The sequence below is a fragment of the Pyrus communis genome, chromosome 11, assembly GCF_041283825.1.
Source record: "Pyrus communis isolate YQ-2024b chromosome 11, ASM4128382v1, whole genome shotgun sequence".
In the NCBI taxonomy this organism is placed as follows: Eukaryota; Viridiplantae; Streptophyta; class Magnoliopsida; order Rosales; family Rosaceae; genus Pyrus; species Pyrus communis.
This window is the reverse complement of record NC_142575.1, coordinates 7,348,776-7,491,167: the sequence shown is the minus strand read 5'-3', so window position 1 is coordinate 7,491,167 and position 142,392 is coordinate 7,348,776. Positions and strand designations below refer to the sequence as shown.

At 36.1% G+C, this 142,392-nt stretch overlaps 14 protein-coding genes and 2 long non-coding RNA genes across 24 annotated transcripts; 7 read left to right on the top strand and 9 right to left on the bottom strand.

The window, feature by feature from the left end:
- Nucleotides 1-2,360: 2,360 nt before the first annotated feature.
- LOC148692821 (uncharacterized) lies at nt 2,361-4,839 on the bottom strand. Its single transcript, XR_015952878.1, has 4 exons — nt 4,533-4,839; nt 4,323-4,445; nt 2,748-2,809; nt 2,361-2,658 (listed from the first exon to the last, which is right to left on the bottom strand). It is a non-coding gene; the product is annotated as an uncharacterized LOC148692821 (long non-coding RNA).
- Nucleotides 4,840-5,198: 359 nt separating this feature from the next.
- Nucleotides 5,199-6,242, top strand: DSI-1VOC (dessication-induced 1VOC superfamily protein). Its single transcript, XM_068483014.2, has 3 exons — nt 5,199-5,353; nt 5,514-5,676; nt 6,003-6,242. The coding sequence occupies exons 1-3, from the start codon at nt 5,223-5,225 to the stop codon at nt 6,138-6,140; spliced, it is 432 nt and encodes a 143-aa protein (XP_068339115.1). The 5' UTR covers nt 5,199-5,222; the 3' UTR covers nt 6,141-6,242.
- A 2,861-nt stretch (nt 6,243-9,103) lies between these two features.
- Nucleotides 9,104-13,102, bottom strand: UBC7 (ubiquitin-conjugating enzyme E2). Its single transcript, XM_068482168.2, has 6 exons — nt 12,904-13,102; nt 12,686-12,788; nt 11,859-11,956; nt 11,682-11,782; nt 9,760-9,837; nt 9,104-9,418 (listed from the first exon to the last, which is right to left on the bottom strand). The coding sequence occupies exons 1-6, from the start codon at nt 12,947-12,949 to the stop codon at nt 9,341-9,343; spliced, it is 504 nt and encodes a 167-aa protein (XP_068338269.1). The 5' UTR covers nt 12,950-13,102; the 3' UTR covers nt 9,104-9,340.
- A 9,264-nt stretch (nt 13,103-22,366) lies between these two features.
- On the bottom strand, nt 22,367-23,490 carry LOC137741475 (osmotin-like protein). The gene has a single exon (XM_088679113.1). The coding sequence runs from the start codon at nt 23,441-23,443 to the stop codon at nt 22,655-22,657; it is 789 nt and encodes a 262-aa protein (XP_088535239.1). The 5' UTR covers nt 23,444-23,490; the 3' UTR covers nt 22,367-22,654.
- Nucleotides 23,491-31,778: 8,288 nt separating this feature from the next.
- LOC137742118 (uncharacterized) lies at nt 31,779-32,766 on the top strand. Its single transcript, XM_088679782.1, has 3 exons — nt 31,779-31,980; nt 32,331-32,413; nt 32,513-32,766. The coding sequence occupies exons 1-3, from the start codon at nt 31,779-31,781 to the stop codon at nt 32,588-32,590; spliced, it is 363 nt and encodes a 120-aa protein (XP_088535908.1). The 3' UTR covers nt 32,591-32,766.
- Nucleotides 32,767-32,814: 48 nt separating this feature from the next.
- LOC137742117 (inner membrane protein PPF-1, chloroplastic) lies at nt 32,815-37,673 on the bottom strand. 3 transcript variants are annotated; one of them, XM_068481874.2, is made up of 12 exons: nt 37,225-37,673; nt 37,035-37,145; nt 36,866-36,940; nt 36,667-36,727; nt 36,223-36,296; nt 36,014-36,118; nt 35,657-35,764; nt 35,373-35,476; nt 34,481-34,630; nt 34,285-34,399; nt 33,270-33,410; nt 32,815-33,024 (listed from the first exon to the last, which is right to left on the bottom strand). In XM_068481874.2, the coding sequence occupies exons 1-11, from the start codon at nt 37,549-37,551 to the stop codon at nt 33,303-33,305; spliced, it is 1,338 nt and encodes a 445-aa protein (XP_068337975.1). In that variant the 5' UTR covers nt 37,552-37,673; the 3' UTR covers nt 32,815-33,024; nt 33,270-33,302. The 3 variants fall into 3 exon arrangements, with proteins under 3 accessions (XP_068337975.1, XP_068337974.1, XP_068337973.1); XM_068481873.2 differs by having other exon boundaries at nt 33,011-33,084; XM_068481872.2 differs by lacking the exon at nt 32,815-33,024 and having other exon boundaries at nt 33,163-33,410.
- Nucleotides 37,674-39,284: 1,611 nt separating this feature from the next.
- On the bottom strand, nt 39,285-41,177 carry WOX2 (WUSCHEL related homeobox 2). Its single transcript, XM_068483015.2, has 2 exons — nt 40,773-41,177; nt 39,285-39,778 (listed from the first exon to the last, which is right to left on the bottom strand). The coding sequence occupies exons 1-2, from the start codon at nt 41,143-41,145 to the stop codon at nt 39,336-39,338; spliced, it is 816 nt and encodes a 271-aa protein (XP_068339116.1). The 5' UTR covers nt 41,146-41,177; the 3' UTR covers nt 39,285-39,335.
- A 6,560-nt stretch (nt 41,178-47,737) lies between these two features.
- LOC137743431 (uncharacterized) lies at nt 47,738-49,288 on the top strand. Its single transcript, XM_068483320.2, has 2 exons — nt 47,738-48,085; nt 48,177-49,288. Exon 2 carries the CDS (start codon nt 48,233-48,235, stop codon nt 49,169-49,171), a length of 939 nt encoding a protein of 312 aa, XP_068339421.1. The 5' UTR covers nt 47,738-48,085; nt 48,177-48,232; the 3' UTR covers nt 49,172-49,288.
- Nucleotides 49,289-55,586: 6,298 nt separating this feature from the next.
- LOC137743576 (uncharacterized) lies at nt 55,587-57,854 on the top strand. The gene is made up of 3 exons (XM_068483496.2): nt 55,587-55,744; nt 57,141-57,330; nt 57,448-57,854. The coding sequence occupies exons 2-3, from the start codon at nt 57,160-57,162 to the stop codon at nt 57,517-57,519; spliced, it is 243 nt and encodes an 80-aa protein (XP_068339597.1). The 5' UTR covers nt 55,587-55,744; nt 57,141-57,159; the 3' UTR covers nt 57,520-57,854.
- Nucleotides 57,855-58,538: 684 nt separating this feature from the next.
- LOC137743810 (heat shock cognate 70 kDa protein 2-like) lies at nt 58,539-61,840 on the bottom strand. The gene is made up of 2 exons (XM_068483747.2): nt 61,489-61,840; nt 58,539-60,477 (listed from the first exon to the last, which is right to left on the bottom strand). The coding sequence occupies exons 1-2, from the start codon at nt 61,700-61,702 to the stop codon at nt 58,742-58,744; spliced, it is 1,950 nt and encodes a 649-aa protein (XP_068339848.1). The 5' UTR covers nt 61,703-61,840; the 3' UTR covers nt 58,539-58,741.
- Nucleotides 61,841-77,615: 15,775 nt separating this feature from the next.
- LOC137743485 (dof zinc finger protein DOF3.6) lies at nt 77,616-79,361 on the top strand. 3 transcript variants are annotated; one of them, XM_068483386.2, is made up of 3 exons: nt 77,616-77,808; nt 78,002-78,440; nt 78,546-79,361. In XM_068483386.2, the coding sequence occupies exons 1-3, from the start codon at nt 77,758-77,760 to the stop codon at nt 79,055-79,057; spliced, it is 1,002 nt and encodes a 333-aa protein (XP_068339487.1). In that variant the 5' UTR covers nt 77,616-77,757; the 3' UTR covers nt 79,058-79,361. The 3 variants fall into 3 exon arrangements, with proteins under 3 accessions (XP_068339487.1, XP_068339486.1, XP_068339485.1); XM_068483385.2 differs by having other exon boundaries at nt 77,617-77,808; nt 78,002-78,026; nt 78,108-79,361; XM_068483384.2 differs by having other exon boundaries at nt 77,618-77,808; nt 78,002-79,361.
- Nucleotides 79,362-86,228: 6,867 nt separating this feature from the next.
- LOC137742732 (U-box domain-containing protein 13) lies at nt 86,229-92,031 on the bottom strand. Of its 2 annotated transcripts, none has more exons than XM_068482675.2 (4): nt 91,577-92,031; nt 88,922-89,038; nt 88,111-88,566; nt 86,229-87,687 (listed from the first exon to the last, which is right to left on the bottom strand). In XM_068482675.2, the coding sequence occupies exons 2-4, from the start codon at nt 89,015-89,017 to the stop codon at nt 86,545-86,547; spliced, it is 1,695 nt and encodes a 564-aa protein (XP_068338776.1). In that variant the 5' UTR covers nt 89,018-89,038; nt 91,577-92,031; the 3' UTR covers nt 86,229-86,544. The 2 variants fall into 2 exon arrangements, with proteins under 2 accessions (XP_068338776.1, XP_068338775.1); XM_068482674.2 differs by having other exon boundaries at nt 91,581-92,026.
- An 8,766-nt stretch (nt 92,032-100,797) lies between these two features.
- Nucleotides 100,798-101,289, bottom strand: LOC137743110 (uncharacterized). The gene has a single exon (XM_068483016.1). It carries the CDS (start codon nt 101,287-101,289, stop codon nt 100,798-100,800), a length of 492 nt encoding a protein of 163 aa, XP_068339117.1.
- A 2,460-nt stretch (nt 101,290-103,749) lies between these two features.
- Nucleotides 103,750-139,962, top strand: LOC148692820 (uncharacterized). The gene is made up of 7 exons (XM_088680234.1): nt 103,750-103,873; nt 104,031-104,114; nt 104,247-104,287; nt 138,633-138,698; nt 138,804-138,863; nt 139,107-139,149; nt 139,236-139,962. The coding sequence occupies exons 1-7, from the start codon at nt 103,750-103,752 to the stop codon at nt 139,331-139,333; spliced, it is 516 nt and encodes a 171-aa protein (XP_088536360.1). The 3' UTR covers nt 139,334-139,962.
- On the bottom strand, nt 119,669-129,794 carry LOC137741474 (uncharacterized). Of its 4 annotated transcripts, none has more exons than XR_015953669.1 (3): nt 129,451-129,794; nt 129,079-129,203; nt 119,669-120,335 (listed from the first exon to the last, which is right to left on the bottom strand). It is a non-coding gene; the product is annotated as an uncharacterized LOC137741474 (long non-coding RNA). The 4 variants fall into 4 exon arrangements; XR_015953670.1 differs by lacking the exon at nt 119,669-120,335 and adding an exon at nt 122,265-122,283 and having other exon boundaries at nt 129,451-129,741; XR_011069301.2 differs by lacking the exon at nt 119,669-120,335 and adding an exon at nt 122,632-123,510 and having other exon boundaries at nt 129,451-129,793.
- On the top strand, nt 120,763-123,726 carry LOC137743111 (disease resistance protein RPV1). The gene is made up of 4 exons (XM_088680448.1): nt 120,763-121,253; nt 121,547-122,648; nt 122,770-122,850; nt 123,101-123,726. The coding sequence occupies exons 1-4, from the start codon at nt 120,763-120,765 to the stop codon at nt 123,512-123,514; spliced, it is 2,088 nt and encodes a 695-aa protein (XP_088536574.1). The 3' UTR covers nt 123,515-123,726.
- Nucleotides 139,963-142,392: the final 2,430 nt, after the last annotated feature.

The following is a 142,392-nucleotide window of genomic DNA, read 5'->3' as shown; positions in this document are numbered from 1 at the left end:
AGATTAAAGGCACTCCAATCTGCCAGACATATCAAAGGGTTCAAACTCCAACCAACAATCCACCTGCATTCTAGAGATGCATAGCACTGGACAAAACTAATCGGAACAAGAAGAAACCTTACAGATTTAGGTTTGACCAAGACGAAGTTAAATATGCTCTTAACATTAGTCAAGGAGATCCGACTACTTATCAAGAAGCTATAGTAAGTGATGAACGAGATAGTTGGATAAGTGCTATGACAGAAGAAATGGAGTCTCTTTACAAGAACTTTGTTTGGGAGTTGGTTCCTAAGCCCAAAGACAGAAAGCTAATTGGATGCAAGTGGGTATTTAGGAAAAAGGAATGACTACATGAATAAGATGCCGTGAGATTCAAAGTAAGGCTCGTGGCTAAAGGGTACTCACAAAAGGAAGGGGTGGATTATGATGAGATATTTTCACATGTAGTCAAGCATATTTCTATCAGATTGCTTTTAACAATGGCAGCTCAGCATGGCATGGCGATTGAGCAGATGGATGTGAAGACAGCGTTTCTTCATGAGGATCTAGAGGAGACGATTTTCATGGCTCAACCAGAAAGGTTTGTTGAAATAGGATGTCAGCTAAGAAAGTCTCTATATGGTCTGAAACAGTCTCCAAGGCAGTGGTACAAGAGGTTTGATTCCTTGATGCTGAAAATCAATTTTAGAAGATGTTTATATATTAATGGAAGATGTTTATATATTAATGTTGTATGTACTATCATGTGTTCCAAGATGGGATGATCATATTACTATTGCTATGTGTGGATGACATGCTAATTGCTTGTCAAGACAAGTCTAGAATTCAAGACTTGAAGAAGATGTTGAGCGAGGAGTTTGACATAAAGGATCTAGGTGTTGCACAAAAGTTTCTTGGCATGGAAATTCAAAAAGATAAGACCGCTGGAAGGATTTGGATATCACAAGCCAAATATATTAAGAAGGTTATTAAGAAATTCAATATGCAAGAAGCAAAGGTAGTTTTGACTCCTTTGGCGGCTCATTTTAGGTTAAGTGGACAACAGTGTCCTAAGTCCGAGGAAGAGCAACAAGTAATGAAGAAGGTGCCTTATGCTAATGATGTGGGCTGCCTCATGTATGCAATGGTATGCACACGTCCCGACATAACTTAAGCAATCAATGTCATTTCCAGATACATGGCAAATCCAGGAAAGCAACATTGGGATGCAGTCAAGTGGATTTTGTGTTATTTGAAGGGTTCTTGGCGACAAAGAATTATGTTTGAGAAGCAAAAAGAAAATGCAAGGGTGTTAGGATATGTGGATGCCGATTATGCAAGGGACTTGGACAAGAGAATGTCAACTTCTGGTTATGTGTTTACATGTGTAGGAGGACCAATCAGTTGGAAAACACTACTGCAACCAATTACAACTTTGTCGACCACAGAAGCAGAGTATATTGCATTGGCCGAAGCTGGAAATAAAGTGATTTGGCTTAGTGGCTTGGTAAGTCAAAGGGAAATCACTCAAGATTGTGTGAAGCTTAAGTATGATAGTCAAAGTGTCATTCACTTGGCAAAGAATCAGGTTTTTGTCTGGAAGATCAAAGCACATTGAAGCAAGGTATCACAGGATTAGAGATTAGGTGGAGTCTAAGGAAATTTGGATTGAAAAGATTCATACAAATGACAATGCTGCAAATTTCCTTACAAAGATAGTGCCGACCAAGAAGTTCAAGCTCATTGATTGATTAAAATGGAGCACCTCCTCACTTGAGGTGCAATGAGGCAAGAAGAAGATTGCCAAGGTGAACACTCTTAAAGATTTCCAGAGCTGCTTCAAGAAAGTTCAAGGATACTCTGGGGTGCAACGATCAAGACTTGGTTTGACTCACCAAGGTGGAGATTGTTAGGATTTTGGCTCATCAAGTATGTCCTAATTGGTTTTGGATTCTTGTCCTAGAGGGATTAGGAAAGAATTTCAATTTTCTTTATTCAATTTAGGTTTGGATTTCTAGAAGTTTATTTGGATTTGGATAAGTGTGATTTCCTAGTCCACTTAGAAATAGGAATTCAATCAGCCTTGGGACATGTAAGTCTACCCTATGCCTAAAAATAGGGTGCGGCAAGGCTTAATTTTTTCAAAGAAAGAAAACAGCCAGAGACAACCGAGAGTTTTGAGATTAGTTCTAGGGTTTGCAAAAGTTCTATAATCTCTATTATTAATCAAAGGAGCGGTGATTTCTCTACCTAGAGAAATCACAACTAGACGTAGGCAAAAGTTATGCCAAACCAGTATAATTCTTCTGTGTTTCTAAGTTTTTTTCTATATTTGCTAGTTTAGTCTATTGTCGTTGGTTACATTAAAGAACAACGTCTAGTGGGCGTGTTTTTCAACATGCAGTACTACTCAATGGCTTTATCTATTCATTGGGTTGCAGGAAGAATCAGAAAAATCTGGTTTTAGAAGATAGTTTTGGGCCCATAGGTTTATGAACCAAGTTGCGTCTCATACAAATACAAAGGTGGCATTTCAAGACACATTTAAGCTTGAGGAGCATATGAGTACCAAATAGAAAACAGAACAATAAAGACACATTTAAGCTCAGTACCTTTGAATATGAGTCGATGAGTGCCTAATAAACATGCAGGCGTGACATTTTTCTTTTCCGACAAAATCTAAGACAGAAAAGAACAGAGTGTCATTTGATAGCCAAATAAATTAATAAAACGCAGAAGAAATAAATAGAGAAATACTTTTGAATTACCATCTCCCATCACGCCAGCTCTTCACGTCTAATGCATTGAACCACTTATAAACACGGGACAACTGTACAAGTTAAGAGTGAGAAAGAGAAGAGTGTGAATTGAAAAATGTTAAAAATGAAATGGGAAAATTGAATAACAATCATCGTCATAAAATAAAGCACAGATCATCGTCATACCTAACAACGGCTCTACAGGTGAAGAGTGAGAAAGAGAAGAGTGTGAATTGAAAGTGATGAAACAAAATTGAACATTTAGAATAAATAAATTAATTAATAACAAAATCATGGAGATAAGGGTAAACCAAAATTGATGAAACTATGTTACCCCAACAAAAAAAAAGAAAAAAAAGAAAAGAAGATAAGATGTTTCAACTATTTCTCTTCCCTCTTCTTCCGTTGCAGCACTACTACTTTTCTTACTTTAATCATACTCAAGCAACAACTCAACTACATAAAAGTTAAGCTAAATATGCATAATTCGATAAATCAGCATTTGGGCATTTTGTTTAAACCATACGCAAGTAAACCGTCGTCACCTAAATGCCAAACCATCTTTGCCTTCTCTCTCCACACACACACACACACTTTCTCTCTCTCTCTCTCTCTCTCTCTCTCTCTCTCTCTCTCGGGTCGAGAATCAAATTGAAAAACCCACCTCCCAGATTAAAGAAAGAGAGAGCAAGGAATTTACTCTCTTTGAATAATCGAGACAATGTTAGGAAGATAAACCATGTTATATAAATTATCAGCAATGACAAATAAAAAATATCAAAGTAAGAGTTAATACAATCAAATAGGCTACTCATTAGGCGAGAAAGAAGTTGGAACAAAATAGAATGCTGAGCCAAAAGTATAGATATTCAAGGTCCTTTCAAATGTTCCAGTCATTAACTCTTTTATAGATTAATTTCTCCTAAACAGTCATTGACTCTCTCTCTCTCTCTCTCTCTCTCTCTCTCTCTCTCTCTCTCTCTCTCTCTCTCTCTCTCTCTCTCTCTCACGTGCCTTTTTCACACTATATAACCCCCATCTCATGACTAACCTCTCCATCCCCTCATAGTTGCACGAAACAACCCAACCTGCTCCGCCTCGGCCAGCCTCCCCTAGCACAAACCCCACGAGCATAAAATAATAATACCAGTTTAATTGAAGCAATTAAGAAATGACCAATGAAACATCATCATAAAGTATTCAATGAAAGGTGAAAAAGGCACCAATTTTAATAGGAGGAAAAGATATCAAAAAGTATAAGTGTGAGAGGGAGAAAAGAAAGAGAGTAATATGCCTCTGAAAATAGTGACAGAAGGCCCATACATGACCCCGCCTCGTCTTCACCATCCTTTTAGATTTTGTTGTGATTCACTTATATAGAATGAAAAACCACGCACTAATTTTTCAATTATGTAAGATGAGGGTGGCTGGTAGTTTACAGTTACCTGCTGAACGGTACGGGTGGTTTCTTTCCTCTACAGTGGGTTCTTCACGTTCGATTTTTATTCTGATTTTGATAGTTGCTGTTTTATAATTTGTTTACAGTAATACGTACCCTTATTTTTTTATTGGGAAGTTGGGTACCTGGAGAAGATGGCAATGAAGGCGCCGGGGCGTAGGTGGAGGAGAGAGAATTGCTAATATCGCCTCTTGTTTTGGGTAGCAATATCACAAAAACATCAAATTTTGCATCCAAAATATAATTTTCTGCATGAAAACAGAAAGATGAAAATTTAGTGGACAGGAAATCTAGCAATGAAAGTAAACACAGACTCACAACTACACATTTCTCACCAATACATTTAACCAAACACCTACTGTGCGACAGAGTAAGCAATTTGTGTGATAGCCCCGTTCTGTCAACCACATCCACGTCTCCTCCTCCTTCCTCTCTCCTTCGTCGAACCCGCCTCCAATCCACTATCTTTTTCCCGATACAACCATGACAGGAAGGAGAGAAAGCGGTGCCATGCAGAGGAGAGTTGAGTATAGGTGGGCAGGGTTCGGTTCGTCGGAGGAGAGAGTTTGATGGAGAAATTCGGGTTGAATTTGGCGTAACGAGAGGGACGGGGATGAGATCTGCGACATGGGACGGAGGAGAGAGGAACTGTTTGGTTATAGGTGCAAGGTTAAAGTACGTCGCTTGGTTATAGGTGTGGAGAGAGTTTTAAACGACAGATGGCTTGATTGGATTGGCATAGATGGTAATGTCAGTATATTGGGTCCTCACCGGTGAGGATCCAAGTTTTGTCCAACAGCATTTGCATGTCAAGGAACAAACAAATCGTGGCCTGGTCGCCACTTCACACTGAATCACTGACCACGCGGCAGTACCTTTTGGTTCAACATGCACAGACTCCACGTGGCACATTCCAATTCTCCACAACTCGCCACGTACATCCAAAAGTCGGTGAAACTGAAACTGATGAAAGCCCCGGAATACAAGCTCAAACACATCAAAGAAACGAAACTCGATCAAAAAAAATGGCGATGGCGTCGAAGACGAACACAGTGTTTGCCTACACGGTGGTTTACGTGAAGGACGTTGCCAAATCTACAACCTTCTATTCCAAAGCCTTCGGCTACGATATCCGTCGCTTGGACGACTCCAACAGGTACATACATGTTTTTAGGGAAATTATTTTCACATCATTTTTTTTTCTTTTCAATTGTCTGTCATGTACCTATTAACTGCATATACAGAGGTTTTGTAAATAATCATGAGGAAATTTAATAATTTATGATGGTGATGGTGATGGTATTAATTGTTGATAGGTGGGGGGAGTTGGAAAGCGGGCAAACGACGATAGCATTCACACCGCTACACCAGCACGAGACCGATGATCTGACAGGTGCCGTCCAGACCCCAAGCTCCGGCCGCGAGAGGCAGCCCATTGAGGTTTGCTTTGCGTACGGTGACGTTGATGCTGCCTATAAGGTAAAATCCTAATTAGCTGCCTTAACATGTCCCTTGTTTGTGGCATTGTTATTAGGAAAATATTTGGCTCTTCAATTACCCTTAACTACCTAGAAGGGAACATCCTCTCGTGCAGATAAATCATAGTTTGACATGCGTTTATAAATTATTACAAATGCTTTATGCTTTTTAATGAGTTATTTCTGAATACGCATCAACTTTAAGGAATGAACCAAGCAGTCGGCTGTGATTTAAGGAATGAATCAAGCAGTGTTCTTGTTTTATTGTTCGATTATGGGATATTGTGACTGATTTGCTTTTTTGTTGTGTGAATTGGGTTTGAGCAGAGGGCGGTGGAGAACGGGGCGGTTCCGGTGAGCGCGCCGGAAGCGAAAGAGTGGGGACAGAAAGTGGGTTACGTAAGAGATCTTGATGGGATCGTGGTGAGGTTGGGAAGCTATGTCAATCCACCAACAAAGCACTGATTCTGTTTCTGAGATAATCATGAATAAATGAATTTATAATGTTTTTTTTTCCCAGTTTTACGTTAAAAAGTTTAATAAAATGAATCGTGAGTTTAATTCCAACATGTAGCTTGCTTTCTGGTCATCGTCTGAACTGGTTTGTTATAAATCATTTATGTCATTTCCCAGTTGAGTCTGGAAACTTATTTGCAAAGGCCTCCATATCACAGCTGATGGCTGTTCCGCAATCTTTTGCATCCGAGCCAAATGATGCAAATTAAAAACAAGCATCTTCCATCCTTTGGATACATATCAGCTTTTGCCTCTGTGAATGACTACTATGTCGCCCTTGTTATCATCATTGTGATGAAATTGGATTTCACCGTAAAATCAATTGATAATATGGAGAGTAACTCTAACTTCTTATAAGTCCATGCAAGGTTTCTCCTCCCATAATGTGGGACTCATTCTCAACACGTCCCTTACGTGTGGTGATTTTCAAGTATAACACGTGGACAATGTAACAGGGTGACGTGGAGCTCGTGTGACCGTTTGACTTCACACATGGGACAACCTGCTTTGATATCATGAATAAGTTAAGGTTTCACCATAAAACCAATTGGTAATATGGGAAGTAGCTGAACCTCTTATAAGCTCATACAAGGTCTTCTCAATGCGCTTCTTCATATGTGGTAAAATTTCAAGCCTAACACGTGGACAAACAACAGGGTGAGGCGGAGCGCGTGTGGCCGTTTGATTTCACACGTAGAACAACCTGCTCTGATATGATAATAAAATTGAAGTTCCACCATAAAACCAATTGACAATATAGGAGGTAGCACAACCTCTTATAAACTCATATAAGGTCTTTCCTCCCATCAATATAGGACTCATTCTCAACAATCTGCAATAAGTACGGAAAAATAATTCAACTATAAAATTGTTCCCAATTATGTACGCATAAACAAACTCAGAAGCCCTAAAATGAAAATCAAGGGATGGTAGAGAGAGTTACTATATATATATGAACCGAGTCTTGAATCTCTTCAAAACTATATTTGTGTGGGTGTACTGAACTATTGGTTTCACCTGAAAGTAGGACCCAGATGTGGGTTCTTCAAATGTTCTCGCATGTTGTCGAGATGGTAGCCAACGACGGTGGTGAATGGGTGGGTACTTCAGATATCATCACACGTTGTCGAGATGGTAGTTGAGTCGACTATGGTGGTGAGAGTACTCCAGTAAAAATATCAAGGACGATGAAAAAGGGCGAAGAAATGTTTCTGCGGCCGTGGAAGAGCGCGCGCAACATTTGGGGATCATTTGGAGTGCTTTTGTTTTTTTTTTTTTAACCGCCTCTTAATGGAAAAAAATTACTTATAAATTAAAAATACAGATATCCACCTAATGGAACTAAAAGTAATGAATTAATAGGGCATTTTTTGTTCCGCATCTATAATTTTTATTCTAGGCAAATAGGGATGGAAACGCTTCAGTTTGAGGACAGGAATTCTATATCCATTCATATAACCACAAAAATTAATTATATTCATAACCATAAATTAATCATTGGGGATCAATAACCATACTCATCGGGTAACGAACTTCCCATCAGTTAACGATTATATTCATCTTCGTCAATATAAAAAAATATATTCATTCAATTGACAAACTATAATTTAGTAGATATTAATTTCGTCATTAAATATTCACCAATTTCTTGACTGTGAGACTCTTAAAGAGAGACGATAAACTTGGAATATTTGATGTATAAAATGATTCAGTGAACATATCTTGTAAAGTATAAAAATTAAAACATTGAATTTAAAACATAGATGACATTGCATGATCTTTGATATCTCTCATAAACACTATTGAATTCTTATTGATTTTGATTCAAAACTTTTGAACTTTCCCACAAAATGCAACTTTTGTATTCTCAAATGAGTTCGGTGAAGAATGAATATAAATATATATAGTACTATTCTATAATATCATTATATATTATTTGGTCAGATTCGGTGGGCGATACGAATTGGAGACCCATGTAACCATATATGAAACAATAACCAAATAATATTCATGGTTTTTCCCTATATCCCAAATATACCCGAAATTTTATATGCAAATTCATAACATTTGGGCAGTTATCTACAGTTATTGGTTTGACAGTTTGAATGCCATCCCTAGAGGCAAATCTGCATTTCCGCTCCTAATAGTCACTATTCTTGTAATAAATCTCATTGTGCACTCTTTACAAGTATTTTTTTTCTCTAAATAAAGAAGGGTTGAGTACAAAATGAAAATTTTAGAGTGTCAATATCAATTGTCTAACCAAAAGTATCTATAACAGTTTTGAAAAATTAGGGCATAAAGAGCATCTTCTTCGTTGAAATGCGTATTTTACGTGTTTAGATTGTTCTCATAAAATATATGTTTTGGCTTGACGGTGGAATCTCAAATTAACATCTCCCTCACTTGAGTAAAACTCTTATTTATATTTCTCATAAGTCTAAAATAGAACGTAAATATAACTTATACATCTCAATTTCGAAGTTGCATCTCATTAAAGATGCATAAAGACTTTCTTATTTTCAACCAGAGGACCAAAATTAAGAAGAAAGTGGATTGGATGATATGGACCGTTGCCACAATTGTTGCGATTCTCAAAGAATTCGACTGCTGAAAAATTCATATTGAATTTCGGTAAGCCATATAGATACATCAGAGCATAGTAGAACATCCACTTGCATGGACATCAACCATTTTGCACACATGCCAGTCCACGTGAAATGCACGCGGACGGGCAAGCGCCTAATAATTTGTGCTGAGTATAAGAGGTAGACGTACCCGGTCACTACGAGCTGGCCGGCCTATATTAACCAGCATGATGATGCCGATTATAAACCGAAAACGACATCGACGGTAAACTGAAGCCGGAATCCAGTCCATCAAGCAAAAACCAAAAGAAAGCAATTAGTCGCTTAGACAAGAACACTTGCTCACCAAATAGGCCAATACAAATTGAATACAACGATGTTCCATGTTTTAACAATTACTAGACAATGAGAAGAAAAAGAGAGAAACAAAAAACAAAAAGAAATAAAGATATTTTGCGTGAGAAAATCAATGGCATACGCTTTGCCAATTAACACATCCTCTAACACACTTGCGCGGAGAAAATGCTTTACTTGGTAGCAATATCATGTTCATATTCATATTCATAGCATCTCTTGTGATTTCCTCACACAGCGGCTGACCTTTTTCTTGAAATCCTCTCTCCGGTCTCTCCACTCCTTCTGCAATTTGGACACCGGCAGAATCTTAGAATACTTAGACGACAGTAAACTCTAATTCTCTCTCCGAATATTCAGACAACCACGCTTATGTGCCATTAGTCGCTTAGACAGTCACGAGAAGTACATTAAATCAATATATGCAGTAAGTTCAAAATATGTTCTAACGTGCTATGTGTAAAGCCGTCAACAAATTGGAACATGGGGTATCTACCATATGCAAAACTCATGCAATGGAAATATATTGCTTCCCAATATAACTTTAGTTGTCAATGTGGGAAATGTTTATAACATTCAACATCATGCAGAGCAGTTCAGAGACAATACAATAAAGGATCACTTACAGCGGCTTCAACATTTGCAGGAGATTCGTCATTTGGACTGGATAGCATCGATATTATACTCAAGACTATGCTTTCAACCTGGAAACAACATTTCCACGTTTGTAAATGCAGTACCATTGTTTTAATAAAAATAAAGCAAAACATATCCATTGAGAAAATGCTTCTTAACATCTACTTTTTGCTTCACAAATACCTTAGATTACCAAGTTCTTCCACAAAAATTATATAAGGAGTAAAACCACATGTTTTAACCAGCTGGAAGGAAATACGAGAACTTGCCGAATGACAGCAGGATATGATACCACTGAGACAAGCTCCTCCGGACTTGAGATCCGGTGGAAGAGCCCCAAGGTCAGACATCAAAGCCATATTATTGAACCTTAAGGTGAGCCTTAGGCAAAAGGCATGATAGATTGTAGATCTATGTGAAATATTAGTAATGATCTGACAACTCCACAAAATCTCATAAATTATGTTTTCTCTCAACTCTAATGATACCCATGAGAGGAGAAATCACTCCCACTACAAAGGAGTCATGCAATACATACAACATTTTTAGCACTTGAGTGAAGGTGTGATACATGTCATGCCACCAAAACTACATTGTGGATGCGACAACGTATAGGTCTATAACTTGCATTGCATGGAACAACCAAAATTCCAAGTACATTAAAAAATTTCTTTGGGAATATACTTTGTAATTTTAGGAGTCTGAGCGAAGCTCCATGACTTCCACTTATTGACAATACATTATGAATAGTGGAATGGATATTAACCAAACAAAAAGAGTATTTGCTCAAATCTATTAGGCAAAAAATAAACATAACAATCGTAAGATGATATAATTGTCACAACAATCAAGCCTGAAGTTAAAAAAATGTTATGAAAAAAACAGTAATTGCATTTACATGGAACACAATCACGACTTTTGGAAGAAAAAAATGCCCTGCTCATAATATTACTTCTAGGCTATCTGCTACACCCAACTCTATCGATAAAAGAGGAATTTTGGAACCATCACCCTCACTAAGCTGCCAATTTCTAATCCCACCACCCCTGTTACTTTTCTGAACAACTGCGCATTTGAAAAAAAATTACTCTCTTCCATGTTATATTTATCCTCCTCAAACCCAAATTCATCCACCTACGACAATCTCTCTCTCTCTCCCCTATCACAAACCTTTCTTGCTCCTCTCCTCTTCTAAAATTTCCTCTGCAACATAGCCACTCGTGTTCCTTTTATAACTCTGCAGTCCCCATTTATTCCTTCCATTGTCTAAAGGCAACAAACTCAACTAGGCAACCTAGTCCCGATCCAACCCCCATTCTCTTGGACCCCCTCTGTAACTGACCTTTCCCATTTTATCTACTCTGTTTACATTCTGGTTGATGGTTCACTTGGCTTAATGTCACTGGCGAAAGCCTCATAATGATTATCTAACTCTGTAAGCATACAACAAGTTATCTCCTCATTAAGAAGGGTACTTCTTGTTTTTATTGGCGACAAAACATAATATTCAAGCATAACAATTTTCATTTCTTTTATTGTAGTCTTATTCTGAAATAATACCAAGTGATCACAAATGAATGGAATTATGAGTAATTGATCAAATTTGACTCTAATTATTATTATATCATCTAATGTGTGATTACTTTTGCATAAATACATATTTAACATTTCCTTGGTTTTTGTTTTTTAGTACATGTCCATTTCATATTTTATACACGTCAACAATCAGCCGAACTGTGGCTAAACGAATATTCCCCATCCACCTCAGAATCTACACAAGGAACCAGATCATAGGTATCAATGTGAACATTGTGAAGATAGTCTTTGAATCAAGAATTGCTACCATGGCAGCAGATATTTTCTCTCCTACAAATGAAGCAATACGCGGACACCATTTTATATAAATCCATACCGTATGGACAGGCGTCCAGCGTTCACTTGCAAGCTCGTAACCATTTGGGTCCTCACCAGGCGGGTGAAGGATAGATATGCAAACACGCCCGTCAGTATAAACTTCATATTAAAAATAGACAAGATCAGTACTTGAAAAACAATTGCAAATTATCAAATACTTAGGATAGAAACCAACCATTCGGATGCCATATCTCCGAAGTAAACTTAACCGTCGGAGGGCTGTTTGGATAATTATTAGGAAAGCTCATGATGGCATTGAAAAATCCTCCCTCGCTGCAATTAGATAACACGGACTCATGAACTTCAATTACACGATGCATAATGATGAATATAATATGTACACAACAAACCTCAAATGAGTGGCAAATTCCTAAATAAATGCTCTGCTTACGGGTGAAAAAAGAAGAAGATAAACCTATCCATACATGTAATGAAATAAGACAAACAAAATAGATTGATACCCGAGGTAATGTAAACAACAAACCATTTGAAAAGTAAGCTGAAAGCCTGAAACCAATACATATCCCCAATTTATAAAACCACTTCCCAAATTTAGGAAATTTGTATAACTTTTCCAACCTAACAATGTGCAACTGATTAAAAGACAATATTTTTACCTCCACATACCCCTAGAACCAAACTAAACAGTTTTTAACTGAAGACGAAGTTCCAAGTATGAAACTTTAACAAATTCTAACTTGAAATAATACAATTCGCAAGCTCGTACCGCCATCATTAGATAAAAACCCTAAATCCGCCACTCAACTAAAAGTCAAACACAAAATCTAGGAAAATCACAATCAAATTGAAACCCGAAAGCAAAATCGAATCAAACAGAACAAGAATTTCAATCACTCTTGATCCAATCCCCACATGTAAACATAAAAATATATAAAAAAAAAACCCGGACTCGACCATCTTATTAAGCAAAACAACTAAACCACAAAACCAAATCAATAAAGCCCGTAAATTGAACCGGAATTGAGTCCGAAAGGCACATACTAGAGCGTATCAGGCGGTCCGATAATCGTGACGCTCCACTCAAAGATATTGTTTTCATCGACCAGACCGGCCGAGAATCCATCAACCGGGTTCTTGCAAAGATCTGCCAAAACAAAATTGGAGAATCAGATTCAACAGGGCGAAGAAAACCCAATCCGATAAACCAATCAACGATCGGAATCAATACAAAGTAACTGAAATGAAATCTTTCTGAATACCCTTGAGTTGTTTCTGGAGGAGAAGACTCGCCTGGGAAGCCGCCATGAAAGGGTAAAGATAGAGTTTCGGCGGCGTAGCTCTCACGCGACGGTGTAGAGAGCGGAAGATGGAGAGATTTATAAAGTCGACACTTATGTGTATTTATTTATGCTCACGGAAGATTCCGGATGTGGACTCTACCTTTTGGAGAACGGGGGACGACCTGGTTTTCATCGCCTACGCGTATCTTGTGATGGAGTCGGTGGCCGGCGAGTCATGCGGTGCCACGTGGGAAGGCATGGTTGGTCGGCCAGCGTGATGAGAAGTTCTAGTGGTGTCTTCATGAGGGAGGTGGATTTTCGTATCGCTTGTGGGGACCACCGTTTGGGGTTGATGCTTAAGAGTTAAGACCATCTCTCTACCGAGAGATTTTTTAATAGACAAGAAATACAGATATATATGTCATCTATCATTATACAAATAGAGAAACATTTGAAAAAAAAAAAAAAAAAACTTCTCTTCCATTATAAGCTGTATATTGACATATGATGTACTAATCCGCATTCTAGACATATTAAGAAATCTATTCTTCAAATGAGATGTCAAATACGCCAACTAGAACTAAAAGACGTCAAATTGTTTTTCAAGGGAGATGTCGTATGTGATGTGGCAATTGAGTCATTTTACTTCTTGCTTTCTAACTGTCTTTTTTTTTTACAACAAACAAATATGGAGTCAAATGTCTTTAATTTATTTATTTTTTATTTATGAGTCTTTACCACTAATAGAATGAAAACTAAGATCACTTTTAATTATTATTTTTTAGCATTTAATGTAACTATAAGACCTAATATATTAATAAAATAAATATTTGACACTTCTAGTGGAAAGGAAGAAAATTTAACATTTATATTTAATTGACCACGTCAACAATTAAATAAAATTTTGAAATATTATATTTAGCATCTCCTTTGGATATGCTCTAACACTTTTTTTCTTCTTTGGTGAAATTACATTCTCAAACCTTTTGAGTGTTTGAACCTGCTTGTGTAAAATCGAGTTCTATATTTCTTATGTGTGAATATTCTCGTATGGACCATTTAAGAGTTGTCTTGGCACCTAGCACCTTTTAATGGTCTACAATGAAGTTTGTGATCCATAATTCATTATCTACCTAACCTTAAAATGTAAAACAACGATTTAACTTCTTCAAACAATGAATATTAAGAGTCTCTTCATTTCTTTTAGAATATTTGTTGGTACTGTCTTTATTAGACGTAATTCTTTTGTAATGGAAACACATAGAAATTATTTTAAATTGTTGTTTTATTATACAACATATGATTGAAAACAGATCCGTCCAACCCGTAGGAAATAGATTGTATCAAACACTCCAAATGAGCCAGTTCCACTAATAAAAATGCATAAACTTGGGCCAGATCAGACTCATTTACAAAAAAATAAGTCGAATCTGGTCCCACCATAAATGGAGTCAGCCCAACCCTTGCCCGCCTCTATAATAAATACATTTTGACATTTAGTTGCATCAATGATCAATGTTTATTAATATTGTTATTATATCATTGTTGTGTCGTCAGTACATGATCAATATGTCGTAGTTACTGAAAACAAAAAACTAATCTTTATGCAAACTCAATGTCCAAATACGTTTGTTGTAGCTAAATTCTATTTAGTCGTAGATATGTGTTGATTGAATGGTTTCTGGTATTTTTTCAAGATTGGTGTGCTATTATTTTCAACAATTTTGTGTTCCTTCTGACTTTGATTTTTCATTTCGATTTTTGAATTCAGTTTGAGGCTTTGAACGGTCGATTTTTTTTAATTTTCTTCAATACTTAAGTAATTTGAATTTGATTTTGCTAATGAGAATATCCAAGTGTATTTTTTTTTCAGTTTCATATCTCCAATTCATAGACTTTCTAATTTTTTATACATTTATTAGCTTAATGTATGTTTTTTGGAAAAAGCACCAGATAGGCAGATATGTGCTTCACTGCTTCTACAGAAAGCACTTAAAGTTCTTTTCCAAGATTCATTTGTATTTTTATTAAGGATTGATATCAAAAATATATTTACCAAAAAATTTAAAAAAAAACACTTTTAGTTATAAAAATATTTCCAAACGAATCCTTTATGTTAATAAAATGACTTAAAAGGACTAAATTTTTCTCTAATTTATTGTGTCCTATACCTCGTCTTTAGGAGAAATTATTAGGTGATACCGTAGTACCAGCTGGCAGTGCTGAGTGGTGGTACTAATCCACTAGAAATTTGACACCTGTATAGCTAAAACAAATTGGCTTCTACCGTTAGCGCCCAAATCCTCCTACCAAATTCAAGCAAACACGCGATTACAAAGGACCAGAGGCTAAATTAGGGTTTAGGGTTGAATTGGTTGCGCCACCACTGCTCTGGTATTGAAGAGGATCAAGAACAATGGAGTGGTGTTGCAACGAAGGCTCTGTTTGGTTAATCAGGAAAGTAGATCAAGAAAAGTTATGGAGCCCTAATACCAAACCAAATCAAAAGAACAAAGAAAACAAAAAAATAGAAATTGATTTCGTCAATTATATCATGGATGATTACAACCCACTATAGGAAAATTCCCGTTAATTACTACCGGCCCTTGAGTAAAACCTATAAAACTACAGAGGAAAATTCAGTAATCTAGTGTAGGTCTAATTTACTAAACAACATAAAAGAACGAGAGAGAGAGAGAGAGAGAGAGAGAGAGAGAGAGAGAGAGAGAGAGAGAGAGAGAGAGAGAGAGAGAGAGAGAGAGAGAGAGAGAGAGAGAGAGAGAGAGAGAGAGAGGTGGGGGGGTGCGGCGGCAACAAGAGAGAAAGAAAGAGATATGTAATAATGAGGTGTGTGTTATATCTAAGGTGGGTTCGGTTTGGTTTGGTTCGGTTTTTTCCATTTTTTTTTTTTTTTAATCTGAAGCTTGAAGCACATGCTTCCCTGCCTTGAGCATTCTTAGTGAGAAATCAACCTGCAACATCAGTTATTAAAATTAACAAACTTGTAGCCAAATCCATGAAGCATTCCTATAATGAACACATGAATTAACAAACCTGCAACATAAGTTATTATAAATAAAAAATAAAGGAATTGTTATGGGCACTCCAAAAATCTCATTCTACACTCCAAACTTTCTATATTTGAAAAGAAAAATATACTTGTGAGGAGTGTAAAGTGAGATTTTTAAAGTGTGAATAACACTTCCCAAAAAAAAAAAAACCCACAATTTATTCTTTTTTCCAGTTCACCCAGAAAACCAAGAATTAAACCTTTAACTCCATCTTGCAGACCGAACAAAACAAAATCAAGTACATACCGGGCAAATCCCATGGCTCACATTTGTAGAGGTTGACCTCTGGGATAATTTCTAGCTCAATGGTGCGACCATTGATATTTCAATCTAGATAGTAAGCAACAAGCTCTTCATCCGTTGGGTGGAATCTGAACTAGGAGGAAGACTCATGGGTGCCATTGCAGCACTCTCTGAGAGTGTGAGAAAGATGAAGTTAAACAGAATAAGAGAGAGAGAGAGAGAGAGAGAGAGAAGAGGATGATGAAAGATGGGAATTGGGAAAGATGGTTTTTTCGGCTAGGGTTAAGGAAAGATGAAAGATGTGAATTGGGAAAAGATAAGGAAAGATGAGAATTGATAACCTATCAAACAATGGGTTTGATTCAGTTTGGTTCAGTTCGGTTTGGTTCGGTTGGGTTTTTTTATATATAATTAAAATATATTTGATTCGGTTCGGTTTGGTTCAGTTTTTTTTTGCCTCAATCCGGTTTTTTTCGATTTTTTGGTTTTTTGAACCCACCCCTAGTTATATCACCCCATTGCACATTTATTTATAGTAGTGAGAATGTAAATTCCTTACCCTAATAAGATTACAACTCTAATATGATAATATATAATCTAAGAGATATCCCATATATGATAGGATTTACACAATCATATTTCTAGTCTAATAGGACTGCAATATGATCCAATTTTATGATTGCTTTTGTTTGTTTAAATTAGGGGTGCAAGTTGGATAGAAAATTCTAGTCTGAACCAAAAACTTTGGTTTTGAGTTTTCCATGTTGCCAATCGCATGCGCTACCAAAGTCTGTTGGGAGTGTTACAGGTTACAACACTTTTTGGTACACACACTTGTTCATTTTTGTGTGTGCATTGCTCATTCTTCATTCATGATTTTAAATTTAAGGATGCTTTAGATTTTGACCCTTACTATTCATGATTCCTAGATAAAAACTCATCTACATATAAACATCCCCAAATTTAAAATTTACAACCACATCGGAACACTATTGACCTACTAATACAATTTATTTACACCCATACCACTTTCCCAAATCCCTAAATTTATTCCAAATTAAAAGTTGTAGAAAAAAGTGAAATAAAATATATAAACAGTTGTATTGCATTAATTGTATCCATATCATACCAAAAATTTACCTTTTTAGTGATATATATATTTTGCATTAATTGGGAAGTAAATTAAGTTGTTCCAATTAGTAAAAAAATTATACTAAATATGTATTATATATTTTGAATCAAATAACACTTCTCTAACTTGTAGGTAAATCATTTTTCATGTATTGTTACATATATTAGGCACATTTTATTGTTGTATAAATATAGGTATGACATAATATTTTTCAATATAATACATCAAATTATATTTCTTCTTGTTATGGGTAAATTATTCTCCATGTCTTAGTGAAAAAAAGATATTATATTACACATGGAGTATAATTTGTTGTAGGTAAATTATTGGAAATTAATTTGTTCCAATTATATAAAAATATATATATACTACACCTAGATTATATATATATACATATATATATATATATATATTGGAGAAAACCTAGATTATATATTTTGAATCAAATAACATTTTTGTATACATGGTAGGTAAATTATTTTTCATGTATTATTACATATATTAGCTTATGTTTATGCAATATTTTGTTGTTGGTATACAATATTTTGCATAATTGGAAATGAACATTTCAAATAGTAAGTAGGTAAATTAATATAGTCTAATTATATAAATACACAAACACACACACACACACACACACACACACACACACACACACACACACACACATATATATATATATATATATATATATATATATTTATACACATTTTGAATCAAATAACATTTTTGTACATGGTACGTAATTTTTTTTATTTTTTTATGAATTATTACATATATTAGGTTTTTTTTATTTTGTAAAAATATATATATAAACTCATAATGCCAGATACATAGAATTAATGTAACGACCCGTCCCCAAAAATTATAGTCTTTATAAATTTTAAATGTGAATTTACGGAAATGCCCTTCGAGGCAAAGACGTTGACTTTTGACCGTCTTGTCATATCATGTAAGGTTTGTTTTCTTGGCATATACTTGTAGTACTCATCACTACAAACGCATGGGTGCAAACGGAACGCAATTTGAAGTTATAATGAATGAAGTCGAGGGCCAAAAGGTAAATTTATTATTTTTTGGAATGCTCCAGATTTTTGGAGCAAAATCTGGAAAGCCACGTGTGTGGCCCAGATTAAAGGGAAGAAAAGATGAGCGATGAAGATGAAAGATAAAGGAGAGAAATGAGGGGCAGGACGCCCAATTAGAAAGAAGAGAAAGAGAGAGTGACCAATAGGGGAGAGAAGAAAGGAAAGGAAAGGAGAGAGTGGAGGAGCACTAGATCACCCTTGACACGGTTCCTCCCCGTGACCCGACTCGCATCTGCAACAATTTTTGACTGGTTTTCCGTCCATTTTCCCTGCAATTCAAGGCTTACCCCCACTACCAAACACCTGCCTAACCTCCCCTCGTTCATTTCCACCCAAAACCCACCTTGATTGACCCCATTTTGAGGAAGAACGGAACTCGTGGGTTCCAAAGATGTCACGGCAGAGATCCGCCCATCGTGAAAGCATCGTCGACCATTAACACCATCAAACTACTCACTTTAACCCAGGAACAAAGCCCAAACAAGTTTGGGGGCGTTGGAGTTCGAATCGAGGTTGAATCAAAGCACACCCAAATCTAGGGTTCCGGCATGTTTGGGTGAAATTGAGGCTTTTTCAGGCCAAATTGGCCTTAGTCACAAGTATGAAAGTTATTCCTCTCATCGAGATCTTCATTCTTGTGAAATTTGGAAATTTTTGGAGTTATTGGATTTTTCGGTGAGTCGGGGCGGCCGACCGCCACACGCGGCGGCGGATGCGACAGCGTGTGGGGGAAAACTCCAAGGTCCTTCCTTAGGTTCCTCGACATGTTGGACCCGAATCCGCCCTTCGTTTTCTAAAATTTTCGTTGTTTGGTTATATTTTCGTTAAGGGCTGCCACTTGGTTAATAAATGAATCGATAATCCGACTGTTGGATTGTCACCAAACTTTGATACGTTATAGTATGTAATATTTGAAGATATTCGAAACTTACAGATCAAGAATCCGACATACGGATCTTCTCGAATAGGATATGTAAGTTACTTGTTCTATTGATAAGAATTATGAGACATGATTTGATAATTGTTCTAGGCGCTGATCATTCGTGATGCCTCGATATTCGTGCTAGGGAGTTGTAGCGTATACCTCAAGTGAGTGGGTCTTTTTCCTTTTTACAGTATACACACACACACACACACCTTACGGTATTCCAGAAATGTTTTAAATTGATTATGCATAGCATGCCATTATTTAAATATGTTCTATTTAAATATTGCATTGTGATGAGATAAGTGGTTATGCCAAATGATCTTACAAAGGCGCAGGTAAGTTCAGGTGAGTTATTATGTGATTGAAATGGTTGAATTATATGAGCATGCATATATTCATTTAGAGCTCATCATTGCTGCACCCCGGTGTTAGTGCTCTCATCCAGGGCCAAGGTACAGCCTTCACGTGATTGTTCACCTCCCACACCACACGCTCACCTTGGATCCAAGTTAGGTGATAGCCTGTCGTACAGGTCGCATTAGGCGACTCCGACTCGTAGGTATTCTGCGCATAGCGCTAGCTTTCATGTGATCGTAGCACTAGAGCGTACATATTGACACCCAACCTGTCGTACAGGTCACACTAGTTGATTATGACTCGTGTGCTAGCATAGACTGATGAACAATAGGTCCAGTCATACAAGTCACATTAGGTGACTCCAACTGGTACGTTAGTTTAGAAAAATTTCACACCTGGCTTGCATTTATTATTACTAAGACGTTGTGACATGGCATGCTTCTGTTTTCACTGCACTTGCGCATTCATTTTTGTACTTACTTAGTATTATTATTTTTTGGAAACTATACAGGTTTTACGGTGAGAGGTTATAACGTTTTCAAAAGATTTTTATTAAAACTTTCTTTTCAGGCCCACTCACCTTTGTTTTTTCGCCCCTTTAGGTTCTAGTAGCAGAGTTTTCGTACCGACGATGATTATTGGCAAATCTTGGGGTAGACGATTACAATCGATGGCATAATTCTCACCCTATTTTATAGTACTGTACTTATGCTATGTCATCATGTGTGAAATGGGTTCATACCTGGTCACCGCGCACTCTTGTACTTAGACACTTTTAGGTTTAAATTTATTTACATCTTCCACATCAATACACTTCATGGTTTCGTCACCTTCCAGGTGTCGGCCAACACAGCTCAATTCGGAGTCCTAGTGGACATCCCGGGTCGAGGTGTGTCAATTAAGCCAACAATTCTCATATTTGATATTAATATGCAATGAATTTTTTAACAATTTTTCTTTTTGCAAAATCATTAACTCTCTCCTTACAATATGCATAAAATTAATTGTGCACATCAAATATGCAATAGGGGTATTTTAGGAATCTAAAAATTGTAAAAATGTGTAAAGTAATATGTAATTAATGAATTCAGTTAGGTGGATCCTAATCACTGAGTTTTTTTTGAGTAAAAAAATTATGTTTAGTTTTATATGGAAAAAATTGAATTAGAAAGGTTAAAATCATATTTTTAGTAATTTTAAATGGCCTTGGAAGGTTTATTTGGTGAATGTTGTTTGAGGAAAAAAAAAAAGGAATTGTTATTGACATTCTAAAATTCTCATTCTACACTTCAAACTTTTTATATTTAGAAAGAAAAATACACTTATAAGAAGTATAGAATGAGATTTTTGGAGCGCCAATAACACTTCCTAAAAAAAATATCCCTTCAAATATGAACAAGAAAACAAAAATTCTAGAGTTTTGCTCCAAACTTTTTAATCTTTAAGATCTTTTTTGACTAAAAATATAAAAACTAAATGATTCTAAATATCCGATAGTTTGAGACACCGTAAAAAGGTCTAATCAACGAAAGACGAAAAGAGGAGGGAACATGAATATTTTTACACACTTAAGTAATGATAATATTCATTATTTTATTGATCACTGTTAATAAGTTTAAATTTTAAAATTTATAAGTAGTGAATCGAAAATACATCCTAAAGCAAAAGGGTAAACACTTACATGTGATAGCACAGTGCCAAATTTCGAAAAAGAAAAGAAGCAAAAGATTTGTTTGGCTTTCTCTTTATTTATTTATTTATTTATTTTTATGTCTTTTCTTTTTTCTTCAGAGGCTATATATATGTCTGTGTCAACCTGTGCTCTTCGTTCCTGCACCCATCGGATACTCCTCAGAGGTTAAAAATGGCCAACGATCATCTCCGGATTCCTTTGGTGAGACTTCTAAAGATTTGTGAATTGTATTCGTTCATCGTACATCATGTTGTCAATTTTAATCAAGTACAGTTTGTATTTAATTTTAAATAAAAATATTTAAAATAATTTATAACCACATGAGATCCTTCTGATTCTCACAAAGAGAATCCGACAAAGATCTGGGTTGGATGGCCAACAGGATTCTAAAGGTGGAACCTTTGGCCACTTCCCTGCTGTCTGCTTCTGCTTTTATTAACTTCCGCAAATCCAACTTCTTTTTTCCGCAAATTATTATTATCATCGTCTTTACTCTCTTAATACAACTTTGTCAAATTTGATCAAATTTTTTTCTCGTGTTAATCTTTAATTAACTGCTCACTTTTAAATTTATATAACTGGACTTTCTGCCTATTACTCGCGACTTAACTTATTAGTTAAGCTCTCTAAAGCTTTAAATAAACAAAAACAAAAATCCCATTAATTAAACTCCTACTAATTAACTTGATAGATGTCAGCTTACTGCACTTGGAACTTGGAAGATGCTTTAATTGTCACAAACCCTGCACCCATGTTTCGGACTTCTTGAGTTCCATCTCGGTTCTCTCTTTTATAAGATATCAAAGATTTTTATTTAGTAAAAACCTTAAGATATATATGTCATATTCCCTTGATTATTCTCTTTTTTTTTCTCTAGTACCAACACTATTTTATTTGGCCATAAAAAATAAAACAACAAAGCAAGAAATGTAATACTAAGCACAATTATGTAATGTTTAAAACACTTCCATTACATAACCATCGCTAAACATTACACAAACAAACCATCCACACCCCCATAATACACAATTTTTTTTTCCAGGGTACCCCCGTAAACACACATTGTTTAACCAGACCTATTTTGATCCTTTTATTTTCTTTAATATTTCACCCCGTAAACACACTTTATTTTTTATTGTAATTAAAAACCAGGACAGCGACTCAACTACACGTTTAAGTGTTGAACCAGTTGGAAGCTGGAACCATAAGTTTCACTGTCTAGGGACAGAAGATGACCTTGAGCTCGCGTGGCGACGAGCACTGGTGCATGAGCGCAGGGCTGTCGTAGGCGAACGTGAAGGTGGTGGGACACGCGCGCTTGAAGAACTTGGAGTAGCTCGAAGCCCGACAAGTCTGGGGGCTGTTGTAGTGGTTCCGACAGCACAGCTTGTCCGTGCCGAACGCCTGGCACCCGCTCTTGCACGCCACGACGCCCTTCGGTGACTTCACCTTCAGTCGGTCGGGACACGTGGCGAGCAGGTTGGCCTTGCAACCGACGACGGGGCACTGGCCGTGGCCCTTGTGAGGGGTGATGGTCAGGGGGACGTTGAAGCCGTCGACGAGGCTGACGCCGTAGGAGAATAGGTCGCGGGGGCCGCCTTTGTGGAGGTCTATCTGCGCGAGGGTGGACGGAGCAGCGCCTCCGGCTCCGTTGCACTCGAGACGGCCGGCGCAGTCGCCGGTGAGGCAGGAGAGGCGAGGTCCCTTTTGGGTGCAATGGGTACGGGCCCAGATGCGGCCGGACCAGGGTTGGATGGGGGTGGGGAAGGAGCGATGGTTGAAGGCTTTGAGGAAGAAGCCGCCGCGTTCAAGGACGGGGTGGCCGGAGTTGGGCTGGATGGCGGGCCAGATGGGGAAGGGGCAGTTGTTGACGACAGTCAGGATGGATTGTGGATGCTTATTGGCGTGGGCAACGGTGGATAGGATCAGGAATGTGGCGGAGAGGATCAGGAGAGTGGTGGCGGAGAGGAGTGAGAGTGAACGAGAGTAAGAGCGAGAGGAAGCCATTTCTCTTGGTTTACTGGATGAATGAGTGTGGGAGAGAATAGGGTTTTGGGTGGGGTTTTATAGAGAAGAGAAATGCCATACACCGAGCCAGCGAGCCACGTGTATGGAGCCACGGTGTGAGTGAAAAGCCGTAATTACCCTTAAGTTTCAGCGTGTCAGAACGTTGGTGGGCGGTTTACGTGAGCATGCTTTTTTCTTGGTTCTTCTAGTACACAGTGACAGTACTAGCTTACCTATAGTTAGGTCTTTCGCATAATTTGACAGGATTTATCAAATCTTTCCATTGACTATTTAAGTTAATTCGGGGGTCTTGTCCTTTTGAATTCGTTACTGTTATCATAAGATAAGGATTGTGATATCCACACACTTTTTTTTACTTTTTACACACTTTTTTAATTTTCGACTATCAAATCGGATTAAATGAAGAATATCAATCGATAGAAATTAACAAGGGGTATGTGAGAAGTAAAAAAGAGTGCGTGGATAGCACATCCCTAAGATAAAACATTATACGCTTCATTCATTCGGTATAAATTGTACATAATAACAGAATCTGAATTTTATGAATAGAGATGAATAATATCTAGGAGGAACCTCGCAGGATCTTCTTAGTGAGGATCCTTCAATCACATTCTTTCATCGTATATCATGAGATCAGAAATTATTATAAATTTTTTTATTTAGAATTAAATATAAATAGTATCTGATAAAAATTAGTCACATAATATACGATAAACGAATATGATTGAAGGATCTTCGAAAGATAAGACGAATGTCCTCTCTCGAATAATATGGTGTTCACTGTTCAGAGCTATGTTAGTTGTCCATACACAGAATCGCAAATAATTAAAAGCTACTCTTGTTTTTCAAGTTATTCACATATTTACTTATTTGTGTTCTTTAAGCAGGAAAAAAAAACTATATATAAAGAACTGACCACTTAAAAATGGATAAGAATCCTTTTTCGGATTCTCTTCTTGAAAGTTTTAGGGATCCTTATATTTTAGCCGTTCATCGTATATCGTGAGGGAAATTTTCGTTAGATACTGTTTGTATTTAATTTTAAATAAAAAATTCAAAATAATTTATGACCGCATAATGTACGATGAACCACTAAAATGTGATGATTCCTAAGATCTTCACAATTTGAATCCGGATGAGATTCAAATCCTTTAAAAATGATAGCATCTAACTCATTGTCATAGAGAACGATTGTTTGTGTCGTTTCCAACAAGTTCCCTATCCAAACACAAGTATTGTAGTAGCATGATTAGTGCTAAACATATAGATCGTTCATCAATAATGGTAAGTAAACAATTATTCTGTATTAAACCACTTCATAATCTAATCCGAATCATAGAGGCTGTTAGAATTAACCTGCAACGATAGACTAAACTTCTCATTTGAAATCCAAAATGTTGTTAAAAAGATAGAATTACCCTTTGGTTTCAATGTGTCAGAGGTAGGTTTACTTGAGAAGGGGTTTGAAGCTAGGTCAATTTCTATGGGTAAATAAATACAGTTTGTTCCATCAATTATTTAAATTATTTTTGGGAAGTCTGTGATGGTCAGAAACCGCCAGAGATAGCTAGGCTTTAAACTTACTTTGATAAAGAAATTTATTTAAATTGTTCGTCAACGAAGTAGAAGTGCAAGTCATAAACCATCTGTAATTTTGTACTGTATTTTAAGATAATTCTTAATTCATTACCTTCAATTATCGTTTTTTTTTTCTTTTTTGAAAACAATTTTTAAACTTTTATATATCAAATAACATCGGAACCAATGAAGGAAGAGGTGGGGTTTTACGGGAGGAGCAGTCGTACGAGTTATGCCTAGAGTTTGGGGGTATACGGACGGTTACGACAAAGCAGCATCAATCTACAAGCTCCCTCGTCTTTGCAATGAGTAAGACTACTATGTTGAGAGAAATGATAACGTGGCTCATCTTGTATTTTTACGATGTTTAATAATATTGATATGAAAATTAAGTTAATGACTCATTTTATATTTTTATGATATTTTATAATATTAACATAAAAATTAAATTAAACCTTGACTTAAAAGTCTATAGATAATCTTAATTTAAGAAAGTCTCCTTATTATTTTTCGAACATGGTATTGCTGCATCGCTAGAGTGCAGCTATACCCTGTTTGCCTAAACTATTACACAGGGACATGGTATTGCCACATCCATGTTTCAAGATTCCGGTAAGGCTCACTCTCCTTCGGATTCGGTGGGTTCAAAGTGATTTCCTGGGTGTTTTTTTTTTTTTTTTTTTTTTTTGCATTTTTGTTACTTTGGTGAATTAAGTTGTTAGATATAATTGTACTTGACTTGACTGGGACGCGAGGAAGAGAAGATGGATTTCATCGTTGCATGGAAAATTTCAGATTTTTTTATTTATAATAAAAACAATGTGCGGGTTTTATTAAAAAAAATAAAATAAAAGGAAACCAAGGAAAACGAATAAAAATATTGAAAATTGAATCGAATCTGCTTAGAATTTTTTTAAACAGTGGCTCAATTTGTCAACGGTTACTGTATTGTGAATCCCATCTTCGCCTTTTTGTTAGCAGTTTTTTTATTAATTCAGAAAATAGTACTAGATGTCACAATTTGACTAAAATCAGACCCAATGAAATCGAATCTACACCTAACAGTTTCTTTAATGCAAAAGTTTATACCTACGTGCTAAGATAAAAAAATCAACATATAATTGACACACTCCGACCTAAATCAAAGCATGCTGGGTATTATGTGATGGGGACGTAGCCATGTGCGCAATGTAAAAGTGACTGTGGTATGGAAATGTGAGAAATCAAAAACCAATTAACTAATGCACACAAGACAAGGAAATAAGTGCAAGAAGAAGTATTAGAGTGTAGATACACATAATCAAAGCGTAGGTACCAAGGTGCAGTCTAGCAGGCTAAATACTAATTATACAGGGTATAAAAGAAAACCCTACATTGATGGATGTCTATCAGAACCACCGTAGAGTCCTCGTGAACCACCAACACGCACTTCTATCTAGAACCTGGAGGGGTGCAAAACAGAAAACGTGAGTGGGCAAAAACAAAGCTTTTCAAAACCATTTCTCTTTCCAAAAGTAATAACCCCTCACCGTAAAACTAGTATAGTTTCTCAAAAAATAAAAATACATACGTATATAAAAATCACGCTCGAGAGCAGTGAAAATCAAATATATGTCATGTCAAGTGTCCCAGTATGAAAATAAGTAGCTAGGTGAAATAAATTAATGTAAAATGATATGTCAGCCGGAGTCATCTAACGTGACCTGTACGGCTGAACCTATATCTCATCAGCTATGCCTGCACACGAGTAGGAACAACCTATTGTGGTCTGTACGACATGGCTGGGTGCAAATAAGTACGCTTAACTGCTACGATCATGCGAAGGCTGTGCGAATAATCGCGGGTCACCTACGAGTCGGAACCACCGAATATGGTCTATATGATAGGGTTGTGCACCAAACTTGGATCTAAGATGAGCGTGCGGTGTTGGCGGTGAACATCATGTGAAGGACTGTGCCCTGGCCACGAGCGGGAGCACTAGCACCGCGGTGCAGGATAATGAGCTCTAAATGCATCTACGTATAACCACAAACAATGCATCCACTATCATCAATATATACTCACCTGAAACTTACCTGGGCGTCCCCAGCATCAAGCAACAATATCCATATCTATACTAATGCATACTCTAAAGCATAATGCAATTGAGATGGCATTTAAAATCATGACTCCATTTAAAACAAATTTCTGGGAAAACGCAAAGCATATATACGTATATATAGAAATCTAAAAACCCATTCACTGGTATGTAGCTGGATCGTAACCCCCAAGTCTCACCTGACTGCATTCGTCCTCTGGAAACGTCTCACCTATATGTGAAACCACTATTTTAACATTATTTCAAATACATAACCAAAACCGTCTTCTCATACATTGCTCAATTGGGGTGTTTGAACATACAATCATGGCCTACTCAACACCACGAGCATCCCCATATTTTTAGAATAATTTTCCAACGTCCTACACGCCCTCACGTGCCAGCCAAGGCACGACCACATTTGCCGGCCGCACGGACGAAATCTTTAACGTCGTTAGGGAATATTTTTTCTAAATAATAGAATATTTCGTTAACTTTACATGACGTCGTTAGTATATTTCGTCAAAGTTGACGGAATATTCCCCTTCCTTATCTGGTGGTTCGCCTAATTCTGGCGCTGATCGCCGATGCATTGCCGAAAATTGGAAAATTTTCAAATTTAAATATCTCACTCAAATCTCAACCAAATTTCACAAATTTTACATGGATTTGAAGCCCAACATGTTCTTATCACTTTGAAGTCCAAAACCGACGGAAAATAGTTGGAAAATCCTTTGATATTCTGGTCAAAACTGCAACTCAAGGAACTGACCTATCCCAATGTCCAAAACCTTCCAAAACTTCTCTATGATCTATGTGAAGTTGTTTTAAGACTCCTTGAGCCTTGAAACTCTGTGAAACGTCCACGATCACGATGAAGTAGCAGAGCACCTCGCCGGAGCTTGCGAGTTCTCGGGTTTTCGAGGTCTTTTCACAAAACTAAGGGTATGATTAGGTTCCTAACTTTGCAAGGAACTCGAAAGTGACCTCCATTAGTTCAATCTGTGCAAGATGAAGATGGGTGGGTGTGTGTGTGTACGGACTGTACGGACAAAGGAAAAATCGAGAGAAAGGGTGAGAGTATGTACGTGTGTGTAAGTGTGGTCTAGATTGGGCATAGATAAAAGGGATCTTAAGCCCTAATTGGGCTGCATGTTTAGGGCCAACAATTGACCCCAAAACAAACCTAAAATTCTAATTGGACCCAAGAAAGTAGGAGGTGTGGTGATTGGTCCATTTCCTTAGCCCAATTACACAATCGTTTATTCGTAACATTTTCGTTACGAACCCAACTCGGCCCTAAATCGCGTCAATGAAAAAAGAATAATTGAAGACTATATACATACATCCATGTCACAAGGCCCACGAGGACACAATAGTCATTTCCACGCACTCAAGGATCAAATATATATTAATTCGAGATAGGTCATCACAATAACAACTCGGGTAAATGAAACGCATTTTGAAGTTTGAAATTGGAGAAAACAGAAAAACCGAACTATTTGAAGTGAAAATGGGTTTAATGAAAAGGTAAAATGAGCTTTTGTTTTTTAATAAATAATGTAAGCATAAGGGACTTAGTTATAAATAGCCTTTCTATTTACAAAAACATTTCATGCAAGGGAAAAATGTTCGTACACACTTCCAGTTTAATCATGTCCATTATTTTCATTTGATTTATTCAATGCGACGACTATAAATAAAAAGAAATGTGTGAGAAGTTAAAAATAGTGTGCCACTTAGTACTATGGTCTAGTAATATTCATTTTCACTTGAAAGTAAAAGGTTTTAGGTTCGATTCTCGCCAAAGGTGAACTTGAACCACATTAGATGCATTTTGAAGTTTGAAATTGGAGAAAACAGAAAAACCGAACTATTTGAAGTGAAAATGGGTTTAATGAAAAGGTAAAATGAGTTTTTGTTTTTTAATAAATAATGTAAGCATAAGGGACTTAGTTATAAATAGCCTTTCTATTTACAAAAACATTTCATGCAAGGGAAAAATGTTCGTACACACTTCCAGTTTAATTATGTCCATTATTTTCATTTGATTTATTCAATGCGACGATTATAAATAAAAAGAAATGTGTGAGAAGTTAAAAATAGTGTGCCACTTAGTACTATGGTCTAGAAATATTCCTCTTCACTTGAAAGTAAAAGGTTTTAGGTTCGATTCTTGTCAAAGGTGAAGTTGAACCACATTAGTATGGATTACCTAGTGTGAGGTTTAGCTCACTCTCCCACCCCCTCAATATAGGTACTATCGATTGTGAAAAAAAAAAAAAAATGGTATGTGAAAATATTCAAATTCAGTTGGCACTGTGGTCTTTAGGCTTGTAAACCACTTAAAAACCTGTAGTGGATTTTTCATGATCGGTTTCTAAAGCCATTTTTCACGGGCTATCAAGATTTAACATAAAGATTTGGAAATAATAATTAGTCAGCCCAAAGACCCCAAAAGATTGAAATTTAAAAGTACTTGTGGTCACAAGTTTTGTACAGGAAATATGTTTACAACAATCCAACTCCCCTTGAATTGATTGACTGATATTGGGAACCATAAGAGCATTCGTCATGACACCCAAGGTTCCTTATTCGATATCGACAAGAAAGTTGCTCATGATCGTGTTTGGATTTCTCCACCGGTTAGCTTGAGGAGGCGGAATTAAATATCTTTAAATTGCGTAATCAACTTATGAGACACTAATTATCGGTATATGCTAATAGCGACTTCAGGTACAACAAAGTATGCAATGATATTTTGGGGATGCGGTTGAGCTAAGACACACAATTGAGCATTAATAATTTGATAATGAACTCATTCATGAGAGTCGTACCAAAGACTTTCTACTTATAAGTGCAGAAGAAGATCAGTAAATTGTAGTGCCAGTGTCCTTAAGTTTGTGTTGTTTGTTTGTTTTTATTTTATTTTTTATTTTTTATTTTCCATAACATTTGAGACCCCAAAGTTTGAGAAACTCCTCCATTGCAACCCACTTCAACCTACCCATTACTTGCATGTCCTTGGCAAACGGAAAAGTTGCTCCTTGTGACCGAAAGGTCACGGGTTTGAGCCCTAGAAACAACTTATTTGCAAAGCGAGAGTAATGCTGCATACGATAGACATTTCCCTCCTCGACCCTTGCAAAGCGGAGAACTTTTGTTGGCTTGAAGTTGCCATTTTTATAGCAAGTGCAGGGTTTTATATAAAAGACATCAACGTTTTTAATAATGGAACTATTCAATATAAACAATATTCGATTCAATTAGGGTTCCAAAGTTATACTACAGGTTGATTTTGTCCCCCGTGGTGCCTTAGCACGCATTGGGTGCAAGAAAACACTTTTTTTTTTTTTTTTAACAAGGCGTCATCTAATAATGAGCAACAGAGAGTTGTTATTGGTGCACTAAAAATGTCATCTCGTAGTCTTCCAATATTTTCCCTCAAGTTGTTACACAAGAGAAGTGCAAAATGGTCGTTTTAGAGACTACGCCAACTCGTTGATGTTTCAACTTAGGAATTTCTGGCTTATGAGAATGACGAAATGCACGTGCCAGGTTCCACCTCTGGGCATCAAATTTTTACAAAACCATCCAACTTTGCAGACACTGTAAAAAATCCATATGGGAGGAGTCAGGTGAGTCCAGAATCAATAGTTGGATTATGGGAATCCAAATAAATTATTGGCATGTTCATTTGGTTATCAATTATTAAGAGTTGTGTGGCCTCCAGCACAAGCACCATCATGAAAAGTGCTTTTTTCTCTCAGGTGCTTCTGCTCTTGCTAACTTCTAGATACAGTGTACAGATTTTAATGGAAATGAGTAAGAGCGACTCCAGTAGAAAGCACATTCTCCACAGAAGCTCAAAGATGAGAAGAGACAAACAAACAAAGACGCATGCACTTCTGGATTTGTAGGCATAGGCATGTGTGGTGAACATCATCATGATCACAACAAAGCCACTAAAGATACAATGAGTAGAAATATAAGTAGTAAATGTCATGCTCGTCTCGTATGATAATCATTTCGTTGTCATTTTTTAATTTTTATTTTCCTGTTAGAAATAAATGGAAAATAAGTGGGAGAGAATTCGGATGAAGAAGCGTAGTAGAGGGACGAAGGATGTAGAAATGAAAACTTGAAAGCGGAAACACGTAAAAAAATTTCGACGTTCTAGTTTTCGTTTTATGTACGATTTCATGTACATTCTTTCTACGCTCCTCCTATCGCTTTTCACCTTCTCTTATTCCTCCATCTCCACCAGAAAATGAGAACTAAAATTTAAACAAACAAAATGGTTATTAAACGGGTGTCTTTATTTCCAAAAGGAAATGTCAGTTGCCGACAGCATGGTTTTCAAGTAGTCATGGATGCAATCATAAGTACAAAGAAGTCAAATAACAATGAGGAGCCAGCAATCTAGATTTCTACATGATTCTGTAATGTGAAAAGAGAAATGCTAAGGAGACTCTGCCACCTCACATTTTTACGTCAATTCTCGTGCTAATATTAAAAAATATTGTGCAAAAAATACAGTGTGGCAGAAAGTCCATGGAGAGTATCACTTTTGAGAATCTCCTTAGCATTTCTCAAATGGCATAGGATTCCCATCCAACTTTTTAACAAAACATTCCCTCAAAATTTTCAAATTAGGTTATGATTAGGGCGATGCCTGCGTGGCATATACAATCATTTCTTCGGGCTTATAAGAAGCCCTGCCACACCAAACATCCCAAAATATTCCTATTCACTGTTAGCATGAGAATACAAACTCCCATTCATCTCCTCTTGGTGTGGCTCCTGCTTGCAGCTTCTCAATACGACTACTACAATATTCATGTTCAAGCTATTGAATCAGGTAAGACACTGTGGCTACGTTTGGTTCCTAGGATTGGATTAGATTAGATAACGCAGTAAATTCAAGGTTCGTTATTACAAGATGTTATTCTACCATTAGTGGACAAAGTTTGGAAGTTGGCCTCAATTTCTTCCGACAACGTAATTTGAAGTTAGTGAGTTATCTGATCTAATCCAATCCTAGGCACGAAAGGTCCCTATCTTCTTTCTTTCTAAATAATGTGAGAAAATGTAACAAACATTTGAACATGATTCATATCATTCTAAAGAAAATGCAAGGCAACCGAACAGATTGTACCTTGTTTCCTTCAAGATTTAATACATACTACCTTTCTTTGTTGCTGGCCGCAGTTCAGTACAAGCTCAATACTGCACAGCCCGGCTCAGGTTCAGGGTCGGCGGGGTCAAGAACCAGAAATGTTCTGCCTAGTAAGGTGTGTATATGATACAATTGGATTTATCATTAGCATTTACTCAATTTCAAGTAACTTTACCTTGACTCCTTTGCATCTTTGTTCAACATTACAAATCAGGTCAGTGGAAGGAAAGTCCATAAAACTCCATCAAGACCGAACCCAGTAGGGAATCATCGCCCACCATCGGAGCAATGAACATTCGACGCAATTGTAGTTAACTTAGCAAGTAGAACTAATTGGATTATTGTAGTTAATGTAGGCCTAAAGGGAGATCAGTGGTTTCATTGTAGGTCAAAAAAACCTCTCCTCTGAGGTATGTGCTTGTACAGAATTGGATTTAGAACATTTGAATTCTAGAAGCTTTTGTGGCATTTGTGCATGAACAAATATGTTAGTGTAGGAGTTCCATAATCTAAATCTTCTGTAGAGCTGCTAACGTCAGGAATTACTAAAAGGCAAGAAAAAAGGTTCACATATATCACTTACCCGGGCAATCTTTTAATCTACAAATGACAGACATTCAAAGGATAACATGTCATCCTAATGGCTCGGGTAAGTTGCAGAAGAATGAAAAAGGAAAATATGAAAACAGACCTGCTGCCGAAAGCTTCTAAATTTGGAAAAACCAGCTGCATTGATACACAAACTTACAACTTTACTTTGTTTTCCATAAACGAAAAGTAACAAATCTGAAAAGAAAGTACATTTTAGCACCCTGTGGAATGAAGAGACTAAGTAGATGAGAACTTTTTTTGGTCAATAGGAGATGAGAACCAATTAGCATGATTTTCATTATATCTCAAAAATAATGAGCCAGCATAAAGATGGCAATATGTTAACTACAATACACTTGGCTGAGATATGCAGGACTCACCGTGAATTACAAACTTAATCAGTATACAGTCATTTATACTGCACGCTTCCTTTTAGATCGCTTGCTTCTCCTTGGTCGAGGATCATTTGGAAGCTCTTTTCCAACTCTAGACGCGTACAGCTCTTCTAGAACCTCCTCACCCTGATAGAACCTCTGAATTAGTTCCAAATGCCAAACTTAAACTAGTTTTAAATACAACTAGACATCCTAATGTTCACTAATTGGATCACATTCATGTTTGCTCCTATGTTCACTAATTGGATCACATTCACGTTTGGTACTAGTTCAAAGTGTATAATGTTCAATACAACAACAAAGAAACCATTCCAACAGTAGATTTAACTAACTGATAAGATTATTATTTCATTTCTTTTATACATATAACTTATTAGAGCAAGTGCCATCTGAGTTTTATGATATACGGTGACAAGATAAACAAAATCCCATTTTCAGATAGTTGGGTGGGAATCAAACTCAGTGGGCTGCCTTGCATGTAGTACAGAAGAAGAAATCCATGGCAGACATGCACATTATCATGCATGTGTGAAGAAATAAGAGACTTCTGCACTCCGTGACTATTTGACTATAACTCAATGGCTACTTTGTACAAGTTCTTGCAACAGTAAATCAATTGACACACAAGTAGTGGAACCCATAAACTATCACCAAAAAGACAAAGTAGAAGTTATGGCTTATGATCATGCTGTAAAAGTCAACTTCAAGCCTCCAATATGCTTTTTAAAAGTAATTAGTTTCATTCAAAGGAATCATGGATGATTATTAGGTACTTTAACTGTAGCTGGGACTATTATCCAATGAAAACTTCTGCTTTGAAAAATGGATTAGCCAGGTGCCTCTATACACGCAACTACTATCTTCTTCAATAATCATTAAAATTATATGTAAAAAAGAAAAGTCATATTTTCATATTGTTCAGAAATAATGCTAAGGTTTCTTCTTTAGAAGACTACTTAACAAGTTAAATCTAATCATCACGCTAAATTTTGCATTTTACCTTGTCACTACTTTCTTCATCTGGACCATCTTCAGAATCAGAAGTCTGAACCTCTTCATTTGCTAATGCCGTGCTCAACTGTTTCTTTTTCTCCTCTTCTCTTAACTTCCTAAATCTGTTGATCACCAATTTTCTTTTGGTCAGAAACAAAATTTTACGAAAGATTTTATATAATTCTCCAAAGTATAACACCAACCTACTGCCAGCTTCTACTGGCTGAGAATCTGATCGCTTTGCACGTCCTGCTGTAATGATCCCACTTGCATTCTCATTCACAACAGGCTTTGCACCTCCTAATCTGCGTAGCCATACTTGTTGTGCTGTGCTGAGGACATTGTTTGTGAACCTGGAAACCACATAGTACAACTGATAAAGAATGAGCGTAAACGAGGTCAATTTGAATCATTTTTAAGAACTACACCAGCTAAAGCTTGCAAAGGAAAGTAAACATACTTTTTTTTATTCCTAATGCTAGATAGATTGTATTTTTGAGGAAAGTAATATCCTAGTGGATAGGGTGTGGGGTTTCTACCCATGCCTCCCTGGTTCGAAACTTCCCCATCCCCTGAACTAATGTAATAGTTTCAAACTCTCCCCCTTCCCCTTAATAATAGTATTTTGTTTTTTTAATAAAGGAAAGCAATATAATATTCATTAACATGATAGTGGTGGCAACCAGAGAGAGAATAATAATTACAAATTAAAAATGAAAATGAAGTGGATGGATAAGATTTTACAGTATGATATAGATGCGCTACTGACTGTACCAACAAAATTTGACAGTGTAACTGTAGAAACTCATTAATAGTAAGCTGTCCCCCTTAACCAAAAAATGCAAAAACCATGGACCTTATATAAAATAAAATAAAGAAATAGCTTAAGACATCTAAGGCCAAATCAACAAAATGTTAAAGCCCTTGTCAGAAGGAATAAGAGCTCTAAGACATTAAAGGGAAGGAGTGCGTTCATGTTCCTTAACAGGTGCCTTTAGGGAAGTCCCATGCAAAATTCAGGCAGTAATTTGTGTATTAGCATACAACATACATGAAAGAGGATATGCAGAGTAAATTTGTTAATGAAAAACTAACCAGTAAATTGACAATCCTGAAGGAACGGACAAGGAGAAGTAACCAATCATGAGGGGAAGAAACTTGAATACAAGAAGAGTGTTCTTTTGAGCTGGATCATCAGTCTGCCAAAGAAAGAGTTAAGGTTACAAACAGGAAAATAAAAATCTTTTAGTCTAGATAACCGCACACCAGAATGGCCCATAATTTAATCCCGCAACCATACAAATTGTTTCGTAGCAAAAGGAAACAGGAATCAAAATGAATAGAGAAACCAATGTAAATGCAGACACACAAATCTATACCTGTGGAGGCTTCATGATCTCCATTGAAACATACTGAGAAGCAACAAGGAGGACAGGCAAAACAAGGTATGCTGCAGTGTCAGACCAGCCCAACGGTGGATGTCCATCCTGTGTCATAAATTATATTTTGTAATAACCATTTGAATTCACATGAAAGTAACTTGGACTCAGTAATAATATGATACAACTATTCGATCTGTACAATTCAAACTTTAACACATTTAACCGTATACTTTACCAATTGTTAGACACTGCTAAGACAACAATTGGTTTACTGCTTCCACAATTAAGGTGGACTAAGCTTAGCAGTATACCAATTGCTAGCTTCATAATGCATGAAATCACAAAATATCTTACCACAAAGGGAAACAGCCACGAAATGCCAGAACCACTTTGTCGAGCAGCAATTGTTGTTGGGCCACCCAAAGAGGGGATCCAAAAGAAACCTTCTGTCAACAATCCCTTTGAATGAACAAAAAATTGCAAATATCAGCACTATTGTTTTTTAATTTTTAATGATAATAGTTATCTCACCACTGAAATTTTGGTGGCAACCAACTAATCACCTCATTTGCCACATTTGAAAGAGCTTGATATAGACCTATCCAAACCGGTATTGTGGCCAAAGTTGGTAAACACCCTACATTCAAAATTTGGCTCAAGGTGACACCAGAATACGATCAAGAGATGAAATTAAATTCAACACAACAGCTCAACGTGATATCGCAAAACATGGAAATTTTTAAAATTTAAAAGTTAGACAGAAACAGAAATTGGTTCCATTAGTAAACTTAGATATCTCAAGATGAACCAACACGGCGAACAGTTGTGTTTCATTTCTCATTACTGAACCTAACAGCTCATCAAATTCATGTAAGAATATGCAAATTAAGTCAGATTACAACTCATATTGAAGGTGTTTCACATTCAAATAAAGCAGTAATTGATCAATCTGGCACGCACGCAGGCATACATAAGTGAACTTTATAGTGATAAATTAAACTGGTTACCGGCCAATGGATTAACCCCTGCCTGCCGATACAGCCGTGATGTCTCAAGTTGTATTCTTTCCTACATAGCGAAAAACCATAGCTACAAATTAGTTACCACTGCAAAAAGAGGCAGGCAAACATTTAACCGAACCCATTTCGGCAATTACTCCGACTCAACAGTTAAAGAAAACCCATGTCAACAAAAGCAAAGCCTCACCGTATTGCCCTCGTATCTCTTTTGTATGGCTTTAAGTTTTGGTTGAAGGTTTTGCATCGCTAACGTCGATTCCACCTGCATATTACAAATATTAAACCAAAAAATTCAAAAATTTTGAAATTTTTTTTTTAAAAGAATTAAACAAATTATCAATAAACAAACACCGAACCTGTTGTTTTGTGAGCGGCAATGTGGCAAGTTTAACGATAATTGTAAGCAGTATAATGGCAAAGCCGTATGCATACGGCACGTGCACGGTCTCAAGTCCGCCTTTCAGAATCTATCAAAATTCAGCAAATAATCTCCGAAATTTCATTCATTTTCTCAGAAATTTACAAAATTTATGAAATCCAAACTACCTTAAGCACGAACTCCATGGCGTCGGAGATGAAGCCGAACCACCCGCCGTTCTTCTGAGCGGCGGCGTCGGTGGAGCTCGGGTCGACGGCGACGGCGGCGTCTGCAATCGTGTAAAGAAGTCCCTCGGCGCGGCTCAAAAGCGAGGCGACGTCGACGGGCGAGTGGTCGAAAGGGTTTATCGGAGGAACGGAGTCGTGGAGGCTGAGCCTGATTCTGGTGGTGGCGAGTCCACTGCTGCGGTAGGGGAGGGCGTAGGACCCACGGCGGGAGACGGACGGCAGAGATGCGCCGACGAAGGGCGTGGATGAGATGAGAGTCTTTGCCATGAGAGGAGTTTGAGAGTGGGTCCCAGACTCTCTCAGTGGTTCACGTGAGAGTACAGCAACTGGAAGGGAAGATGATGAGGAGATATTGTTTTTCCGGATTATACGTACTTTTTTTTTTTTCTTTTGACAAGAGTCGTTAATTTTGGCGCGGGGAATTATGAGAGGTTGTCACGGGAGCCAATGGGAAGCGAGCACGTGGTGTGAGGAGGGGTTGTTTCGTCAATTTGGCATATTGAATTGCGTGGTTAATCACCCCTCGTGTGTTTTTAAAGCACTCTTTCTCCGCTCGACGTTGTTACACGTGACTTTAATAACTTTCAAAGAAGCTTTAAACACAAATGAAGTTATTTTCCATCATTTACTTTGGGGAGAGATCTTCCACAAAAGCCATCAAATTAAGTGATTTGAACTCTTGAAATTTGATCTAACGGTTAAAAACAGGAGCTTCCTTGAAAAGTTATAATAACTTTACTGTTTGATCAAATTTAAAAGGTACATACCACTTGATTGACTATTTTTATTAGGGTAATGCTACGAAGATCAAATTTCTAAACATAAATAAAATGATATGGACGTTAATGATATGATTATTACTTAAGTGTTAATTAACGTAGTTATTTGCTATTGATGACACGTCCTTTGATTTTCAAATTTGGTTTAAAAATATGTATCCCTAGCATTATCCTTTTCATTGTGCAAAAATTTACAACTTTAACGGTTTTATGTAGTTAAGAGTAAGGCTATAAAAGTAGTTCAGTGATCAAACTTTAGTTATAGTTTATTGGCCTAATTATTTTGTTAGAGAATGTTAGTTACCTTCCCCATTTACCTTTTCTTATCTATCTTTCTCATTTCTCACTTGACACATGAATTCCACTAACGCATTCAACTACATAGGTAATGCTTTAAAATCATAAGTTGTGAATTTGCACCTTTATCCTTAGACCAACTCCAAGGGCGAGACACATACCCAGATATTTGGGTTTATACCCAGAAAATGCAATCTAATGAAGAGACATAAACCCAAAAAGTTTGGCTTGGACGCAAACTAAACCCAAAGTCGAGTTTCTATGTGGCTGACCCAAATTTTTTGGGGCCCACCTGTTTTTAAAGTGCAACGCCGATGATGTTTAACGTGGCCGACAGCTGGGCACCAACGGGTAGGGGTATCCAGCAGCAAGACGTTAACATTTTAGGGGCCTAAATGACCATTAGTTCATGTTTTTTTATTTTTTTCAAATCCAACAGTAAAAATCAACGACTGAAATTTAAATCCAATAGTAAAAATAATAACATGCATTTTTTAAAAACATATCCAATAAATTAGTTGAGTAGTTGGTTGATGTTATTTGTTTAGTTTTGAAACTTTCCCTTATCATACACTAAAAATTTATCGACACCTTCGACGCCGACTCAAAGAAAAACCACCACCATCACTTTGACTAAGAACAAACGGAAAAATAGGAAGAAGCAAATCGGTTCGATAGGCTTATCATTGGGTCTGCTGGCGCCGTACAGAAAGATCCGGAGGGGATTTGGACCCAAGCCACCACTATAAAATTTGAACAAAATCTCCAAAACTCAATTAAAATAAATTAAAACTCGGAATTGCATTAGATATGAGTTAAGTTTATTTAATTAATATTTTAACGTCAAGAAAGTTGAGAAAAGGTACAAAAACCCTAGACGATCCATGAGTTAACACTAAAAAAACCCTACAATTACATCCCAATAACAAAACCTTAATTAACTCACTTAAAATTCCCAATCACAACAGGCTTGCCCTATCCAGAGAAAAAATCATAGAAAGGCTGCTGGTCACCAACAATCTGATCAGCACTAGAGCCAATTAGAGCAGCAGAGGAACAGTCAGCATCGTTAACAGTAGAAGGGTAGTTTTGATCTTCTCTTCCTTGCTGCAAAATGCCAGTGGGTTGCAAGGGAAAAAGCGGCAGTGTTTGTTGGTCGCATTTGCTGATAAGTTTGCTCGTGGCATCGTTGACCATATCGCTGCCTCCACTAGTATTATATCCATTGTGTGGATGCATGGGTTCATAACCAGCGCCACCAGTAGTGCAGGTGCTTCTTCGCTTTTCCAATTTCTCGGCCCTTGGTCTCCTCTTGACTACATTAGGAACACCAGGGAGAGGCACCTTATTGGGATATGGAGACTGCGGATAGAACCCTAGCTCACTATGAACTGGTACGTAGTATGGGCTGCACATTACTGAAATGAAAACACCAAGTTATTAATTTGGTCAAATAATCAAACTATTGCATACAAAATGAGAAACCAAAGATTGAAACTTTAAGAGCTATGATGGGAATCAACAACTTAAAGTGGATTAACCCAAAAGGTTATTCTATCATAAAATAGTAATGCTAGGGAGACAAACTATTTAGACTGAATTTTGTAAATTATATAACGTGGTTGTTGATAATTGGATTATTACTTAAATATTGATTAACTTGCTTATTTGTTTATGATGACACATCATATAGTTTGCAAATTTGGTCAAAAAATGGGTCTTTCTAGCATTGCTCATCAGACAAAGTAACAGTTTGTACAAAATGTCATATATTATTCGTGATGACTATATAAAGCAAGCAAAAGTTAAAAACACCAACTGTGATCAGCATAAGGAGAAAATAAAACACAGCTTAAATAACTAAATTTGGAAAGAAAAATAAAAAGAAATTTGGAAACAGCCATATATAGCACTACAACCACTGCGATAGAGTTTAAGAACATTTAACCAAACACCCAGGTCGCGTGCATAAAGAAAATGTATACTCTCTCACATTCAATACTCACATGTCAGTCATGTTCGATCTCCCTAAACTATAAGATGAAATATATATTCAACACTTTCATATTCATTCTCTCACGTGGTATTCACGTGACAAATTTTGAAGTATGAGGTCATGTGAAACCAGATCAATACGTTCATAGTATTCAATGTGTTTATATATTTTGTATACGGAATTGTTATTGGCACTTTAAAAATCTCATTTTCACTTATAAAGAGTGTAGAATGTGATTTGTGGAGTACTAATAACATTTCCTTTTGTATAAGCTATATATAATGAACCCATTGTGTGTAAGAGTTTCATCTAAAAAATTCAGAACAATATGCTCATAACAGTCCATCTAAAAATTCCAGAACAATATATTCATAAATCTAATGAATCTTGAAATATAAAATATAAAATAAAATTACCATTTGGGCAAGGAGGATTCAAATCATAAGGAGGAAGAAAAATTGGCTGAGTTGTCCTTCTATGTAACAAGCGATTATAAGCTATGCTCTCTTGCTTCTGCTTCTGCCTTTGCCTTGCCTTGTGATTCTGAAACCAGTAAAAAACATTCTTCCCCTCGATGTGACCAAAAGCCTTCAGCCTACTCGTTATCTGCTGTATTTGCTCAGCACTTGGCGTCCTCACTCCTTGCTTGTAAAAATTCTCAAGCATATCAATCTGCTCCTTTGTTGGGTTCCATCGGGATGTACTCCCGCTGTCCCCGGCACGCCCAGAACCCGCCTGCACATGCCGCTGGTCCAGTAGGACTGCACTGTGATGGTGATCACCCTCCATTTTTTTGTCTTTGTTTTTCCAGGGTTTAGGGGTTTATGAAGAGAGAGAGAGAGAGAGAGAGAGAGAGAGAGAGAGAAAGAAGAGATGGAGTTGGAGAGACGACAATAGGGTTATTACCTTTTGCATGGGATTATTTTTTATAGAGGGCCTCAGATAGTCAAACATAAACGACAAAGGGGGAGAGAGAGAGAGAGAGAGAGAGAGAGAGAGAGAGAGAGAGAGAGAGAGATTGACATGCGTATTGTTTTTGGTGCTGAATATCTCTGAAAACATAGCGGGTAGCGGCTGATTTGAGAGAGTAATTAAGTAAATGAGGGGATTGGCGTTTTCCTTTGTGTTTGCTCGAAAACACAGTGGGAGTGGCGAAATGACAATTTGGCCCGTGCACTCTTTTTTGCTAGGTTCTAGGAAATTAGTTGGCATTTTGTTGTTCCTTAATGTTGCTATCTCGGGAATGAAAGGAGGACAACTAGGGTAGGAAAACGAAGGGAAGGATGGGTATAAATGTCATTGGGTTAGAAAAAAGACAGCCGGTTGGGCTGTAAGGTGTAGGCAAGGGCTAGGCTTTGGGAATTGAAGTGGGAACAGATAGGTGCAGAGAGAGAGAGATGAAGTTGAATCGTTTAGGGTTTTGGGGTTGAGGGCAGTGGTGACTGTGTATTTTGGTGTGTGGTGGGAGTTGGGAGTGGTGTTTTATGATTCAGGTTTGGTGTGGTTTCGTAGTGCCCAATAGACCATTTCCACTGGTTAATCAGGTTTACTGATTTGCATGAATGACTATATTTTGCCGAAAACCCGTTTTGGTTTCAGTATTACTACTCTGTAAGAGAATATGTGGTAAGTACCAATAATTAACATATCAATTTATGAAAAGTTATGCATCCCTATAAGTATCTTGTTATTTTTCAATATGTATGAAAGAAAATTTTGGAAAGCAAGGCAGTAATGTGGTGGTCAGTTACAATCGAGTAAATTGAATTTTACATTAGTTAGTAATTGATTACGAATTATTTCAAATTTTAATTATTAGAAATTGCTCACCTGAGGACTAATGGTCATAATCAATTAACTTTTCAGTATAATTTCTTAAAAGTTACTGGTCTTCAGGTGAGCAATTACTAATACAAATATTCCCACAACATAGTCACGCACCATCTTGATTTAATTTTGCGATGAGACTCATGTTGTGAATCACTAATGTATATGTAGATAGACAACTAAATCATGATCATAATTAGTATAATATTAGCCCACATTTTAATCAATTAATTTCGTTCAGTATTAATTGATTTTAATAGTTTAATTGTTGGATGAGGCCGGCAAGCTTTCACTATCACGTTTTTTTATCAAATGCTACATTATTATGATCGCACTAAGAACTGAAAAGTTTCAAAGACGGCTTTTTTTCTCTTCCAATCTTTTCAAGATGATTTTCTAACCCTTCATGACTCATAATCATTACTATTATATTTATTTAAGAATGTACGCTAGTCAATGTGAATACTCTCTTTAATCTTTGTACCAAACCCACTAACCTTCTCTTAATGACATAATCTTTTTTTCTTGGCAATAAGCACTATCTGTTAATCACTACTAAACAAATTATGAGAGAAACACCATGTTCATGCGCCATAAATCCATGCAAATTGTAGGCGCACAAACAAAGTCAGAGACTCACAAACATAATACCAATTAACAAAAGGCCAATCGATGGGAAGGAAGAGGGGCGATCGAGGATAATATAGGTAGGTGTGGTGCATGCTAACCCTAGATAATGCATGCGTGATAAAAGGGTTTTGTGCTGACTATCATGCAATACATTTCAGACAATTTATTGTTTTAAATTAATTAATAATTTGTATTAGTTATTTGTAAACGTTAAACGTTGCGTGTAATATACATCACCTTCCACAGTCCAACCTATCCAGCATTCTGCATATTGCTTCGTATATTTGCACCAGCATCGAATACGATGCAGCTTTTTCTAGCAGACTTGAGAGATTTTTAGTGTACGAAAACAGTGTTTTTTTAAGTGTAATAATAAAAGTGATTGGGTACTTGAAAAAACATTTTCACCATATATATGATGATATTTGGTGCATTGGGTCGTATTCCCAGTAAACTAAAATTTTTTTGCACGGACTCTTTTGTTATCTTTCTTCTCTAGGGTTTTAGGTTTAGCTTTAGGCCAGGATACTTTCCCATTACATCTCTCAGTCTGCATGCGACAATGGTCCCTTTAACCTTGTCTATTTGGCCTGGTTTCTTTTAGCAAATTTTGGCGTAACATTCAACAAATTTTGATCCGATTCTCCTGCACTGAATGGGTCTAATCTCGAGAAGATAATGGGAAGAAATAGGTAAATGATAGTGAAAACCTAAGGGCCCGTTCGTTTGGCATCCCCTTTAAAAATTGCACTTCAAAACTTAACTCTTCTTGAAAACAAGGAGTTTTGAATTACAATTATATATAACATCCAAAAACTTATTTGGCATAAAGAATTTAAAAACTTTTTTCCACCTATTTTTTAGGGAAATTATATTCACACACCCCAAATTATTTCTTCCACATCCTTTTAAAATTTTAATATTTTTCTATCAAGTGTTAGTGGTGTGTAGAAAATATTAAAAAAATTAAAAAGGTGTGGGAGAAGTAATTTAGAATGTGTGAATATAATCTCTCATTTTTTATCTTAGAAAATTCACTTAAGAGACTGAAAATATGTTACGATTGAGGACCCTAAAGGGTAAGCCTATCAACGACCAGGACGACGACAACAACATGAACCCGGTTAAGCTCCAAATCCGACCCAACACCCGATCCCCTCCAAGCACAACACCATATCGAGTCTCTCACCGCATCAATACCAGATTTTCGTTTCTAGTTCGATCACACCTTCTTTGACAGTGCAAAGTTTGAATCGGCGACGGCGTCAACGAGGTTATCTCAGCATATGCGGCAGAACTGGAATAAGAAACCAATTGTTTGGAACTAATGGTCAAGTGCGTACATATTTACATGAGAAACCAATTGCTTCGAACTAATGATCATCACATTTAACCATAATAAAAACTTACATAGAACAGTTTTGTGGATACTTTATGTCTAGCTCTCATCATGTATGTGACTAAGAAACAGATGTATACCGTTCCTTAACAGTTTTTGTTCTAACAGGTTTAGCCACATTTTTCAAGCAAACGTTTTATACCTTATCAAATGGATGGCAATTAACATTAAATCTTCATTTAAGCGACTCAAGTGATGGCAGAAACATTTGATGACATTCCTTTGCCAGGTCCCTCATATGTTGAGCCTGGACATTGAGGGAACAGTCCACGTCGTATAGGTATAGGTCTACATATTAATCCCACTCAACTCTATTAATTTCGATTTGCAAAATGGATAGGGATCCCAGTTTGTTGAAATAGCCCCAATATATAAGGACTCTGACATCTTCTACTACGTTCAAACCCTAAAATTTTATGAAAATGGTCTTGTTCACACTCTTCACTTAGATTTTGCCCTATGTCGGCAAAGTGTAAATAACGTTCGCCACAATAAGCAATATTATTAATTTGTACGCATTCAACTGCAGATCAAGTGCAAAATGTTTTTAGGATAAGAGAGGTTTATCTCTAGAACACAGGACAATACGTCATATGTTATTATATAACTGGAGTAAAGTTTCTTTTTTCCAAGTATCTCTCTACTCGATAGCGACATATGTATCCGTGTTTCATACACACTAAAAAAATCTCTCCTAAAATAATGCTTGTTTCTCTCACTTTGAAAATACGAAGCAACAAGCTAGCTTCCGAGTCCTTGTAACTTGTCAGTCTTGTAGCAAAATTACCAAATAGACATTGGGCAATTGTTGGATCCATGTATCTGTGAGTAAGACCGCATTATATTTTGTTAGATACAATCGCGTTATTCACGTACGTCCCAAAAAAATGTTACTTCTTGCCAAATACAACTTCATATTAGAATTTGTATATTCCTATTTAAGAACATACATTGAGGGGCCCTATAGAATATCTCTATTTTTAAGCAATTTGTTCACTTTTTGAAATTTGATATTCTAAGAATCCTTATCTGTTGAGGTATTGTATGTTCCAAATTTTGTAACTTGGCCATGTATTACTAATGAGTTTGATTGCTTTGTATGTTAAAAAATCGGCTTTTTAGTCACAATGGTATCTGAGATTTGCATAACTCTTCACTTTGGTCCCTGAGATTTGAAATTTATAGAACTGGTCCACGAGTTTGTCTACCATCAATCATTTTGGTCTTTTCGTGAAAATTTCGGTTAAATAAGGACCAAAACGATTGTTGGTAGACAAACTTATGGACCACTTTTATCAATTTCAAATCTTAAGAATCAAAAGGAGGAGTTATGTCAATCATATATACCATTTTAACTAAAAAATCTAAAAACCATATAATGAAATCTTCAATAGTTAAAAAACACTCTAACAATCAATCATACGAAATTTGAACATAGACCTCTTACTTAAATAAAAATAATATCTACTAGTGTATGTAAAATTCATCCGTATTATCAATAAACACGTCCAAATATCGTTGTCGGCAAAAATTGTCTAGGTGGCCAACGTGGATCATTCAGAATTGGATCGGATGTAGGCAACTTGATTTGATGATGGGGCAAATCACAAAGGGTTTCGATTTGACCTCTCATTAATTAATCATCAATGACCCAAATAAATGGGCCCGCGTAGGTCCATTTTAATTTGATTACCAAAGGGTATCCGCCAGCCCAAGCTTTGCTTGACCTGCCATGCAGTTGTTTTGAACCTCTCCACGTAAATTAGAGGAGTTTATGTCATGCCAATACAAATATACAAAAACCTACACCCTGCCTTCGTTATTTATTTCAAAAAATTTGCATGATAACTATTTTAACGTGTTAGTAATTCCGTAGAGAAAAATATAATCACATACTTTTAATCGAATCCATGACAGAGAAGAGACGAAGATTTATAAATACTTTAACACAGTTTGATATGCTTTTATTAGAATGTTGATCTAAAATGGTTTAAGATTCATAAGCGTTTTGTTGAAAATGTTTTACTATGTAAAAGTGGCCACTTGAAAAGTATTTATAATTAACATTATTGAAGAAAGTGGTGGATGACCCTAATAATTTATGGTATTCCCCCTTAACCTACTGCGTATCGGGTTTAAACTCTTCCCCTGTCTTTAGTGTAACTTGGTATAGAATATCGATTTTCTCAAATAAAAAAAAACGTTGTTAAAAGCAATGCCTATTATTCAAACGAAAATCCCCATTTGATGTCAAATTGTTGAACAAGAAAACGAATTTTCATGGTTTTCTTTAACTTGTGTAAGAACCAAAAAAGAAACAACAAAAAGAAGAAAGCAACCCCCTTTTGCTTTCGCCTCATTTTCGGCAGAAAGTAAGCATATTACATCTGTTGCCCTAAGAAAGCTCTGCAGAAGGTTGAATTTCACCGGGAAAGACCAGATAGATGGTCATGGGTGACCAGCGTGTTGTTTGGCACTGTCCCTCTAATCACGCTATGTTACGTGGAGGGCGGCTTCGTTGATGCACTCCCACTAGTCATTATTTAATCTGATTTTTTTTTTTTTAAGATTAAAGAATAACAAAATATACGCAGGTAATTTCCATTTTATTATCCTTAAATTTTGCCCTAAACCTTTGTTATGATTTTTTTAAAGATTTTTCGAAGCTAATTGAATCAATTTTGAGAAGTGAGGTTTGGATTTTGAGGATGAATTTAAATATTAAAGTGAGATAAACACAAATAAATGTAATAAAATTTTGTAAAAACTTAAACACAGTAAAGTGAAAATTATCCATAAATATAATACAATCTATATCTGATCACATCAACTAAATAAAATTTGGGGAACTTTAACGAAAAGCTCTCCGATACTGTTCACTTTAACAAAAAAATCATATTTTAAAAAGTCAATCATGGTACTATTCACTTTACCATTTATTTTGTTCTTATCGTTAAAATTCAAAATTTTCAAGTTATTTTCATTAATTTTCCTTAAAATTTGGAGTGAGGCTGCGTGAGGCTGGTGGGTGTATTGATTTCCACATTGCATGAAATATGGAACAACGAATAGAAAATAATACGTTTTGTTTAGAAGAATGAATAAATATTGAATAATAAAAAATGTTATTCTTATTATCGATTTGTATCATCTTTCTAATAGAGATGACATCCACATGTGTTGGTGGGTCATACTTTTATTAAAAAGATGATATAAATAATGGTACAAATAGATAATAAGTGTAACACTACTCTTAAATAATATGTCAGGCGCAGTCCACACATGATTTTTTTTCTTCATCACTTCAATAATAACTACATAGTGTACGAGATCTATGGAACAAGAGAAGTTACTTGTTTCAACAAAAATATTTGAGGGGATTTTTAAAACAATACAAAGAAATTCAAACAATACCAAAAAAATGTACTTGAACCGTTACTGTTTATTAAATCGCAATTGACTTAGCTCAATAGCGTAATTGCTTGGGCAATTGACTTAGAGTGGAGTTGCTCCAATTTCTAAACCCTAATATTTCCTTTCCATTTTACTTCCTTTTTTAAATGATTAAATTGGCACACACGCTTTTGCAAACCCATGTGGGTTGCTTTCCAGCCATTGCCATTCCACACACGCGCATCCTCCATTTGTCAAGTTAATATAATCTCCTCCTCGCCTCCTTTCCAAAACCAAAAAACCTTAACTCACCGAATGCTTGACAAACTATAAAATTTTAATTTGACTATCTGCTGGAAACAAGAATTATTTAATTTTATCAAAGCTTTACGCTTTACTCTCCATTGGTTCTTTTACTTCTCGACAAGTTGCGGTGGTGGCTGTGACCTTTCTGGATGGTTGAAATCTTGGCCTTTAAAGGTAAGTGCTGTTAATTTTATGGAGAATTTGTACTTGTTCGGTGGTTTAAATTTGTGGGTTCTTATTTTTTTGTTGTGGGTTTTGCTTATAGTGGAGAAAACTGAGAGATTTTGAGGGCTACGAGGCTATGAAATTCCAGAGAAAAAGATGACTTCTTTCAGTGGATTGGGAATTGGGTTGGGCATAGTTTTTGGGTGCCTGCTGTTGGCACTTGTTGCAGAGCTTTACTACCTGCTATGGGGGAAGAAGAGAATCACCAACAGAGAGATTGAGGAGGAAGAAGATGATGGTTACATCACCAGCCATGCAAAGGAAATCTTCCAATTTAATTGCTTCAAAAAACCCAATTCTTTTCACACCAGCAGCGATGGAAATTCAAATTCCCATGAGAATTTGAGAGAGCCAGATGTGAATGTCAATGGAAGTAGCGAGCCAGATTTGGAACTGGGTTCTAGCACGGATTTGCTGTTGAAGCTCAATGGGGAAGAAAATGTGGAAATCTCAGAGCTGATGAGGCTGCACAATCTTGCTGGCCCACCAAGGTTTTTGTTCACAATCAAGGAGGAAGAAAAGGAGGATTTGGAATCAGAAGATGGGAAGTCTAGAAGCAGCAGAAAAAGGTCAAGGACTAGAAGTTTGAGTGATCTGATTTTGGCAGTGGACACACCTTTTCTCTCCCCTATGCCTTCCCCATCAGTAAAGTCTTCACCTTTGAGCAATTTGGAGGCCTACAAACACCATGGATTCAACCCCCTCTTTGAATCCTCCACAGAAGCTGATATGAACAGGCTGAGATCTTCACCCCCTCCAAAGTTCAAGTTCTTGAGAGATGCAGAGGAGAAGCTGCTGAGGAGATTGATGGAGGAAGCTGAGAAAAGAGCAGCTAAAAATGGTGGGTCTGCAGCTTCTGCAGCTCAAGATTGTGGGGTGAAAGCTTCAACAAATTCAACAATGGCTGCAGAAGAGAGAGATGGGTCTTTTATAAGACTCATTGCTGGCAAGAACAAGGAGAATCATCAGAATCCTCCAAGCTCTTCCAAGGTACTTCCACTGGCTTCTTCTCCTACAATGTCCAAACCAACTTGACAGGATTGGGCAACTAAATATCTGTCAATTACCAAGAGATCTCTGTTAATTAGTTTTGAAAGAGGATTACTTCTGTATTAATCTTAGAGGTTGAAGGTTTTTATCTTCTTCATTTTACTGCCATTGTTTTTATTTTTTAGCTTGCGGGGCTTGTTTAGAGGTGAATGCGTTACTAGTTTGAGATACCGTTTTCACGAGTTAGGTAGGGTTAAAAAACATGGATGGTCTGAGCTCTCATGGAGGATTCCCAGACAAAACTGACAAATTGTGCGGAGTTATTAAGGTGCTGGTTAATTCAAGTGGGGAACTTGTGGGGTAATCATTTTTGTCCAGTCCTCAAATGTCCTCAGGTTTCTCTTTGACCAATAATCATTCATTATCTTGTGGTTTGGTTAAACATATTCTTTCTTTTAAAATTGTTTTTCTTCACTTTTTCATTCTACAATTGGAAGTAATGAAGTATAAATACAGATATATTTAAGGCATGCTTTCCGGAAAAGGGTTTATAATCTTGTCTGAAGACTCTGTTACAAAAGAACTATATCGGAATGTTTTTGTAAGTATGTAACGATATTCTTATCCAATTATGAACTGTAACGTGACAGTGCGTGATGGTGTGAAATTCCGCCACAATGACATTCTGATGTTAGTAAGTTTCTCTATGTTCTTAGGTGGCTTCGACATAGTGCAGTCGTATTCATTTAAGCCATGTTGGGCAGAAGTGGGTATTGCATCCGTTGAAATTTGTTCAACTAATGCAATTAGCCAAAAATGATCCACAGGCAATCAACTTTGTGGGGCACTTATTTAATTGTTTTTTGAATAAAGTGTTCTGTGGTTTGAATTGGTCTTGAAGGAAACAATTGGACAATGGAGTACCCACTAGTTCAGTTGCTGCCCTCCTTTCCATTAAAAGAATGCAGAATATTCACACCAGAATCCAGATTTTACCCATCTTAGATGCTTAAGAGTGACTCAACTTAACAAGAAATAGGATCGTAGTAGTAGTAGTACTAGGTCCCCACCCCTCATTGGCCTTTTTTTGGGGACTTATTGGAGGTGATCTAGTTCTTACCTATCTTAATCCTAACTCATTACTATCTCTCGCTGCTTGAGCTAACTTTAGGGACTTATTGTATTTTGCATCTTCTAAGGGAGGGGAGGGGAGAGAATTTTCCCTACAATCGTGTGTGATGAGTGTTGTAAACACAAAGGGGTATATTCTCGGTAACATGGTATATTTTCTTCTTCAAACGGTACAATTCAAAATTGAAAAAAGTTTTGGGCGAGAGGTTTCATATAAACGCTTACTTCTCGTAATCATCCCATCATGGGCGAAGCTATAGAGGCGCAAGCCGCCCCTCCTCTCGCCAGAGTTCGTAGCTAAAGCCTAGGTTTTCGCCCCTCTGCTTTTTGTGGTGTAGTTAGTGCTGCGTTGGGTTTTCTGCAATCGCATTGTTTCGTTTTATTTATTTATTTATTTTTAAAACAATGCCGTTTTGAACCCGGTGAAAAAATTTAAATAGAAATTTCCCAAATGACGGTTTTGTTTTAAAGAAGACAAAATCCTAATATCAAATCAGTACGCTTCCCCCAACCTTTTGCTACCAAAATGCAGTCGTTTAGTATAATGTGTATGCCACAAAAGCAATGGCTAGAGTAATACCAATGGCTATGGCGACCTCTCTACATGCATCACCGTGATAGACATGTGATGTCGCTTACCACATGATTATGTCCACTAAAGTGCAAGTATATCCGCATTATCGAATCTTAATATGAAGACTAACTAAATCTTAATCTCGTGAGTCATGACTGTCAAAAGAGATTTTAAGTTCGTACTGAAAAACTTTTAACAATTTAAGGCTTAAAAGGGCAGGTGTCATGATTGTTTGCCCTTTAGAGGAAGACTTGGTACTCCAACAAAAAATGTTAGAAAGGTTGAAAACGAGTGCATGAGAGGGTTAGGTTTTTTACCTAAACAACAAGTAATGTCGTTGTTATCACGCGACATGGCAAAAAGTTGCCCATTCAAAATTTGAATTCTTAAAGACAAAGAACTACTTGGAAACTTGGAGAAAGATTACATCCTTCCATATGAAGTTTTGAAATTTTTTTTTATTTTTTATTTATTTTTGGAATAAACGATATTATCTATACTATTAAGAGGGAAGAGATGAGTTTAGCCTCACAATGAGCTAGCAATAATGTGGTTTAAATTCGTCTTCTGCAAGAATCGAACCTAAAACCTTTCACTTACATATGAAGAGAAATACTACTAGACCGTAATACTAAATGACTCATATAAAGTTTTGAATTAAGAAAGCATTCTTGTGTGTTTGGCTAAGTTTTAGAGCTGGGAAACAAACATAGCTAGTTCCATTCCATTTGGGTTGTGGTCCAAAACCCCCAAAGCCGCTGTCAATTTTATGGGTCCATCCCATTTAAACCCTGGGTTGGTGGGCCCACTTAATTTATCATTTTCTCAATTTGTTTCCAAACCAATCATGTGGCGAACATGTGGCGAACGTGAATTAGATTAATCAGTTAGGATAATGTGCTGGCTCATTTGTGCTCAGTTTGTATGTGAGGTCGAATTCTCTTCTTTGTAAAATTAAATTCAAGCTCTTTATTGTGTTTTTAGTGCATTTGCAGGGTTTTAGTAATAGGTTTTATAGTTCTTGAGGAGTTAATTGGTACTTTGGAAGTCCCTTGTTCATTGTCTTTGTAGTGGGTTTTAACAATTGAGTCAAAAGCTTATTGACGTTTTGAAAGCTCATCATCCAAACATATAATTAGTAGGTATTTTGTATTTTGACATAAGTTGATAGACATTTTATTTTCTAACATTGATCAACAGAAACAATTTTGCTCTTCAACTAAAGTCAACCAAAATAATTTTCTTCCCCAACCAAGATCAATATCAATTAATGGAATTTCTCTTCATTGACCTTTCCTTAAAAGCGCAAAATGTTGATTGATCCAATAATTTTAACGCAAATATTTTGTGACCTACCTCAAGTAACCTCCCCCTTAGGTTAATGAAAAAAAGTTACAAAGCGAGCCCCTACTACTAAAGATGAATGAAACATGCTTGCATTAATACATATCTCAAAAGTTAGTTTCTACATTTGTAATGAGAGTCTTGAATTCGACTTATACAAATTACGAGTTCGATATTAAATCGTAACAATCATCGCATTGTGTAGTTTAACTCAAATCAGTCACCTTTCAATGCAAATATATTGTAGCATCAACAAAAAATGATTTCTTCAACGTTACTCTTGAAATGTATTATATTATATTATGTTTCTTCAACATTAGTCTTGAAAATAAGGTGGGGCCGAGCTCCGTTTTGAACTAGGCCAGATTTCTAGGCCTATCCTGGATATATAAAGAGACAAACAAAAGCAGATCGAGTTGTTCCTTGATGGAAACTTTGTAGTTTTGCTCTGGACATGACACATCAGCCATGACAATCAAACATATGAAGATCAAGCCGCGAATTTGCATTTGTCGTTGTCAATTTTCTTTTTCACTCACACATGCATGCAATAATGTCTGAAGCCATACTTGTTTGGTATAAGACTACGAATATTGGAGTTACTTGGCTTGAAGAAAAGCATGTTTGAGGATGAGATTTGTGTCATATTTTACAGACGATAAAACAGAAAAATTTATACATAACGAGGGTATGCACTAATCCTCTCACAATCGATCAAGTGTTGAATACTACAAAGGAGACAATGGTTAAACGATTGTACCTGTTACGTGTTAAGATAAATGAATTTGAGATTTGCAAATAAGCGGAACGATGTGTGGACTTGAATCTTAAGGCTTGTTTACTTAATACATGAATCGGAGAAGTAAGGAACCAGATAACACGTAATGAGCGTATGCTCTAGTTTGATCCAGTTCATGATATTCAAGTATTGGTTTAGGAATTTTACAGAGAAAATCAAACTTTTCATATTTTCAAAAGTGTTGCTAAACACATGGAAAGTTTGAGATTGAAATGATTCTAATACTGCATGTCACCGAAAGATTACATGACAGTGAGAGAATATCACGTTGAAATTATAGAAATACAAATAATTAACAATTCTTCAACATTACGAACATTATCAGTTGATTTTAAATTAGTATAATTCTTTCATCCATCAAGCCTTAAGAGATTAGATAATCAATAAATGCGTATTGAATGACTGATTTCTAACCGTTACGCCTTCAAGCTAAAGCAATTTGAATTATGGACAATTGGGAATTGGCAATCAAGAAAGATGAAGAAAACAACTTGATCATGTTTTGTGCAAATTAGTGGAGTGCTGTTGGAACTTTAGATATTGAGAAGGGTCCATATATCCACCAACTTTTCTTTTTGTTTCTCCCGCTCATCATCCATCAACTTGCTTGAGCGTTGAATATTTGGGAGTTAGACATAAGGTACAAGGGTCCTAGGAATTTTGGTATGCCTAATTGCCTATGCACTGGCCAGAAGAAATTGTAGAAAGACGTCGATTTGTATATCTGACATGATAGCTACTTTTGCTTTTTTGTGAATGAGGATCCTGGGTCCTTTTTGTGAGGATCGGGATCTTCTTTGTGAGAATTCCAGAAATTCTTTAATCATGTTCGTTCATCGTACATCGTGATGTTAGTTTTCGTCAGGTACTGTTTATATTCAATTTTAAATAAAAAATTTATAATGATTTCTGATCGTAAGATGTATGATGAACATATGTAATTGAAGGATTCTCGGGATCCTCACAAATAAGATCCGAAGAGGATCCTCCTGCACTTTTTGCAATGTTAGCTTTGATTGCTGGAGTTGGATACTCTCTATTCCTAATATTTTTTTTTTTTTTTTTAAACGATTACGATTAAATCACGTCAATATTTTGTTTTGAATTTTTTATAGAGAGAAAATGACAAAAACGAAAGTGTGAGAGGAAGGGAGGAAAGGAAAGGAAAATAGGAGAGGAGAAAATCATACTTTTTGATTGCTAACGATAAATTGTTACCTTTGTTCCATACAATGGATGGGATATTAATTCTCACCCTTTAACTTTCCAGAACGCAATACATGCAGTAGTTCTTAGAGCATCTCCACTCGTTTTTGGAGGACAAGAACAATTGGAGGGCAAGAATAATAAAATTGCTCTTACTATTCACTCTAAACAGTATTTGACTTTGTGCAAGTCCTCACATTTAAAGGAGGAAGGGCAAGGGCAATATATTTTTTAATATTTTCTTCGTCTTATCCTTCATTTGTTTAATTTGCAAGTGTGTGGTTTTTTTTTTATTTTTTTTATTTTTTTTATTTGAATTTTGCAAGTGTACTTTTTTAAGTGTGAACTTTGTATTAATTTTTTAAAGTTGGATTATTCTTGGCCGTTAAAATTTTCAATTTTTTAAAATCTGACGCATCACATGGCGTAGCCCCAAATTTTTTTATTTTGTTTTTACCGTTGGAAATCCAACTGCTGTTGTTGCCTCAAATTCGAATCAAAATTATATAAAGGTTTAATTGGATTAATAGTTATCGTGGTGATATGGTAGTTGGAAGATAGTCCATGGTAAAAAAAACTAGGATTTAAGCTCATGTAGTAAAGTCTGTTAGGATTTATGCCAAAAATTGAAAATTTCGTCAACTTTTTGTTAATTAATAGCACTTGAGCCAGCCCCACGTGTTAACAATTAACGGAGAGGTTTGTGTTAGCCTAATATGTATATGGAGAGTTAGGTTTTAGCCTAATATGTGTATGGAGAGTTTTGTGAGTTTTCTCTGGCCGTTTGGGCAACCCACCTCGATTCGAAAAAGTGTCATTCTGTTCTATTTTTCTATTCAACGTATCACTTAATTTTTTTTTTTTGTAAAATTTTTTTCACTCTAAAGGAATGTTCAATGATCTGCAGACTTGGTGTTAAAGAGATAATTTTGGTGGTTTTGCAATCATTTTATTGATTGAAATCAATGAATGCTTAGTATTAGTCTTATTACAAGTAGATTACCATTGGAAATGTTTAATGTGCAAATTAGCCTATTAGCATAGCAAATTAGCAAACCTGTCTTTGAATTTTAATCATGAGATTAACGGAGCGCTTGCAAGATTATTTCATTTTGCTTATTGAGATTGATGTGCTTTGCATTTTCTGTTCGTGTTCATCATTCATTTTACTACGATTAATCATGCTCCGTTCTTAGAGTCTCGGTCTCTTGGTCGCCAGGCTAAAACTTTATTGTCACCCGATGTAGACCAAAAGAACGAGACTCTAAAAATCCAATTGTCCTTTTTTATTTTTTTCATTTTATCTGTCTATTTTAATAGGCCAACCCAAGCTAATTGTCCAAGAATTTGTCAGCCCACAACGATGAGGTTGTAATTTAGCCTAGCCCAATTCAGCTCAGGGCCTTTTGCTCTCACTCTCAGTCCCATTTGCGAAGAACTTCGGCGTTCTCTGGAAATCCCCAATTGAAAATTGAATAACATTTTGAAAAACCAGCAAGCCCTAGAGTGGCCATTGTCGCTCGTTATCACTCTCTCATTCTCCGCGGTTAGAGCCACCGACTCGGTAATTTTGCTCTTCCCTTCCTCCATTTCTTTTAAATTTATCGTGCTTTTATTTCTGTGTTTGTAGAATTGGGTTTCCGTTGTTATTTGGTTTTTACTTGATTTTGATCCAAATGGTGTTCCGTAGGTTGTGAAAATTGGGGGAAAATGTAAAGTTTGTTAATTTAATTGGATTTAATTAGCATTTTGCATCTAGTGCTTATCCATCTATTTGCACTGCAACTGGGTCAATTTTTTGATTGCTGATTAACACCGTGACTTGATTAATTTGTTCTTGCTGGGTTAATGTATGCAACTGGATAATTTCTTATTAGCTGGTTTACGCTGTAAGCGGGTTAGTTTGCCCTCGCTGATTTACGCTGCAATTGGGTTAATTTGTTCCGGCTCATTTACAGTGCAAACTTCATTACTGTTTTTAATCCATACTGATTATTGGGCTTGCTGAGATCCGAAAGAATATTTTGATTGTGCCGCGTCTTGGTTTTCAAGTTTTATAACATTTCACTGAACTTGTTTTGGTAGTTTAATAGAGTGTGTGGTATTGGTTTTCAAGCTTTGTAATTTTGCTCTGTCAAAGTTTGTGAGCACCCTTGTTTCTGTTATGGTGGAACTGGAGGCTGAAAGAATTTTACAATGATGGTGCATTTCATTCATTGATATACAAGTTCTTTCAGCGCTTAGTTGTTTCAAATTGTTTTACTTTTTACAAATCAAACCTTTTGTATGGTAGAGTGAGTAGGCAAAACATATGATGGATGTGCAAGCTACATTAGGACAAGAACACAAATACTACATCTGTAAAACTATGCCTTAATGATCACCGTATGAGATCTTTTAATTACTTTTCTGTGCGATAATGTTTTAATGCATTTGATTGTGATATTTCATAGGGTTTATACATCCAGTAGATGAAGGAAGCTTCTTTCGTGGCACACAATTAAAAATGAGTAAATTGAGACAAATCCAAAAACCCTTTGTTCCCAAAAACCGTCTTTTGAACTTCTTCTTAGTGAGTAGATCGAGACAATTCCAATGGACATCCGATTGTACTGTCTTGGGATGAGACTTGTTTGATTTGCAGGCTGGAGTTCTAATCTGAGCAACACATTGGGTTTTATGGGGGCATTTTTTGTTAGTAGTTGAACTGCAAAAGGTTACAGCATTGCCGCTTTATGTAAAATGTTTATGTAAGTTTAAACCCAGATTTTCATGGGATAAGACCATGCATGAGCACCTTCCACCTTGGTGAAAGTAGTTGTTTAACTTAAATACAAAGCGGTGGTTGTGGTCATGTTTGTTGTAGCTTTTCTCGTGATGTATTTGATTTTCTTTGCAACTGAACTTCTCCAGTCTTCTTTCAAAAGTCGGGTACCCCTAACAGTTTCTTGCTTGGATAGGTGTTCTTCAAATCATAAAATGGGTCGGAAGGTTGGTACGGTATATATAAATCCAAAGAAATTTGGGACTTTTCACAAACCTTGCATGAAGGAAATGATAGCATTTCTCAACTGCATGGCTACTAACCAGCTCTGTGATGATAAGTGTGTAAAGCAGAAGGAACTTTTGGGTACTTGTATGGAGGCTCAGGTAGATTTTTCGTTGTTTTCCTTTGGATTATGCATCTTCATTTTGTTCTCCCTTTTTTGCATCGATTCTTTTCATTCCTTGAAGTCTATCGTAATGCACCTGATCCTTTCGCTACAGAGCAACAAAAACAGAAAGTCAATGGGAAGCATCAATTACCACTTGCAGAGGCTGAGCAGGGGAAGGAAGTAGTTTGGCTTTGTAGGGAACATTGTTTAAGTTGATGCATGATTATTTGGGGTCATCAATTATCACACACCCATTTTTGTCCTTTAATCGTCAATTCATTTGATCCGATGACCGGAAATTAAGAGGGGTGTGTGGACAGCACAACCGTGTTTCTATTGCAACACCTGAGAGTGTTCACGTATAATTTCCCTGCTTCATTCAATAGGTATGGGAATTTCTGGACATATTGTTTTTGAAAATCTGTTGCTAATTTGGTTTAATGATATTTTCCATTGATCTGTAAACCTAATTAACTTTAAAAATGAATTATGAAAATATCCTCTTTTTCTTCTCTTTAATTGCGAAAATATTTTTTTTCTCTAATTTATTTAAAATTTGAATTGGATTTAAGTTCTGTTAAGTTATTTGATGGTCCTGTTTTTTAGGTAAGTGAATAGGGAAGATACACATTATGAAAAAAATTTCTTAAGATAAACATTATATTCCACATTCACTGCCATGCCCATTTTCGTCGTTTTTGCATATTTACAGTAGTTATACATAAAAAATTTTACCGAGCATTCAGACATTATTTATTTATTTTTGTTAAAAGCACTTTTATAACTAAAGTTTACAGAACACTAAGCTGCTTTATTTTACAACCGTTTATTTTCTCAGTACAACAAAAGCAATTGTTTTTTCAAAAAGCACATTAATACCAACCTAGTCCTAAGTCTTTGCGTCTGTATAACAAGGCTTTGTTTTATCTTTATTTTTTAGTAAATGCTCTTATCAACATGAGCTGATTCGGCTTAACATGCGTGTCCGAGAAGCTCACTTCTCAGCCCGAGGGGCCATCCTCCCGGTCCGATAGTGACGTGTTAGATGTGAGCATCGGACTAAAAACCAATCAGTCATGCAACGGTAATTTAGGATCAACAACATTACTGTTGCAAACCCTAACAGTTCGGCGAGAACGATGACACAATCCAAACAATACCTGTTTGAAACAAACTCACCTAAATCAAAAGAATAAAACAAGATTGGTAGCAAAAGAAAATTTAGGATAATAAAAAGATTATTAATCATCGGTCACAAAGAGCAGGATGGAAAATGAAAAATATGAACCGAAATTCATAAACCATAGCACCAATAAAAAAACTAAATTCGCAACATAGACATATCCAACTACATACTGTGATTGCCCAAACCAAAAGAGCAGTTCATGGAACTAAAAAAATTTTTCTTAATCAACTTCCTCGATCTTCGGTCCAGCACCACCTGAAGCCGCCGGAGGAGCATCTTCGTCCGGGGCTCCGCCACCCACATCAGCACCCGCACCCTGATACATCTTGGCAATGATGGGATTGCAGAGGTTCTCAAGCTCTTTCATCTTGTCCTCAAACTCATCACAATCACCGAGCTGGTTCCCGTCAAGCCACTGAATGGCGTCTTCGACTGCATCCTCGATTTTCTTCTTGTCCGCCGGATTGAGCTTCGAACCAATCTTTTCATCCCTCACCGTGTTCCTCATGTTGTAAGCATAGTTTTCGAGTGCATTCTTGGCCTCCACTTTCTTCTTGTGATCCTCGTCCTCTGCCTTGTACTTCTCCGCCTCTTGAACCATGTTCTCGATTTCCTCCTTCGACAATCTACCTTTGTCATTGGTGATCGTGATCTTATTCTTCTGCCCGGTGGTTTTGTCCTCAGCAGAGACATTTAAGATTCCATTCGCATCGATATCAAAGCAAACGGTGATCTGGGGCACACCTCTTGGAGCCGGAGGGATGCCTGAGAGCTCAAACTTGCCCAACAAGTTATTGTCTCTAGTTCTTGTTCTTTCACCTTCATATACCTGAATCAACACACCAGGTTGGTTATCCGAATAGGTTGAGAAAACCTGTTCTTTCTTGGTGGGAATCGTAGTATTTCGTGGGATAAGAACAGTCATAACTCCACCGGCAGTCTCCAATCCAAGTGAAAGAGGGGTGACATCCAACAAGAGCAAGTCCTGCACCTTCTCATTTCCCTCACCGCTCAAAATGGCAGCTTGCACGGCCGCACCATACGCAACTGCTTCGTCAGGGTTGATGCTCTTGCAAAGCTCCTTACCATTGAAAAAATCCTGCAATAGTTGCTGCACCTTGGGAATTCTAGTAGAACCGCCGACGAGAACAACATCATGGACAGTGCTCTTGTCCATCTTAGCATCCCTCAAACACTTCTCCACCGGCTCCATACACTTTCGGAAGAGATCCATGTTGAGCTCCTCGAATCTCGCTCTGGTTATGGTGGAGTAAAAATCAATACCCTCAAACAGCGAATCAATCTCAATAGTTGTTTGAGCAGTGGAAGAAAGAGTCCTCTTTGCTCTCTCACAAGATGTTCTCAATCTCCTCAGTGCTCTGGGGTTATTGCTAATGTCCTTCTTGTTCTTCCTCTTAAACTCTTGCACGAAATGATTCACCATTCTGTTATCAAAATCTTCACCCCCGAGATGAGTGTCACCAGCGGTAGATTTGACCTCGAAAATACCCTCTTCGATCGTAAGAAGCGAAACATCGAAAGTGCCACCACCAAGATCAAAGATGAGGACATTCTTCTCACCAACACTAGTTGCTTTCTTGTCAAGTCCATAGGCAATGGCGGCTGCAGTTGGCTCGTTAATGATACGCATAACGTTCATGCCCGCAATCACACCGGCATCCTTCGTGGCTTGTCTTTGAGAGTCGTTGAAGTATGCCGGGACTGTGACAACGGAATTCTTCACGGTTGAACCGAGGTAGGCTTCTGCTATTTCACGCATCTTGGTGAGAACCATAGACGAGATCTCCTCAGCAGCAAACTGCTTGTCCTCGCCCTTGTAGTTAACCACAATTGTTGGCTTGTCGCCGGCACCAGCAATGACCTTGAAAGGCCATAGCTTCATGTCACTCTGGATTGTGGCATCAGTGAATCTCCTACCAATCAAACGCTTTGCATCTAACATAGAGCAAACAAAAGTAAAAGTGGTCAAAATTTGGATATTAAAGCTTTGACAAAAAAAAAAGAAAAAAAAAGAAAAAAAAAAGGATAATGAAAGAAACATTACTGATCAAGCAAATCATTATAAGGGAAACATCATAATCAAAGCATAAGATGCCAATAACCTAAAAACAACAATTACAACTGTACTATCACAAATCATGTTTAGATATACCAAAGATTGAGATTAAAACATTTAAAACAAGTACATTAATTATCTGTCACTGACATCAAATCTACACACTAGTAATCACACATCTTTAGTCATCACTCAACCACAATAATCAGCCATCTCGCTTTCAAGTCCAAACGTGGAGCCCAATCTCTTTTCCTATTTATCCAGGATCTCAAAAAAAGAAAAAAAATATTGGAAACAAAGGCTACACTGAATTGTGATTCACAAAATTAAATCTTAGGAAATGACATGTTTTCTTCTAATTTTTTTTTTATTAAAAGATGAGAGTTTTAACGAAAAACTCATGGTGCTGTTCACTTCTAACGAAAAACCACATTTTTATATTTCTCAGGTACTATTCATTACATCTTCATTTGTCATTTTTTATTAAAACTAATTTTTTTTTGAACTTTTCATTAGTTTTTCTTTAAAGGATACTATATATATCAAATATATTATGAGATGTCATACACCCCTGATTAAAAATGTGATCAAATAGTATATAATCAACGACGAATTACTATCCACATTTATTTTTTCAGATGCGACAAAATACATAAAATAAAACCATCTTATCAATCAAATCCAATTTATATTTACTTACTTGAGTCATCACACATGCACAAATGAATCACAATGACCAATTTAACCTTTAGCCTTATCAAACCACCATGAAACCCTAAGACACACAATCTTTCAATCAAAGGTCATATTAGACAAATCATGCATGCAATCTGCAGAAACGAAACAATAAAAAACAATTAAACGAGGTTTAGATGTGCAGGTATACTCACCAAAAACAGTGTTGACGGGGTTCATGGCGACCTGGTTCTTTGCGGCATCGCCAATCAAGCGCTCAGTGTCGGTGAAACCAACGTAGGACGGCGTCGTCCGGTTACCCTGATCATTGGCTATGATCTCAACACGATCGTGCTGCCAAACGCCGACGCATGAGTAGGTGGTTCCAAGATCGATGCCGATCGCTGGACCCTCCCCTTTTGCAGCCATTGTTGAAAACTTGTAAAAAACCTTTTGAATGAAATTTGCTTTTTTGTGAGTAGTATGAAGGTGAATTAGGTTATACTGCTGAACCGATGGTTACATGTAGATATATAACAGAGTAAACCTTCTAGATCGAGTTGTGTGGGATTTCATAGACCGAGTTTCCAGAAGCTTCTTCTCCAACTGTTTCCATATTTTATAGCGAATGTGTGGTTTGACAGAGTAAAACTGGAATATGAGATTTTTAATTTTTCTGTTTTTATTTTCTCTTTCTAAAACATGAGTTTCTTAGCTTAAGAGTTGGAAGAATAAATTGGTTATGAACTTACCATTTACGAGATTTGAACTTAAAAATTATTACTTAAAATGTAATGAAATACCAGTAGAACTTAGTTGTAAATGACAAACATGAGTTTCCTTTTTTGGTGAAATGGCAACGGTTGTATTAGAACGTTAAGAAGATCTACAAATTTATGAATATTTGGACCAAACAACGTACTGTGACACTTCAAACGTTGTGATTAAGTTGTACAAGGAATATATTTAAGGCTAAATTGGAGCAAAGGTATCTAATCTATACTACGAGTTCAGTTTTCATATCTAAACTCTACTAATAGCTCGAATTATGTCATTTGTTGCACTAGTAATTATTTTAATTAACTCCGTCAACTTTTTCATTAAGTTGAGGGATAAAGTAGAAATTTCATCCAAAAAATAAGAAAATAAAATTTTAAAGAGAAAGACTTGGCTCCTCGAGGATTGAGGGGATTGAGGAAGAACTCCTCCTTAAAATATCTTGTGACCTATTCACGAAACTTTTTGATTATGATCAGAACTCCTTAAGTATTGACAAAGTGATTTTAGTTTTAATTATTTTTTGTTCATCTTTAGATTAAATACCCATTTTACCCCATAACTAAAAGTTGATAGAGTTAACGAAAAGTCCACAAGTGCAACACGGGGCATAATTTGAGGATAAGAGCAACTGTTAGTAGAGTTCAGAGATCAAAACTAAACTTATGGTATGACTTCACGACCTTTGCTACAATTTAGCCTATATTTAAATGACTCAATGTAAAATAAAATTAAAAGAAATCCTCTCCAGTCATCGATATGCCCTAGCCGTCGTTCATCTTAAACCCTCTCTCTCTCTCTCAACTTATTGCCTCCAGCCACCACCACCACCAAGATTCCTCCTCCCACCCCCTTCTTGCCATCGCCGTCACAAATCAGCTACCGCCACCACAAACCGCACCGGACTGATCGAAAACCGAATGTCAGTAACCGACACTGTCGGTATCAATCGGTGTCAGCTTGGAAAACACGCATACCAACAAAGTGGGTTCGGTAATCGATTTTTGGGTTTCTCCTGTGGGCTTGGACATTCTGTTACATTTGTGGTTTTCTATAGGGGCAAATGAATCTCGGTTCTGTTCCGTAGTACTTGTATGAGGTCTAATCCATCTATAATCAATACCAAGTTGTGGTCCAAAATAGTATTACCCCATATGTCATTCTCCCATACGGCAACCTCTTGTCCTTTATTCCCGAGATTTACGTCCTAAACTTTACTGCTCTCTCTAAATTCGGCTGTTACAGTCCAACCAAAATAAATTCAGCTGTTACAATTGATAACCCGTTTGAAGTTGCTGCAAATGTCAATGTGGAATCTCCGAATCTGGGAAAAGTTGTCTTTCTTTGGAGAAATTTTTTGTAATATTATGCGCTGGTATACATTAACTGATATGCTTCTACAAATTCTGTGACTAGGTATTGTTTGTGAAGTTAAAATATGTGAGAAAAGGATTTTTACTAAACCTTCTTCACAGGTTTGAAAACAACCAATCCTTGGTTTAAAATTTGTTGTGAATCTGCAAATTATTTTGTATGTGGTTGGCAATGGATCAGTAATGGGGTTTATAATAGTGAAACCAATTATCCAATTTTTATGTGTTTAATGAACCTGAACTTCTAATTAAGGGACCTAATATGTAGGCGAGTTCCTTTAGTGAACATATTCATGTGGATGTGGTTTATAATAGATGTAATGAACCTATTAATTAATGTGGTTTGTAATGTTAATGAAACCTGCATAGAAGAGTGGTGGACCTTTCATGTAGGTTTATAATGTGAATGAACCTCTGCATGTGAGTTCTAATTTCTAATGTTAAGCATACATATGTTGAAGGACCTCTTGGGGTTGGTTCAGTGTATCTGATTAGCTGTAAAATTTTGTGCAAAATTTTGGCCAACAACTAGCTCAAAGGCAACAATTGCGACAGCCCTAGAATCATTAAACTGACACACAGTACGAAATAGAGAGAAACTTCTGTCAAAAATATATGAATGATAATGTTGTTTGTTAATGAACCTGTCTGTGAATTACGAATGATAGTGTCAATAAACTTGGTTTGAATGACAGTACGATTATACCCAGTTTTCATACATATATGATTACCTGATGCAGAAGTAAGAATGGACAACAGCAAAAACATGTAGTATAGTGGATTCAAATTTAAAATTTAGTTTTGGGATTAATATGTAGGATAGTGGATTCAAATTTAGTGGGGCTGCTGGTGGCATCAACTGATTGGAGGGGTGATGCATGTGTCAAAGGTGACGTGGGGTTTCGAGCACTCTGGAAAATAATTTCTCTGGTAAAACATAGTATACAATAGTGAAATCGTAATTCTAATTAAGAAAAAAAAACAAATATAAATGCGTAAAACTACCGGTACAATCCCTTTAAAGAAAAAACTATTTTATAAGTATAACAGTAAATAGTTGTTTTCTGCCTTTTACAACACTAAAGTGAATTAACTTCACTTATCTTAAAACCTGAATGAATTCCTAATCAATACTCATCTTAAATTTCTAATAAAGATCGAAAAGTGTAACTATATATGTCAACCTAATGCCAAGCTGAAGATCAGCAATGATCTAAAATACAGCTTAGTCGAAGGATAAAGAACTGAAAATAACTTTAGTTTCTACAAAGTTATTATGTCTTCCGGACCCTAGCTAATCTCAGCATGCAGTCTTGGCTAGACTAAACCTTGTCTCAAATTTTATTATTTTTGTCGTCATACAGAGACACATACATATAGATATGTATAGGTTTTTTTATACACACACACACACACACACATATTTCTGGAGATATACATGTTTGGTCGATCCTCATGTGTTGTGAAGCTGTGATAGGTGATCAGTCCAGATCATTCTTTTGATCAGATTAAAGCTGTGCTGATGCATGCATGAAGAAGAGCTGCTTTAATCTTTGGCAGCAGATTTGTACACTCCCACAGCAGCGGTCACTTCAGTTGTAGCTTTGCGGTTGTGAAATCCCTAGAATCCCCACGATTTGAATCCGAATGGCCCAAATCCCTAGTTATTTTCTCGTATGGAGCTAACCACGCCTCCTAGGCTCCTAGCTAGCTAGTCTATAAAGCAAACTAGCCAACTAATAAGGCCATCTCCAACCGAGGGCTGGCCAGAGGGCTCGTTTTACCCCTTTGGCCCTCCAAGATATTAATATTTTAATGAACAATACAAGGCCATATTTGCCTCCATCTCCAACTGAGGGCCAAAGGGCCAAAGGGCTCGTTTTAGCTCTATCACAAAAAACCGTCTCCAATCGAGGCCCATAGGGCCAAACATAATTTATTATTTAAATTCTAAAACTACAACAACTTAAATTTAAAAACAACAACAACTTAAATTTAAAAACTACAACTAAAATTTAAAAACGACAAATTAAATTTAATAACTACAAATTAAATTCGAAAACAACATTAACTTAAATTTAAAATCTACAACAACTAAAATTTAATATCCATAATCAACATCATCTTCATCATCCGCCATCGTAGGAGTATAGTCAGAGGTAAACAACTGTCGTCGGCTCATAATTTCTTTTTTTTTTTCCTATCAAAATAGGCTTTACTCTTTGGAATGTAATTCGAAGTGTTCCTTTCCATATTCTTATCATTCATCTCTTCTTGTATTTGTTTGGCCCGTTCTTCATGCCTACACTTCCTTTCTTCCGCCTCAAAGGCATTTTGCTCCGCCAATAATCGCAATAAGGCCGCCACTTCATGTTGAGCGGTGTAATCATCATTTGCCTTGCCCTTTTCCTTCAACCTTCGCACCTTGTTTCGTCCCATAGTCCTAGGTATGAAACCTTCACCCGAAGACGGATTTTCTACCCTTGTTTATTGAATGGTTGGAGATCCATCTTCATCTATATCTACAACTGAGGATGCAGTTCCGAACACCGGCGTAGGAGCTCTCTGTGGTGGATCTTCAAATAACACCCACCCTTTAAAATGTCCTAACAACTGTGAAACTAAAAGGGTTTCGAGCTGCTGTCCATATACAATTCCTCCGCTTGGTGTACCTAGAAAAAAATTAAAGGAAATTAATTTATGAAATTAAATGTAATATAATTAAATATTTAAAATAAATTGTGCAAACACTTACTTTGTCGTAGTAATTAGCGCCGCTTTCATGTCTACTTGCGGTTGCTAACAATGCTTGATGCCATTTGTTCAAACTTGGCTGAAGATGTTTCTTCCATCTTGAAGAACAACTCTCGTGGTTTTGAATATTCACTAGAGTGGTGCCTTTATAGAACTCTAAGTATTTTTTGGACACACGAGTCCAAACACCGTCATTTGTTTGACAATTCCCCCTCACACTATCTTTCTACACACATCTATAAGCCTTGCAAAGAGCTTCATCTTCTTTTCGGGTCCAATCCTTACCTTTCATTGCAGACAAGGCCATTTCAAAATTATTAAAAAAAATTGAAGGATAGATTTTTGAAAGAGGAAGGAAAATATGAGAATTGAAATGGTGAAAATTTTGTGAGGAATGGTTTAGGTATTTATAGGAAAAAAAATAGATTTTTTTTTTTTTTTTAAAAAAGGCCCAAAAAACCTAAAAAAAAAAAAAAAAAAAAAAATTGAATCCAACGGTAACTGGCGCCAGCCAGCCGTTGGATTCAAAATTCTTTTTAAGAATTCATGTCGGTTATAATCGACATGATTAATCAGTTTTCTGGCCAGCCCTGGGCTGGCTGCTTGCAGCTAGCCCTCCAGCCCTTTCAGATTCCACGAACCCTCTGGCTTAGCCCTCGGTTGGAGATGGTTTTCGGGCTATTTTCCGCCCTCTGGACCCTTTGGTTGGAGATGGCCTAATGGTACTTTGCTAATTATGTAGTAGCATGTATCTATCCATTTGATGTCAGAGTTGCACGTGCAATTATCAAAAGACTTTGCTACAGTTATGTTGCATCTCTAATAGCAATTCCACTTCTAAAAGACTCCATCCATCTGAATTTTAATACCAACACACACACACACACACACACACATATATATATATATATGTCACGCCTCTTTTTCACTTGTGTCACTCCGTGCAATTATCAAAAGACTTTGCTACAGTTATGTTGTTTTTAATCTTGGTGCCACGGGGTGACATGAGTGAAAGAGAGGCGTGACACTGTTGGAGACTGTCAACAAAAAGTGTTTGTGTGTTTGAGTGAGTCTGAAAGTTGTGCGTAAATTGGCCTTCTTAACCAAGTGATTGTGCACCTAGTGAGACGTTGGTTTGGTTAAGTCTTTTATGTGCCTTGAGTGGACGAGGACTTAAAATCTAGTATAATTTTGTGTATGCTTGCCTAAAAAGTAAATGAAGGAGAAAAACAAAATGTAATCATTTCATGAGAATTCATGATGAAGTGAAGATTACAAGCGTTTATAAAAGTAAAATCTGGGCCTTAGAAAAGACATCATGATGGTTGGAATGACAAATCAACCGAAGCATACCACGTGGTGGCATAGTTGTAAAAGTTTTAGATCTCAGGGATCATAGGCAACGTTTGCTTCGAAGGCTTTTAAGGTTGTAGCTAAGGAGCCAGTGGTTTGCTAAAAAGCAATTAGGTTTGTAGCAAAAAGCAGTTGGGTTGATTGAAGAATCACTCAAGTTTTTGTTTAGTCATAAAGATTGAATTTTGACGAAGGTCTTCTACTTGAAGGCCTCTGGTTCTATTTATAGGCAATGAAGAAGGAGCGACTTCGATCATATTGCTGAGCTGAAGTAGGGGTAAATACATCATTTGGCACTGACAGTGACTGTAATTCCTGGTAAGTGGTTTTCAACTGTGCTTTGTGGTGGTTTGCACGATCGTGATAATAACATGAGCGTGTCAGATGATGTGCGCGTGTATAGGCATTTAAGGAGGTGAGATATTCTTGAGTCTGGTTGTCCGCGTGGTAAACGTTCCTCAATGAGAATCTTTTCTGAGCCCTTAGACAGGTTGGGATGAAGTGAGGTGATCGTCTGAGCCCTGAGATAGGATTTCAAATTAGGCTTTAAAGTTGATGGGCTTGAGTCGTGCAACTTTTGCGTAAATAAAACTAATTTGATCTCATAGCAAACCTTATTTTTATGGGAACTTTAACGAAAAGCTCTCAGTACTGTTCACTTTAACGAAAAACCACATTTTTACACTAAAAAGTCAATTCTGGTACTATTCAATTTACCCTTTATTTTATCTTTTTCATTAAAACTCAAAGTTTTCAAGTCATTTTCGTTAGTTTTCCTTATTTTTATTTATGCCCAAACAATATGTTTGAATCTTAAATAAAGGTCAGATTTGAGTTTCGGTCTTGCATTAAAGATGGACTAAGTTATATATGATCTGGTCAATAAATTTTTATTCCGGTCACACTTGTATATACACACTCACATAAATTATGGAGCAAACATATTTTATGGCTCACAATATCTAATTAATACAATTAAATGACACGAATATGTAAATAGGAAAACGAAAAGCAAGATTACATAATTTATTTTATAATTGTCAAGTTTATAGTGCAAGGTTACATATATATATATATGGTGGTGCTATTCACACACCCCCTTTTAATTTCTGTCATTTGATCATCTTCAATTCATTCGATCTAACGGGCAACAATTGAGAGGACTATGTGAAAGGTAAAAATGAGTGTGTGGATATCACCACCCTATATAATAATGATAACGTTATAATTTTTAAGATCAAGTGAAACTTTAATAAGAATGATCAATAACGCATGTAGGGCAGACATGCCAAACATTAACCCAGAGTTCACAGACCTAAAAAAAAAAACACATCAACTTCATAACTACAAATTATCAAGAATGCGGTACAATTCCTTAGCCAAAAGGATACCCACAACCAACCAACAAGAATATTAACACTCATGCCCGCACTACCCTTTGATGATCTTGCATTCTTTGAAAGAAAGAAAAAACGCTGCTACGAGTTAACTCCAATAAACGTTTAAATTCCTCCTCATAGTCCTTTTCAATGTGTACAAAACCGCAAGAAACACAAAGATCACCAACTCAGCCAACCTCCGCTCAAAACTTATAGTTTGAGCACTATGCCATAGACACTAGTCACACTACAAAGGCTCTTCTTGACAAAGAAAGAGCAATCACAACCACAAATATTCTTTTAATCAAAGCGAAAGAGTAACCACAACCAGAAGATGAGAGTAGTTAGAAGATAGGAAAAATATGGAGGCGAAGAAAGGGAAGAGACCAAGAGGGATTGCCACTGATCCCAAAACCAAAGGTAGGGGCCGATGACAAAGGGATTTTTCTATTTTTTCTCTCTATCAACTAAGGTTTTTTTTTCTCAGCATAAAGAGCAAGTTAACAAGATTGGTGTTTATGTTATGGACATGCTATTACTGATCTGTCAAGATAAGTTGTTATGCATGGACGAGATTGTATTACATAATTATCGTTCAAATCAGAGATATTGATACCTTTGTTTAAAAGGTAGTGTAAATAATTACTTTACTTAGGAGCTAACTGTCCTTACAAATATATGTTTTCCATATGTTTTTCAAACTTAAAATCCAATTATTATTAGTTTAATTTAAAGATTTGAACTTATGTGGTGCGCGTATCTAGCTAGCTTAGAAGTGCCCTAGCTAGCCAATTTCTGACTCTTGTTGCCCTCTATGATTAATATGCACACACAGCCACTTGTTACAATCTATAGGCATGATAGAGAAATGGTACGAATATCATCTCTCACTAAGATTGGATGGAGATTCGAAGAACCTTGCTTTTTTAGTTGACCCCCTCATAATGCTTGATCCATGCAGGGTTCGTAACAAAAAAGTTGGCAATTAGGTTCAGCCATGAAACCAGTTTCTCATTTATTATAGTTAAAGTTTACTCACGCACAGAGAGAGAGAGAGAGATATATATATATATATATATATATATATATATATATATATATAACTCGAAAGTGCACTGGTCCTCGTGGTCCACGTACATATCTGTATATATATAAAACTCGAAAGTGCACTGGTCCTTGTGGTCCACGTACATAACTGTCTACGAGCAAAGAGGATAGCCCCTGTGGGCGTGTATGAGAGAGAGGGATCAAAATCAAATGGACAAGTGACTATGTTAAGGCTGCAATTTTGCTTCCTTTTTACAACTAATATAATCTCTCCACATGTAGAATGTGTAGCTTTTGGTATGGAGATGAGCGAAAAGGCCGTACTCTGTGAAAAATGCATGGAGAGAATTAGATTCCAACACCACTAACCAACCATATTTCAGACTTTACGATTCGGATGGGTTTATAAACAACTGGAATCTTCCCGCACGTTGATCATTTCAAAGATAATATCGGCAGCAGGAAGCACGATGATTTGCATGCAATATTAAATGGTGTCCAAACAAAAAGATTATGAGGTAACCATGCATAGAGTCCATCTTCGTATAAAGTACAAATTAATAAATGTTAGTTAAAGTAACTAAAATTAAAATCAAAACTTGTTATTGCAAAAATATAATAGTTATAAAGTAACGAGCATTGTTATGTAAACATACAAAATTGACACTCTTTAATACAAATAAGATTCACATATAATGGTAAGATCCACATTTATTTAAGAGTGTCGGCAAATTTCCTAGTTGTACGTCCTCAAATGGAACTATTGCAACCAATAAGATGGGGAATAAGAAATATGTTATTGAAAACATATATTGCTGAGTCTTCATCACACGATCACGAATTATTATGAACATATGTGGTTTTGATCAACTGGATCAAACTGAAGTTATGTTAAGTTAGTAAGTTTCAAAGGACACCGTTTATGTCAATGTTTACAAGGGTAGAGCTAAGAATTTATACTTGAGCGGGTTGATGTTTTTCTTGTCTTGAAGTATGGAGTGTAAATTAGATTTAATTAGGATGGGCTAAAATTTATTTTTCACAAATTTAGGCTAAATCTCAATAGTAATTTCTAATTTACCAAGAATTGCACTAGGCTATAACTCATGGAGTCTATATATAGCTAGCTCCGCCCTTGAATGTTTGCAACATTCAAATTGTAATTAAAACTAAGAGTTGTTGTTAGTACTCTAAAAAATCATCACGTAAAGTACGACTTAAATGACATTTATTTTCATGGCCATTGCCGACTATGTAAGGTCTAATTAGAATACATGTGTAATAATCAAAGTGAAAGGTTGAAAGATGCCTCTCCCGCGTGAAAGTTATTCCCTGCTTAGTATTTAAACTCTAAATCTTAAACGGTGAAGTCAAAACGTAATACACATGGCCCATGAAAAACATGAATAAAAGAAAATTTTAAGCAAGAAGTAATGAATATATATATTCAGACGCGTTTAGGTTAAGCCAACAGGTTCCTCCCCGGATCCTTAGGATTCTGAGGATCTGTGAATCGTATCCGTTCATCGTATATTATGTTGTCAGTTTTTATTAGGTACTGTTTGTATTTAATTTTAAATAAAAATATTTAAAATGATTTCTGACCTCAAAATGTAAGATGAACGGACACGATTTACGGATCCACATGATCCTAACAAAGAGGATCTAAAACTAATCAGTGGATTACGTGGCCATAAGGTTTTCCGACCACTGGCATCTGATGAAAAGACTGACGTCGATCATCCTACCTGTTGCTACATGATTGGACAATGGGGGCGCCACCGGCCCATGCTCTCTTAATTTCAGGAGACGTACAAGAAGACCCCCCCCCACTGCCTAACTTTTGTCCATCATTATGAGCCATGGAATCCAACTTTGAGAGAAGCTCATCTTAAATTTTTCTATATGCTTTTGAAGATTTAACATTTATCTGAACCTTTTTTTTCTTTTGGTATCCCTTGGAAAACCCAAATGGCATTGGTTTTCCATGGAAGAAAAAGTTCTCATTTGTTTTGTGATTATATATATATATATATATATATATATATATAAATGAAACCGTACAGTCCGCTAGAATTTTGATCAAGTGGAGGTTGTTTTTCACTTGGTTGGAGCATGTTCTAAGTTTAACGCAAGGGTGCTAGTTCAAAGACATGTTCCAGGTTTAACGCACGGATGCAAGTTCGACATATATCTCTTAGTAGTGAGTTCGTGAAGTGTGTGTGTGTGTGTGTGTGTGTGTGTGTGTGTGTGTGTATATATATATGGGTAAACGAAATCTTATTTTGTTAGAATTTTGATCCGAGTAGAAGTTGTTTGAACTTGATTGGAGCATGTTCTAGATTTAACGCATAATTACAAATTCAATGAGATGTTTGAGGTGGTGGTGTTTTTGTTTTGTGCGCTTGGGAAGGAAACTCGACGTTTGTTGGAGGGAACTCATATTCTTTGCAAACGATTGCAAAATTATTAGAGATTGGTGTAGTCTTTTCCTTGTAGATCCTCTATGACATTCTCGAGCTTGCCATGTTAGATCCTCTATGACGTTCTCGAGCTTGCCATGTTTTAGTCCTTGTGACTAGGGTTTAGGGTTTAGGACTAAGGGTCCATGATTGAAGAATTAAATTGTATTTTTGATGTGTTTATAATTGTAGGGTTGTGATGTTCTTTTAACATGTATAGTCTCTTGAATGTTCCAAGAGACACGTTTAACATGATGTTGTAAGTACGTTTTTACTATCATTAACGATTTCTTTTGGTGAAAAAAGTTGTAATGCATATATGCAATTTCGACATATATATCTTGGTAGAGAGTTTGTAAAACTTGTTTGTACGTGCTAGCTTCCTTGCTGGCTTTATGGTGGGCACGCTACCTTTGCAGCTTATGTATTGTTAATTGGTTAAAAACAAAAATATCTACAACTCAGTACTACGGTCTAGTGATATTCCTCTTCACTTGAAATTGAGAGGTTTTAGGTTTGAATCTCATAGATGACGAACTTGATACCAAATTAAGTTGCCCATTGTGTACTTAGTACTACGGTCTGATGGTATTCCTCTTCACTTGGAAGTGAGAGGTCTTAGGTTCAAATCTCATCAAAATATGAGTTATTTTAGTTTTCTAAGTACTTTATATCTTAGTATCCAATTAAAATAATAAATAGTAATTTCATTAAAATACTAGAACACAAGAGTTTTTTTGAATTTATAATGGTACGAAAAATTGATAACAATCTTCATTAATCTATGAACTGAGATATTTTATTAACCAAGCATGAGATTTTTACAATGAAAAGAAAGCTGAGGATAATAGAGACCATATTATTAATCCGAAGAAGAAACAAACTACAACTGTAAAGAACCTTGTTGAACATGTCCTCTCGCAAAATGACAGTTAATTTCAATGTGTTTAGCCTTTGATTATAAGACTGGATTAGTTGCTAAAGCCGTAGCCAAAACATTGTCAAAGTGCAATACAGAAGAATAAGGCAGTGAAATATGCAAGCAGTGTGCAATTGAGTAATCCTACAATTTCTGCAGTATTGGAAGTCATGGCACCCTATATTCAGCCTATGTAGAAGACCTAGAAACAACATGTTGTTCTTTGAGCTCCATGAGATAGGATTCAAATCCAACAAAATAACACAACCTGAAGTTGGTCTTCTATCATTTGGATCCCCTGCCAAATCATTATCTGAAAAGGCTCTTTAAATCCAAAGTACCAAGAGTAAAACTAATATACCATAATAGTGCCCTAAAGATACCTAAGTATATCCTTTTAACTGCAATATAATGTGATTCTAATAGAGCATATGTAAATTAACAAACTCAGATTAACTGAATAGGCTATGTCAAACAGAGTAAAAGTCAAATATTGAAGAGCTCCCACTATTCTTCGGTAATAAGAAGGATATGAGAATAACACTTCCCAAAAAAAAAATTATAATGCTTAACTTTATGATGTGTATGCATATACTATGAAAAATAAATATCCTTGGGATAATACTTGTATTTCATATGGAAGTCCACACTACTAAGCATAATTGTTTGGACGACGAAGAGACATCTATCGCGCAAAGGTAAATAAGGTCGTCGGAAACATTGGGTGGCGAAGAAGACGTCGTGCAAATTCTGTCGCGCAAAGCTTGTGACGTCAGACATTGCGTGATGAAGAAAAGTGCTTCGTCATGCAAAATGAATGTTGCGCGACGGATCTGGTGGTCGTGTGTGAAACTAAGAGCGACAAATGAGTGTTTGTTGTGCGTGATACTCCAAGCGACGAAACTTGGGTTTGACCCCCAGACCCTTGTGCAACAGACATAAGGCCATCGCAGTCAGATTTTAAAATTAATTTTTTTAAAAAAATAATTTTTATTTATTTTTTCCTTTTAAATGTTGATAATATTGTTTTATGTATAAATTAATTTAATGAAATTAAAAAAAAATGTAAAGAAGAATATTGAATTAAAGAATTATTCAAAATGTACATACAATGGAAAGAAATATTTTAAAATTTGAAAACAATTTGAACAAAAAAGAAAAAAAACTAGAATATGTAGTTGTCCACGTCACAATTGCCTGTTGGTGGTGTTGCTGCTGCATTGGGGGGCTGAGAGGTCATAGTTGCTGCGGCGAGGGGCTGGGACGGCGGGGGGCTGGGAGGTTGTTGTTGGAGGTGGTTCATCAAATTGCTGAAAATGCATTTTTTTTTTTGCGCCAAAAAAAAATTACCCGCAGTTTTCTTATAGAGGGCACTTGCGCGACGGATTTTGCTTCGTCGCACAAACATCTGTTGGCAAATAATTTTTCCTACTAGTGCCACAAAACTCATTTTCTACGAGTAATGTATTTTCATAGTATAAATTTTATAATCGAAACCCTTCATCTTCTTAATCATCATTTGTGGATCGTCCCTTAAGAAAAAGGGCCATATAATTAAAAATGAGTTTGAAGCATGTTGCAATGTTTCTTTCATAAAGAAAGCGCAGCAAGCTGTATCAAAAATGAGGAAAGAGCGAGAAGTATGTATCATAGACATCAGGACATAGACGGATGGATCATATAGTACGTACGTATCCAAAGTTTACGGATATATGTGCTATATATCAATATTCGTCAATACAAATGATATATACGACTGACAATATACTTACTACAAATGATCGTATTTGTAAATATAGTTAACCGTAACAGTAGAAAATTTATAGAGCTTACGTGATTTCCATGTTACGTAAACAACGTATGGTCTTCGAATTAACTTGTATGTATATATATATACACACACACACTACGTACTGACTGTGATCAGTAAAGAAGATTCCTTATAGACGAAGCTTAAGCTTTTATGTGGCTCAGTCTTGAATCCCATCATCCATTATGGTGCAGCCCCACAGCCAAAAGATAGTTCTTTGGTTTTTTCGACCTACAACACCATATGTGTCTCTTTCTGAAAGAAAAAAGCAGGTGATTTAACAGAAAAAGAGAAGCAAAAGAAAGAAATAAAGGTCGAAACTCTAGCTTCCTAATCCTTAGTTCTTACTTTGCTGAAATAACATATATAAATGACAAATTAATTATATATACTCTGGTGTTCTCTTTTCTGTTTTATTTGAATTATGAGTTAGGCATTAAAGTTGTGAGACAAGCTGAAGATTTTGTGACGCTAAAAAGGGACATAAAGGTGGATAAAATTTGGGGCATGTTAAAGATATTTTCTTTATTGGTCTGCCGTAATTGACTACTTAGGAGTCCTATCTATCACAGTAATTTAGCATGTCATAATAATTAAGAACTATTATAATTTTTTTTTTTTAGCAAAGCTACACAAGAAAAAGGAAAAACCAAGTGGATAAAATTCCCACCTTTTGTTTTATATGTATCTTTAGCATATAATAACCTAGGTTCGCATATGGTTCACAAGATTAATTAATTAGCATCCACCTCCAAGTCTTACTTTTTTGATAGTCACTGTATAATCAACTCTTCCTTCTTGGTTAAGAATTTAAAACAGTAAAAATTTCTATCCCTTTATGTGGGATTTCTCTACCATGCGAGTTCCAAAATTCTTCTTGTTAGTGTAAGTATATCACTTATTAACTCATATGATTCTCTCAGAACCGCCTTTAATGCTCTTTGTGGTGCATAATTCTTACTTGGGTAGTGTTATCCATATACTTATTTTTACTTTTCACATATTCTTTTCAATTTTCGGTTGTCAAATCGAATGAATTTGAGAAGATTAATAGAAAAAATTAACAACGATGTGTAGGAAGTAAAAATGGATGTGTGAATAACACTATGATCTATCCTTCTTACTTGCATTGTGATTCACCACAAAGAAGTATATTTGTCTATTTCAACCTAACATTACCAAAATTATTTGAGTTTATTTGGAAGCACTATGTTAACAGGAACCAAACATATCAAATGCCAAGGGTTCTTTTCTTTTCAAGAATGGAAGGGAACCATAACCTTCGATGGAAGGGAATCATAACCTTCTGTGGAAGGGAATCATAACTTTTAATTTATGATTTAGGGTTCGAAATCCTTCAATGTGACAAAAAAAAACCCCTTATCTAAGCTAATTTTAACTCATTTATCCAGACGCTTACTATATGATCTAACCCTTGGGTGATAATTAGCACTTTTTAAGTTATATAGATTTTGGCCTTACTCAAGCATGCATATGCTAACTACTTTCCTATGATACTATCTCAAAGTGCACTCAATCAGTTTATTACTTTCAAGTAGTTCTGAGAAGAATAAATTAATTATATACATTTACAGGCCAAGACCAGTTTATGATTAATATCCCACTCCCTAAACCAGGACCAATGGTACCAATATTGAAAATTAGTCATGTTGGTAAAGGATACCTTCCGCCTCTAAGCTCGGTTGTGGCCTGATCACCTGGCTTTGTTAGTTTCCTTTCCTTTGATTGTCTAGGGTTTTGGTGCCTGTGCCTATTCCCCTTTGCTTTCAGTCGTATCTCTGGAGGCTTTGGCCTGTTTTTAATGAATTCTTATTTTCAACCACAAAAAGGAAATTCGTGTTGGTAAATGAATTAAGCAAATTATTCCGTATAACTAATAAATAGATAGTGATATGTAATTTGGTTTACTGTGTCACGTTCTCTCTTTATTCCATGCATGAGGAGGCCAGGCAGAAACAACAAATAAAGAAAGTTGGGGTTCTATCATAAGATCAATTTACAACATAGGGAGTAGTCAAATCTCTTATAAACCTAGAATTTTTTTACCTTCACATCCTCACCTGCCCCCTCACCTGAACTGAACACGTGGACAACACGAATTGGATGACGTGGAGCACGTGTGACCTTGGGCTTCACATATGGGACAACTTACTTTTATACCATGAAGAAAGTTAGGGTTTCATTATAAAATCAATTGGCAATATGAGAAGTAACTCAATCTTTAATAATTAAGCAGTTGTAATATTTTTCTTTTCATCGATATGAGAATCTTTTACATTTACATCTTAACAACAAGTAGCTTTTTTAGCACTAATTAAATCACGTCCACAACGTCAAAAGAAAGCTTAAATGCGAAGAAATTTCGTCGACCACCCAAAACCCTAAAAATATTAATAAAACAAAAAGAGAGAGAATGAGGGAATAAAAGCAAAAATATACAAAAGACTCTCCCTTGCTTTCCTCCTCTCTAGCTTTCTCTTTTCTCTTTCTTTCTTTCTTGCTCTGGTATTCCCTTGGTGTGATTCTCCACCACCATATTTCCTAAAGACGCATCAAACTTTATAAAAAGAAGAAAAAAGATCAAACACCATGGTTTTCTCATCTATTCCAGTTTATGTGGATCCTCCCAATTGGCACCAGGTGATGTTTCTCTAGCTCTAATTTTCCATCTGTAACTTCCATCTTCACCAAAATAGAAAAGGGAAGAACAAAAATAAAAGCAAATTAAAAAGATAATTATTCCTATTCCTTTGTGATCTCTTTGTGAATATACCAGAAATATTTGTTTCTTATGGTTAACTCATAGTTTCTTTTGATTTTTATTATCTTGCAGCAACCAAATTATCATCCACTAGGAGGTACTACTGCTGGAAGTGAAAATCCACATGAATTTCCACCACTCCCTCCACCACCGTCACTAACTCATGTCTGTGGTGCAGGCAGTATTAGTGGTGTTGGTGGTGGCCCAGGCTCCATCAGACCCAGTTCGATGTCTGATCGAGCCCGTCTGGCAAAGATTCCACAACCAGAAACTGCGCTCAAGTGTCCTCGGTGTGAGTCCACCAACACCAAGTTTTGCTACTTCAATAACTACAGCCTCACTCAGCCTCGCCACTTCTGCAAGACATGTCGGCGCTATTGGACCCGAGGAGGTGCCCTAAGGAGCGTTCCTGTTGGAGGAGGATGTCGCCGAAACAAGAAAACTAAAAGCAACAGCAGCAGCAGCAGTCGATCCAAATCTCCAGTAGCCACTGGCGATCATATCCAAACAGGTTCCAACTCAATTACCAACAACTCATCAAATCATATGATTGGAAATACTCCTCATCATTTGACACAACTACCACCAAGTACTCATCAATCACTACCATTTCTAGCCTCATCCATACCAAGTCTAGGTCGTTATGGAGTAGCTGGGAACATGGGATTGAACTTCAATGAGATCCAGCAGGAACAGACTGATCATCACCATCATCATATGGGGTTTCAGTTTCATCAGATTGCAGGAGGCAATAATATGAACAATTTAAGTGGTGGAATATTAGGAGGGGATCATAATAATCAGTGGCGTAATTCGAACTTGCAGCAAATTCCATTTTTGGTTGGTACCGGGTTTGAATCATCAACATCAACAGGTTTATACCCATTTCAAACGGGTGATCAAGGAGTCGATCATCAAGCAACAACTGATCCAATGGTTGGGAATAATTCTAGGGTTAATACTGAGCAGTTGCCTCCTCCAGTGAAAACTGAAGATAATCATGGTCTTACTTTTACAAGTACCCCTATTTCAGCGGAAACTAACAATAGCCAGTTCTGGGGTGGAAATTTGAATGCGTGGACAGATTTATCAGGGCTCAACTCTTCTTCCACAAGCCATCTCTTGTAACTAGGTCGACGGCAACGAATTTCAAGAACCCTAACCATCATTAATGATGACTAGAGGTGGATCCAATTAAGAAATGGTAGGCTTTCTATTTTGTATTTTATTTTGTTTTTATTTTTAAATTTGAGTACTTATGTTGTGCTGGTTGGTATCGCGCGTGTATTAATGTATGGGTTTAATTACATATGTTTGAAGCACTTGGTCCTTAATTTGTGTATCATGGGTTGTATTTGAACACTATGAGATGATCAGTAGTCCCTGTGAAAACTTTTCATTTCATGTTATACATCTCTCATGTCTTCTTTCATCCACATGCATTGTACGGTAAAAATTGCATAGGTATGCATGAGAAATGAAACTGCAAGATTAAGTACTATTATTTGACTGGATTCTTTGGCTTCGATGAGCTCAATATGCGAATCGAGTCATTGGATGACAAATCTAACTAAAATATAGCTCCATATATGCATTTCTGTTCATAAAATCTTCATTGAACACCACTTTAACAATCAAAAGCTGCAAATCGATTAACTAATTAAAGTTTTTGTCTCGATATACATTAATATACAAGCGTTATTCTATTGTATAAATGAGGATTTGAACTTCGTGCAAAAGTAAAAGCGCACTGCTTTAGCCAATTTGACTTAGCTCAAATCTGCATGAATCAAGAGGACAATAAGAAGTATGTAGAGATTCTATAGTTTAATTAATATTAACTATTACTTTAATTATGTGTGAACATGGGCGATAGTAGCTTCATATATTATTGAATTATTGAGAGCGATTCTCTCCACATCGTGGCTGGTATGCAATGCTCTTCATACAATGAGTCCCATGTTGGGCATATCGAGGAAGATGCAAAGGCTACGTTGTCCTCGATCGCTGGAGCTACTATCATCCATGTTCACCGTCAAGCCAACGGTGCTACCCATCGGCCTGCCCATTATGCCGTTCATAGCTGGAGTCCTTTTTTTCGGTTCGACGATCCCCCGGATCTTATTATAGACGTCTTAATTGAGGATTGTAATTCTGTTTAGTCAGTTTTGTACTGCTCTTCTTATTTCGAATCGTTTCAGTTGAAAAAAAAAGCTAAAGTAATTTGTTGAGGGAAATTGATCCGCAGTCCACCATTGCTCTGAAAAGGGTTGCCTTTAGGTCATTCACCAACACCAAGCACCGCCTTCAATGGTCTCTTTCTCAAAATGATGCGTCATCAGGACTGGAGAGAGGGACACTGACTCTACTTCCTCCATCTTCCCCAATTCCTCTAAATGTGGCAAATTTTGAACTCCAAGAAAGCTTCTCGTCTTATGTTTTTATGAGATTCGAATTCAGTAGAATGTTAATTTGTTTTCAGTCTTCACCTTGGCAGGAAACTTGCTTACTACATTTTTAGATTTGTGCGTCAGAGAGAGAGATACATGGGAGAGGAGAGAGAGAGAGAGAGAGAGAGAGAGAGAGAGAGAGAGAGAGAGAGAGAGAGAGAGAGAGAGAGAGCATCATTATCATGAATACAAGACAGTACTATGTATAATGATTTTGTAATAATAATAAGAATGATAAGGTCAGTGGAAGTACTTGTTTTACGTGGGTGAAAGTGAAAGTTGACAACTTTGAAGTGAAATGTCAGAAAATGCCAAAAATCCCACTAAAAACCATGCATGCAAGTATCCAATTTTCACAACCAACCAAACCCAAGTGATCTGCAACTAGTCTACAATATTGTTAATGTTATTCGTATCATGTTTTTGTACTACATTTTCATACCATTTTAGGTAACATTTGATGTGGACAACCACATTATTTGAATTAATCAAAATTTTAAATTTAGTTCATTATTTAATAAACTAATAACTAAAAAAAACTAGTTAATTAAATAATGATTGTGATATACAAGGAGTCTTTCCCCTTCATTTCCTTGAGTTTTGCAAAATTTTCAAATGATGTGGCTATCCACATCAGATGCCACCTAAGATGGTATAGAAATGTGATATAAAAACATGGTATGAATAACATTACTCTAAAGAATTTGTTTTTTTTAAAGACTAGGTAGGTTGAAAGAACTATATTTTACTTTTATATTAGCGACGCTGAAAGTGAATCCGACACACAACTAGGGTGCTACCCTTTCTTTTAAACACTGTTTTTTAGTGTTTACTACTTAAAAACCAAACATGGTTCCCCCCCCAAACATTCTTTTGAAATTGGATCAAGAAAGTAATAGAATTTTGTCACGTTAGAATATAACAAGGTATGATTAGATCTCTATATTGATCTCTTCAGAGATCGATGTAACAATTACATATTAGTATTGTAAGCTAAAAGGGGTTGGTCATCTTATGAAAAGGAGAGGCATCAAGGATTTGCTTTTGTGAGAACCAAGGCTGCCAAGCAATGGTGGACGAATAAAGCAATCAAGCAATCAAACCAGAATGCTCAGACGCAAAAAACTAAAGCAGACACACACACTCTTTCTCTCGCTCTCTCTCTCTGTCGATATTTGACATTGGTCATGAGACGTATGCTGCAAAAACAGTTATTGTGAGTAGAAAATGTACATGTTGAGCAAAAAATTAAAGCAGACACTCACTCACTCTCTCTCTCGCTCTCGATATTTGATATTAGTCATGGACGTAGACTGCAAAAGCAGTTATTGTGAGTAGAAAATGTGATATGCATTATGCATATGGTGGTGGCAAAAGGGAAAGCAAAGAAATAAAAGAGGAATGGTTGCTGTTGATGAAGCCTGATGAGAGACTGACAGAGCTACGCCATTTTGGAAGAGCAAAGCAATCAAAGACTAAATCAAACCATGCAGGGCTCGGAATTCCACGACCTCAATTTTTATGTATGTTCATTTTGTTGACCCACTCATTGATAAGTGCTAAATCTACTCTTCTTTCTCTCTCTCTCTCTCTCTCTCTCTCTCTCTGTCTTCAATGCTTGTGTTTTTTGAGAGATTTTTTAGTGTGTGAGGAACACGATTTAGTATATCAACTATCATAATATAAATGTTTAAATACTTGAAAAAAAAATTAATTACTTATATTATGAACCTTATGTACTAAATGATGTTCTCTGGCACAATAAAAAAGTTATCATGTCCCATAAGCAGATGGGCCTGCGTTTTATTTTTCCTTTTCACTTTATTCCTCTTTATCACCTTCTGACGTTTCTTCTTCTTCCAAATGGGCCATGGTTTAATTTGCATTTCTTTTTTTCTTTTCACATTTGTTCTTCTTTAAACCTCAAAAAATTCTAATATATATTTTAGATAATATATAGTTACTTGCTGCCATCTGCATATTCAGTTTGAGTTGTTAGTTTTGCTAGGTTTGCCAACGTTAAGCTTCGTAGGTATTTATTCAGTTAAAAGCGTAAGATACGTCAACAGTTTGCTGGATTCTTTACAAGTCGAAAGATAATGATAAGCTTAAAACAACCACAGTATACATAAAATTAACTTGGCCCTCATCTTTTTGGAAGAACGCAGAGAAATAACTTATACCGTTTCTCGTCGGCCATTTGGCTTCTTGAATCTTTCTCGCGGAGTTTGGTAATTTTATTTCCACGAACTTATGTGTAGTTCTGATTGCCTAATTCTTCATTACTCTCGATGTTATTGTTAAAAAAAACCTTTATGATTAAACGCAGCAAACTCCTAAACAACATAATAATAAATTGTCATTATTTTACTAAAATTGACAGTCATTACAGATATCTGTCATGCAGTGCCACTTAGTAATACAGTATAATAATATTCTTCTTCACTTGTAAATAAAAGGTTTGAATCTCAAGAATAACGAGTTCGCAACTAATATATTCCCCCATCCCCTTAATGTAAATATATCGTTATATTAAAAAACATATACACGTGGTACTTGTGTCCTTAATTAGCTTGCATTTTAAACTCAGATCTTTTTAACCACGTTGCAGGTATGTTCTATATTTTATGTAAAATTACTTGAGTAACTTCAGAGTAATTTGTTGAAGATTAATTAGCTTCCATTGCTTTACCAAATTATTTTATCTTGTGGCTTCAATGCTACTCCATTGCTTTACCAAATTATTTTATCTTGTGGCTTCAATGCTACTCATTGCTATGAACGTTTTAGCTGTTATATTTGATTTTCACAACTGTTTAAATCTTCTTTTTTCAATCTCAGTAATTTATTTATCGTATCATTCAACGCCACATACTATTGAAGATATTTTCTTATATATGTTGCATATTCTTTATCTGTTTATGTATATAATATGACAAGAAAAAAAAAGGCATTACTTAGTTTACACTTTATTAGAAGAGGTTCTAAACACATTTTATATTTCATACATGACGATTTGTTTGCTATGTTGTTAAATCAAAGAGCATAAAAACAGGACATGGGGCTTGAAAGAAAGGCTCTAAATTCAAGTTTTATTGTAAGGAAAAAAAATGTATGTGATAAAATACTCCATTGCACAAAGTTCTCTGAATTTCATTTGGTATAAAGGACATGTTAGTATCTTGTCACATCATTGCCTCTACAATATAGCATGGTTTCCTGTAATTTTTTTTCTTCAAATGATATGATAATGTGGTCCTTAATCTTTCAATTCTGTTGATGTACAAAACAGGGTGGACTTTAAATCAATGCAAAGAATGATAAAGTGACCTTCGCAAGGGTACTTTGGTCGCTAAGTGGAAATGATAGGTATAGAGATAAAGGGTGTCTATAGGTAGAGATAAAATGTGTAGAAGTAGACATGAGATGTACGTGGTACCGGTTCACTATAAGTTGATTAGTTGGGCTACCATAGAATTAGGAATTCTCATTAATAATGCAGTGTTTACAAAATACAATGTTGGCTTAGTATAGATCTAAGCATAGAGATATTAGAGCATGATCGACATGGGACTCTAAGAAAGTTGTTGTAGTGTTGCCACGTGTCCTTAAGAAAATGGGCTCCAAGTTGGCGGAATGGAGATCCTCCTATTGGTTAATTATGAGGATAGCCATTGAGTAATCACCACTGTCGTGGTTCTCACTTCTTGTGAGGTTGGTTTGTACCTTCTTCGGCAGGAGTGCTTCAACAGGAACCCTTTGGTGGTTCATGATACTTCCTTATTGACCGGTATTCGGTAATTTTGGGTTCAATATAATAGGTTACAAACAATTTTTTTTTTTTTTTTTTTTTTTCAATTTAAGTGGAAAATTCAGTTAACCTTAATTTCTCAATCCGAGAGAGAGGATTCTTTAGAATTTCAAATCATGTTAGATTATCTCACTGTCTTATCGTGTTGTTGACAATTACTTTCTTCTACCAGATGCACAATATTCTTTTGATTTTAAATTCTACATCTCATGAGCAAAACATATTACGCATGTGCATGAAAAGTTCAATAATACATATAAGGTAGTATTATCCACACTTATTTAGTTATTTTTATGTCTCACACTTCTCTTAATCTTTTACTATCAGATCGAAGGAATTGAAAAATAATCAATGACCAAAACTTAACAATTATGTGTGAGAAATAAAAATAAATGTGTGAATAACACTATACCGTATATACACATACATGTCACAAAAGCAAGCCAGCCGTGTTCCAATATATAACTGTTCATCAAGCTTGTGCATACCATGTGATATGACAGGTTCCAAATCGCCCAAAACAATGGCAATTCCTTTCTCAATTACAACATGTTTGGAAAGTATTCCCTTGAAAATAATGGATATTTATGATGGCACGTTTGGTTGGTGGATATAAGTTTGGAGAATTTCCTTCTCATGTTTGACAAGCACATGCACTCATGAGAATGTGATACTTGTGCTTACATTCTTAAGGAACCCATTTCGTGAACCAAATATTTATTCTTCATTCATGGACTTCTATATAGAGAGAGACTGTAGTTATATAAAATATTATCTTTTCAAACCGCAAATATATGTCATCAGTTCGGTATATTTCGCTTAAATTATGAAAAATATTTACTGTCTGACAAGAAAATTTTATCCTAATCAATGTAGTTGTGATTTAAGCTCTAAGAATTTACAATGAGCTACATGCATATAAATGTAATTACACTCTTCAATAAAAGTGCGAGAGTTTTTGTTTTGTTTTGAGGTCAAAAGTGCGAGAGTTGGGAAACACGAGTCTTTACATTTAGTTTTTGTTCATTTACCTTATTGATTGTACTAAAATAAAAGGATTTTCTTCGAACTCCCCTCCCCATATTGATTGTACTAAATAAATGGATTTTCCAAACTGAGGTCAATTAACTATTGTTGTCTGTTCACTAGAAATGTTCAACAAACAAGGTTTGATGTGATTTTCAAAATGGATTATGAGGTTTTAACTTTCTCACATTGTATCTATTTACACTTTTTGTCTCTTTGAACTTCTAATCATCCATTAAATTGATGAGCTTTTTTGTCAATGTAGTGCAAATATAACTTACACGACAGCCCACATAAGAGTCTCGAGCTCAGAAGGTCATCAATTTGTAGCTTGACAATGCCACCACCACCACCCCAATGCCCTGCAACTAATCTCCCCCTTTCGTGGTCGAGAGGGCAGAGGTTTATGTAGCTCTATCATGCCAGATCAGTGGTATTTTGGGCTTAGGTCGGTCAATTGAATTATTTGCAAATGGCTAATTTTGTACTAAAGATACTAGACCACATGTTTGTTTTCTCTATTACAATGGAGGAAGTCAAATCTTGAACCCGTTCTAATACAAGCCAATCCAGTGTAACAAACGGGTCCTAAAGGCTCTAGGACCTATGACTTAACCCCCATGTTTGAAGTATATTGAAGAAAGGTAGAGGTGAATCGTTTCAGGGGATTAAAAGAAGTTTAGACATGAAAGAAATTTATCCATTCTAATACTAATCCGCCCATTTTGATTTTTGAGGGAATTGGAATGGATAAATTTCATTAACGAGTAATCCATCTTCTACCATTAAAGTTGAACACATTTTTTAATATCTTCTTTCAACATACTTGAATACATGTGAGTTATCCATTTCAATTCAACCCTGCTAACCAAATGAGGCCAGCATCGGAAGCATTGCACATAACCTAAGATGCTATTGATTGCCTATGGCAATGAACCAACTACAAAACTTGAGTTAAATATCTCCCTTCTTTTATCAGGCCAACATTCACAAAAACTTTGCACAAATGTAGTTTGTGTTGAATATAAGCAACATCGCTTCACTAAAAACTGAGGATGATTACGGCAGTCATGCATGTTACAATTTGGTACATATCGCGTCAGATATATCTCTCCCTCTCCCTCCCTCTCCTTCTCCCTCTCTCCTTTCTTCCTTTTGTTGTTTTCCTTGAAAGTATTGTCTCATCCCACACAAATAAAATGATATGAAGAACTTACAGAGTTGGAAGGTGATCTTCCACCTTCCTCCCCTGCCAATGCAAACCCGCTTCTTTTAATGCTAGAAAATAACAAAAGAAACAACGAAAACGAAAGAGAAAACAAAAACTATCATCTGTCAACGGCATCTGTAGTGGTGGCTGGATGTGACTGGGTCTCAGATTGATCATCAGCTTGTGCCTGCGCCTGCGCCTGCTGCTCAGCAAACCGATTCATTCGCTCAAGCAACTGTGCAGCCTTTCTCTTGCCTCTATCTGTGCCATTTTGAGCCAACTCCAATAACAAAGTCATCACCCCAAGTTCCTGAGCCTCGACTATATGTTGTTGGTCACCAGAACAAAGATGCACCAAAACCGCAGCTGCATTTTCTCTGTTTCGGGGAGATCCTGTCCCAATAACTTCAACCAAAACAGGCACTGCCTCAGCAGCTCCAATGGCTGCTTTCCCTTCACCGTGGCTAGAGAGTATTGCTAGAATGGCCAGTGCTTCATCCACCATTCCACCTACAGGTTCTGTCAGCAGCTTCATTAGGGTCGAAACAACACCAGCCCTTACTGCCTTCCCCTTGTTACCTTGATAAATGCACAAGTTAAAAAGTGCAGTTGCAGCATCTTTCTTCCCCCTTTGGGTACCTTCACTCAGCAATGTAACAAGTGGCGGAATGGCTCCCGAAGCACCAATTCTAACTTTATTTTCATCCACGACAGAAAGACTAAAAAGGGTCGCAGCTGCATTTTCCCGTGCTTCCATGCCTCCATTCTTGAGGACATGAACAATACCAGGAATTGCTCCAGAGGATATGATGCTTCCTTTGTTCTCCTCACATATGGAAAGGTTGAGGAGTGCTGTGACAGCATGCCCTTGGGTGCGGGAGTCGGGGGTTGAAAGGAGGCCTACAAGCAGGGGTATTGCACCAGCTTCAGCAATAGCCACACGATTGTCTGCATTACGTTTGGCAAGAAGGCGGATTTCACCTGCAGCAGACCTTTGATCTTCCGGGCTAACAGACATCAGCTTGCGGAGGAGAATTTCAATCTTAGTGCGTTCTGCTGGAGAGCAGGCGGATGTAGTTTTAATGGGTCGAGAATTGGGTCTTTTTGGTGGTTCAATGCCATTTGCCTCACACCACTGGGCTATGAGGCTACGTAAAGCATAGTTCGGTGTGAGGGTGGTGTTAGAGAGGCTTTGTTGTGTTTTCGGACATGTCACATGCCCTGCTTCCAGCCACTTCTCAATACAGGAACGCTCATATGTCTGCAGCAGTGGAAAACAAAATCTTTTAAATTAGTGGTAGCATGATGTATCCTAGGGCATGGACTTAAAATGTAAAAATTAACCCCAAATATAGGAAAACAAGTATCCAATCTGCATGACATCTTTTCAACATCCCAATCAAAAAGTTTTGGTTTTGTTTCTGAAAAACCATACAACGGAAGGCAACCAGGCTGATCCCCAAATGGATGACGTATAGACCCAACATCTGGATACATTATAGAAAGAACAAAAATTCAATGTAACAACAATTTTTCTTCAAGAACAGGGTACATGTTATTGGCATCTGACACAAAAGGGAAACGAAAAAGACATCTAATAAGATCCCATGAAACATGAAGGAAAAAGGAAAAATGGATAATTATGGAGCAATTGAGTTCTTGGTATAAAAAACCAAGCATATACCTGCCCTGTTGAAACAATGATGGGGTCATTCATTAACTCCAAAGATATTGGACACCGAAAATCATCTGGTATTACTGGGGGGACTTTGTGATTCTTGTCGGTGGATGTTTGCCCGCTGCAGCTTGCTAATATATTCTTTCCCGCTGCAGGAGCATCCATGTCGGGGTTTTCTGTTTGTACAAAATCCTTAATTTTTTTCAGTAGCATTGACATCTTCTCGATGCTCTCCCCAGGATCCCCACCACTGAAAGTAACCATCTCATGCAAGGCTAGTGACTCTTCTGTGAGTTCAGCTATACCTGTCAATTCTAACTTATCAACCAATCTTCTTAGGACAGCTGGATCTGTTGCTGCCTCATTTTTACTGTAAAGGGACAAGAGATCTCCATAGAGCTCAACATCAGGCAAATCGAACCTTCCTTTGGCTCTTCTAAACTGAGCAAGAACAAGCTCAACCTGGAAGACAGATACAATTGACGAATATATTTACTCAAAAATCTCATATCACAAACACATTTAGGAGTGGGATCTACTCAAATTCTTGTTTCACCACATACTGGTGTAAGTTTCAAGTCACCGTGTGGTTACATGTCTGTGTGAGTGGGTCATTCACACACTAAAGATCTTTTCATAAATTTTAGAGAATATAATTCAAGAATTGCACAAGGAAAAATTTGGCATCTCATTTTAACAATACATGACAAGGATCCCAAAGAAAACAAGTCAAGGCCAAATTCAAAAATATAAGATAGCCCTGGTTATCATATCACATCCCAAGACATTGACAGGAAGTTCGATGATGAATCTATACCTGTTCCTTAACTTCATCTGATATGTCAAGATTTTCATAGGAGATTCCACTTAAAGCTTGCTCCAATCGAGTTGTCACCTCATGAAACTTCATCATAATTTGCTCCCTTTCTAAAACCTACAAGTATGGTGAAAAAGGTTCAGGCAAGAGAGAGAGAGAGAGAGAGAGTAATAATCAAGGCATCATCTGAGTAGAAGTTTGAAGCACTCTTATTAACTTCATGGTTTATTCAAAATTGAAAATAATTATAAACATTCCTGAAGTGAATACAGCGAATATCCAACAGAGCCCAAGCAAATAATAGAAAGCAAAAGGACATTGTTAAATGGACCTTATAATATAAAACACCCAAGAGGTTTGTAACATGAAAAAGCCTCCTCACAAGCACGTTTCATACCAATTGGAAAATGCAATTCACTATTTCTATCAAAATTATACAAAGTGGTGACATAAATGATAAACACACCCCTTTTATCCTCTTGCACACCCCTGTTTAATCTGGCCTTTGATTCCATTTGATTTAATCAATCTAATCACCAGAAATAAAGAGGGGTGTGTGAGAACCTAAAAAGAGTGCATGAAAATCACCTCCCTATTCACTATGACAATGGTTTTAGTGAGACTTTAAGTTCAAATCTCAACCACTAATACTGAGGTCGGGGACACTCACAGTTTGTTTTAGCCAACTCATCTAAAGTTTGTTTCTGAGCATACATTTTTAGCCATCTTATTCCCTTCCCGTCTGAATCGAACTATAAAATAATATTACTCCTCAAACCCAAATGCCCCACATTCCATCATTACTGGAAAATCTTAGAATCAGGACCCATATCACTTTTACAAACTTATTTTTGAATAACGGAGATAAAAAGAATGACCAGAAAACATGAGAGGGAGCAATGAGATATTGAGACTGGACATTCAGGAACCCCAAAGCAGAGATGGTGTTTCAGATTTATCATAAACCATGTCTAGAGAATCACCCCTGTAGCATCCGGTAGTATTCCTAAAAATGTGTCAATTTCATTCTCTGAGCTCCACAAATAGTATGCAACCCTTTCCAACAGTTGGTGGCCATTTTCCACTATGTTATTAAGTTGAATTTATCATCCTAGAAGAACACGTTGAAAACATCAGAACTCTTTACCATCTTGTTTTATTACAGCTTTCCCTGAACAAGTTTAATGCCAGAAGATAACTCAATCCTCAGTTCAGGGAAGCTGCATGTTTCAATATTTTCTGCCCAAAATAAAAGCAGTAACACTTTCCCAAAATTTTGTAAAAGAATCATCAATCATACAAAACCTCAACAACAAACAACCATATTAACAGCTAGAACACACTTAACAAGATGATTCCATAAGTGGTGGTTTTTCAAGAACTACTAAATTCAATCTGTTCTTCTTTCTCCCACAAATGACTTTGAATATCTTCTCCAAAAGTGGTGCAACATCAAACTACCAAATTTCCTCCACAAATAAAAGAAAGGCCGAGAACAACCAAAATCTTGTTCACTTAATATATGGATAATGAGATGACAACAATGGTGCCACCACTCTCAGCAATGCAGGAAACCTGCTACTGAGTGCATGACATCAAGCAACCAAGAATATCCTACTATTCTATTGATTCTCGCTTTTTAATACCAACCAATAATATTCCCATTGACCTGAAAATTTTCATTCCCAAGCTCTTAATACTGAAGCAACATGACCATTCGGCCATCTCAATAGGTGAAGCCGTGAAGACATACAAAAGTCTAACCCATAACAAGAGACAAAACAATGCTCAAGTATTATATCTCAGTACAATTAGTAATAATGGAGACAAAAACAATCAAGCAGTAAGGACGCGTCATAGAATGATTGGAACATCACAAAGATATTCTATCCATACAATCAGTCATGAAAGTGACACTCTAAAAACCCAATGTATAGACATTCCATTCATACAAAGGGAAATTTATCAAAATCCCCAAGATCTAGAGAAATTTTCGCTGAAACAAGGATGCAACTGCACCCAAAGCAAAAGACTAAGAATTTTTTATTTTTTATTTAAAGAAATCATTTTGGGAACTTTCTACCCAATCTCAAAATGGTGAGCGTGTATAGAATTATTTCTCATCAAACAATTCCACTCAAGTCTTTCATCTAAATACTGAGACTGCCATAATTCACTTCATCAAAATTTCCACGCAAAAAACAACAGAATCGCGTAATTGAAGATAAACTAAGCACTGAAAGAAGCAAATGAATTTCAAAATTAGAACCATTTGGTAGCGAAACTAAGTCCATTCGATTGCTGAGAATACTGCGGCAAAGGATAAGAAATTAGAACTATAATCCTCAGCTTTATTCATTCAAAAGTAAAATCCAATCTAGCAACTGTTTTGCTAGTCTTAGCTTAGATCTAAGTTTTTCAACTTATAAATGTTGTTGCTTTGGTTGCTTCCACAGAAGTCAAAACTATGTACTCCATAACCCAGTACAAGAAACAAATACAGCACTTTCGAAATTCAAAATGAACATCAAATTCCCGCATTTTCTCAGCAACCAAACAGAAATCAAAATAAAAACCAAAACAATGACCCACAGCAACAATCATACACAAAGTGCAAAAAAAAACGATAGAAGTTCAGAATCGAAAGATACGCACACACCAGGTAAATCTTGCTGCTTTCGCTTCCGAATCTGAGCAGCTCCTTGGCCGATTCCAGAGTTTCCATGAACGAAAGCAAGGCTTTCAAAGTCTCCTGAGAAACCACCTCCTTGCTATCCCTAATCTCCTCGAACATTGGGGTCAGCAGCTTCAACCTCCTCGCCAAATTGCAGTACTGCTTCTTGACCGTACACTTGTAGTCAGAGATCGAAGCTATTTCGTTGACCGTGTCGATCAGGCTCTGCACCAGAGCTACTCTGTCTTCCTCCATAGCTACGTCGCCGCCGATCTCAGCCACAACGGCACCGTTTTGTGGGGGTTTTGGGTTTGCGGAGGTCTGGAGTTGACGGATGGTGGAGATGACTACAGGTTTCTGGTCGTCTCTCGTGAGGGATAGCAGAGTGAGAGAGAGAGAGAGAGAGAGAGAGAGAGAGAGAAAGGGAAGCGCGATTGAGTGTTTTTTAACGTGGCGCGGCTCCGAGTCTGGCTGAGTCACTGACTCGGTGACTAACCAGGGTTTGGGTTGAGTTAGGAGTCGGGTTGGGAATTGACTTGAGGTGTGCTGTGTGGACTTGGACCAGCCGGAGTTTTTGTTGGTTGGTGATGTCTTACGGTGGACGGACGGTTAATTTGGTTAATCTACCGCTGGTGGTACTTAAATTATGTTGGAGGGGATAGTTTTGTCCTAAACATGAATGTCATCAAATCAATGTCCTAGGTTTGTCTTACGTGTCTCTATCAATCTAAGACGGAAATTGAAATTACAGGATTTTATTTTCTATAATTTGTAAATTTTCTTGTTTGATTAACCTAGAATAATAATGTAGTTGGATACAAAATTTGTTATTTTTAAACTCTTAATCATAGAAATTGGGAAATAACACTTATTTACATGGAATTTAAACTTGAGTATTGGAAGTCCCAAATTCCAAGTTTTTTTTTCATACGGAAATTCTAAATTTCTATGTTTATGAATCTAAATAAGGGAATTAGTGCATGTCAATTTATAAATTCTGACTTTTATATAAATTCCAAGTTTATTTTCTTTATCCAAACATAGTGCAAGGTTCAATCTCATCCACTTCACTAAAAGGGACCTATTGGTTCAACCATAATAAATGGTATCAAACTTACCATATACGAGAATCAAACTTAAGATTTTTCACTTACAAGTGGAGAGCAATACAACCATATTAAGTAGCAAAATATTTATTTTATTGACCAAAATGTCCCATGGAAAAAAAAATGTTTCATTGTGGAGAAAATTTTCAATATGACTTGACTTGTCATTGGACCACATAACGTGGTCCAACCGTCATTTAACATAAGAATTCAATTGATTTAAGGGTCAAATTTGTTCATAGCTTAACAATATAAATTATATAATACATGGACATATCAGCACTAGTTAAGAAATTATATGTGGAAGTCGAAATCGACGGAAATTCTGTGAAATGTTAAAGAGTAGAAGCTACTTTGAAACTTTTTTTTTGGGGGTCAAAGGTCAACAAAACGCAACAATTTTCAATATAACTTGACTTGTCATTGGACCACATAGCGTGGTCCAACCGTCATTTAACATAAGAATTCAATTGATTTAAAGATCAAATTTGTTCATAGCTTAACAATATAAATTATATAATACGTGGACATATCAGCACTAGTTAAGAAATTATATGTGGAAGTTGAAATCGACGGAAATTCCATGAAATGTTAAAGGGTAAAAGCTACTTTGAAACTTTTTTTGGGGGGTCAAGGGTCAACAAAACGCAACAATTTTCAATATAACTTGACTTATCATTGGACCACATAGCGTGGTTCAACCGTCATGTAACATAAGAATTCAATTGATTTAAGGGTCAAATTTGTTCATAGCTTAACAATATAAATTATATAATACGTGGACATATCAGCACTAGTTAAGAAATTATATGTGGAGGTTGAAATTGACGGAAATTCCGTGAAATGTTAAAGGGTAAAAGCTACTTATGAAACCTTTTTTTTTTTTATTCTTGGGGGTCAAAGGTCAACAAAAAGCAACAAAATTACACAATTAGAGGCCGCACAAGCAAAAGAACAGACCTTAATAGTAACCCAACAACCCAAAATAGAAAAAACACGTAAGCTAACCCTAATTGCTTCTTTCCAACGATGTCGTTGAAAGCATCGGAACTAGTGGTGCAACTTGGGCGGGTTAAAAGGTCAACCTAATCCTAACCCAACTTTTACAATTTGGGTTGGGTTTCATTCGGGTTCATTTAGGCTCGGGTTTAATTGAGTTTAGGGTTTACTTGGGTTGGGTTCGAGTTGCCTAACTTTTTCAAGTTTAATCATGTAACAACTTAGTTTCCAAATTCCTAAAAAAATTAAGTCAAGTAGCATCAAAGCTATTTACTTCAATTTCATAAATCTATCCAAACTAAAATTCAGTTCCACAAATTGTATCTGTTATAAAGTTAAACTAAATACAAATGTTTCAACCATGCAAAGTTTGAATTAAAATACACCAAAGCTAGTAACCAAAAAAAAAATAAAAAAAATGAGCAACACTTCTTTGTCCAAAGTTAGTACCCAACTCAAGTCTTGTCCTCCGAAATTCAATATAATAGGCATTCCTATATAAAATAAAAGATAAAAATAAATACCTGCTTCAAGCTCCTTAAGGATCTCTAATTTCTCTTTAATCTTAATTGGGGCTGGTGAGTTCCTTAACCAATCTTGTGCACAAATCAAAGATTCCACTATTTTTGGTGTCAAAGAACTACGAAATTGGTCAAGTATTCGACCTCCTTTACTAAATGCAGATTCAGAAGCAACCGTAGAAATAGGTTTTGCCAAAATGTCATGTGCCATACAAGAAAGAAGACGATATGAAGTTGATTTTTCTTTCCACCAACCTAAAATGTCAAAATCAGACCGATTACTTTCAACTGATTTTTCTAAATAACGCTCCAACTTAGACTTTACCGTGATTTCCTCTTCTCTCAAAAAGTGGTCATAACCCGAGCCTTCTTCCTCAATGAGTTCATCCACTTCATTCAAAGTTGAGACATTAGGACTTTGAGAAAAACCAGTATCCAATGCTTGTGTGTTCTCTAATAAATAAAATTGATAGAGCTTCACTGACAAACCTTGAACCTTAGCAATTATATCAGTGACCTTTTTACTATCATAAAATTTGGCAAACACCACGTAACATACTTCAACTTGTAACGAGGATCTAGAACCACCGCAATGATTAATAAAGTAATAACTTTATCAATGTTGCAATACTTATCAAACTTGGACTGCATTTTCAAGGCCATGTCACAAAAGTAAGCATCATCACTCTTCATCCATTTAGAAAGAGAGTTTGAATTATATTCACTTCAAGAAAATAAGAGTTGGAAGTGGTATAGTGAGACCGTGATACACGCTTTGTAACAATATAAAAATGCTCTAGAAACTTTGACAAGTTTTTCATTGAACTCCAATCATCATTAGTCATCTCATCTTCCCCTCTTGAACTCAATGCTAAAATTTGCATCTTGGTCATTCAAGCGCTCAAATGTACTTTGAAAATCAAAAGCTAGCATTTAACATCATATAAGTTGAATTCCAACATGTTTGCACATTCAAGCACAATACTTCTTAGAGGCAATTCTTTCTTCTCTTGCACACTTCTTAAACGCTTCCAATCTAAGCTGCCTTGGATATGAGGAATGCCTAAAAAAAGGTTTTAATCGTAGAATTTTGAGGCTCTACATGAGCAACTGGCAAAGGCTCTCTTACAGTAGTTGTCTGATTATATTTTTCCATATATGACAATCAAATGGACCTGAACAATTAACACATGAAACAAAATATTAACATATGACAACAAAAATAGCTGATAGGAATTAACGTAAACATATAAGATAGAAAGATGTCAAAATTTTAATTAAGTTTGTATAATCATATATGAGGAACTAAGTAATTGAGATTATATCAGATATGCATGCATGATTATCTAGAATGCATTTTTTTTTTAATTCTTTCTTCACTTTCTTGCGATATGATTCAAAAGAGCTCCCGAATCAAACTTTCAGTGTATATTATATTATATTATGTAATATATATGTATATTATATATATGATTAAACCAATAGGTCCATTGATCAAGGAGAAAAGGCTTACTATTGTTGTTTAGGCAGAATGAAAGAGGTAAGACTGAATTGCTGAGCAATTGTTTCAAGACAAAGAATTTAGGGTTTGGAGATTAACAATTTAATATATAGCTTTAGGGTTTAGAGACTGCAAGTATGGGCTGACTAATCAAAGCCTCTTATTCCTTAAAAGCTTAAGTATATATATAAAGGGTAATTTATTAAATTAAAAATTATATTAGAAAGGGCGTTGGTTTTTGGACTTCGCCCACTTGAGTGTAGTATGAGTATTAATTGATATGGGCCACAATCGGGTTAGATTGAGTTTGGTTAATCGGGTTAGGTTGAGTTGGGGATGGACGGGTACATGATCAACCCAACTCAACCCAATCAATGAACGAGTTTAAATTAGGTTGGGTTCGGGTGGGTTATAACTATAAAAAAACCCACTTGTTCGGGTTTAAAATCGGGTTGGACATGGGCAGGTTTGATTGGCCCAACCCAAGTTGCATCCTTAGCCGAACTGCACAGCATGACGATCACAAACCTTCATCATCAACTATCGTTGGGCACCAGCACCTCAGATATAGAAAGAAATGAACTTTGTCTTCCGTCAGATAACATCTCGCTAATCACAGCCATCGAGTAAGAGAAACCAAAGAAGCTCGTGGGATTACCACAAGAAAACACTGCCAAAAAAGGCAGACAGAGAAAAGGAGGTGGTGTGCCACCCGAGTTGGCGTGAACATTGGAGCTCTACGCACCTTCCCAATTGAACAGTTCACTATAAAAAATGATTACAGCTCAGAACGGAAATGGAATCGGTGGAAGCTAGATGAAGGACATGTAGATGGATGGGTGGGTGAATGGATCTAAGGGGCAGGAAAGATCAATTATAATTAGAGTGGAAAGGCTAGAGAAAACAGGAAGGAAAGCAGGGAAAATCAATAGAAAGAAAAGAAAGAGGAATTATTAAAGGCTGCCACCAACCCTAATCAGAATTAGGGCGGCGGCTAAAGGAAAAACTTAGTTTTGTTGCTGCTCTCACTCACCGGGAAGAAAAAAAAAAAAAAAAAAAAATAATAATAAATTTAAAAAAAAAAAAAAAAAAAAAAACTCTCACTTTCAGAGAGAAGGTCTCTCACTCACGAAGATAAGGCCCCAGAAAGTAGTTCCGAGATCATTTTTGGGTCCAAAATTCTTCTAACCTACGTAATACATGAAACGTTAGTAATACATAATTGATTAAGTCTTAAGAAGTCATCAATTAAACATACAAATTCCATCGTGGTGCTAATGGGGCGCCCCATCGCTTTAGCTAGATTCATTCTACATGCTAATCAAGTTCGTACTTAATTCGAGAAGCCTCGTAATTTCTTCAGAACGTCATATATAAAAACTAAAATTTCTCGCGATGAACTAATATCGTTTTCCCTAAAACAAAATTATAAATCTCAAAGAGTAGCACATGTAAGTTTTTGATAATTTGATCGATCATCTTGGAAGCACGCACCACTTGAGAAAATCACATCATGTCGGCCAATCAGCCAAAGAGGAAAATATGCAGACTGAGAAAGAAGCAAACAAAATGATATGCATGCATGGTTGGAAACGTTCCAATTAGGTATATAATGTCGTACATAATGCATGCATGGTTGGAAACTTTCCAATTATGGCATATAATGTGGAACATATACCAAATGGCAAACACGCAGCAAGTCCCCTAGTTTCTATTTCATAATATGATAATGTCGTACCATACGCGCAAACACCAACACTCTCCAAATTCCAACTGTTCCATGTAAACAATCTGAGCTGTCCAATATGCACCTAAAGGAGAGAACGGGTTTAATTAGGTTGGGTTAGTATTGGGTGCCGACGGAAATCTTTACCATGCGTGGTATGTATGTGCAGCATCTCGTTAGTATTCTTCTTTATTTTACGAAGCAGTTGTAAACTTGCATTTGCGGAACTTTTGTACAATATTCATTTGGATTTTGATATATAAGAATTTGGATGTGTCCCATAAGAAAAACTAGAGTGGAAGAATTTCTTAAAATCTATTCAAAATTAATGACACGTGACATGTTGTAACTTAACAGTATGTAACTTAAGACATGACTGATAAATCTCGGTTAGTTTTCTCATTGCAAACCGTGTAACAATACACAAAGGCGTTATTACTAGACCATGTAACTAAAGTGGGTCTTAAAATAGCGACGTTTTGTAAGCGTCCAACGCTATGTGCCAAGCACATGAAATAATTCATGTAGCTACACGACACTATAAACTAAAGTAAACAAACGAGTTGATTAAACATAAAATAAAGCCAATTTGCACTAAAATATTAAAAGAAAATAATGGTTTTGTACTGGAAATTGAAAACAATGCAACCGGCATCAACTTTGATTACGATTGTTGGAATATGATATTAAGTTTATAATAAATTATTGAAAAGGAAGGTCGGTCTGAAAGCGCTGGATCCTTTTCCACGGAATTCCTTGAATTCTGTGACTATAACTGTTCATCTTATATTGTGGGTCAGTTTTCGTTAGATATTATTTATATTTAATTTTATATTTTAAATTTTAAATGATTTCTAATTACATAATGTACGATGAACGGTTATAATTATGAGATTCCTCGAATTCTCATAAAAATGATCCATTTTCGGTCAGAAAGATATCTTGATCATTTGATGCGCTAGCGTAGTGCTGGAACTGCAAAGAACTAAAAAACTTTTGGGACAACGTGTGTTACCTATCCAAATGAGCAAATTATAAATAACTAATCCGACGGTTGGTCAAGCTTTCATTTCTCATATTCTTTTCCTTTCCTTCTTGGATCTCTAGTCTTCCTTAACTGATGATCAGAAGTACTTCCATTTTTTCTATTTTTTTTAGTGAAATTCGATCGAAGTTTCATTAGATCGAAAGTGGCTTACAAAAGGCAGAGACCGCTGCCATATTAAAAGGATAATATAAGTCTACAGTGAAAGTAGGAGGATTCCCCAGACCACACACAAATATGACTAACATTCAGACCATAGCTAGCCAAATCGATGCGCTATATTATTGTCTTGGCAACGAAAATAGGATATTTATCGATAATCAATGATAAATTTATATCATAGAAATAAATTTGAATATGCTAATAAATAATAAACGGAATTCAGTAAATTGATAGATTATGAATAAATAAAGTTAATATAAAAATGTAAAACAATGATCATTGTTTGCGTACCACAATGTTCTTAAAATAGAATTTTGTCCCTACTCTGTGCTTGTAGTTCGATGGACGTCTGCTTCACCAGAATTATAGCATCGGAAAACTTAGTTTCTGGCGAATGTCTGGTTCTCTCAAGATGATAAGAGTGTATTAAGAATGATTTTCTGGGTGTAGAATCAGACGCATATGTGTGTGTTTAAAATCTGCATATATTGTTCGCAACATGTATAAGATTCAAAGGTGACTGTTCATTCAACAAGAATGTACAATTTCATATTTTTCTCGGCATTTTTCCACTCAGACATCATCCAAAATGATGAGTCTTTTAAGAATAACAAGATTAATTAAATTTGAAATTAATTTAATAAATTTTTTTTTTAACAAACAATATTATCTACACTAAGGAGAAGAGGTGGGCCTAACCTCACAATGAGCTAGCAATAATATGGTTCAACTTCGCCTTTGGTGAGAATCAAACCCAAGACCTCTCACTTACAAGTGAAGAGGAATATCATTATATCGTAGTATTAAATAGCAAAATTAATTTAACAACTTAATTATTGAATTTAATATTAAACCCTGAGCCCCAAGACTTACCTTTTAACAATTAAATATATTTTAATTATATATATAGTTTTCAACTTGACTAATGTGCGACAAGTGAGATGGAAGGAAATTTTCACTAAAAAACTCCAACAAATGGGTACATGTAACTTCAGTAGTTGTTAGAAGCAAGGCTTTCGTATATTTGATAATCTGCCCCATCCAAGATAGGTTAACCAATGTTGGGTTTCGGGTATCTTATTGGAATAAGTTGTATTCGAAAATAAATGAATAACATAATTATGTTATCCTAATTATATATCTAGTTGGTTGTAACTAATAATGCGACAAGGAAAAAAGGACTAAGAGACTACTTACTTGAATCCTTAACCACGTGCCGCTTTGTTAAAGCCTCCTTGAATCCTTAACCACGTGCCGCTTTGTTAAAGCCTCCTCGTGCTCGTGATCTTCCCCTTCATGATTGATCACGTGAAACTACCCAAGTGTTGAGCCTCTAAAGGTATCTACACTGATAAATCTAGAAACGAATGATAGGGTAATTGATTTAAATGTGCTAGCAATATCTCTCACTTGGTCAATATAGAATGGGCGGCACTAAGGTGTTTTGACTTAGAGTTTTTGTACTTAGAGTTGTTCTCTCTTTTTCTGAGAGACAAAATTGAATAATCTTAGCATATGAGAGAAAACACAAGGAGGGAACCAGAAACAATGGGCGGCATTGAGATGTTTTGACTTGGTGTTTGTAATATATATATATATATTGGTAGAAACATATTTGTTGGAATGATAATTGAATTAGAAATAAAGAACAAACTTTTAATAGTATTGAGATATTAGAGGAAACTACTAAATGCCCAAAATTCAGGTGTAGTGTAAAGTAGCATCAGGAGAAGTAGAGAACAGAGGAGGAAAACTGTAGCACTGGATTTCAATTTTAAAAGGACCCAATGAATTGAAAAAAAAAAATGGCGATGAAAATTTATTGAAGAAAAAAGCCTCTAACCAGTGCATTTCTCGTAAAGGCATTTATGTGCTTCGAGTCTGTGCATATTGCCTAATGCATGTTATGGCACGCCAAAAATTCCTTTGACCGGATCCCATTGTCCTCCCAACGTTTGCTTTCGAACCCCGCTTGATATGGCCGTGCATCCTCGTCGTTGCCAATTGTGACTTGAAACGAAGAAGAATTTATTTGACACAATGACCTAATGACCTTTATTTGAGAATTTTAAATAGAAACGGTGTCCTTCCGGAATTGATCTCCTTCCTTTTTAATAAGTACATGTGTTTTGCCACTTAGTACTAATCAGACTTAAGGATAATATGAAGAAAATCCCTCGATATCGCCCACAGAACAGCTGAACGAAATGCCAAAGTCTCGGCTTGCAGGTGAGAGAAAGTATCCATAAAATGACCAGCCATGGCTGTCACAAAGGAACCAGAAGCATCTCGAATAATCAGCCCAAACCCACCAAGCTTTGAATCCGCGTTCCAGGCTCCATCAATGTTAAGTTTGATGAAGACGGGAGGAGGAAGGGACCATTTAGGGCAAATATTTGGTGAGGTGTTGGGGACGTACTGTGCCAACCTAGTAAGGGTGAAGTCTTGCCACCAAGTTAAGCAACGACCAACAATCACATCAGCATTCTTGCAGGTTCCAGACCACAAATTTTTATTGCGAGCACCCCATAGATTCCAAGGGATCATAAACACCAAATCCAATTTGTTTGAGGGAAAAGTCATTATGATTGGAGCCAGCCAATCCAGGAGGGTTGGGGGATGGAGATCACGCATCGGCATGCCAAGAGGGGAAGACAGCCAGGCGCATTTAGCAAAGGGGCAAAATCTCACAATATGGATGACCGATTCCTCGGGGCCATTACAAAGAACACGAGGAGTCCAAAGTTAAATGGCGATGAGCAAGGTTGGAGTGGGTTGGAATAAATCCCCTGCAAAGGCTGTAAAACCATTTTGTGAATGACAATGAATTATGCCGAGAATAAATAAGGGAATAATTGACTTGGCAATCAAGTTAATGAAACCTCTAGGACTCTTGGTGCCTTAAGGAAATAAACATATTGGAGTTCTAGTTAAATGCAATCAATTATGGACCTTTATTACGTAAATACAAGGAATAAGAGTCATGATGGGACTCTAATTGATTAGATATGATTTGGGTTGATATCCTTTCCAATAATAGGGAGGAATTGGTTAAAACCCTAGCTATATAACCTAAAGAATAGTCCTTGCTTCCATACCAACTGAAACTCATAAAAACTATAAGCCTATTTCGATAGTAGAGTTCATTGAGAGGTACTGGAAGTAGAAGATTACTTCTACTTTGTTCGCGGATTAATGGCTTCATCTTCATAACCATGTCTTCCGTATTTTACAGATAAGTTTAATATAATTAGTCGATCTCTATTTTATATTGATTTGATTTATTCGTGATTCTAATATCTTGTTGTTGTGATTTCAGAATATGTCTTACAAAGGCGCCATACACACACCTTTACCTTAGGAGGGACATTGGCATTCCAAATCTTCTCCCAAATCTTTGCACAAGCGGTCGAAGAAGATGAAGATGCCCCACTACTAAGAGGCAGAGATCATTGCCGAGCCAAGTGATAAGCGCTAGACACAGAGAAATGACCCTCTTCTCCATCTTCTTGAGTGTAAACAATATTGTTTGTTCAAAAAAAAAAGAAAAAAAAAAGTACATGCATCTTTTATTGTCAATTAAACATTTTGTCGTTAACTTTAACCCCGCACGTGAGTCTCAAGTGTATTTTTTTTTAAAGAGAAGGCTAAGCGGAAGTTTGGAATTGAATTGTTATTTCTAAAGGGACAAACCACATGTCTTTAGTTACTTGCTTTGCTTTATAAATAAAATTATTTGTTTTGCCATCCGGATCACATTAAAAGTGCAATGCCACCAATACAAGTACCACACAAACTACTTTTGGCCTATTTAGATATCTATTTCATTTAAAACTTAACTTTTAATTCAAATATTTCAAGCGAGCATGTGGCCATTTGATTAGATGTATTCCGTCTCGATTTTCTTGGGGAAAATCTCAAATACGCAAACTATGATCAAACATGTTAATACTAATCGTCTTTAATAATAGAGTTTGATTTTTTTTCCTCTTTGTTAGTCAAGCGAAATATTTGATAACTTGATTGAAAATTATTTAACTAAACTGGCTAAACCCATGAATTTTATTCGAATTACTAACTTATGTTACAACCTCGTTAATTAACTAACGAGTCCATATTATTGTTCGACACTCGACGCATTTTCTTATTGGTTGTCATAAGAGTAGAGAAATTTTTCAGTGTGTCCTGCATGTTCGTCTTCCTCACTCACCTGCTCCTCTCTCTGGTCCCCCGCTTCTTCTCCGCCCCTTCCTTCCTCGCCCAACTCGCTCTCTCGGCTCTGCTGCTTCTCTTCTTTGTGGTTTTCGAAGGATGGTGCAAAAGGAGCCTTCTGAAACGCCGTGCTTCCGCTCCCGCTTTTGTGTTCTTCAACGTTCTCTTTTACATCTTAGTTATCAGACAAAGTCAGCTTAATTAGTTAACTTCATCAGTTAAATTTAAATCAAATGTTTTGGTTTACGTGTGTAGGGCAAACTTGAACAGTTAATCTGTGTGTTGTGCCTGCTGCAGCTGTGCCACTGCTCAACAACGCGGTTTTCAGCTGTGAGGTTGTCTTCCTCCTCATTGATCTGTACAGGTTGTTGTTTTTTGGTACTTTTTCAAGCTCCACCTTGCGTATTTGCTGTCCAAAACCATCTAAACTTGACTGAGTACTTGCATCAATGTCAATGTAATACATTGCATTTTTAGTGGTTCAGATAAACCCGTTAGATACGCCTAAATTCTCGAGCACAAATCCATCCGTCAAACTCCACAATATATGTGAAACATTATGGACTCTAGAATATTTGAAATTTGACTACTATTAACAGTGAAAACTGTGTTCTTATTGGCAGTATAATTACAAGTGACCCTGGCTTTGTAACAAATGGGTTTGCCTCTTCAATTCTCTCTTCTTTTTTTTTCACTATTAGATTATTATTAGAACGATGAGCGATTTTGGGTTTTTACTAGAAAGAGTTATCATGTTTGTCAAATGCCAAACTTGAGCCGTTGAACCGTTGATTCTTGTTTGAATGTGCATTACAGATTGACAGTTGACAATATAATATGCTAAAAATACATTGCTCCAGTATCACGCGTATTGTAATCTCGATGCTGATCATGCTCTGTCTTTCTCAGGGTTCGGGTTTGGGTACGAGGGTACGATATTGCAGGAGCTGCAAGGCATACATAAAGGGTTTCGACCACCATTGTCCAGCTTTTGGGAACTGTACAGGTAAATAACAATTCTTTGTCTACTAGTAGTCTCCATACAAGTCAGTTCAAGCTATGTAATTTCCTTTTAAATTGGCCTGCAATAGTTGCAACTGATATTCCCGTTGGTTGTATTGCAGTCATCAGTAGTTAATGATATCAATGCCTTTGTTGTACAGGCCAAAAGAATCATCCCCTTTTCCTGATTCTTCTGTTTGGACTCATCAGTACTGAAGCTTCTTATTTAGTATGTGCGTCACTCTGTTAAGCTAACAACATTGTTGTGAATTTCGATTGATTCTTATCCAAGTTAGAGACTATTTTTTATTTCCTGTTTGATGACTTTTGAAAATAATTTGTTGGTTACATTTTTGAGTTCCTGTACTCTTTTTCAGTTGCTGCCAAGTCCGGGATCTTACGTAAACCTAGCTTGGAGGTAGGTCCTTGCACCCGGCAACTTTAAAAAAAAAAAAATTTAAATCAAGTGTGGTTTTTCGAGACACATAAGTTAAATTACTTATAGCATAAATTATCTATGCCTCTGCAACTTAAATTGAATTGATTTCTTTTAATCGATTTTGCGGCCTACTCTTTCTGAAAATTTAGTTGTTACCACAATTCTGTTCATCGTTCTCCAGTTGGTGCGGCAGGTTTGTACTAATGCATTTCTGCTACTTTCTAAATGATTTATCCCTATTAGGTCGCTTCATATGAATTGTAATAAACATCCAATTGTGTATGAGTAGGTGGTGTTTGTCATCAGAACTGATGAGTGGGTAAGTTCCTCAATGATCGATGAGCATTGAGCATAATAAGAGAAACAAATGATGGGTTGATGCATTCGTGTGCGTGTGTTTGAGAGGGAGGGACCATATGTCCCTAAGCTTATTAACTACTGACCTTTCTGATCAATTTACAATTCAAATGACTGGAAATATTACGCGTGTTCCGCTCTTATTCATGAATCTTTTAGCCCAATTCAAAATAGAACAATTTTCATTTTGGTGTCTCCTTTTGCAGATAAACTGGAAAAATTATCCAGAGTTCCAACGAGTTGTTCAACCGCATCCAGGTAAGTGCACATCGCAGCAGAAATTCTGGATCTTCGTAATTTTCACCTGTATGCAGAATGTAATGCCTAATCTTTTGCCCGTCCAGGGAAAAACTTCACAAGTACTAGGTTCAGGAATCCTTATGACAAAGACATTCTTCAGAATGTCAGGGAGTTTTTAGCATTAAGAGCGTGACAATGTCAACTCCTATTACTCCAGAAACCTTACATTCGTATCTGCATTCCACACCATTTTTTAAAAAGCAGTCGCTCTTATCGCTTCTCATCTGCATTCCACACCGGTTTTCAAAAACTGACAGAACGTTGAATAGGCCGATTATAAGATGTCTTGGCTCATGTAAATTTGCAGCCTATGCATGCACTTCTGCGATTTGTCAACCATATGATGAAATGTAAATAGCTTGATAATCACTGAACCCTTCATAGCGTATGATGAATGTAATTTTACAGCGTATGCATGCACTTCTGTTTTTGTAAGTGTCTCATATTACTAAACTCCGAATTATGATTCTGGTCAATGAGAGTAAACATATAGGCATATAGCGAACCGGAATTGGTTCCAGCTCTCTCCTTTGTTCTGTTAAGGCGGAGACGTAAAGGGAAAGGATGAAGAAGCTTTATCAATCCTTCTGGCCACCAAGCATCTCCGGCTCCTCGCTACAGTGTACTGACATTCGGTACCCTTTCAAGGACTTCCCCTTCTTTTCTTCTAACTTTGTGCCTCAGTTCTCTCTGATTGTCAACTAACTCCAGACTGATCCTCAGTCAACATTCATTTAGATAATGAATTTTAATTAAACATTCATTTAGATTGGGCTTTGCCCGACTGTGAATAAAGTCTACTGTTTGTGATCACTTCATATTTGTACACCCCAAACTAAAGCCTGTGCCCTACAAAGAGGGACACCCCAGGCCCGAAAAAAAATTAAATGTGATGCGACTATTAATACCAGTTCGAATGCACGGGTGAACTTCAAAGTAATGGGATGGCTGACTTTCTGGGAAATCTTCATGTCAGATTCAGTTTTTAGGCTTGGGTCCGATTTACCAAAAAGATTAGCATGATCCTTATGCAATGACGAAATACATAAATTGAGAAATGATCTACTGTGTAGCTTAATCCAATTCTTCATTCCTTTCTTGCAAATTAGAAAGAGTATCGTTGTATTTACTTTAGTATTGAGAAATAATGCAATATTTTTCGCACCCTTTTCGTGATTTTTATAGAAAACGTTGAATGTAGTTTGAGAGGCTTTAGAACTCATGTGATTGTGTTTCAGTATATTATACAGAACCATGGCAAGTGGACCAATGGAAAAGTGCGAACAACAGCTCTCAAAAAAAAAAAAAAAATTGAAAAGTCCTATGTTTGATACTTTGTAGGCTGTGAATTTGCTTGATCGTGGTCACGGGTATGGTGCAATTCCCAACTAGCCTCCTCTAGACCAAAAAGAGGTGAATAACAGTAATTTGTCACTTGTTATCCTCTTTTTAAAAAATAAGTTTATTATACAGACCTACAACTCTAGTGGTTATTGACATTTACTTTTATACTCTAAGTTTCAATTTTAAATAGGAAGAGGATCCTCTCCGGATTCACTTTGTGAAGATCAATGTTTCAAAGGTTTTCTTATTACTCAAAATCGTCCTTTTTGCATGATTATATGTCGAACTCTGTCGAATACGAATGCATTATCAAGTGTTTTTGCACTTGTTTGTGCAAAAGAAAACTGTAAAAAGCACATACATTATCAAGTTTTTTTGCACTTGATTTTACAAAAAAACTCAGTGTTCCAGTTCGTGAAAAAACAATTTTAGTGTTTTAGATGTTTCAGTTTCGCTTTTTTAGTTTATATGTATATTGATTCTGCACTTTGTAGTGATGCTGCACTTGTAAAAAATGCATGCATTATCAATTGTTTGTTGCACTTTGTACTGATGTTGCACTTTATACTAATACTGCACTTTATAAATTAATTTTGGTTGTTCTTTTTGTTTGTAAATTGATTATTAAACATCTGAAAAAGAAAATGAATATGCATCTAAATTTTGTAAATAAAAACATTAACCGTCTAACTTCGATGCTTGACTTTGAACCGAAGCTGCATTTTGTACTAATGCTACACTTTGTAAATTAATTCTAGTTCTACTTTCCGTTTGTAAATTGGTTCTGCACAATTATGCATCTACATTGTGCATTAACAACTAATTCTGTATCTACCTTGTTTGCTAAGTGATGGTGCATCCACTTGTGTGCTAAGTGATGATGTATCTACTTGTTTTCTAAAGTGATGATGCATATAGCTTGCGAGCTAAGGAATGCTGCATATAGCTTGCGTGCTTAGTGATGTTGCATCTAGCTTGTGTGCTAAGCATCTAGTTTGTACTAATGTTGCACTTGTAAACAATGAATGTATTATCAAGTGTTTGCTGCACTTTGAATTGATGCTGCACCTTGTAAATTAATTATTGTGTGCTAAGTATCTGCCCTTTGTAACTAGTTTGTCATTTATATGACTTCTTATTATCTGATAATTTATTATACTCATGATCATTTTTTTTTTATGAAGATGACGACAAATGAAAAAAAATCTTGCAATAAAAAAGAAATCAGTTTCTCCTGTCGTAAAGCGTCAAGCAACAGATGAGAACTATACTCAAATAAGGCTAAACCTCTTGGCCTTTGTATAACTAATACAATAGCTCAAGCCAAACTTGAAGAAAAATCATAATTCTTGGCATTCATATATAAGTCATTTTTTGGCAGACTAGTAAAAGCCTACATAAAAGGTGAATTACAGATGAAGAAATCAAAATGAGATGTTATACATATAGTGAACTGGTATGACACTAAAAAGGAAATGTTCAAATTCAAAAATAGATATTGCAAAGTAAATGCTGATGATGTCCAACACATATTTGAGATCCCAAATTGATGTAGAGAAACCCCTTAGTCAACAAGAGACTGCAGAATCCCAAAGCCGAAAGAAAACAGATTTGTTGATAAATACTTCTCAGAAATGACAAAAATTGGTAGAAGAGAAATTGCACAAACAAATTCAAGTTGCATTTGATGCTAGGACAACAGAAGGGGATCAAGATGCAGCTTGCCATATAATTCTGTATTTGCTCAACACAAATCTGCTTGGGAGCTCAGCGGGGAAACTCCCTTGGAGTTTGGCCAAGAATTGCAACTCTATTGATAACATAAATCAATACAATTGGGCCAAGGAAACAGCAAGATACTTGATGGAATCAATCGATAGAACACAAAAGAGAAAAAGTCAATGGCACTGTTGTATTTTTACTGGTAAGCAAACAAAAACTAATAACAATAATAATAATAAAACAGTTTTTGTCTTATTTTACAAAAATATACAAATCTCTAACTTTTATTTTATTTACAGTATTGTATTTGTGATCACACCACAATCATTAAACCAATAAAAGGAAGGGAGAAACACTCACCAACAGCAGTGAAGTAGGATTTGGCAACATGCAAAATTCTATAAAGAAGCACATGAAGATTTGGAGGTAAAACTGATACTGCAATCACATTTATGTAAAACATGATTCTACATGTATTTTGTGTGAAAAGATGTTCTGCACTTTGATGTTGCAATTTGAACTGATGTTGTACTTTGAATTGAGGTTGCTCTTTGAACTAATGCTGCATTTTGTACTGATGTTGCACTTGTTTGAAACTGATGCTGCACTTTGTAAAATTAATTCTGGTTGTACTTTCAGTTTCTAAATTGATTCTTAAACATTTGAAAAAGAAAATGAATATGCGTCTAAATTTTGTGAGTAAAAACATTAACCGTCTAGCTTCGATGCCGCAATTTGAACTGATGCTTGACTTTGAACTGATGCTGCACTTTGTAAATTAATTCTGATTCTATTTTCTTTTTGTAAATTGGTTCTGCACAATTATGCATTTACATTGTCAATCATTTCACAGATGGACAATGCAAAACAAATTGAAGAGTTAATTGAACAGCACCTAGAAGATAATGATGATGACTTTGTTGATCCTCCACCTGCGTCAAAAAAAGAAGAAAATGGAAAAGAAAGTAGCTAAGAATGGACTAAAAGCCAAGAAAGCTAAATCGTCAAACAAATTAGTGCTTCATCCTGAAGAAGTTGAAACGGTAGTGGGTCCTGAGCAAGTAGCCAATGAGGATGAAACCATAGTGACACCTAAACTTCTAAAGGTTGTTGCTGATGATGAGATGATTGATGTTCAACAACAAGAAGATGATGATGATGATGAAATAACTGTTTCAGATGTGTCGGACAAATGCAATAATCAAACAGGTGATGAGGAATTTTAAATGACATTGTCTGCGTGGATGACAAAATAACAAATTCAAGATAAGTTAAAAAGTCAAGACGATAACCTGGCAGACAAAATAATAAAATCCAAAAGCAAGCTAATAATCCATGACTGATGTTGCATATTAATATTCTATTATAACTTATGTTATATACTAATATTCTGTTATAACTAATGATGCATACTAATTCTGTTATAACTGATGTTGCATACTAACTCTGTTATAACTGATGATTCATACTAATTTTTGTATAAGTAATAATGCATGCTAAAAACTTAGTTGGGTATAACTGATGTCGCATACTAATATTTTGTTATAACTGATGTTGTATACTAATATTCTGTTATAACTAATGCTGCATATTAAGTTTGGCATAACTGATGCTGCATACTAAGTCTGGTATAAGTATTAATGCATGCTAAAAAATACACTAAGTCTGGTATAACTAATGCTGCATACTAAATCTTTGTCATTTAATTCTTTACATTAAATACAATCAAGAGGAAGAGGGTGGAAAACAAAATGAAAATGAAGATCACTTTGACACATTGGTTGATAATCAGAGTATCTATGACTCCCAAAATCTAAATGAGCAAGTCTAAGATGAACAAAATATTGCACATGATTTTGCTTATCAAAGTGTTGAAAATGAAGAAAGAAGTGCGAACATCACAGACATAGACGAGACTGAAATTGATAGGGTTATCGATGATGTGGTTAAATTCCAACAAGAAGAGGCAGTACCAAAAGAGGCCCCAGGTGCATGAATTGAACAATCAATTCCTCCAATGCAAATCCAAGAATCAGTTCCTATAGTGCAAAAAAAGGCAATGATAATAGTAGGTCCAAGCATCTCAGTCCCTCAATTGCTAGTTCAAGCTAAGGAACAAGAAAGAAATGCAGCATCTGTTCCTCAACAGCTAGTTCTCCCCGAAGATTTGACAATCAAGACAAGGAAGCAACAAACATTCTATAAATGATTTCTTGCTCATCTTACGGGTGAAGAAAAATGGGAATGTGAAAACTCAGAAGACGAGTTAACACAAGAATAGTTATCTCAAAGCCAAACAGATGCTGCAGAGTACTGGAAAATGAGGTCGAAACTTGAGCTTCAGATGTTGAATAATGCTATCAACATATGCCACTATAAGAATTCTGTTATTGCAAAAATAGTTGAAGAGAATGATGCTTTGCAAAAAGAAAACAAAAAGTTGCAAAAAAAAGAAGAAAAAATTGGAAAACCAGAAAAGTGAACTCAAGAAGAAGAGCACTAAAAGAGAAGAATGAACTTGAGAAAAAAGTGAACTCAAGAAAAAGAAAAATAGGAAGAAGAAAAGAATAAGTTGATGGAAACGAACAAAGGGCTACTGAAGGAGAAGAATGAACTTGAATGGCATCAAGAAAAATCCTACAAGAAGCAGTCTGAGTTCAATGCATTAAACAAAGAAAAAATGGAAAAAATGAGAGAAATTTCAAATTCTAAAAGCTGAGAAAATTTCTCTTGAAGAATTGGTGAAGAAGCAACAAGAAGAAATTTTTAAGCTAAACAAAACCTTAGGTTTCATCAATGAGATTGAACTAGAAAAACAAAAGAAAATTGATAAACATGTTCATCAAGATTCTGTTACTGAATTTGCAACTGAAAGCGAATCTGTTAAAACAGGGGAAAAAATCGTAATCGCCTATGATCAAGAGGTAGATATTCAGTCAAAATAGGTTCCCCAAACTCCAGAAAAAGTACCAACAAAATCTTAAACACCTATTCAACCTCAAACTCGAACAATGGTCAAGCGCATCAAGTAAAAACCTAGAAAAGAGAAGGCAGATATGCAATTATATTACACTGCGATGGAGAAAATAAGAGAATCGAATGAGTGGAAAGGCTATCCAGCATACTTTCTCCTATCAATAATGGACAAAAAAACCATTAACATTTTCTAGGAAAAAGCACCAGTGTAAGAAAAAATTACAAATAAATCTATAATTTCTGTTATACTTCAAAATACTGATTCTGGATTAACATATTTATATGTATATTGTATTTCAGGGACATATATTGGTCATCAACTAAAAATGAGTTCAGTTACTATGACAATTTTGTGATGAAAGAAGAAATGGATTGATTTCTTGGAGATAAGAGAGTTACAAATACCGTTATTGATGCACACAACTACATCCTCAGAGACCAAGAAAGTAGTTTGGATCATCAAAACTTCTACTTCTTGGTCAATCTCTTTGTAAGTTATAGATATTGAATTTAGACAAAATCTATTCAATGTCATTGATGTTGCATACTTATGTTTCATACACATGTTCACATTGATGATTAATACTAGTGCTGCATATTGATTGTCCATATACTAATTATGTTTTGGATAAACAGATGAACTTCAACACTTATGAAAACAATGAAGCCAAAATGAAAGAATTAAAACACATTTTAGAGGAGCAATTAAAGGAGCAAATGGGAGTTGCGCGAAAAATCTTTATACCTCTTCTAAATCACGAACACTACACATTGGTTGTGTTTGACACAGAGAAAAGACATTTCAAATTTTACAACTTTAACAGAAAAAACCTCCAAGAAGGTGAAGCAAACATCCACAATAACAATGCATATAAAGTGGTAAGTGTAAATTCATTATTGTTTATATTTTTAGTGATTTCCTAGTACATTTTTGAAACATAAGCTTAATTTGTATACATGTCAAAATGGTTGAAGAATGATACAACAATAGAGACAGATTATTTCATTTGCCATTAAATGAAAAGGAAAGTTCAACAACTGACTACATCCGAAAGAGCCCTACAAATGCAACTTTTGAGATGGATGAAGATAAACAATGTTATATTCAGCTTGAATCGTAAGCATAATTGTATATTTTGATTGTTCTAGTTGACTTACTGTTTTTGGTTACATATTTAAGATTCAACTAATTTTTGTAATGAATAAGACAGTAAAATGATGTTGCACACTGAGTTTGGTATAACTGATACTGCACATTATTAAGTCTGGTATAACTGATGCTACATTATAATTCTGGTATATCTGATACTCAGTTATAAATGTTCAATGATAAAATGATTCTACACCAATCATTAGATTCCATAGAAAATAATAATTCTGCTTACTGAATGAGTCTACTATAACTGATGTTGTATACTGAAGCTATATTCTTCCACAACTAAAGCTGTATACTTAGTTTGCTTTAACTGATGCTGCATCAGTCTGCTTTAACTGATGATACATGCTAATTATGCAAATTTATTTTACAGAGACTATTGTAGTGTATTTGTGATGTACTACATCAAACAAATAGCCAAAATGTGAAAAGATTAAAAATGCTTAAACAAGCGGGAAGTCCACTATGTGCACCGTGATGTTGCATCTCAAATAATAAATCATAGATTGAGCTGGAGCTGGAGCATGAAGTTTAAAATTAATGTCAACTGATTAAGATTCTACGAATTGATACTGCACAAGTATTACGTTGAAAATTAATGTTTATATAAAATTGATGCTGCACACTTATACTCTACACGTATTACGTTGAAAAAGTGATGCTGGATCCAAAGTATTAAGTTCGATCTATGCTATGATTTATCATTCATGGATGTTAAAAAATAAGGGTGAGATTCAAAAATACCAACCAATTGAAAGGATAAATTCAATTGAAAACATTTGATTCATCAATTATTATAGACGATATTAATAAAAATAGAGTAATATAAGTAAGAAATCAATTAATCATACGTGACATTTACCCATCCCACGCTTTTGAATCAATGGATTCATTGGTCAACAACCCCCCTAATCCCCCAATCCCCCAACCCCCCAAAACTTATGTCAACTGATTAAAATTGTATGAGTTGATACTGCACAAATATTACGTTGAAAATTTATGTTTATATAAAACTGATGCTGCATACGTAGTACTTTGAAAAATATTAAATGTTTATTATGAGGGTCCCACCCAACCCCCTAAAAAAAATTATTCCAACTGATTATGCACAATTATATGAATTGATGCTCCACAAACTAATATATATAATAACTATACTGCAAAAAACAAAAGGACCTTCAATGGAAAAAAAAAAAAAAAGCATGAGTGGATACTGCACAAAATATTACTTCGAAAAATAATGTTTATATAAAATTGATGCTGCATACTGATATTGCAATGATGCTGCACAAGTAATACGTTGATTATTTAAAATTGATGCTTTATAATACGTTGATTATTTAAAATTGATGCTTTACAAGTATTATGTTAAAAAATAGTCTCATATTCATACAAACATAAACTCAATTGCTAAAAATTGATTCTTCATAAATTGGATAACAAAAAATTGCAAAATACAACAAACTGATGTTGCATACAAAATGTATAACTTGATTCTGTATAAAATCAAAAACTTATTATGATTGAAAAATATCAAAAAACCTGATTTGATAACAAACTTCAAAAATACAAAAAAAAAAAAAAAAAAAAAAAAAAACTCCAATACTCAAAAACAAAAACAAAAATCAAACTAAAGCCTGACATGCCTTACATTGTTTATATCAAAAGTGGGCTTATTCAAGTGAAAAACGGGGACAATAAGAAACTGATAGCTTAGTTTATAAGAAGAAACTTTCCAATAATCATCTATAAAATACTCAATATCACGATAATTATGCAGAATAACTTGCAATGAATGAGCAGAAGGGAATCCTTTATTCTTTCATTGAACACATGAACACTGGTATTGATCCAACATAACAACAAAAGAGTTCCTATCTCCACAACCCTCAAACACATCATCAAATGACCAACTAACAATCCAATGACTACCTTCTTGAACAAAACCTCTAAGATCATTGTTTTTTTTTTGACATAACAAAAAAAAACCACTTCTCTGAAACACGCCTCTTGTCAGACATCATGACCATCAACCTCCATTTGATTGATTCAATCAAATCAAGAATAGGCATCCGACGCTCTTCAGAGATCATTGCGTTAAATAATTCTGTAGTTGCATTACTCATTTCATCCCACCGATTTCCTCGAAAATGTAGAATAGAATAATGCTCTTTTAGAATATCATCTAAAAATGAATCAGAAATATCTCCGCCAACACTTCTTATTTTCTTAATATTTCTATCAAAATCTTCAACACTACATGCATATACACAATTCTTGAAATATTCACATAATTGATCATTCAAATATTTATTACCTGCACATCGCCTCTCCAAATTTTTCCTTAAATGTATAACGCAGAAACCATGAGAAGCAGCAGGGAAGTACTTGCGAATAGCATTCAAAAGTCCATGATGTCGTTTGGTAATAAACGTGATATTCCTTCTTTGGTAATTTAATATCTAAGCCAAATATTCAACAAACCACGTCTAATTCTCTTTATTTTCTATGTCAACAATACCATAACACATAGAAAAAATATATGTATATAAATTTTTTTTATAATTATACAAAAAACAGGTTCTACACATAAATATTACTGATGCTGTACATTATTAAACTGATGCAGCATTTTAATAAATAGATACTGCACATTATTAAACTGATGATGCACATTATTAAACTGATCTTGCACTTTAATAACTTAAAAAATAGGTTATGCACATAAACATTACTGATGTTGCATATTATTAAACTGATGTTGTACATTATTAAACAGACGCTGCACATTATTAAACTGATGCAGCACTTTAATAAACAGATCCTGCACATTATTAAACTGATGTTGCACTTTAATAAACTTAAAAAAAAAACTTACCATTATTTGTATTTTTAGCACAGTAACCAAGAAGAGTACCAATATATCTTCCCTTAAAAACGTACAATCAAGGAACAACATTAGTCTACACCATAGGAATCCTTTAACACAAGCTCCAAAAGAAATGAATAACCTTTCAAATCAATTACTATCATTATCAAATTCTAATGCATAAAGCAATCCATCATTAACACGCACAAACTCATCACGGTACCAAGGCAAAAATTCAAATGAAAGAGCCTCATCACCTTAACCTCATTATATGCAATCTCTTTGCCACGCCAAGCTGCACGGTATTTCACATCAAGACCATAACTCTCCTTCATTTCTCTCATAACATCCTTTACCTTAATAGACGGATTTGAACGAACATTGGCAGCCAACAAAGAAGACAAAACAGAAGGGGCAAACCTTTTATTCTCCTTTTAACGAATACGTCCAGTGCAAGTATGAATATTATTTAATTTTTTAATAATAAAACAACCACAAGGCTGTTGCACAACGACATGAACACATTATTGACACCTCTCCGACAGTTTCTTTAAGCAAACAATAACACTCTTCCAATCATTTCTAGTGAACTTGAAATCAAAACCAACCTCAATAGAGTATTGTTCAAGTTTTCTACGAAACTCAACTGCACCATCTTCGTAATTTTGACTCTCATAAGAAATATAACTCTGTAACTCATTTGTTGCATAATGGTGAGGTCCATAAGAGTCATACTTACCCAAAAATTGGTTCTCATCTCCAATACTACTAGCTTCACTAAGACAAGACAACACACTACTAGTAGAAACAATAGACATCTCCTGCTTAGCTTGAACATAAACATCAACAACTGGATTTGAAATCAAGTTATTCACCAGAAGATTTGTCTGAATATCTTCATTACACTCTAATAAACAGTTTGGTTCACCTCCATATAAGGAGTATTTCAACAAAAAGCCTCATGATGACAAACTTGGAAACCTCAAAGTCAATTGTCCATACAAATCCTCATAACTAGTATGCGGATAAAGCGGCACAACTAATGCACAGTTTTCATATATACATTCAAAATTTTAACAACGGACATGATCTACACAAAAATATATAAATAAATAAAGTTAAATTGATGATGCACATAAATAATTGTATATATCTATGCATTCTAAAATGTAAATCTATAATAAATAAAACTGATATTGCACAAATATCTGTAAAACAGTGCAACACAAAAAACGCCAACAAGGATGCTGCACACTGGTGTTGTACACTTATCGGCATAATAAAACTGATGTTGCACAAATATATGCAAATAAAATAACTGATGCTGCACAATTTTCTAATCCATAATCCTTTAAATAAATATTTATATAAACTGATGATGCACAAATTATGTTGATTAAATAAAACTGATGCTGCAAAATTTTTTAATCATGGTCCTTTAAATAAATATTTATATAAACTGATGCTGCACCAGTATTATGTTGATTAAATAACATTAATGCTGCACAAGTATTAAGTTGAAAATTATTAAATGCTTAAAGGGTTGGGAGGAACGCTTAAAGGGGTAGGTTCCCCACAACCTCCACCCCCGGTTGGAAAAAAAAAAAAAAAAACTTATGCCAACTGATTAAGATTCTATGAGTTGATACTATACAAGTATTACGTTAAAAATGAATGATTATATAAAACCGATGATGAATAATGATGCTGCACACGTATTATGTTAAGAATTAATGTTTATATAAACTAATGTTGCACACGTATTGCATTAAGAATTAATGTTTATATAAACTAATGTTGCACAAGTATTATGTTGATTAAATAAAACTGATACTGCACAAATATTAAGTTGAAAATTTAAATGCTTATTGGGGGGTTCCCCCCCCCCCCCCCAAAAAAAAACTTATGCCAACTGATTAAGTTTCTATGAGTTGATACAGCACAAGTATTACGTTAAAAATAAATTATTATATAAAACTAATGCTGGACAGTGATGTTGCACACATATTACATTAAGAATTAATGTTTATATAAATTGATGCTGCACACTTATGATGCACACGTATTACTTTGAAAAATATTAAATGTTTATGGGCCCCCAACCCTCCCCAAAAAAAAAAAAACTTATACCAATTGATTCTGCACGATTCTATGAACTGATGCTGCATAAACTAATATATATGATAACTATACTTCACAAAACAAAAGGAATTTCAATGAAAACCAAAACCATCACAATGAAAAATCACATTCGCCAAACACTCGATCAAATAAGCTCAAAACCAAATCAAAACCTTCAAAACTAAAAAACCGTGATTGAAAAAATAAGAACAATCCAAAAAAACTAAATGCGACCAATAAAAAAATTGAAAATTCAGAGACTCTTTCAAAATCTAAACCAAAATAAATTCAAAAACACACAAACACTTCGAAAATCTAAATCGGAATACATAAAATTCAGAGAGATAAACGTGAGATAAACACTTACCTTGGAAGAAAACTTGAATGATTCGAATAGAAATTATGGCGAGAGATAATTGAGGGAGATGACGAAATATAAATTGGAATAGATAAACTTCAGAGAGAAAGAAAAACAGCAGAGAAAACAAAAATATAATTCGAATGATTTGAATCACCGTCGATTTCTAACGGAAAAATCAGACATGACGCCATCTTACGCGGAATTTAAAAATGTCAATTCTTGAAATCTTTAAAAAGTGTTGTCTCAATATATAATTAAGTATTGAAAGTATACTCTAAATGTAATTGGAAAAATTTAAAAAGCCCTAACCGTAAAAAATTTACTTCTAATTAGATTTAGTATTCAAATGTAAATTTTAAGAAGGTGGGAAAAATCTCACCAAATCCTTACCCAACGAAGCCAAGTTCTCGGCTAAAAACTTCTCTACCGACAAAATACTTCGTAGGCAATAACACTAAGAAAAAGGATCCTCTTCGGATTCACTTTATGGGGATCCCTACATCCTAACCATTCATCGTATATCGTGCGGCCAGTTTTTGTTAGATACTATTTGTGTTTAATTTTAAATAAAAAAGTCAAATGATTTCTGACTGCACGATACACTATGAACGGCTAAGATGTGGGGATCCCTAGGATCCCCACAAAATGGATCCGGATGTGATCCAATAAGTTGTTTGGAAGAGTTTACCCCAAAATCTTAACCATGGTACACACGTTTAGTTGACAAAGCAAAAAAATCTGTCGGGTGAAAGCTGTTCTGACAAATTCTTACTTAGTCGGCTTAGAAATTGTCGGCAAAATAATATTTTCTGGTAGTGTACGGTTCACTCCTACTCTTGTTCGCATCGAAACTGCCATTTTGATGGTAGTTGTTATATATTCAAACTAATTAAGTTTTCAAATGACGTCCGAATGTCAAACCAGAACTTTTAGAAAGAAAAAAATATGACTGAACTAGCTAGTCCACGCCTGCATGCACCAAGTAATTAGTTGGAAACTGGCAAATGTGATGCTAGGCAAATTGTCTAATATTTACGCGCTTCGTACTAGAGAAAATATTATTTTCTAGTTATAAATTTCTCCAACATTTTTTTTTTAACAAAAAAAAGTTGTTGGCAGCCAACTACATGTGTGTGTGTGTGTGTGAGTAGAGTCGAATAAGCCTTTCGCATAAAGATATAGCCAGCTCTTACAATGATCACTAGGCAAGGAGCCTCTTCCTCCTCTTCTTCCGTCAACCATTTATGGAAATACGATATCTTCATATGTTATAGAGGCGTGGATACACACAACAATTTTATTCAAAAGGGAATCAAGGCGTACCTTTTTAGAAGAGGAGAAGAACTTTCATTCCCCACGCTTGTCAAAGTTATTGAAGAGTCAAGGGTTTCTGTACACGGTTCACTCCTACTCTTGTTCGCATCGAAACTGCCATTTTGATGGTAGTTGTTATTGATAGGATTTTTTATCACCTGCAAAAGTAGGGATAAAAACACTTAAAAATACTTGCAAGAGTACAAGGTTGTCGTAGTATAACAGCTCAAGCAAAGTCATTTTCCATTAAGATTGAATGAATAATTTGTGTTTAAAACCAACTCTTAATTAATTATTGAAAACAAAGTTTAGAAAATGTTGATTTTAGAATTTAATATAATAAAAACGAATTTGAAAATAAAACAATTAAAGAAATTAACTAGAGGTCAATTTAAAGAAAGTCAATTTGTAAAGCCTAGGGTTCCGCCGTCCCCTTAACAATTCTACGCAATTTTACTAATTACTTATGAATTTCCATACACATGCTTTGAATGTTAAGTTTTCCTAATGTATATTTTCCTTGTGATGTTCAAGCGAAAACGTATATCTAACATGCAACCCATCTGTGATGTTCATATCAAATATAAACATGCAAGACTCATTAAGCTTTGTGAAAACCCTTTGAACAACCATGCAACCCTTAAGAGCATGATGTTCGTCTTAAGTGAACTTACAATTACTAATCACAAGAAGCCCTCCTCAATTTTCAGGGTGATGGTCCAACAGAAATCTTAATGGTCGCGAATCACTAAAAATCACAAAAAGCCCTCCTCAATTACTAAAAATCTTAATGGTCGCGAATCACTAAGACAATTAGATAGTTTTAATCGCGATGATTAATAATTCAAAGCAAGCATGCATCCATTCATAAGCAAATTAATAAATCACATATTCATACTAAGGCTCAAGGTTTCGTCCTAGCAAAAGAACTTAGTTATGAACAATCATAAAAAAAAATATTATTAAGAACAAGGATAGAAAACACCTAGAAAATAAACTTGAATTGTCAAAGGCTTGTGCTTTTCCTCTTCTCCCTCCCTTCTTAACCCTAACGGCTAAAAAGACTTATTTATACTACTACAAAATAAAACCCTAAAAAGTCTTAGAATAAAACTAGGAAACATACTAAAATAATAAAACAGAAAATAAAAGGTTTCCTATTTAAACTGAAACTTCTCAGAAAATCAGACTTTTGACCAACCAAATCGACTCCGATTTGGTCCCAAAAGTCTCTTTTGAAAGCTGGGGACGTCCCCTACAAATCCTCAGAAAGAATCTTCCTCAAAATATGTCATCTTAACCTCCAAAATACCCAAAATGTCCAGAAGCGTCAATCTGGAAAAGTTGTGCGCTGGACCTTTATTTCATCGTCACGGTCAAACGGCTTGGTAGAAAAATCTGAAACTTTGACACAATAATCTTGAAAGAATCAAGAACATCCTCCAATTGGAATCACTCCAAAATTCATCTGTTTGATCACTTTTTGCTCTAGAGGAAGTCAAATGTCCTACATTGAAAATATATATCAAAGTATCAAAATTCTACCAAAATAACTAAGATATTAATACTAAGATAAGGGTAAAATATATGGTATAATATGGACTCATCAGTTATATATTCAAAACTAATTAAGTTTTCAAATGACGTCCGAATGTCAAACCAGAACTTTTAGAAAAAAAATATGACTGAACTAGTTAGTCCACGCCTGCATGTACCAAGTAATTAGTTGGAAACTGTTTGGCAAATGTGATGCTAGACAAATTGTCTAATATTTACGCGCTTCTTACTAGAGAAAATATTATTTTCTAATTATAAATTTCTCCAACATTTTTTTTTTTTAACAAAAAAAAGTTGTTGGCAGCCAACTACGTATGTATATATATATGAGTAGAGTCGAATAAGCCTTTCGCATAAAGATATAGCCAGCTCTTACAATGACCACTAGGCAAGGAGCCTCTTCCTCCTCTTCTTCCGTCAACCATTTATGGAAATACGATATCTTCATATGTTATAGAGGCGTGGATACACACAACAATTTCACATACAATTTGCACAACAATTTTATTCAAAAGGGAATCAAAGCCTACCTTTTTAGAAGAGGAGAAGAAGTTTCATTCCCCACGCTTGTCAAAATTATTGAAGAGTCAAGGGTTTCTGTCATCGTATTCTCTGAAAACTTTGCGTCCTCGGAGTGGTGCTTGGAGGAACTGGTTAAGATCCTCCAATGTAAGGAATCTCAGCAGCAAATAGTTTGGCCAATTTATTACAAGGTTGATCCCTTGGATGTACGTTACCAAAAAGGAAGTTTTGGCGAGGCACTAGCTGATTTTGAATCCAAGTACATCAAGAACATGGAGAAGGTGTTGAGGTGGAGAACAGCTCTTACAGAAGCAACAAATCTGGATGGCTGGTATTTCTTGGAGGGGTATGATTCTAACCCTACCTTTTACTAAACTAGTTTCAATATATATACACGTTTGACATTCAATTTATCACATTTTCTGTAAGCTTCGCTTTCTTGAACGAACGACAAACAATAACACTCAGTTTGATGGAAAAAATTGATAGATTAGAACGGTACTAGAGGGAAAAATGACATTTAAAAAAAGATAAGGCTGTTCAAAACCGAATTAAAAATTCATGAAGCAAATCGGAGTTAACATAGGCACTGCTAAATTTTCTATTTAACTAAAATTTTCTTATGTTTTTAACTTGCAGGCACGAATCTAAATTTATTCATAACTTTGTTGAAGAGTTATCAGTACAAGTGTTAAACCGTAAATATCTAAACGTAGCAAATTATCCAGTTGGAATAGACTCTCATTTACGGGTTATGAGTGAGCTTTTAGGTATTGGGGTAAATGATATTCGCATGGTAGGTATATGGGGGACTGAGGGAATAGGAAAAACAACAGTTGCTAAAGCTGTTTACAATTCAATTGCCCATAATTTTGACGGTAGCTGTTTTTTGGAAAATGTTAGAGAAAAGTCGATGACAAGTCGAGGCCTCGTCCAACTACAAAATATTATTCTTTCTGATGTACAAGGGGGGAAACAATTGGAGGTGATCAATGTTGATAAGGGAATCCAAGTGATAAAGGAAAGGCTGAGCAACAAAAGGGTCCTCTTAATTCTTGATGGTGTCGATCAGCTAGACCAGTTAAATAAACTAGCTGGAAGGTCTGATTGGTTTGGTTTGGGTAGTAGAATTGTCATAACAACAAGAGACAAGCGTCTGCTAACCGCTCATCAAGTTGATCTAATATACAATGTCATGGGATTAGAGTTTGATGAAGCTTTAGAGCTCTTCAGTTGGAATGCCTTTCGAACAAATAAAATTCCAGATGATTATGCCAAACTAGCAAGCACAATAGTGGAATTTGCTCAAGGGCTTCCATTGACTCTCGTAGTTTTGGGTTCATTCTTATGTGGTAGAAGCGTCGATGAGTGGAAAACTGCATTAGATGGTTATAGAAGAGTTCCAAACTTAGATATCCAAGAAATTCTCAAAATAAATTATAATGTGTTAGAAGATCAGGTGAAAGAAGTTTTTCTTGACATTGCATGTTTCTTAAATGGAAAATATAAGAATTATGTGATAAAAATGCTAGAAAGTTGTCACCTCAATCCCGAGTATACTGTTAAAGTACTTGTCCAAAGGGCTCTCATAAATATCAAAGACGATCACATTTGGGTGAGTGAATCTCTAGAAGAAATGGGTAAAGGAATAGTTCGCCAAGATTCTTTAGTTGAGCCCGGAAAGCGTAGCAGATTGTGGTTTTACAAGGAATATGTGAAGCATGTTCTAACGGAAAACACAGTAAGTAGATCTATTTTATTTCAAAAGCAACATTATCTAAAAGTCAAAATTGGAAACACTTACACTTGTATTTGATAAATAACTTGTTTTGTTCATGCAACTGTTTCTTTAATCATGCTAGGGAACATGTGAGATTAAAGGCATGATCGGGAAGTTTCCCAAATCAGATGAAATATTCTTGAGTGGTAAAAGCTTCTCAAAGGTGAAACATCTTCAACTTTCATAACCATAATCAACCAGCATGCTCTTATGCATAAATATTCTTTTAAGCTTTAAGAATGAACGTACTTGCAGACTTGGGCTTAGCCAAGTTGACTAGAGCATTGTATTTCCCCCACTGCACCAAAGTTTGCATCCTCATCTCCGCAATTCAGATGAATTTAGCGTATAATATCACTTGCAACCGAAAAAAGAAAATGTATGAATGTTTTTAATGATTATTTTTTGTATAGGTTGTTTCAACAAAGTGGACCTTTTTACTGATGGCCAGCCTTTGCCAAGAGATTTTGTCACTTGCATTTGATCAGGCTTCATCACCCAAAAAACCTCAGTATGCTTTGATTGGCATGCTGTTGGCTTTTGCATCTCTGCTCACTTGCATTTGGGAGCTTATTCACAAGGGTAAGAAGGAAAAGGCTGTTATATCGAGGTTCGGAATGTTGTGGTGGCTTTTTGGTAGTCTTCCTCAATTTTATGCTCTAGTTGCCGGCATCGCTCAGTGCATTTGCTCGACAGTTCAGTATGTTTGCTTCATTCGGCATGAACAGAATCCGATCAAAGTATCTCTCTTGCCTGCCATCTTTCTTGTATGTTTGGCCACTTCAAGATTGACTTGGAATCAAATGCAGCAGAAGTCGGACTACTGAACAAAATGAGTTGTTGGATTAATCAAACAGCGTGGGCGTTTCAACTTTGTTGGAAATTCAAATCAAGCTAGCTATTGTTGAAAATCAATGTCAAAGTTAGGCATGGAAAGTTAGGCAATGTTAGGTATGGTTGAATAAAAATTATTAGGTGCAATTAATGTGTTTTGTGTGGTAATAAATAATCTTAGTTTAATCATTTGGTTTGCTATAAATACCGAAGCTCTCAAGCATTGTAAATCATCCCATCCAAATCCCACTTCCAATTGTGAAGAAGCTTGTAAGCTTTCTTATTCCAATAGTTTGTAAACCTTTTTTCATATATCAAAGTCCAAGTGTTTTGCCAAAACTTGTTGCTTCCCTCCTTTCTCTATTTCTTTCTTTGTCCAATTTTATTTGAGAGTGCAAAGTGAAAGAGGTGTGATAGAGTTTGTAAACTTATCACCCACATATTTTGGTATTGAGTTAGTAAACTGTCAAATACCAACAATTGGTATCAGAGCCAGAATACCACTCTGGCAGGTGCAGCAGTTATGGCGTCCAACTTAGTGCAACTCCAAGTTCCCACATTGAAGAAAGAAAATTACGAAAGATGGTGCATCCAATTCAAAGCATTGTTTGGATCACAGGAGCTATGGGAAGTTGTCAGTAGTGGGTATGTTGTACCCACTGCCGAGCAAGAAGCCGTATATACTGCGGATCAAAGGAACACTCTCAAGGACTTACGAAAGAAGGACCAAAAGGCGCTGTATCTTCTATACCAGGGTTTGGAAGATTCAACGTTCGAGAAGGTTGCAGAAGCAACAACGAGCAAGCAAGTATGGGATACACTCAGTACAATCTACAAAGGAGTAGATCGAGTCAAGAAAGTGAGGTTACAATCACTTCGAGCAGATTTTGAAACTGCTCATATGAATGAAGGGGAGAGCATCTCCGACTATCACTCAAGGCTCATTGTGATAGTAAATCAGATGAGGAGAAATGGCGAGAGACTCGATGAAGTACGAGTTGTGGAGAAGATACTCCGGTCACTCACATCTAAGTTTGAGCATGTGGTGACTGCCATTGAGGAATCCAAGGATTTGGAGGTGATGAGCGCAGAAGAACTACTAGGATCCCTCCTAGTTCACGAGCAACGCATTCAGAAGAATGCAAGCCCCACAACGCTAGAGCAAGCTTTGGAGTCAAAGTTGAATATTGACAAACCAAATAAAGGTCGTGGGCAGTGGAACTCACGTCGTGGGAGCTCATCCAACCGTAGCCGAGGACGAGCCCGAGGAAGATGTCGAGGCTATGCACAAAATCAAGGTCAGTCTCAGGAGTGGAGATCTACTCGAGGAAAGGCGCATATCCAGTGTCACAACTGTAAGCAATATGGACATTATGCCAATGAATGTTCACATAAAAATGGTGAGCATGTCAACATGGCAGAATCAAGTGGAAATACTGATGAAGAACTTACAGTCTTACTAGCACACCATGATTCCAGTAGCCAACAAGATGTTTGGTATTTGGACTCTGGTGCAAGCAATCACATGTGTGGAAAGAAGAAGTTTTTTGCCGAACTCAAAAAAGGGGCCTATGGATCTGTAAGTCTTGGTGACTCCTCAAAGTTGCCAGTTGAAGGCAAAGGGAAGATCAAGATCATCCAGAAGGATGGAAGAGAAGAATACATCTCCGATACCTACTACATACCAGGTATGAAGAGCAACATTCTGAGCATTGGTCAACTGCTCCAGAAAGGGTACATTATACATATGGAGAACATGCTTCTCACTCTCAGGAATGCAAGGAGAAAGCTTATTGCACGTGTTCGAATGTCAAAGAACCGGATGTTTCCGTTGAATTTGAACACAAAGATTGGAAGCTGCAACATCGGTGTAATGGAAGATGAGTCATGGAAATGGCATCTTCGATTTGGCCATCTTAATTTCAATGGCCTAAAGTTGCTGTCAAGTGGAGGAATGGTTCGTGGTCTACCCCAGATTGAAGCCACACGCCAAGTATGTGAAGGTTGTGTGCTTGGCAAGCAAGCACGACTATCGTTCCCTGTTGGTGATACATGGAGAGCAAAGGCACCACTGCAGTTGGTGCACACTGATATATGTGGTCCATTGGATCCCATGTCTTATGGAGGTAATAGGTATTTTATTACCTTCATTGATGATTTCAGTAGAAAGACTTGGGTCTATTTTCTCAAGGAGAAGTCAGCTGCCCTAAAAATTTTCAAGGAGTTCAAGGCACTCACAGAGGCAGAAAGTAACCACAAGCTTGTGGCTGTGAGATCAGATAGAGGTGGAGAGTACACCTCCAATGCTTTCCAAGCATACTGCAAGGAGCAAGGAATTAGGCATCAACTTACTGCTGCCTATACCCCACAGCAAAATGGGATAGCCGAAAGAAAGAATCGAACCATCCTTGACATGACAAGGTCCATGCTTAAGGAGAAGAATTTGCCAAAAGAGTTATGGGCAGAAGCTGTAGCTTGTTCGATTTATTTGTTGAATCGATGTCCAACAAAGAGTGTCAAGAGGATGACACCACAAGAGGCTTGGAGTGGATACAAGCCGAATGTTACACACCTAAGAATTTTTGGGTGTGTTGCATATGCTCAAGTTCCAGAAGCCAAGAGGAGGAAACTTGATGATAGAGGTGAGAAGTGTGTCTTTGTGGGCTATAGTGAAGAGTCCAAGGCATACAAGCTCTACAACCCACTAACTGGCAAACTAGTGGTTAGTAGAGATGTCATCTTCAGTGAGGAAGAGACATGGAAGTGGAACAACAAAGAAGTCAGTAAAGAGAAGATCGTCTCCACTGATTTTGAAGAACCAGAAGTTGTACCACCGATTGAGCAACAGCCTGCTCAAACAATCACAACAACTCCAGTGCACAGAATTGCAAGGAGTGGTCCTACATCTAGTGAGGAAAGCAGCTCCTCAACTCCAGTGAGGTTAAGGAGTCTCACAGAGATTTATGGACAAGAAGAAGAAGAAGAAACCAACCTTTTCTGCTTGTATGCAGACCACAAGCCTTTCTCATTCAATGAAGCTGTGGAAGAAGATTGTTGGAAGAAAGCCATGGAAGAAGAGATCCATGCCATCGAGAAGAATGACACTTGGGAGCTGACAAAGCTCCCACCAAATCAGAAGGCTATTGGTGTCAAGTGGGTTTACAAGATCAAACGCACTGCAGATGGGAGTGTGGATCGATACAAATCAAGGCTTGTAGCAAAGGGCTACAAACAGAAGTATGGAGTGGACTATGATGAAGTCTATGCTCCAGTTGCGAGACTTGACACGGTAAGATTGCTAATCTCTCTTGCCGCACATCATAAATGGAAAATTTATCAACTAGATGTCAAGTCAGCCTTCCTTAATGGAGTACTTGAGGAAGAAGTGTACGTGGAACAACCGGAAGGCTTCCAAGTACAAGGAGAAGAAGATAAGGTGTATCGTTTGAAGAAGGCTTTGTACGGCCTCAAGCAAGCACCACGAGCTTGGAACTCAAGGATCGACAACTACCTTCACCAAAATGGATTTCAGAAATGTCCATACGAGCATTCAGTTTACATGAAGAATGGTGAAAAAGGGGAGTTCTTAATTATTTGTCTCTATGTAGATGATTTATTGTTTACAGGAAACAATGAGGCAATGTTCCATGAGTTCAAGCAATCCATGTTCAGTGAATTCGAGATGACTGACAATGGATTAATGTCATACTTTCTTGGCATAGAAGTGAAGCAAGAAAGTGATGGTATCTACATCTCTCAACAAAGGTACATGAGAGACATATTGAAGAAGTTCAATATGGACAAGTGCAACACTGTCAATACCCCAGTCGCAACTGGATTGAAGCTGTCCAAAGGAGGAGAGGGTGAGTTTGTAAACTCAACAGTGTACAAAAGCCTCGTTGGAAGCCTAAGGTACCTTACAATCACAAGACCTGATATAGTTTATGGTGTTGGACTCGTGAGTCGATACATGGAAACACCAAGGGAGTCTCATTGGCTGGCCGCCAAGAGAATTTTGAGGTACATAAGAGGTACTCTAAACTATGGTCTATTTTATAATTTTGGTGAAGATGCAAAATTATTTGGTTATTCAGATAGTGATTGGGGAGGTGACCAAGATGAAAGGAAAAGCACAACTGGCTATGTGTTTTTTCTAGGATCAACAGTTTTCTCATGGACTTCAAAGAAGCAATCAATTGTTGCTTTGTCATCATGTGAAGTCGAGTATGTTGCTGTAGCCTCAACCGTGTGTGAGGCAATTTGGTTAAGAAATCTGTTGAAGTCAGTGTGTCATCCACAAGTGGAATCCACTGTGATTCACGTAGATAACGTGTCTGCAATCAAACTTGCAAAGAATCCTGTTCAACATGGAAGGAGCAAGCACATTGATACCAGATTCCATTTTCTAAGGGACCATGTGAAGCAAAAGACAATTGAACTTGTCTACTGTCACACCAAGGAACAAGTGGCAGACATCTTCACAAAGCCATTGCCAATTGAAACATTCCGGCTACTGCGTGAAATGCTAGGAATGAAGGCGTTTTGATTTGAGGAGGTGTGTTGGAAATTCAAATCAAGCTAGCTATTGTTGAAAATCAATGTCAAAGTTAGGCATGGAAAGTTAGGCAATGTTAGGTATGGTTGAATAAAAATTATTAGGTGCAATTAATGTGTTTTGTGTGGTAATAAATAATCTTAGTTTAATCATTTGGTTTGCTATAAATACCGAAGCTCTCAAGCATTGTAAATCATCCCATCCAAATCCCACTTCCAATTGTGAAGAAGCTTGTAAGCTTTCTTATTCCAATAGTTTGTAAACCTTTTTTCATATATCAAAGTCCAAGTGTTTTGCCAAAACTTGTTGCTTCCCTCCTTTCTCTATTTCTTTCTTTGTCCAATTTTATTTGAGAGTGCAAAGTGAAAGAGGTGTGATAGAGTTTGTAAACTTATCACCCACATATTTTGGTATTGAGTTAGTAAACTGTCAAATACCAACAAACTTATGTGCTTAGTTTCAGTGTCCAGTTTTAGTTGTAAATTGTAGCTTATTTTGTGGCTCAACCCAGTTGAACTAGTCAAATGAGGAGCATTGAGATTGTACAGAAGCATGGTTGGTGTTGTAGTTTTTGGCCCTGGGATTGAAGTGACTTGAATTATGGCATCATTGTCCCTAATGAGGTTTTATCAAATGATCCTTAAAATGAACCAAAGTCTTCATGTTGGACTTCCAAATTCAAAATTAAGCAATGTCATCCCTAAAATTGACTACTTCACATCAATTTAGTCATTTAGTTTGGATATCGTCGAGTGTTCTGTTAGCTCGGACTGGACTAGTTTCAGAGACTAAGTTGGACTGGCTTAGAATAGACTAACCTGGACTAATTTAGTGAAACGTTTGAAACAATGTCGGACTAAAAATCGATAATTAACAAAAGAAAAAAAATAACATAATTTTTTTTTTAATTTTTTGCTTTTGAAGCTACTGCTTTTGAATCAACATAATTAACAAAGTGAGGGTAAATGAAAATTCAATTAATTTGCATTTGCATAAACTTACAGAGACTACTCCCATTGAAAGATTCTTGCACCATTTTTTTCTTCAGACTAATCCCACCAGACCTTAAATACCAAACTGATAATTCAAGGTTAAAACTCCATTTTTTTCTGTGCTACTTCGAGAAGCTGCAGACAAAAAGGAACAATAATTCAATTTAATATCCAATAGATTTAGTATCCAATAATTAGGAGAGAAATCTCCACTAAATCTGCAGCAAATTGAAACTTTGAAATATTAAAACTTCACAGTAACAAGACTGCGAATAATTCAATTTTCCTCAGCCTGCAAATTGCTGCAGATTCTCAATCTGCAATTTGAACTTTGGATTTGTTTTGAATCAGGAAAAGAAGAGGAGGAGGAGGAAGAGAGTACCTTGAGTCGTTACCTGTGAGAGGAAAAGAGGCTGGACTCCAGAAAGAGAGAAGCCTGAGTCGCCGCCGTCGATTAATTCCTCAGAAACAACCCATCAACCCTCTGCGTCACCTCCACAGAAAGGCGAGATCGATTTGATGACGTAGTCATCGATCTGCTACTGCTGCTGTTGATGTGCGAAAGACAAGATGCATGGGTTTGAAAGCAGAAAGTGCGAGATCAACGAAGCTCACAGAGGATTAGAGGGGCGAACGAAGCTGGTCTTAACAGTCCGGCTCTTTTTGGAGGGTCTCACTAAGACCCTCTAGTGAAGGCTTTAATGGAGATGAGTCCCTCCTAGTCCCACTAATGCTAATCCCTACTGCTAACAAACACATAATTAGACTAGATGTTAGTCTAGTCCAATTCAGTAAAGGCTAAGAATGGCAAACAAACACGCCCTTAATGTGCTAGTTAAGCATACGTATAATGTAGGGTTTATAAGTCCAATAATATGTTGCCACATTGATTATACAAAAGATAAAAATTTTAAAAGTGTTTTAAAGGTTTAAAAATAATTGAAGGTAGGGTTAACTAATTTTTATACACTCCATGTTTAGGGTGATTTTCAAAATGGGCTACAAAGTTTCAATTGTCTCATATTGCACCCAAAGATATTGAAATTGTATCACATTGACAAAACACTTATCAATTTAATGGATGATTTGACATTCAAAGAGACAGAAGGTATAAATGATAGAATCTAAATCAACCTTGACCTAGAATTGCTATAAGAATTACTAAAAGAAGAAGAACTGAATTGTATTTCTCATAACCCTTTTGGTATCTTGCACCAGAAGCTATATAGTAGCTTTTCTGTTTAAAGCTTATCCAATAAAAGAAAACTAACAAACAACATCTCAGTTACAACTAACAATTTCTTATTACAACTCGCTCCCTAAGATTAGGACACTTGTCACAATCACATGAATCACATTTGCCACTTGGTCTTCTATCATTACTCCCATCTTTGAAATGTAGCCTTGTCCTCAAGGCTAGAAATCAGGGAACTTGATCTGCAAGTCCTGCAAATTCTCCCAAGATGCATCTTCGGAAGGATGATTTTTCTAATGAACCAAAACTTTAGTTATTGAAGAATTCCCTTGTTGAACCATTCTTCTAGCTAAGATAACTTGCAGGTACATCTTGATACAGTCCTGCATCTTGAACTGATGGTAATTGAACAGTTGGAGAGACAGATGTGCCCAATTGTTTCTTAAGGCAAGAAACATGGAAAATTGGGTAAATCTTATAATGAGCAGGTAGCTTTAACTTGTATGTTACAGACCCTACCTTAGCAAGTATTTCAAAAGGTCCATAAAGTCGAGGATGTAATTTGTAAAAGGCATGCAAAGACAATGATCTTTGCTGATAGGGCACCAATCTGAGATAAACAAAATCTCTAACTTTAAATGATCTTTTGGTCCTATGCTTATCTGCCTGAATTTTCATTCTAGCTTGAGCAGCTTCCAAATTAGTATTCAAGATGGATAGAACTCTGGTTCTATCCAATGATCCATTAAGTCGATCTTAGTTGTACCAGCTTCATATGTAGGCACATGTGGTGGAGGCTGCCTATATACTACTTCATAAGGTGTGAGTTTTGCAGCAAAATGAAAAGAAGTATTGTAACTCAATTCCGCCCAAGGTAACCATTTCAACCATTGTTTAGGCTGCAAGTTAGAAAAACACATGAGATTTGTTTCTAAACATCTATTGAGAACCTCAGTCTGGCCATCAGTTTGAGGATGGAAACCGAAACTAAGGCAAAGAGTTGACCCTTGTAGTTTATAAAATTATCTCCAAAATGAACTGATAAAAATGGAATCTTTGTCACTAACTATGGAAGTGGGCATTCCATGTAGTTTAAAAACATGTTCAATGAAAACTTGAGCCACTGAGAAGGCTATGTATAGATGTGATAGCGAAAGGAAATGAGGATACTTGGAGAACATGTCAACTACCACAAATATGACTGTTTTGCCTCTGCAAGGTGGAAATCCAGTAATGAAGTCCACAAAGATATCATACCATACTTTCTGAGGAATAGGCAGAGAAAGTGTGTCATATTTGTTTTGTTGGCAAATGGTACAACTAGCCACCATTTCCTTGATATTCTTTTTCATTCCTTCCTAATAAAATGACCTAAAGAGCCTTTTATAAGTTTTAAGGAAACCTGCATGACCAGCTGAAGGTGTACAATGGTGCTCTTCAAACAATTTCGCTCTTGTAGGATTGACAACTATCCTATTTTTGTGTTTCAAAAACCTATTCTCAAGATGGTACTTCAAATGAGCCAGTGGTGTAGACTCTGAAGTGGAATCTAACACAACCTTAGATTTGGCCAGAATCCATTCATCCTTTTTCCACATGCCTTCTCAGGTCATCAAGCCATGACATATATGAGTATGATATGGCAAATAATTCCTCCTCCATTGGTGGTGAATTTGGAGAAACATCACCACCTATTTTAGAGTCAGATACACATTCAGTTTGGGAATTAAATACCCTTGCAAGGCATCTGCTGCTTTGTTATCAACACTTTTTCTGTACTGGATTTCATAATCAAATCCAAGTAACTTCGACACTCATTTCTTTTGGAAAGGAGAATTAGCCCTATTTTGGAGAATATTTGACGCCATGGTGATTAATTCTGATAATAAAGCAATATTTCCTGGTTAAATGAGTAAATGGAACACTTAAAGCAATATTTCCTGGTTAATTAAGTCAATGGACCACTGATTCTTCCAAACTGAGGGATGTATTTCCTGTAGTAACCATTTAAACCCAAAACCCTCTCAAAGCTTTCACAGAAGTAGGTAAAAGCCAATCTACAATAGCCTTAAGCTTGGAGTCAACAACCACTCCATTTCTAGAGACAATATGGCCCAAGTATTCAATTGTGTCTTTCTAAAAGCACACTTTGACAGTTTAACAAACAATTGATGATTTTGAAGCAGTTCAAGAGTAATACTTAAATGATGCAAATGTAATTCCCAGGATGAGCTATAGATCAATATATCATCAAAGAAGGCCAAGATGAACTTCCGTAGATAAGGTCTAAATATCTCATTCATTAAACTCTGGAAAGTGGCAGGTGCATTCGTTAAGCCAAAAGGCATAACTAGAAACTCATAATGTCCCTCGTGAGTTCTAAAGGCAATTTTATCAATGTCATCAAGGTGTACACGAATTTGATGATAGCCAAACCGAAGATCCAATTTGGAAAAATATGTTGCACTAAAAAGTTCATCTAAAAGTTCATTAATCAAAGGTATGGGATACTTATCTTTGATTGTCAATAAGTTAAGTGCCCTATAGTCCATATACATCGTCCAAGTACCCTTTTTTTCTTTACCAACAACACTGGAGAAGCAAATGGGTTGTGGCTTGGTCGAATGAAACTAGAATCTAGCAATTCTTTAACACATTTTTCAATTTCTGTCTTTTGGAAAGGACCATATTTATAAGGTCTGGCACTAGGAGGCTTACAACCTTCAAGTAATGGGATTCTATGATTATGGGATCTGGAAAGGGGTAAACCAGAAGGAGGTTGAAAGAGAGGTTGATATTTCTCCAAGAGGACTTGTAATTCAGTATCTTGCTGACAACTTAACTGAGAAACTGTGTTTGTAGATAAAAATACTGAATCTGGTTTAATCACAAATAAAGCAGCCCCTAGACAATGATCTTGATGAAGGAGTTTGTCCTTTGAAGAGAAGAAATAGATTGTGGATCCTAAGTTGGAGGACTTGAGATAGGAAAGGTAATATTACCACTTAAAAACTGCATTACCATCTTATTAAAATCCCGCAAAACTGGTCCCAAGGTTCTTAGCCACTGAACTCGCATGACAATATCACAACCACTTAGATGTATTGCATAAAAATCAAGTATGGTAGCATAATTCTGAATTCTGAAAAGGACTTTAGCTAAGCAACCGGTACTTGTGAGAGACCCCCCATTAGTAATCTTGACAGTGAAAGGATGTGTGGTATCCAATTGACCCTTAAGGTGTTTAACCAAGGAGATGTCAATGAAGTTATGTGAACTTCCTGAATCCACAAGAAAAATGGCAGGGCAATTCATCACCAAACCATTTACCTTCATTGTTCTTATGGATTTGGGGGCAGTTACACTATATACTGCACAAGCAATCACTTTTGGTTCATCATTTTCATTAGTAACAGGTACCACATAATCCTCACTATCATACACATCAATTAATAAAACCTATCTCTTTGGCCTCGTACAAATATGCTCCCTAGAAAACTTCTCATCACAATTAAAACATAGTTTGTTCTTGCGTCTAAACACAATTTCAGCTGCTGTTAGACGTCTAAAAGTATCATTTTTTGCAAAAGAATCAGGCTTTGGTAAATTGTAGTATCAGACAGAGGTGTAGATCGAAATTGTGAAGTAAAAAAAGGGAGTCCGAGAAAATGATCGTACATTTAATTCTTTTAATTTTGCATCCACTTGCTGAGAATATGCAATAGCTTCATGAACATTAAAGGGTCTCAAGATCTTGACATCATGACGAATTTTGGGTTTCCATCCTCCAATGAAACAGCTCTTTAAGAGTCCAGGGGTCATTTCCACTGTAAGATTTGCCAAATGCCTAAACTCTGTGATATAGTCCTGAGCAATCCAGTTTAACATAGCTTCACTAAGTTTTCAGTACAATCCATAAGATCAGAAGGACCAAACTCTCGGCAAAATTTTTTTGTGAAATCCTCCCATTTAGGATAATTTTTTACGTAATTTACCCATTGGAACCATTGAAAAGCTTCTTGAAGCATGAGCAAATGTAAGTGTAAAATCCCAACTTTTTGTTTTTTCTTTGACTTGCAAAATTTTCAAAGAGGAGTTTATTTGATTTTGTTGATTTATATGGACGATATTTTGCTTACAGGCAATAACCCAGTTCAAATGCATCACTTGATAAAGAAGTTGGGGACGCTCTTTTCCATGAAAGATTTAGGACCTCTTCACTATTTTCTCAGTGTTGAAGTTCCTATTTCAATCATCAAATGCATCTTAGTTAGACAAAGTATGCCTTAGATCTCTTGAAATGCACCAAGTTTGTTGATGCGAAGCCCATTTCCACTCCAGTTCCTGCAGGGCAAAAACTGAGCATGGATGCGAGAGAGCCTCATCCTGATCCACAGACTTACAGAAGCATCGTTGGCGCCTTGCAACTTGACAATCACACGTCCTGATCTCTCGTACGCTGTGAACCAGGTATTCCAGTTCATGCACGCTCCAACCAATACTCATTGGACGACAGTGAAATGGATCCGTCGATATGTGATGTCCACTTATGATAATGGTCTTCTTTATAAACCTATTAGTATGCTTCTCAGTGCATTTCCCGATGCCAATTACACGGGAGATCCAGATACACGGCATTCAACCGGAGGATTTTATGTTTATTTGGGTTCCAACTTGGTATCATGGAGTTCCAAGAAGCAGAAAACAGTTTCTAGATTAAGTACAAAGGCTGAATATAGACAATTGGGCTATACTGCAGCCGAGCTATCATGGTTGAGATCTTTGTTTTGTGATTTGCAGCTTACTTTGGTTTGTCCACAGATTTGGTGTGAACTCCATCGCCTTGGAGTCGAATCCTGTGTTCCATTCACGAACTAAGCATTTGGAGGTCGATTACCATTACGTAACGGAGAAAGTTGTTTGTGGTGAACTTCTGGTAAATTTTATATGTTCGCAGGATCAAATAGTAGACTTGTTTACAAAAGGTTTGTCTTCATCGAGGTTCAAGCTTTTGGTGTCCAAGCTTCCAGTTGTTCCTCATCCTGTCAGCTTGCGGGGATGTTAGACGAAGTTCTCATTCAGTTAAAGTCAACACCAGTTCAAGTGTTTGAGTTGTCTTCTAATTCTTATATTCAAACAGTTGGTTAAGCTTATGACTTTCTCATTTGTTTTGTAGCTGCGTAAATCTCTTATCTATGTATATTTGAATTTCAAATATTCTTTTTAAATGGGGTTTTCAAACCCTAAATGTAATCTCTAATGTATTATAATACAAGCAATTCAACGTTAGGTGGGTATGTACATTGGTGAGAAACTTGGCTTTCTGTTATAGCTTTTCCAACCTTCCATAACTTGGTACAAGGTTGTGGCGGGTCAGTTTCTTAATTTGATAATCATGAAAAGGTTGGAGATTTTGAACTTGGGTTCCATCTATTTTGATGCAAAACATAATTTTGAGGGGATTAGAATACTATTTATGTCGAAACTTAAAAATGCCTTTGTTAATAAGTTGTTCCATAGTGTAATGCATTTTGTTAATGAACTTTTTACTTGTGCAGGAGTTGGAGGCTTTAGCAAATGTTTATATCATCAGTCAACTGAGGTACTAGTATTCAGTTCTCTCCATATTTTTTTCACTGGTAGACTAATAGAACGATAAGTGATTTTTGGTTTTTACTAGCAAGAGTTAGCATGTTTGTCAGATGCCTAACTTGAACTGTTGATAAGTTGATTCTTAATTGAATATGCTTTACAAATTCACAGTTGATGTAATAATACACTAAAGAATACATTGGCTCCAGTATCACGCGAATTGTAATCTCAATGCTGATCATGCTTTGTCTTTCTCAGGGTTCTGGTTTGGGTACGAGGGTACGATATTGCAGGAGCTGCAAGGTATACATAAAGGGTCTCGACCACCATTGTCCAGCTTTTGGGAACTGTATGGATAAATAACAATTCTTTGTCTACTAGTTGTCTCCATACAAGTCAGTTCAAGCCATGTAATTTCCTTTTAAATTGGCCTGCAATGGTTGCAACCGATATTCCCGTTGGTTGTATTGCAGTCGTCAGTAGTTAATGATATCAATACCTTTGTTGTACAGGCCAAAAGAATCATCCCCTTTCCTAATTCTTCTGTTTGGACTCATCAGTACTGAAGCTTCTTATTTAGTATGCGCGTCACCCTGTAAGCTAACAATATTGTTGTGAACTGCGATTGATTCTTATCCAAGTTACAGACTATTTTTTATTTCCTGTTCGATGACTTTAGAAAATAATTTGTTGGTTACATTTTTGAGTTCCTGTACTCTTTTTGAGTTGCTACCAAGTCCGGGATCTTACGTAAACCTAGATCGGAGGTCGGTCCTTGCACCCGGCAACATTTAAAAAAAAAAATTTAAATCAAGTGTGGTTTTTTGAGACACATAAGTTAAATTATTTATAGCATAAATTATCTATCAAAAACTCGTTGTTGATAATTGCAAGTGTACAATATTATCCAAGTAATATAGTAATAAGTAGAGTGTCGTTCAAACAAAGATTAGATTAACCTAAATTTACCATTGAGATTGACTTTAAACTAAACTTAAATAACAGAAGGATTACATTGACAAATTCAAATATGCAAAGAAATGAAACAAAAGTAAAAATAACAATTAATCGAAAACGAAGTAAAAAGTGAATGAATTATAAAAGATTAATATATAGAAGCACTAGGACATCAGGTTCCTCATTCTCAATGCCATCTAATCCCGTTATTCATATTAACATCAAATTATTCCCATGTTGCTAGCAATTATCCCTTAATTCGTCAATATTTCCTGTCAGAATATACTAACCGTGTTTCTAACTATCTACCCATGCTATGTCTAGCCATAGATATAGATAATCGAAACCCTTTACACTAAATGGATAATTACACGATATTACATGTGGAGCCAAAAATAGTCACAATGTGACACGTGGATCTTTGGATAAAAATGACAAGAATACCCTTGAGGCACATCGGGATTTCTACGTGCAAGCAGTGGGCAATCATCCATCAACCAACAAAAGTGACCAAAATAGGTAACAATTCAAAACCTATTTCATCAATCCTCATCAAATCCTTTCCACAAAATAACTCTCAAATCTTTCCCTTTTTATTATACTAATTAGCTAATCAATTAAGCAATTATTCTATTAATTGGCTAATTAATTAGTTAATTATTCAATTATGCCCAATCAAACACAAATCAAGAACCTAGCCCACAAAGAGAGCCAAGTGGCGGGTCCTCTCTCACCCAAGGAGGCCGGCCACACCCCTATAAAAGCCCTCTCATTCTCTCCAAAACCCAATTTTAATTCTCTTGCTAAATTCTCCAAACATTTTTCTCTCAAAATTCTAACTTTGGCATCGGAGGTTCTTCGGCCAAAGCCCCCACATTCATCATGGACGCATGGGGCTCTTGGCCTTGACCTAAGGTGTTATTTGTTTTGTAGGTGCAATTTTATCCAAGAACAAGGAGGAAAAAAATTGCATCCACACTACACAAATCATAACCAGTATGTCTACTCAATTATGTAATTCATGGTAATTGTTATGAAAAGCAATCTACTAAACTTAACCTGTCAGTCACAATCTAGTTCTTCACACAAATAATGGCCAGTTATTTGATAACGAAAAAGCACAATAACAATTACTCAACACCAAAAATAACTAAGATTAATATAAAATAACGAGAATTATATGTTCATGATAAGAGTACACCCTCATCCTAGCAAAAAGACTTAGTTCATGATTAAACTAATGACAAACCTGGATGAATTCGATGACATGGATAAATCTTGAACTCCAACTATGTATTTGAGTGTGTGTATGCGTTGGGAATTCTTGGAGCCTCTATGGAGTTGTAAAACTGGTAGTCCGTAAGTGTGCGTGATATGATCCTCTCGCGGTGCTGGGTTCTTTTCCTTTTTATGTGCCCTTTCTTTTTTTTATTATTTAAAATCCCCCTCGTGCCTTTTGAAATCTCAAAAACCCAATTCCTTTTGGGAAAAAAAATCGTCGCATGCTTTGCACCACCTAATTATATCGGGCTTCCTTTAATGATCCAATTTTCTATATGATGTACTATTCCATTCTTCACTCCAGCCCATTAGTTCACATCCCACTCGGTAATTCTTTGTGTTTCACTAATTTAAGCTTCCAATTCCCTGCTTTATTCACAAATCATCTTTTCTACAAAAACTCACACAAGAGACATTAAACTCACCAATTTAATATAAAATCATGACTAAATAATAAGTGTAAGAGGTATAAAACCTGCATATAAAATCAACCTAACACCTCTGCAACTTAAATTGGTTTCTTTTAATCGATTTTGCAGCCTACTCTTCCTGAAAATTTAGTTGTTAGCACAATTCTGTTCGTCGTTCTCCAGTTGGTGCGCCAGGTTTGTACTAATGCATTTCTGTGACTTATGCTACTTTCTGAATGATTTATCCCTATTAGGTTGCTTCATATGAAATCTAACAAACATCCAATTGTGTATGAGCAGGTGGTTTTTGTGATCTGGCATATATATTGTGTATGCTTCAACATCAGAACTGATGAGTGGGTAAGTTCCTCAATGATCGATGAGCATTGAGCATATAATAAGAGAAACAAGTGATGGGTTGATGCATTGTGTGTGTGTTTGAGAGGGAGGGACCATGTGTCTCTAAGCTTATTAACAACTGACCTTTCTGATCAATTTACAATTCAAATGACTGGAAATATTACCCGTATTCCGCTCATATTCATGAATCTTTTCGCCCAATTCAAAATAGAACAATTTTCATTTTGGTTTCTTCTTTGGCAGATAAACTGGAAGAATTATCCAGAGTTCCAACGTGCTGTTCAACCGCATCCAGGTAAGTGCACATCGCAGCAGAAATTCTGGATCTTCGTAATTTTCACCTGTATGCAGAATGTAATGCCTAATCTTTTGCCCATCCGGGGAAAAATTTCACAAGTATTAGGTTCAGGAATCCTTATGACAAAGGCATTCTTCAGAATGCCAGGGAGTTTTTAGCATTAAGAGCGTGACAATGTCAACTCCTATTACTCCAGAAACCTTACATTCGTATCTGCATTCCACACCATTTTTTGAAAAGCAGTCGCTCTTATCGTTTCTTATCCGCATTCCACACCACTTTTCAAAAACTGACAGAACGTTGAATAGGCCGATTATAACATGTCTTGACTCATGTAACTTTGCAGCCTATGTATGCACTTCTGCGATTTGTCAACCATATGATGAATAAATAGCTTGAAAATCACTGCAACCCTTCATAGCGTATGATGAATGTAAATTTACAGCCTATGCATGCACTTCTGTTTTTGTAAGTGTCTCATATTACTAAACTCCGAATTATGACTCTGGTCAATGAGAGTAAACATATAGGCATATAGTGAACCGGAATTGGTTCCAGCTCTCTCCTATGTTCTGTGAAGGCGGAGACGTAAGGGGAAAGGATGAAGAAGCTTTATCAATCCTTCTGGCCACCAAGCATCTCCAGCTCCTCGCTACAGCGTACTGACATTCGGTACCCTTTCAAGGACTTCCCCTTCTCTTCTTCTCACTCTGTGTCTCAGTTCTCTCTGATTGTAACCATCAACTAACTCCAGACTGAATTTAGATCATTACAAATGAATTTTAATTAAACATTCATTTAGATTGGGCTTTTGCCCGAATGTAAATAGTCTAGTGTTTGTGATCACTTCATATTTGTTCACCCCAAACTAAAGCATGTGCCCTACAAAGAGGGACACCCCAGGCCCGAAGACAAATTAAATGTGATGCTACTATTAATAGCAACTCGAGTGCACCGGTGAACTTTGAAGTACTGGGGTGGGTAACCTTCTGGAAAATCTTTGCGTCGGATTTTGTTTTTAGGCTTGGGTTTGGATTTGCATAAAACAGTAGCATGATCTTTGTGCAAGGATGACATGCATAAATTGAGATATGATCCTGGCTTAATCCAATTCTACATCCCTTTTGTGCAAATATATAAAAGAGCACCATTGTATTACACAAATATTGAGAAATAATCCAATATTTTTGCACCTTTTTGTGATTTTTATAGAAAACGTTGAATGTAGTTTGAGATGCTTTAGACGCCATGTGATTGTCTTTCAGTTTATTATACATAATCATGGCAAGTGGCTTAATGGAAAAGTTCGAACGATAGCTCTCTAAGCAAAAAAATAGGAAGTCCTGAGTTCGATACTTTGTAACTATGAATCTGCTTGATCATGGCCACAAGTAGAGTGTCATTCCTAACTAGCCTCCTCCAGGCTCGAAAAGGGTGAATAATCGTGATTCGCCAGGTTTTTTTTTTTTTTTTTGATAAAACCTTGACAGTACGAGGGGAGTTTTATTGCTGACGAAAAAGAAGTTACACCTAGTTAGGGGGACATAAACCTAACCTCATAACACAAGAAAATGGATAAAAAAAAAATACATGAAAAATAAGGGGGGACATAAACCTTACCCTTCTAGAAACGTAAACAATAAAGATACAAGGAAAAGAGGAGGGACATGAAACCTAACCCCTCTAAAACCAAACCTAAAAGTCTAAACCTGCAAAACAGATCAAGTAACATCACAAGGTTAAGAAAAAAAACAAGAAAGTGAGTTAAACCTGTATGCCGATATGTAAATTAATTTGAGAAGCGGTAGCTAGGAAAGCTAGCATAGTCTAAAAATAAAGCAGCAAGAGCCGCCGATGGAAGGGAATCATCCCATACTAAAGTTGGAGAAGACATGCTCATGTTAGCAAAATTGTCCGCAACAACATTTCCTTCGTGATATATGTGAGAAGTGTAGAAAGTCATCTTCTAAATGCAGTCCAAACAAATAGACTATTACGTACAAAGAGGCCAATGAGGATCAAAATTAGTCGATTGAAGAGCAGAAATAACACTAGAAGATCACTTTCCAACCAAGGGCAATGCCAACCTTGCTGGTACAAACTTTACACCAATAATAATTGCTGATAATTCTGCAAAGAAAGAGTTGCAATGACCAATAGCAAAAGCCACTAAGAAATTGACCGGGATTTACTTTGGACAAACCATTTGTATTAAGTTTAATCCAAGAAAACCAAGGAGAAGACCAAAGCACAGGAAGAATAGTTGGCACCTTGCGAGGGATAGGCTGGATCCCCAAAGAAGAAGTGATACTAGTGTCAAAACTTGATAAACTTCTTACCTTGAACAATCCCATAATTGATAGACATGCAAATACGACGAAAATAGATTGGGCGACCCTAAAAAATAAACTTATTTCAAGCTTTTCAAATAGCCGAAATAGTAGAAAGACCAGCAAAAATCCAGAGATTGTGCAACTGTTGAGAAAAGGGCTTATGTACGTAGGCATCTCAAAAAGCAACCAAAGAATCTAAAGACAAAAAGGTACCAAATCAACATGCTAACTACCTCCAAAGCTGCTAGGTATCCGACAACTTAAGAAAAGATGAACAATAGATTGCTCAGAATTATGACATAAACAACAAATGAACGCCAAAGAAATATCACGTTGTTAAAGTGCACATTCGATAAGAAATTTATCATGAAAAAACCGCCAAACCAAAATAGCCTGTTATTCCCCTTAAAAAATAAGTTTATTATACAAACTTATAGCTCTAGTGGTTATTTACATTTACTTTTATATTCAAAATTTCAATTTTAAATCACTCATCTGAATATAGACCACCAGCACCACAGCACTAGATCCGGTGGGACCCTTCGTGCGACCAATATATTGTCTGATTAGACATTGTACATTTTAACTCTTCATTTAGCTTTCAGTGCGTTTCCAAAACACAACCTAATCTCATCACTTCCTCCTTTTTTTTTTTTTTTTTTCTTTTTTTTTTAGAACATCACAGTAAATTCCATATACGTGAAAAGAACGCAAACTACATGCATCAGTAATGAGCTTGTAACTTAATTAATTAAAGACACTCACAGGTCATCAGTTTAATTCTTTTTTCTTTCAATACCGTAACGTATCAAATAATTAAATTAGGCTCGTCAACCAAATATCTCCAATAAATTTGACCACTAGGCTCATGAGTAAAATAAATTGAAAAGGACCGTTT

Bases quoted from the DNA above. Each gene is read 5' to 3' on its own strand.
- DSI-1VOC (XM_068483014.2), top strand. From the start codon at position 5,223: ATGGCGATGGCGTCGAAGACGAACACAGTGTTTGCCTACACGGTGGTT. The intron at 5,354-5,513 runs GTACATACATGT...AATTGTTGATAG, and splicing joins CGCTTGGACGACTCCAACAG to GTGGGGGGAGTTGGAAAGCG. The intron at 5,677-6,002 runs GTAAAATCCTAA...GGGTTTGAGCAG, and splicing joins ACGTTGATGCTGCCTATAAG to AGGGCGGTGGAGAACGGGGC.
- UBC7 (XM_068482168.2), bottom strand. From the start codon at position 12,949: ATGGCGGCTTCCCAGGCGAGTCTTCTCCTCCAGAAACAACTCAAGG. The intron at 12,789-12,903 runs GTATTCAGAAAG...TTGTTTTGGCAG, and splicing joins CCTCCAGAAACAACTCAAGG to ATCTTTGCAAGAACCCGGTT. The intron at 11,783-11,858 runs GTTGGTTTCTAT...TTTAATATGAAG, and splicing joins GGAGATATGGCATCCGAATG to TTTATACTGACGGGCGTGTT.
- LOC137743810 (XM_068483747.2), bottom strand. From the start codon at position 61,702: ATGGCTGCAAAAGGGGAGGGTCCAGCGATCGGCATCGATCTTGGAACC. The intron at 60,478-61,488 runs GTGAGTATACCT...GCTCTATGTTAG, and splicing joins CCCCGTCAACACTGTTTTTG to ATGCAAAGCGTTTGATTGGT.
- LOC137743485 (XM_068483384.2), top strand. From the start codon at position 77,758: ATGGTTTTCTCATCTATTCCAGTTTATGTGGATCCTCCCAATTGGCAC. The intron at 77,809-78,001 runs GTGATGTTTCTC...ATTATCTTGCAG, and splicing joins ATCCTCCCAATTGGCACCAG to CAACCAAATTATCATCCACT.
- LOC148692820 (XM_088680234.1), top strand. From the start codon at position 103,750: ATGCTGATCATGCTCTGTCTTTCTCAGGGTTCGGGTTTGGGTACGAGG. The intron at 138,864-139,106 runs GTAAGTTCCTCA...CTTCTTTGGCAG, and splicing joins ACATCAGAACTGATGAGTGG to ATAAACTGGAAGAATTATCC. The intron at 139,150-139,235 runs CGCATCCAGGTA...CCTAATCTTTTG, and splicing joins GTTCCAACGTGCTGTTCAAC to CCCATCCGGGGAAAAATTTC.
- LOC137743111 (XM_088680448.1), top strand. From the start codon at position 120,763: ATGACCACTAGGCAAGGAGCCTCTTCCTCCTCTTCTTCCGTCAACCAT. The intron at 122,649-122,769 runs GTAAGTAGATCT...TAATCATGCTAG, and splicing joins ATGTTCTAACGGAAAACACA to GGAACATGTGAGATTAAAGG. The intron at 122,851-123,100 runs GTGAAACATCTT...TTTTTTGTATAG, and splicing joins GTGGTAAAAGCTTCTCAAAG to GTTGTTTCAACAAAGTGGAC.
- LOC137743431 (XM_068483320.2), top strand. From the start codon at position 48,233: ATGACTTCTTTCAGTGGATTGGGAATTGGGTTGGGCATAGTTTTTGGG.
- LOC137741475 (XM_088679113.1), bottom strand. From the start codon at position 23,443: ATGGCTTCCTCTCGCTCTTACTCTCGTTCACTCTCACTCCTCTCCGCC.
- WOX2 (XM_068483015.2), bottom strand. From the start codon at position 41,145: ATGGAGGGTGATCACCATCACAGTGCAGTCCTACTGGACCAGCGGCAT. The intron at 39,779-40,772 runs GTAATTTTATTT...TTTTCATTTCAG, and splicing joins GAATCCTCCTTGCCCAAATG to TAATGTGCAGCCCATACTAC.
- LOC137742117 (XM_068481874.2), bottom strand. From the start codon at position 37,551: ATGGCAAAGACTCTCATCTCATCCACGCCCTTCGTCGGCGCATCTCTG. The intron at 36,119-36,222 runs GTGATTAGTTGG...GTTCATTCAAAG, and splicing joins TTTCAAATGTGGCAAATGAG to GGATTGTTGACAGAAGGTTT. The intron at 34,400-34,480 runs GTTGGTGTTATA...GGTGATCAACAG, and splicing joins CCAGTAGAAGCTGGCAGTAG to ATTTAGGAAGTTAAGAGAAG.
- LOC137743576 (XM_068483496.2), top strand. From the start codon at position 57,160: ATGGGTCGGAAGGTTGGTACGGTATATATAAATCCAAAGAAATTTGGG. The intron at 57,331-57,447 runs GTAGATTTTTCG...CTTTCGCTACAG, and splicing joins GTACTTGTATGGAGGCTCAG to AGCAACAAAAACAGAAAGTC.
- LOC137743110 (XM_068483016.1), bottom strand. From the start codon at position 101,289: ATGCGTGATCTCCATCCCCCAACCCTCCTGGATTGGCTGGCTCCAATC.
- LOC137742732 (XM_068482674.2), bottom strand. From the start codon at position 91,850: ATGGAGGAAGACAGAGTAGCTCTGGTGCAGAGCCTGATCGACACGGTC. The intron at 89,039-91,580 runs GTGTGTGCGTAT...CCATACTTGTAG, and splicing joins AAAGCAGCAAGATTTACCTG to GTTTTAGAAAGGGAGCAAAT. The intron at 87,688-88,110 runs GTATATGCTTGG...CCACTGCTGCAG, and splicing joins TCATTGTTTCAACAGGGCAG to ACATATGAGCGTTCCTGTAT.
- LOC137742118 (XM_088679782.1), top strand. From the start codon at position 31,779: ATGATTAGGGCGATGCCTGCGTGGCATATACAATCATTTCTTCGGGCT. The intron at 31,981-32,330 runs GTAAGACACTGT...TGCTGGCCGCAG, and splicing joins TGTTCAAGCTATTGAATCAG to TTCAGTACAAGCTCAATACT. The intron at 32,414-32,512 runs GTGTGTATATGA...ATTACAAATCAG, and splicing joins GAAATGTTCTGCCTAGTAAG to GTCAGTGGAAGGAAAGTCCA.